The sequence below is a fragment of the Malaclemys terrapin genome, chromosome 4 (assembly GCF_027887155.1).
Source record: "Malaclemys terrapin pileata isolate rMalTer1 chromosome 4, rMalTer1.hap1, whole genome shotgun sequence".
NCBI classification, from domain to species: Eukaryota; Metazoa; Chordata; order Testudines; family Emydidae; genus Malaclemys; species Malaclemys terrapin.
This window is the reverse complement of record NC_071508.1, coordinates 23,186,544-23,326,638: the sequence shown is the minus strand read 5'-3', so window position 1 is coordinate 23,326,638 and position 140,095 is coordinate 23,186,544. Positions and strand designations below refer to the sequence as shown.

Below are 140,095 nucleotides of genomic sequence, written 5' to 3'. Positions count from 1 at the left end.
TGAGCTGTTCACTCCTAAGACTTCGTTCAGATCCCAGCTTTCTGGCCCCAATGAAAGTGACGTGGGGCTCACATTAATCCCAGCGGCTGCCACCCAACCACCACATGCCTTGGGCCGATTCCACTTCTCCAGCGAGGAGCCCCCGTCTCGGGCATCGAAGAGGTCCAGAACAGGACGAGCAGGAGGTGCTGCAGGCACCTGCCTGCCCAAATGAACATTCTTCACCCAACACTTTGCTCGCTTCTGAAACGACACGGCGCTGGCTTAAAATGACTGGCCAGAGACAGAAGGAGGGGAACCACTTGCCTTCTGAGCTGGTTTTCGCTGCGGCCTTAAACCACCTGCTTCTGGCACAGCCCTGATCCCAGCACTGTTGCCATCCTCACCAGCCGGGCTTTCCTGTATGGACGGAGCCTAGCAATGCTGGGACCCATGAAGGGCATCCCTCTGAGCGAGCTCAGCCTGGCAACACTGCTGCCCACTGGCTGGCTCTGTCTGAGTGACCGGAGTGCCTGGAAGTCCTGCTGCTCCGCTAGCTGCACGGGCTGTGCCCTGGGGCCTTTGTTATCTGCTCCCAGGACAAACAGGCATCTAATGAATGGGTGGGGAGGGGAGAGACCTACAATGACCTGTCCAGAACGTGGCAACCCCTATAGACCGAAGGGGGTAAGACATTGCTGCTGAACTGGATTGGAGCCAGGGGTTGTTTTATGGCATCCATGCCAGTGCTTCTGTCACAGCCTCTGCCACCGCTGATGTACAGGAAGGACGTGTGACATTCCCCTGGTGTTATCTGGACCGGTGATCTGCTAGGTCACTCCAGTCTTCGGCTCTGGGAGTCAGCCTTACCCTGCTCCGCTGTGAGAACCCCCATTCCTGGGCTGTTCACGCACAGCCTCTGGTATGTCAGTTGCTCCCAGCTATGTGAGTGAGCACTTTTGGCCAGCCGCTGCTCGGATTGTGCAACCGAATGACACTAGCCAATATCTCCGATCCCAGACACAATCCTAGGAACCTCCGTCTTGCAGTGTCACGTTATGCCCGCTGGATGCTGCAAGTTTATATGAGTGCATCAATTTAACAAAGACATTGATATGTACCAGGCTTGCTATCCCACACGCTTCAAACCAAACGCACTGCTTCAGGTAGAATAAACAAAGAAATTTTTTAATTACAAAAGATAGATTTTAAGTGATTATAAATCAAAGCACAACAAGTCAGATTTGGTCAAATGAAATAAAAGCAAAACACATTCTAAGCTGATCTTAACACTTTCAATGCCCTTACAAAATTAGATGCTTCTCACCACAGGCTGGCTGGTTGCCCTTCAGCCAGGCTCTCCCCTTTGATCAGTGCTTCAGTCGCTTGGTGGTGGTGTCTGTAGATGGAGGTGGAAGAGAGAGGAAGAGCATGGCGAACGTCTCTCACTTTTATCATGTTCTTTCTTCCCTCTTGGCTTCCCCCCCCCCTTCAGAGTCAGGTGAGCATTACCTCATCGTAGTCCCTGAATGACCAAGGGAAGGGGGGTGACTCACTCAAAAGTCCAACAGATCCTTTGTTGCTGCCTAGGCCAGTGTCCTTTTTTCCTATGAGGCTGGGCTGGGTTTGTCCCATACATGCCCTGATGAGGTGTGAACTGCCCCTCCTTTCCTGGAAGTTTTGCCTCAGCTTGTTTTAAGCCATGAGGACACATTTTCAGCCTCATAACTATATACATGAAATTACAACCTATAATATCACTATAACAACAATGCTCAGTGCATCATGAGCCTTCCAAAGACACCCGACATGACAAACTTTGCATTGGATACCACACAATCATATTATAAGGATGAACATGGGCGTGCAGGGTGTTTCCCCGAGATACAGAGTGTCGGGATGGTCCAGTGGTTTGGACACTAGCCTAGGACATAGGATGTATAGGTTCAACTCTGTGGCCTCAGTCTCTCTGTTCTTTATCTATAAAATAGGGATAATGGAACTTCCCCTCCTCACAGAGGTATTGTGAAATACATTCACGGTTGCAAGATGGTTGGATCCTGCGCTAAGAGGGGCTGGGAAGTGCCTCCGATGGGTGGAGCCCTCCGTTGTGAGTAGGGGAAGGGGAATTCTTTACCCACATTAGGGATTTTCCCAGGTCCCCTCTGGGCTAGTGCAGCCAGGGCTCAGGCAGCTGTGTGCTCTGCAATTGCTTTGAGCAGGGATAGGTGATGCCCTAGTAAGTGCCCACAGTGGTGATCCATGTTAGAGCTGCCCCAAAGCCTATGCAATTGTAGGCGAATTTCCACATGCGCGCACATACCCCCCTAAAAAGTCTAGTGTAGCTACAGCCTAAGAAATTGACCTTGTTTAAGGCCAGTTGTTTAGTCTGGTTTGGGAGACGGTGTTGTAACATCACCCTTTGGTCCTGCTCGCATACATGGGGCCAACACTGCTTCATAACAAGAATGACAAAAAATGCGTTATCCTGGGTTTAGCACAGCAAGGGCGCAGTATCCACCGTTGAGGCCAGATTTTCCACAGGCCTCAGCTCCCATTTAGGCCCCTAGATTTTCAGAAGTGCTTTGTTCCGAGTGTTGTGACCCTTTGGGGGCAGGTTTTCCAATCTGTCCATTCATTTTGGTACCTAAGTGGAAGCTGAGCTCCTCTGATAATTTGCCTCTTCCAGATGGTTTGCAAACCTGGGTGTAAAGCCCAGGCTAGAAAATGGGGCCAGTTTCTCAGCTGGTATCAATGGGTGTCAGTGGAGGTAGGCCAAGTTTCCACCAGCTGACCGGCTGGCTTGTGATTTTTAAAGATGGTTCTAATACAGTTTGTGATTCCTGAATTTCATTTAAAAGGAGGGTAGACTGGGCCAAACGCTCACTCCACATGTGAGTACTCGGATCTGTATCTTGTGTAACATTGAGGGAATGATGCAGAAATATTTCCGACAATATTTGCTGGGATTTTTGAAGATCTCTCGCTGTGCCTGTATTTGCGCTCTTCTTGGCTCCTCCAAGCAGCCCAGGACACACAATCAGGGAAAGCCAATTTTTGTAGCTACTGGCAGTAATATCCCCGCTGGCAGAGCTCCTGTCCTCAGCCAAGGAGGGGGGCAGAAACCATGCCCATGTGACTTGCCTGACCAATTGCTGCTGAGCAATGCAGCTTGACTTTAGAATATACATGATCAAGTGGCATAGTTATAAAGAAAATTGGACACGACTGCTCCTGGGATAGATCCGAAGAAAGGGTACGTTTGAGGAAATGCTGATCCAATCTTGGATCCAGGGGGGCTGGAGCAATTTGTAGAGTGTGGGGGGGAAAGGCTGAGAGCCGTTGAACCAAACTGTAAACCCCGTATACAATGGAAACCCCTTCAAGCCAAGGGGTGCTGCCGCACCCCAGTTCCAGCACCTATGCTTGGATCTCCCTCAAGCAGAGAAAGCGGTTGCATTAGAGGAACCAAACGGTGGCTGGGATTCATTTTTCCAGCTCTGGTGGTAAGGGAAGTGCTATATATACCCCCCCCCACACACACCCAGTCCCTGCTCTGTCACAGGGTTCCATGCACACATCACACAGATATGCTCACCCACCCCCACCCCCATTTCTCTGCAGGAGGGTTAGCTTTGTAAACATCAGTCACTTAGTAACACTCTGCATCATTTGCCTCTGGGCTATTATTCATCCCAAGCTAGCCCTAAAACCCCTTAAAATCCCAGCCTACCCCTTCTCTGCAAGGCACCCCCAGACCAGAGGAAATTCCACAGCTCTGATGTGATGTGAAACATGATCCCCCCCAAGCTCCAGCAGCCCCCGCCCCCAGTACCCAGTCTCTCTCTCTCCCTGTGCCATTTCCCAAACCAGGTCTCCCTGTAGCAGCCCCCCCGCCCCCTTCCACCAGCCTTTTCTGTTTTAGACATTGTAACCCGAGAGGGTGGAAATGCAGCTTCTTTCATCTTCCATTTCCCACATCCTGAGAGTCTGCAGAGAAAGAGCCCACCCAGATAAAGGAATTTCAGGCATGTGGCTCCCTCTCCCTCCCATCTCCCCCTTTCCAGCCCTCCATGCTGCTCCATTCACAAAGCAGATTAGCAATGGTTTTTTGCCTCCAAGGGCAACTGCTCCCTCCCCACATGCAGCACCTACTCCCCAAAAAGCCCGTGGTAAAAAAGTCAACCCAAAGCTCCCTGGTCCACGTTGGGGGCTTTTCTCCTACATAGCAGGGATCTCCCACAGGGCAGCATGCCCCAACTGTGCTCCCCTTCTTCCGCGAGCGGGGCGCCTCCAGGTTCTCATGGGAGGGGAGCTGTTGTACCCCGAGGCTGCTCTTGCGTGAGACTGGAAGGTCTGTTCCGGGATCCCCGTTCGTAGGCCAATGGGTAGCACTATGGCAAGGTCTCAAAGGACATTAAGGGCAGGAGCCTTAGAAGTACCTACTCCTGGGGAAGCTGAGGGAGGGGAAGCGATTCAGGCCCTGAGGCCACCACCCTTTTCCAAAGCAGATTTTGGAGGTTGGTAGGAGCCAACGGAGAGGCCTAGGGCGTGTATCTTGGAAGGCTGAGTTACGCGCAGCTCCTGTCCCAGTCAGTAGGAGCTCGAGCCCTCCACCGATGAGGCCTTAGGTATCTGAGTTGGGCACCCCTAATTGTGATGACTTCTTTGTACGGTGGTAACGCCCCGGGATCCTGGTCCCGGCCCAGGCCCCCACCATGCTAGGCGCCGTGCAAACCCTGAACAAAGAGACAAGTCACATCCCCGAAGAACTAAGTAATTTAAGTAATTAGAGACAATCTGAAAACGTGCCTGCATACAATTCACCCACATGCCACCCCTGTGAGGTTGGGGAAATATTACTAGCCACATTGTACAGAGGGGCAGACCGAAGGTGGAGCAGGGAAATGACTTGGTCAAGGTCACAGTGAGTCCAAGCGGGTGGCCAAGGGCAGCTACCACAGCACATTGTAGTACGTATCACTGGTCTGTGTCCTTGCAGGTGCAAAGTGGGTTGGCCATTGCCTGAAAGGATGTATGGGGTTCCGTGATTAACTCAGGCCCGGGTCCTCAAGGGTATTTAGGCCCTTAACTGCCATGGGTCCCATGGATCTGGGCCTCATTGCTTCTGGGGTTCACGAGTGCTGGGGATGCGCGGCTTTGAAGTTGTCACACACAATCTGTGGCGTGTGTGTTGGGGGGGGTCTGTGCCTTTATTTGCTGGTCCACTAAAAGGATATCACATGTTCCTGAGGACCAGCAATAACCTACAATCAGATGTGTGTGCGTCCGCTCAAGTTACTCAAAATGATCCCATGTATGTACGCCCAACACCCCTATACAGTCAGTGAGTGGTAACCGGTTTTACGGGTGGATAAACTGAAGCACAGAGTCAAAATATGATTTTGCCCAAGGTTGTCCAATGAGTCAGGGGCAGTTCTAGGAGCAGGACACAGATCTCGTGGGTTGCCAGGCCACTGCTGTAGTCACTAGCCTATCCTTCCTCCTTTCCTGGTGATGCTAAAGTGAATTTTGTGACTCCCATCCACTCTGGAACGGCAGGGGATTGGGAATGGAGACACATCTAACCGCCTGCATCGGCTGACAATCTTTGTTTCAGTCTTGAACTTAGGGTAAGTCTACACTGCAAACAGCCACTGCAGTAAGTAAATCACTTTTGCATGTCCACACTACGCTCCGTGTGTCAGCGGTGCGCATCATTACTGGCAGCGCTTGCGTCGATGCAGAGAGCTGTGCACTGTGGGTAGTTATCCCACTGGGCAACTCGCTACCATCTAGCACAGGGTGTTTTGGGAAGGGTTTGCAATGCCTCTTGCGGGCAAACGAGTTGAGCAGCAGTGACTGGGAACACGGTTTCAATGTTCCATGATGCAGTTTTCTCCATCCCATAATTTGATGCGTCTCCCATAATATTTCGCGCCTCTTGTCAAAAGCCCCGCAAACCTGCACATCCGCCATCTCTGTGAGAAGCATGGGTCCTGCGCAGCTCTGCGCTATTGTATGAGTGTTGCGAGCACGGGGCGCCTGATCCTGCAGTATTTGCAGAGCCACCAGAGGAGTCGCGGGGAACATGATAATTCCCTGGAGGCTAGCTTGCTGTGGGACATAGAAAGAAACAATTCAGCGTTGTTTTGGGCATTCACGGAGCAGCTGCAGATGGTGGAGTGCCAGTTCTGAGCCCAAGAAACAAGCATTGACTGGTGGGATCGCATTGTTATGCAGGTTTGGGATGATGAGCAGTGGCTGCAGAACTTTCAGATGTGCAAGGCCACTTCCCTGGAACTGTGTACAGAGCTCGCCTCAGCCCTGCAGCGCAGCAACACCAAAATGAGAGCTGTGTTGACAGTGGAGAAGCAAGTGGTGATCACTGTGTGGAAGCTTGCAACACCATATTGCCACCGATCAGTCAGGAATCAATGTGGAGCTGGGAAATCCACGGTGGGGGTTGCTGTGATCAGGGCCGGCTCTAGGCACCAGCAAAACAAGCTGGTGCTTGGGGCGGCACATTTTTAGGGACAGCATGGCCGGCGCCAGAATGCCGCCCCTGCCACCCCTAAAAATGTGCCCTGGCTGCCCTAGCTCACCTCCGCTGTTGCTGCCGCTCATGCGCCGTGGTGCGTGAAATAGCTGATTCGCTCGCCACTGCTCACCCTCCCTCCCAGGCTCTCAAACTTGGGAGGGAGGGGGAGATCCCGAGCGGCCACGGTGCGCGAAACAGCTGATTCGCGCACCGCTGCTCACCCTCTCTCCCAGGTTTGAGCCTGGCGGGAGGAGGCAGGGCTGGGGATTTGGGGAAGGGGCGGAGTTGAGGTGGGGCCAGGGGTGGGGTAAGAAAAAAACGGGGGGGGGGGGGGGCAGCTAAAATTGTTTTTGCTTGGGGCGGCAAAAATCCTAGAGCCGGCCCTGGCTGTGATGCAAGTGTGCACAGCTATTAATCGTGTCCTGCTACAAAGGATTGTGACTCTGGGCAATGTGCAGGACACAGTGGATGGTTCTGCAGCAATGGGGTTCCCAAACTGTAGTGGAGCAATACATGGCATGCATATCCCTATTTTGGCACCAGACCACCTTGCCAAGGCGTACATCAACAGAAAGAGATATCTTTCTATGGTATTGCAAGCTCTGGTGCATCACTGGGGAGGTTTTACCGACATCAATGCAGGATGGTCAGGGAAGGTGCATCTTTAAGAACAGAGGCCTGTACAGAAAGCTGCAAGCAGGGACTTTCTTTCCAGACCAGAGGATTACCATTGGGAATGTTGAAATGCCAATAATGATCCTGGGAGACTCAGCCTACCCCTTACTCCCGTGGCTCATGAACCTGTACACTGGCCACCTCAACAGCAGCAAGGAGCACTTCAGCTACGGGCTCAGCAGGTGCAGAATGACAACTGAATGTGCCTTTGGCCATTTGAAAGGCTGCTGGCCCTGTCTACTCATGAGATTAGACCTCAGTGAAAAAAATAGCCCGATGGTTATGTGCTTCATAATATCTGTGAAGCAAAGGGGGGGGGAGTTTCTGCTGGGGTGGAGGTGGAACTGATTTTGAGCAGCCAGATATCAGGGCTATAAGAAGAGCTCAATGGGGAACTATACGGCTCAGGGAAGCTTTGAAAGATCATTTTAATAATAAACCACAGTAATGTGTGTTAGAATCATAGAATATCAGGGTTGGAAGGGACCTCAGGAGGTCATCTAGTCCAACCCCCTGCTCAAAGCAGGACCAATTCCCAACTAAATCATCCCAGCCAGGGCTTTGTCAAGCCTGACCTTAAAAACCTCTAAGGACGGAGATTCCACCACCTCCCCAGGTAACCCATTCCAGTGCTTCACCACCTTCCTAGTGAAAAAGTTTTTCCTAATATCCAACCTAAACCTCCCCCACTGCAACTTGAGACCATGACTCCTTGTTCTGTCATCTGGGACCACTGAGAACAGTATAGATCCATCCTCTTTGGAACCCCCTTTCAAGTAGTTGAAAGCAGCTATCAAATCCCCCCTCATTCTTCTCTTCTGCAGACTAAATAATCCCAGTTCCCTCAGCCTCTCCTCATAAATCATGTCTTCCAGCCCCCTAATCATTTTTGTTGCCCTCCGCTGGACTCTTTCCAATTTTTCCACATCCTTCTTGTAGTGTGGGGCCCAAAACTGGACACAGTACTCCAGATGAGGCCTCACCAATGTCGAATAGAGGGGAATGATCATGTCCCTCGATCTGCTGGCAATGCCCCTACTTATACAGCCCAAAATGCCGTTAGCCTTCTTGGCAATAAGGGCACACTGTCGACTCATATCCAGCTTCTCGTCCACTGTAACCCCTAGTCCTTTTCTGCAGAACTGCTATCTAGCCATTCGGTCCCTAGTCTGTAGCAGTGCATGGGATTCTTCTGTCCTAAGTGCTGGACTCTGCACTTGTCCTTGTTGAACCTCATCAGGTTTCTTTTGGACCAATCCTCTAATTTGTCTAGGTCTCTCTGTATCCTATCCCTACCCTCCAGCATATCTACCACTCCTCCCAGTTTAGTGTCATCTGCAAACTTGCTGAGAGTGCAGTCCACGCCAACCACCAGATCATTAATGAAGATATTGAACAAAACCGGCCCCAGGACCGATCCTTGGGGCACTCCGCTTGATACCGGCTGCCAACTAGACATGGAGCCATTGATCACTACCCATTGAGCCCGACGATCTAGCCAGCTTTCTATCCATCTTATAGTCCATTCATCCAGCCCATACTTCTTTAACTTGCCAGCAAGAATACTGTGGGAGACCGTATCAAAAGCTTTGCTAAAGTCAAGGAATAACACATCCACTGCTTTCCCCACATTCACAGACTCAGTTATCTCATCATAGAAGGCAATCAGGTTGGTCAGGCATGACTTGCCCTTGGTGAATCCATGCTGACTGTTCCTGATCACTTTCCTCTCCTCTAAGTGCTTCAGAATTGATTCCTTGAGGACCTGCTCCATGATTTTTCCAGGGACTGAGGTCAGGCTGATTGGCCTGTAGTTCCCCGGATCCTTTTTCTTCCCTTTTTTAAAGATGGGCACTACATTGGCCTTTTCCCAGTCAACCGAGACCTCCCCCAATCGCCATGAGTTTTCAAAGATAATGGTCAATGGCTCTGCAATCACATCCGCCAACTCCTTTAGCACCCTCAGATGCAGCGCATCCGGCCCGATGGACTTGTGCTCATCCAGCTTTTCTAAATAGTCCCGAACCACGTCTTTCTCCACAGAGGGCTGGTCACCTCCTCCTAGGGTGACCAGACGTCCTGATTTTATCAGGACTGTCCCGATATTTGCTTGTTTGTACCGCGTCCTGACCAATGTTAGGTCAGGACACTGGACAAACAAGCAAAGGCTCTGGAGCCTGGAAGGGCTCGTGCCTCCTCCCCGCCCCAACTCCGCCCCCTCTATCCCCCATTGGATCCCTCCCCAAATCCCTGCCTTTTCCCCAAGCACGCCATTCCTCCTCCCTCTGCAAGCGCTGGAGGGAGGCCCAGGAGACGCAGGGGAGCGCAGGGCCAGGGTGAGTGTGAGTCCGGCCTGGCCCCAAGCAAAGGCAGGACTCGGGCGGTACCTGGAGGGAGAGTAGGGGGACGGCCCGCGGGGCCAGGCGGCGGCTGTTCTCCCCACCTGGGCAGCGGGAGTCGGGAGTAGCTGCTGCTGCAGCTCCCACTGCCGCGGGGGGGAGGAAGCGGCCAAGCACTTGGCAGCTGAGGCTCTGGCACCCGCGAACCCCTCCGAGCCCGGGCCTGCTGCGGGGACCCAGCGCGCACGCTGTGCGCACCCAGCCCCTGGCCAGTCGCATCTGGGCTGGCTGCCCAGCTGGTGCAATCCCGTGGGCAGCGGCATCGGCAGCCCCGTTTGTTCCCCTGCGGGACCCGAGCAAGACGGGGGGGCTGGGGCCTGCTGCCCCCACTCCGGGGCCGCCTGCGGGATTGCACCAGCTGGGCAGCCAGGCCAGACACGACTGGCCAGGGGCTGGGTGCGCACAGCATGCGCGCTGGGTCCCCACAGCAGGCCTGGGCTCAGGGGGTTCGCGGGCGCCAGAGCCGCAGCCGCCAAGCACCACATGCTTGGCCGCTTCCTCCCCCTGCGGCAGTGGGAGCTGCAGCAGCGGCTGCTCCCGAGTCCTGCTGCCCAGGTGGGGAGAACAGCCACCACCTGGCCCCACGGGCCGCCCCCCTACTCTCCCTCCAGGTACCGCCCGAGTCCTGTCTGCGCTCGGGGCCAGGCCGGACTCACTCACACCGGCCCCGCGCTCCCCCTGCGTCTCCCGGGCCTCCCTCCAGCACTTGCGGAGGGAGGAGGAATGGGGGGGGGGGGTGTTGTTGTTTTTTTTCCCCTCTGCCGCACCCCCCCCCCGGCCTCTCCCCGCGTCCCGATATTTGACCTGGGTGATCTGGTCATCCTACCTCCTCCGCATGTTGTGCTGCCCAGTGCAGCAATCTGGGAGCTGACCTTGTTTGTGAAGACAGAGGCAAAAAAAGCATTGAGTACATTAGCTTTTTCCACGTCCTCTGTCACTAGGTTGCCTCCCTCATTCAGTAAGGGGCCCACACTTTCCTTGACTTTCTTCTTGTTGCTAACATACCTGAAGAAACCCTTCTTGTTATTCTTAACATCTTTTGCTAGCTGCAACTCCAAGTGTGATCTGGCCTTCCTGATTTCACTCCTGCATGCCTGAGCACTATTTTTATACTCCTCCCTGGTCATTTGTCCGATCTTCCACTTCTTGTAAACTTCTTTTTTGTGTTTAAGATCAGCAAGGATTTCACTGTTAAGTCAAGCTGGTCACCTGCCATATTTACTATTCTTTCTACACATCGGGATGGTTTGTTCCTGCAGCCTCAATAAGGATTCTTTAAAATACAGCCAGCTCTCCTGGACTCCTTTGCTGTAGTGTGCTCTCCCTGGCATTGTTTTTTTGCACCCCCAGTGTGAACCTTGTAATGAGTGCTCTGTGTGTGTTGTAACATAACATTGCAAATGCACCTATTGCTATTATCTGTGAATGATGTCAGCCCCAGCCAGCATATGTTGTGAATTAATAAAGATGAATTAAGTTTCCATAAATAGACTTTTATTCCAAACCCATGTGAACAGACATATTTGTAACTGAATGGAACTTTATAAATACAGGGGAAAGAACCTTGGAAAGGGAAAGAACAGTCATTCTCATTTCAAACACACGTACACCAACCGTGTCCCACACAGGTCAGTGTATGTGCGGCTGTGGGGTGGAGTGGTAGGGGTAGTGAAACAGCCCTGGAAGCCAGGTGGAATGTGGGTGTGTGTGTGTGGGGGAGGTCCCGAAATGCAGTTTTCTATGGGCTGCAGAGGGAGTCCTGTTGAACTTGAAAGTCAGCAAGAGTCTCCAACATGCTTGCATCTCCCACTGCACGTCTCTCTTCTTTTCCTGTGCTTTTCTCCTCTGCGCTCCATCCCTGTCCATTCAGTCCGCGAGGATGATCCTCTAAGCCCTGTGCTTGGTATCCGAAGCACCAGAGGATTGTAGAATCTCTTGGATCATGTCATGTCATGTCCTCTTCCTTCTCCTTATCTGGCTGAGCCGCTCTGCTGGTGTGAATGGAGAGATCCTCAAGGCCACATTTCCAGCTGCAAAAGATAAAAGGCACAGAGGTACTATTATGAGTGTATTCACAAGACAAATGGGAACTTGATATACTGAACTCACTCCCCTTGATCCACACAAGTTACAAGTGCTACATTCTCTCTTCAACTGGGGATTCATAGAACACGGCAGCAGTCCCAGCTAGGGTGAGTACGGCCTGGCAGGGAGAGGGCAAGTTGGGGAGGGCTCACGGGCATGAGTATATGCGGCGAGGACAACTGAACTGAATATTAGCACTGTTTTCCACAGGCAATGGTGATTTTAGCTGATATCTCACTCCTGAGGGTAACCAATGTTGAAAGGGAACAGGTCTTACTGGATCCATATGCTACTAGCCTATGTGCTGCAATGGTACCTGCTGAAGTATTTGCTGACTGGCATGGGAAAGTGTCCTATCGCAGTAGAAAGAAGAAATAAGGCAGGCCTCCCCAGAAACCTTTGGCAGAGGATTGCAGACTACCTTCAGGAAAGTTTCCTCAAGGTTTCTATGGAGGATTCATGGGACATCCCAAGGCCTCCCCTGCATAACTGTACAGGGGAACGAGAAGCAGATAGCGACTCTAACTCTGTTGGTTATTTCGCTACCTCTTATAGCATGATTAATAAAAAGTAAATGAACAGTTGTGTCCCTGCAATAGCAAAGCAAACTGCATATTTACCAGAGGTTTCTTCCCCTGCATCAGGCTCACCATGCTGGACTGTAGGGACTGGCTCGACTGCTCTGGAGTCAAAAACAAGTCCTGGCTTGCTGCACCACTGGATTCCACAGTCACCTGTCCCCCATACTTCTTCTCCTCCAATACCTGCTTCTCACTGTTCACTCTGGGACCTGTGACTCCAGCTCCCCCAAAGTATCCAAGGGGCCTATGGGGGTGAGGGTGGGGTCTCCACCAGATGGTATGCAGCTCTTTGTAAAAGCAGCATGTCTGCGGCTCCACTCTATAGCGACTGTTAGCCTCCCTTGCCTACTGGTATGCCTGCCGCAGCTCCTTGTCTTTCACACGGCACTGCTAGGGGTCCCTCTTGAAGCCTTTCTCCCCCATGCCCCGAGTAGATATCAACATTTCTACGGCTGGATCGGAGCTGTGCCCGCACAGCCTCTTCTCTCCACAGACCCAGGAGATCCACCATCTCCTGTGTACGCCAGGCGGGAATGGGTCTGCAGCATGGAACTGGCGTGGTCAGTTGGGCAGTTGCATAGGTGAGCTCTTCATGCCGAGCAAACAGGACATGGAACTTCAAAAATTCGCGGGGTTTTAAAAGGGAAGGGGTGTGTACCTGCATATCTGGCCGCTGGGCAGCGGAGTTCAAAACGGGACCAGAGCAGTCATGGTAGGGCATCGTGGGACACCTCCCGGAGGCCACTAAAGCCGATGTAAGTAATGCAGTGTCGCCCTAAGCGCTACGCCTCTCGCGGAGGTGCAGTTATTAAATCAGTGTAGTCGTAATGGGCAACTTCCATCGCCAGGAGTAACACTGCAGCATTGACCTAACTGTAGCATAGACCAGGCCTCAGTAATTTACCCAGCGATATTCCTTCTGCTGTCCAGAACATTGCATGGCGTGCAAGCCCCTGTCTGACAGCCGATTCCAGTTATTTGTGTGCAGTGAATTGGAACTACAAAGCCCAGCTCTGCTACCAACCATTTTCACCCATTTGCTAATTGTAATGACAAAATCTGGAGACTGAAGGATCTAAAGGGGGGGGGAGGAGAGCCGGAGACAGAGGAAACAAAAATATAAACTGAGAAAGGGACACTGCAAAGGCCCTGCACAACAATCAAGGGATAAAGCAGCAATTAGACCTGATTATTATGCAAGGCAGCCCTGGTTCGACTGGAATGCAGCTGAAGAGACTGCAAGCTGGAGGGATTGTTTGCAGGGCTGGGGACTGATCCTTTGATGTCTGCATGGTGCTTGGCTCAGCCAGTCACTAGACCACAAAATGAAAAACGTTGCAAATGCACTGTGCAATCCTATGCCGACAAACCACGCTGCAGACAGAATGGGGCGCGAGCTGACTGCCAGATCCCGGGGAAGCCTGCCGACACGCCCAGCGCTCCTGCTCCCGGCTTTTTGCTTGCTTGCTTTTTTTTTTCCCCCAGACTGTCTAAGATTTACTCTCCCAGTCTGCTCTGCGAGAAATGCGAGCGCCACTCAGACAGCGGGACCAAATTCAGCCCTGCTGTCGCTGCGTGCAAACGCTGCCTTCTTCACTGGAGCGACAGCCGCTTTCCCCAGGGCTGAATTTGGCCTGGAGATGGAGAGAGAGCGAGGAAGAACCAGACAGACACAAGCGGACCACCCTTGATTTAGGGCATTCCTGTTGGCTACCGCACTGATTCGAAGCCCAGGGAAGACTCCCCCATCCGCTGCCATAGCGGGGCCTGCTTGAGATGGGCAGTAAATTGCCCTGGTTGAAGACCTGGGTGTCCCCGAGGGGCGCTAAACTGCAAGAACAGATGCTGATGGAGTTGAGAGGCTGACATCCTCTGCAGCTTTTATCCTTACTGCAGATTGGGGGGGGGGGGGGGCAGTTTGGCATCAACCAGAAAACTAGGTTACCCTACTAGCCAAGCACACACCAGATAGTGAGCCGAAGTGTTTGTTTCTTTGTTTGTTTCTTTATTCATTTATTTATTTCACATCTGACACATCCTAATCACCTCAAGCAGGGAAGCCTGGACTGGAATCAGGGCCAGGTTAAATACAAACATGCAAACCTTGGTTTCAGCAGAATGAGGCTTTTCATGCACAATTTAGTCCATTTTGGGAGATGGATCTACTCCCTCATGGAACGCTCTGACGAGCGAAAGATAGGCCTGAACCACCAGCAACAAACTGACACCAAGTAATTGCATGCACCCCCATGCTATCTCGGTCCAGCATGGCTAGCTTAGGCCATTGGTGATGGGAGGTGGAGCCTTTTGCCTCTAGATCGCCAGTTTAAATCCAGCACAAGTCGGTAGGGATAGAAAGCTGTCACCACGTGGTAGCTGTTCAGAGGACCATGGGAAATAAGTTGGTGTGGGACTCAGTCCACTTCCAAAGTCTTGTCTACACTGGGGAGGATCCCCCAGATTCAGTCATTGGGGGACCATTAGATTAGCTGCAATGGGACAATCTCTTAGCATAGACAGGCAAAGCTGTTGTGAAACATCATTTACACCAGTGCATGGGCCAGACCCTCTATGCTGTAAATTGCTCTGGTTCCACTGACATCAGTAGAGCTAGACTGATTTAGACCAGCTGAGGATTTGGCGCTAGGAATCCATGTTACAAGAAACACTGCTACATTTGGCCCTGATTAGCAGCTTCAACAGAGAGGCTTGCTTGTACATCCTCCTCCGCCTTTCTTTAGAGGAAGTCCCTGCAGGTGAGAATCAAGGCACCTTGGCAGGAAAGCTTGCCTGGTTGCTCCGTCCACTCTGTTTGTAAACAGAGAACCTCCATTTCTAGGGCAGTCGGTTTGGGACCTTTCATCATCACTGTAAGGAATTCAGTAATTGGTTAGGGGCAGACTGTGAGCGCTTGCTCCCAAGAGTAGTCCCATTGCTTGGCGCAAGACTACTTGTGGGCGTGAGCAGTAAGAGACACAGGGCTCTGGGAGGGTTTTTTTGCAGCCTTGCATCACTCAAGAAAAGGCTGAACAGATTTTCCTCAAACTTTCCAGCAACAAATATTTCACCATTGGCTGGAGACCAAGCCTAGAAAATTTCAGCTGCACAAGAGGATGTTTCAGAAAGTTCTGAGTAAGCCGAAAACAGAAAATTGAAACTCTTTTGCAGCTTTGAATGCTTGGCGAACAGTGCTTGGCGAACAGTATAAGGTGGGAAGGCAAAGTGTTTTGTGGATTCATCCTTAATGAACGAAACCTGTGTTTATCACGCTGGTCACTGTCATGCCTTTTAGCTCGATCCCATCTGAGTATGTGCCACATCTTGTATTTATATCTTCCTGGAATAGGGGGATGTCTCCTTTGCCATGATGCCTACAAAAACTCCACAACGGTTAGCTCTCAGAGATCATTGTCTGTCATGCTGACCAATAATACCTCATTGTTTCTGTGGGCTCCCCTGTCTGTCTCCATCAGTCGTCACTTGTCTTCTACTTAGTTTATAGACTTTGGGGGCAGGGATGGTCTTTTTGTTCTGGGTTTGTACAGCACCTAGCACAGTAGGGTTCTGGTCCCTGACTGGCACTATGACAACACAAATAATTATAATAATCTGCACTGCAGCTACAGGTGTGGCCCTTTTGTTATGCCTATAATTTCTTGTTAGTCCACTTGTAGAAATGGTGTAAACATTTGTTTCCCTTTTGTATATGGTAACATACTTCTCTTGAAAGCAGAGATGCTCTGTGCTAGGAAGGTATTTAATCTCAACTTGAAAATACTCTTAAAGCTACTCTGCCACGTACTGTGTGTCTCTTAGGACAACGACAGGGTCTGAGACTGAAACTCTGTTTTCAACTATTGGAGCCTGTGTACTTTTTGAAAATCAGTTGGGGAGTTTTGTTTTGACTCAGCGAGGAGCCTGAGCAGCTGTGTGTTTTTTTAAATAATAAAAGAAAACAAGGCTCACCAGAATTTCCAGTAAAACCCATTAGATTTAAGCAATTCATTCCACAAGTATGTGTGGGTGCTGGGAGCTCCCTGGTCTTCTCAGGAAAAAGAGCCCAGATGGGCTTCATCTGTAATAATTTAGCTCCCAGTGGCTGAAGCTCTTTGCTCTAAATGCTAATAGAGTGAGTAATCAGAACCCTACATCCAGTAAATTATTTATCTTATCTCTGGAACTCAGCAAAGCATCTCAGCCAGCGACTTCTGTGGAAAGAGGTTGTTGATCAAGAACTCCCAGCTGGAATCTCCACTTTTACTAGAAAAGGGAAAAGTCTGTGTGTGGATCAGGAAGCAATGACGTAATTACAATAATACCCAAAGCCAATCAAAGCTGACTTCTTCAAGGCTGCAAAAGGGGTCTGGCTTGTGTTGATGATGCCAGCATTGACAGGCACTATGGATGGGATCCATGAAGGGACTTGTGTGTTGCAACACTGAGCATCATGGGGCTTAGAAAATGCAGGAATGCTGTGATCCACATAGCCGAGTTTGGTGTCTAGATTCCCTGTACAACAACCTTTTACCCCCAATCGGGGATATTGCAGATTATATATTCCTCATGCCACCTTATCTTAAACCAAATTTTGCACCCTCGATAATCTGTATGTTTTTCCCTGATAACCAGAAACTTCTATGCTCAAACTCTGTTCACTATTTTTTTTTAACATCATCTTAATAAAATTTTTAAATCTGAATGGGGAGAGAGAGGTGCCTTAGAATGCAATGCACAAAAGCCAGCACACTAGGCGGGGACTTGCCTAAAGAAAATGGCCACAAGAGGCGGAACTGGACCCAGGGTCTCCCATATGGGTGACTGAACTGCTGGGCTAGAGTTTTTTTCCTTGCTCTTCCCCACCTCCCCCAATGACTATTTTAGCATTTACCTGGGGAACTTTTATCCTGAAAAACTTAGAGTGCCCAAGAGAGTTTAGGCACCTACAGTGTTCGGGGGAGTTTTGTGAATTGCAGTGGAGCCAAAACTGAGACTTAGGCACCTAAATCTGGGGTTTAGGCACCTAAATCCTTTCATGGATCCCATCCTATTACCAAATAGTCCTTCAGTACTGCCAGTCAAGTACTTTTGGATTTAGACCAGTAAGAGAGCCATTGTATTCCCACAGAACAGGAGCAGCACCTGACAAAACTGCTCCCACTGTATTTCATCCCTTGCCTACAAAACCAGGGACTCATCTTTTAACTTCACTGCCATAGTCTATCTATAGTACTTGTATGGCTCCCTCCCCCCCCCCCCTATTGCTGCAGTGGCTGAGTGCCTTCTAAACACGTAAGTATTTATCTTCACAACAGCCTGGTGAGGGAGGAAAATGCCATGATCCCTACTTTACAGATGGGGAAGCGAGGCCCCACTCCTCAACTCCCATTGAGGATCTAGGTGTACGTGACTTGCTTAAGGTCACAGAGGAAGTCCACAGGAAAGCAGCAACTTGACCTAAGTGCAAAGCTAGGGCCCTAACTACTGACCCATCCTTCCTCTCTGTACAGGGAGGCACTATCCCTACCAGACACTGCCCTACAGCCACTGCACTGTTTGACACGCTCCCCTTGGAAAGCTTTGAAGAAAACACTGATATTGCTGGCTTCTTCCTCACCTGGTATCACTCCTCCTACCTCTCTGTATCCCTGGTGGCTGCTCTGCTGACAGTAGATTATTCCTCTGTGGAGATGCTCAAAGCTCTGTTCTCATTTCTATCTACCACCTGCCATTGTTTCAATCGATTCTTTTTATGGGGCTACCGTCCCTGGCTCTAACACCTTTCAATTTTGCAGTGACTCCTCTATCAATGACCTCTCCATCCTGATTTCCTTCAGCTGGAAATGGGGAAATTCTAAACGATGGTTCTTCAGGACAAATGTAACTTGAACTCCTTGCATTTATCTAGTATTTTTGAGCTCTGTATACAGCGGCCAAATTTTGGTCAATGGGGCAGTTGTAGCATTTTGGAATTTCTTGAGTATTTTATGTAAAAACTTCAACCACCAGGTTGTATCATCATCTTTTTTGTTAAAAAAAAAAAGAGAGAGACAACAGTAAGAGGATACTGAAGAATAAGAGGATATCAAGTTAAATGCATTGTGTGAAATGGCTATGGTTTCAATCAGCCAAACAGAATTCCCCAGGTGAAATTCACCATGCGACTGAGACAAATGAGACATTTCAACCAAAAGCAAATTCTGTTATGAAGTCCTGTCCTTTGAGAGATGCTCTAACCTAACTTGCACCTGGCTGCTTACCACCCCTACTAGGGCCATTCTAATGCTAAGAATAGCTGGACCAGAGGGTGCTTTCATAGATTCACCAGCAATCTCAAAGCAGGAGGTTTGTATCATTATCCCTGTTTTACAGCTGGGAAACTGAGGCACAGAACGGGATGTGATTTGCCCAAAGTCACTCAACAGGCAAGTGGTAGAGTCAAGAATTGAATGCTGGTCTCTTGAGGCTAGTTCAATACTGTTAGGCAACACTGATCCCCCCTGGTTAAGCCACAGCTATACTTTTTATTATACCAATAAAATAAAAACTAGCCATCACTGCTGTGCCATCTGCATGATAGACTATCATTTTAAACGTAAAAACAGTGATTAATTATCACTTCAAATGTAAAAACAGCATAACAAAGCAAACCCTATGGATCTGAATAAGGATGAATTCCTATAAAGACACACTCTAAAAACTGAGAACTTTGAGTCTGGTTCTGCAACCACCCTCCAGGAGCATCAGATGCGCATCTGACAAGATTCAGCTCCATCCTCGTGTCCAGGCTACCTGGTCAGTGGCTTGGCACGAGCAACTCTAAGGCAGATAACTATGATAACAACTTTACAGAACCTGTGTGTGTATAAATAAATGTGTAAATAAATATGAAATTGAATGGAATGTTATAGTTGTAACTGACTGCTTACTATGATTCTTTCTGTATTCACAATAAACGTGGCATTTTTTCTTATCCCCTTTTATAAGATCCTGCTATTTTTTATTTTATTGGTATAACATTTTGGTGGAGAATTGCGAAAGAGGGAATATTGGCATATGTCTTGGTTATTGTAAATTAGTATAATATTTTCCCCTATCCACATCTCTGGTACTAGGGTTCCAGGGGAAAGGGCAGGCAGGCACCAAGCCACTAGACTGGTCCATCCCATTCAAAGATTCTCTCTGCAAAAGAAAAATTCCCAGATAGCTGGTTAAGATGGCTTCCTAGCTGTTAGCAATACAGAGTTAGGGTTGCCAACCCTCCAGGATTGTCCTGGAGTCTCCAGGAATTAAAGATTATGTCATGTGATGAAACCTCCAGAAATTCATCCAACCACAATTGGCGACCCTATACAGAGGAGCCAGACTAGTGGGTCAAAATCTGGACCATAACGCTTTGGGTGCTACTACTCTGAAATAGTTATGTTGTATAAAAACATAAGAATGGCCCTATTGGGTCAGACCAAAGGTCCATCTTGCCAAATATCGTGTCTTCCAACAGTAGCCAGTGCCAGATGACCAAAAGGGAATGAACAGAATAGGTAATCATCAAGTGATCCATCCCGTCGCTCATTCCCAGCTTCTGGCAAACAGAGGCTAGGGACACCATCTCTATCCATTCTGGCTAATAGCCATTGATGGACCTATCCTCCATGAATTTATCTAGTTCTTTTTTGAACCCTGTTATGGTCTTGGCCTTCACAACATCTGCTGGCAAGGAGTTCCACAGGTTGACTGTGTGTTGTGTGAAGAAATACTTCCTTTTATTTGTTTTAAATCTGCTGTCTATTAATTTCATTTGGTGACCCCGAGTTCTTGTGTTATGAGATGTAGTAAACAACACTTCCTTATCTACTTTCTCTATACCAGTCATGATTTTATAGACCTCAGTCATATCTCCCCTTACCCATCTGTTTAGCAGAATTGAAGAACTGAAAGTGGGGACAATAACTTAATGCAAAGAACCTGCATCTCCACTGCCTTACTTATGCCGTCATTTAAACCTATACACAACGAGCATACAGAAGGTGAATAGAGAATTCTGGTTTATTAGTGTTTTTACACCCACTTTGCACAGTTGTCAGTAACTACACAAAGTGTAAGGCAAGAAAACATGTTTAATGTCCTATTTATTTTCTACCATCTACATCTATTTTCTACATCTATTTGTTCACCTTTTTGCACTTATCTCACACGATGGAATTTAGTCAGTTTCACTTGTGTTTATAGTCAGTTTCACTTTCGGGATGCTGCAGCCTTTGGCTTGCAAGCATTGCTGGGAAGTGTTTGTTTGTTTGTTTTAAATATAGCTACTCCTGCCTTAATTTGTTTAAAATACAAATACTGTGAAGAGATTTCTGTTGGTTTTAGGTTTTATAAAAGCTTGTTTATCCAAAATAAAAATGTTGGGGCCAAATTTGAATTGACAGTATTTAAAGGTTGTATTTGTATTGCTCTAGCTCAATATACAAATAACAGCACACAACACAACTCTCCTTCAGAGCTGCCTGAGACAGACAATTTAAGTGAAGGAATGACATTTTTAAAAAAGCACGTTTATTGGAACATGCTGCAAAAAGCTTTACTTGCAAGAGTGTGAGGTGTTATACACTGCCTTAAAGCAGTCAAAGGAAGTGGGTGCCAAGATATTATTTACCATGCATGGGTCCTATTTTTACACACACACACACACAAGATAAAGGGTATGAGTCTGAGCTCATTTATGCCAGTGTAAATCAAGAGAGTAACTCCAGTGAAATAATTAGAACTGTGCCAGTGTGAAACTGGTGTGAGGGCGGAATCAGATCCCACTGAGTTAGTTTACAATCTACATGAGATGAGATCTGAAAATTCCAGCGTTTTTCTGGTCAGGTTGGACATTAAAGATCCCATGGCCCAAATGATAGGAAAAGGGGCGTTACCACAAATCCCCCCTCCTTTGTCTTTCCTGCGAATGCGCCATCCTCCACCCTGGAGGTGACTGCATGGGTGTGGTTGGATTATGATGTGTATTATGGAAGTGTCTAGGGGGCCCCATTGTGCTAGGCGCTGTACAGAAACCTACTGGAGGTCCCTGCCCTGACGAGTTTACAATCCAAACAGAGAGATAGACAGAGGATGGGAAGGGAAACAAAGATCCAAGTGCTCTGGGCTCATTCAGGATGGAAGATGCTTGTAACCACATTGATCCCAGGGGGCCCAGCCGGGGGTGGGGGTGTTAGTTTATTTTGGCTTGTATTTTCTGCTGGATTTTTTTTGGACGAGGGGGGGTATTTAAACCCTCCCCCCTTCCCACCCTCCCTTCTTATTTACCCCTCCCAAACTTTCCACCTGCCCCTGCTTCCCCCTGCCCCTTCCACCTGTTGTCTTCCCTCACTTTTCCTCAGGCTGCTCCTCCCTCTTCCCCCCCCTCAGTCTCTGCCCCATCCCCCCGCCCCGCGCCTTTATTCTCCCCTTCCCCCGACCCCTCCCCCTCCCCCCTCTTGGCGCCTTTTCCTTCCCGCCACGTCTTTAGTCTCCCCGTCCTCTTCTGACGGGAGGGGGAGGCCGGGCCCCGCGGCTGATTGGCTGCGACCGCGTTTCTGGGCGGGGCGGTACCGCGCTAAAGCCCCGCCCCCGGCTGTCCCCGGCCCCGCCCCTGCCCAGGCTCCCTCCCTCCCTCCCTCCCTTACTACTGGCGGCTGGAGCTAGGGGAGCCGGTGCCACACGGGAGCCCGGCACCGAGCGGAGCAGCCTCGTCGGCTCTGCTCCCATTCGCGTCCCCGCCTTCCCCCCGGCCTCCGCCCCTCCCGCACTAGCCCGGACCCCACCCCCTTGGTTCCGACCCGGCGGGGCTGCGAGCCGAGCCACTGGCGCCCGGTTCGGTTCGGGCGGTGCCGGTCCCGGTCCCGGTCCCGGCCCTGGAGCAAGGGGACGGGGCGGGGATGCTGCTCTCCAAGATCAACTCGCTGGCCCACCTGTGCTCTGGGTCCGGCGGGGAGCTGCACCCGGCCAAGCTACAGCCAGGTGAGGCCCGGTTGGGTTCGGTTCGACAGCAGGGGGTGACTCCGGAGTGGGGTGCCCCGGAGTCGTCCGGGTTCGGTTCGGGAGGAGCCCCGTCCTGCTGGGCATTAGGGAGGTTCGGTTCGAGAGGGGTAGGTTCAGAGAGGAGTCTGGTTCGGTTCGGGGGAGGGATGTGGGTCTGGTCCGGTTTGGGGGGTTCGGTCTGAGGAGGGCTGGGGGGTCTGATCCAGTTTGGTCTGGGGAGGGATGTGAGGCTGGTTCAGTTCAGGGAGGGAGGTCGTTCTGAGGAGGGATGTGGGGTTGCTGTGGTTTGGAGGGTTGGCCGGGTCTTTTGAGGACACAGCTGGTTCTGATCCCGGTGTCTCTGCCTCTCTGCCTGCAGGGAAGGACAAGGAGCCCCTGGAGAAGCTGTACCAGGTGGGCCCACTGCTGGGCAGTGGTGGCTTTGGTTCTGTCTACTCGGGCACCCGCCTGTCGGACGGCGCCCCGGTGAGTAGAGCCTGGACAGTGACCTCCACCCCTGCAGCCCGCTCCCCATGCACGCTGCTCTATTGATCTCCACCTTTGCGTCCCTTACCCAGTTACATCTCCTTTGCTGTGCCCTGGCATAACCACCATCTTGCATCCCTTCCATTGGTCCCTTGTTTGCCTCCCCTCTTTCTGGGGTTGCCTGACCTGATTCTGATTGTCTGTCTGGTTCTGTTTGTGTTCTAGGTAGCCATCAAGCACGTGGCCCGGGACCGGATTTCTGACTGGGGAGAGCTGGTAAGTGTCTAGGGCAGGAATATCTGCTGTGGCTCTGCATTGCATGGTCATGGCTCTGTAGTTAAGGTTGCAGCCGGTGTCGTAGGTAGCTCTTGACTTTGTGGGTCGATTTGCCTGCCTCTGATGGAGATCTCCTTTCTCTCTCTCTGTGCAGCCTGGCGGGAGCAGAGTGCCCATGGAGATCCTGCTCCTGAAGAAAGTGGGCTCAGGCTTCCGCGGGGTCATTCGGCTCTTGGACTGGTTTGAGAGACCGGACAGCTTTGTCTTGGTTTTGGAGCGACCGGATCCTGTGCAGGACCTGTTTGACTTCATCACGGAGCGGGGTGCTCTCCCTGAGGAGCTGGCCCGCAGCTTTTTCCGCCAGGTCCTGGAGGCGGTTCGGCACTGTCATAGCTGTGGGGTATTGCACCGGGATATCAAGGACGAGAACATCCTGATTGATCTGAACAGCGGGGAACTGAAACTGATAGATTTTGGGTCTGGGGCATTACTCAAGGACACAGTGTACACTGATTTTGATGGTGAGTGTCTATTTCCATCCCCTTCTATTTTATCTGCGTAGGGAGGGAAGCCAGGGAAATTCCTCTCTGAAATGGGTTGTTCCTGCCTGTAAACGTTCAGTAACTTCCCAGCCAGGGAATGTTTTGTTCCCTCCTCCCCCTGCCATTGTCATTTGCTAAATATACTGTTGTATGATCTGCAGCTTTGATACCGTTGGGGTTTTCCTCCCTGCCTTGTATCCAAAAAGCATTTCACAAATGTGTTTGCCCTTTTGTTGGGTGTTAACCACAGGCACTGGTGGTAGCTGCCCATGTCACACAGGGGGCAGCGGGGGGGGGGGGGGGGGGCGCACAGGGCAGAAATTGGGTGTGAACTCACCAGCATCAATCTTTGGAGTCCCTGTTAGCAATGAGAGGAGAAAGTTGGACTCTGGTTCCAATGGTTTGGTTTTCTCTAGGTCCATCGTATTTGTAGCATTTCAGGAGGGATCTAGCTGGTATTCCACCCTCCTGGGGTGGTGCAAACAGGATCTGCCTCACCTCATGGATGGGGAAAGATTGAGTTAAACCTGTCTGCAGCCATGGCTGCTTAGATGCTGGATCCTAACCTAATCTAGCAGCTAGAATGCAGGGGGAGGGGATGTTTTGCCCCCGCCGCCCCAAGGATAAAGAAGAGGGCTCTTGTACAGTTTCTTTCTGTGAGGCTGGATGGACATCCAGTGTGGGGAGTGGATCAAGAGGAGAAGCTGCTGTCTCCGCCATCTCGCTAAATTATTCATTTCATTGGAAAGTTGTGTTTTGTCACGGGATGAATGTTGTGAAATAGGATCTGCGGGAGATCTGCTTACAGCTGGCTCCCTTTCCTCTGCTGCCCAAAGGCACCTGAGTCAAATCTTTGGGGAGGGGGGAGCTCCAGACCCAGGGAGGAGTGTTTGACCTTGGAGCAGGGGTGCAGGGATCTGCGTGGGGGACAAATAACCAGAGCTGCCTTGTGCTGCTGGCGGCAGACATTCTTTCTGACCGGGAAGGCATATTCCGGGTAGGGCCGTTGAGTTTCAAAAAAAAAAAAAAAAAAAAATCACAGTTTGTTGTTGAGGGTTTGTTTTGCTTCTGCCGGGCTGCATTTTTTGTTTTTAATTTAACGGTTGATGACAAGGGACGGGTTTGCACCTTCTCTTCTGCGGAACTTCCCAAGCTACTGGTGCCCCCTGGTGGCACATCAGGTTATTTTTTACAACCCAAAGTTTGTAAACAACAGTCACGTGGCAGGAACCAGACTGAGCTCTGACCTCAGTCTCCTCTTCCTGCCAGAAGGGAAGAGATCAAATACAACAAAGGCAAAGGGCGTAAGCATCTTCAGAGGCCAGAAGCAGGGTGGAATCTGAGTTCCAAGCATAATTATCACACGCCCAATTGTACTAACTCCCTTGATGTTGTACAACAAACCTTTGTCCACAGTTTTGGAGTAGGCTGGCTTTATACCTGGCTGACTCAACAGTCGTCAGTGCTAAAAAAGGAATAAACTCTTCAAGGTATCTGCCCTTCTTTGGGTTAAGCAAGGAAACCCTTTTATGTAGAAAGGACTAAAGGTTGTCAGGGTTCCTTGTAGTGCAATAGACAAGGCCTCAGCCCCTCCCCAAATGCTCCGTCTGCACTAGGTCACCATGGACTGAAGCATCTGCAAGCTGCCTCTCTTTACCTCAGTGAGAAATGGTTATATTGACAGCAATAAAGTCAGGATAACAGTGGCCTTAAGAAACCGGTTACTTATTGTGGCTTGTATTGCAGCTGGAAAACATGTTTGTTTGCACTCCATTTGGTTCTGTTTCACTTGTAGTCTATGCCCTAGCGCAACACTGCAATTGGTAAAACTACTGGGGGTTTAAATCCCAATCAAACTGGGCTGAAAGTTTAAACAATATTAAGATATTGCAACCTAAATTTTGGGCTGAAGTTCCTAACTTGGTCTCTTAAAAAGCACCTTGCTAACACCTGAAAAAAATAATGAATAACTGGTTGCTCTGATTTCCTCTGCTTAGAAGAAAATATGAAATATTTCTGCGAACCATGATCCTCTAATCTTCTCTACAGGGACCAGAGTGTACAGCCCCCCGGAATGGATCCGTTATCACCGGTATCACGGCAGGTCAGCAGCAGTCTGGTCTCTGGGGGTCCTGCTGTATGACATGGTCTGCGGGGATATCCCCTTTGAACATGATGAGGAGATTCTTAGGGGCCAGGTCTACTTCCGACAGAGGGTCTCTCCAGGTGAGCCACTCTACTTTGTTGTGTTAGAGTTGGGCAAACAACTGCTTAGCCTGAATGCCACACTGACAAAGCAATAATATGATGCCATAGAAGTGCATTACCATCATTTCATGCAACCAGTGAGACGTGCAAGGCATGATTCTGTGATCTAGTGGTCCCTTCTTGTCTTAAACTCAATGAGATGTTTAATGCTATTGAATCCCAGCAAAGTGCTGGGGACCCCGCTGTCTTCTCTGCCTTAGACAGCTGCTTCAGAGCTCACTGTGGTAGTTCACTTCAGCACTTCACTCTCCTGCCACTTGCTGGGGTCTTTAATGTGGCTACTGCAGCTGGCTGCTGAAGCAGTCTTACAGAAAGTGGAAATGACAAAATATATTGAATCAACCGAGTAGCTCTCAGGTTTAATCATCTCACTGGGAAGGGAAAGTTGATTTTTTTGCTATTAGCCTGGGTGTGAGTGGCAGGGGAGGATGGGCTGCTCATGGACTTGCATTGCAAATTTGCTCCCTTGTGTATTTTCGGAGTCTCCTTCCAAAGATGGGAGCTGGTTCACCCACATACTAGGGTGAGGGGAGTAACTCAGAAACCACACCTAGCCACAGCCATGGTAATCTGTCCTGTGAAGCAAGAAAGGCAGATCCCAAAGCAGACTTGCAGATGCTAAAATAGGGAGGCTTGTAGGCTTCACAGACATTACTCAGCAACACAGTCTCACTAACTGCTTGTTTTCTCTCCCCAGAGTGCCAGCACCTCATTAAATGGTGTCTGGCCTTGAGGCCCTCCGACAGACCATCCTTTGAAGATCTTCTAAATCATTCTTGGATGCAAGATGTCCTCTTGCCACAGAAAACAGCAGAGATCCACCTGCACAGTCTAATTCAGGAGTCTGGCAAATAGCAGCTCCTCTCATCCGTTGGGTGTAAAAGAGAAAACTCTCACCAGTGACTGTCTGCCTGTTACATGGGAACATTCATATCTCATTCCAGAGCTCAGCTAACTGGAGAATCTTCTGAGAGGCTGGAGGTTACCATCCATCCCAGGTGGACTGGTCTTGAACTCATTAGGTCCTGCCTTACTTGATGTCTTGCCAGTAGACTTTTTTGATGTCTTATGGGCACATCCATGAGTGTCCCTGACCTGCTGAGTCCTGGAATATGAACTGAGCGAGGACCAGGGAATTAGCAAGAACGGTTCGCTTGGGGAAACTGGCTGTGGAGGGGGGGGGAAGGTACTGATTTGAATAGCTGTCTTATTCACTGTGTCACCGTGTTCTGAGTGCCTTCAGTTGCGATCTGGGCTGTGCTGGGGGAAATACTTGAATCTTCCTACACCTCTGCTTCTCCAAGATTTACCTGGGTTTATTTTATAGTCCCCTTTTTAAGGAACAGGTCAGAAGCAGCCACGGGTGAAACCAATGCACCCTGGCTAGTTGTTTCCGAGGTATGCTGTTAGTGGGAACTTTCCTTCCTCAGCTCTTTGCTTTGAGCCTCAGAAGCCAGAGCGTCCTCACAGATGCACAAACAATGCAACCCAATAGAGCTGTAAATGTGTACAGAATTATACAGGAGCGAAGCTTGGTGTACAGAGGATTGTAGTTTATAATGGTAACGTTTTTACTTTTTTGTTTTTAACTTATTTTCAGGGGTTTGGGTTATTTTTTGTTTGTTTGTTTTTTAAGGAAAATGTCCTAACCTGTAGGATAACTTATTTATTTATTTATGAATCATGTGGGTTCAGGGCCCGTGCCTGGCTTCCATAGCTGCTGATCTGGTTTCCAGTTGGGGTCCCCCCCCCACCGACTGCACTCCCTTCTTAGAATGCTCTGTTAATGTCTCACCGCTGTGTGGAGTGGCCGACCGCTTCCCAGCTGTCTGTAAATAGTTCCAGCTGCCGGTGTTCCTCTTCCACACGCGTGTTCAGTTGTTTTAAAGGCATTTCCACGGGTATTTGTCCGGGCTTGGGGGAACGTCATGTGCACATGTGTATATAGCACTGGTTTTTCTGAGCTGTCGGGGAAGGTACCCTGGACTCCATCACTGTCAAGCCTGTATATGTAATCAGTGTGTAGTCTGCTGCTTTTGTTAATAGTTAATATTGTACAGGGGAATTCAGAAATCCTATTTTTTTTATACATGCGGTTTTAAATAAAAATGAATCACTTGACTTAACCTGAGACCTCTTCTCTTTCGGGTGGAGTAAAACTGCCAGTTTCGCAGGGCAGAGAAGCGGTGCTGTTGAAACTCGGGACCCTTCATAACGTGACCCAAACGCCCAGAGCACCACTAAAGCGCGCGATTCTCAGAGCAGGAGATGAGTAAGCTACAGCCTGCACTACAGCTAGAGATAGCAGCCCAAACCACAAAGCTTGCATTCACATGTCCTCAAAGCCGTGTCACTCACATACAGCGTTTGGGTTCAGCCAGTTAAAGGCGTCAGCTGTTAGTGTTGGAGTTGAACTTGTGCATTGTCCATGTCCAGTGTCCTGGTTCTGGCCATCTCTGGCAGCCCTCTTCGCTGAACTGTGAGATCAAAGGTGTATGGCCGAGGCACGAAATATCTCCATACTGTTTCCATTCATGCCTAGTGGTGTGTGAATAAAGCAGGTAAACATCAGCGCTATATTGATGATGCAGTATGTTACCCATGCACGTAGTACATTGAATGTTGACCATCAATGTCAGGGCACAGTGTGTTTCAGTAACACAGATCCTGTGTGGCGGGCTCTGGAGGCAGTAATGCTTCACATCCGTGAAGGGATTGTTAAAAGTTGCCTATTAGGGACGTCTGATTCGTTAAGTACTATCACCATCGGCAGCCAGGCTGTGACTGGCCCAGAGCCACGGGGGCTGTTGGCGTCCAGGTTAGGAGAACTCGGTCGTTTTCACACTCTTCAGCACAAACATGCTGGGCTTCTCCTCATTAAACTAAAGCGCCCACATGTTGCATGCGACTGCTGTTAGATTCAGTGCTGCACAAGTTACTGTTCATACTGAGAGGCAAACTTTAAAACTCTGCTTTACCCTGGTGGAGCCAGGATCTATTCTTTAACTGTTACGTTTCAGGGTGTCTGCCTGCAAGTTGAATGGAACAGCGTGCTCCACCTGGCTGTAATATTCATGGCGTTGTCTAAAACTTAGGCTGTTGGTTCAAGTGTGGGGCTGTGTAATGTTAAGAGATGGAGCAGTGACTGCAAGCATTGTTTGCACAGTGCATTTCTTTTTAAAACCCTGTTGGTTGTAGCCTCCCAGGGAAATATTTTACCCTCTCGGTGCAATACCTATTTGCTGCTGCTGCTAATCTCCAGCAAGGTGCCTGCCACCAAGTGAGCGCTGGAGTTGCCTAGAGACTTCTAGGTATGGGTCTGGAGTACTAGCATGAGCAGCAGGATATAGGAGTTCTATTCCTGCGCCGCAACTTCCTTGCTGTGTGCCCTGGGCCAAGTCATTTGCTGCTCTATGTCTGTTTCCCCATCCACAAAGAGCCCCTCTATACAGCCCTTGCAGGTCCCTTTGAGGAAAGGCGTTAGTGAGTTAATTTTCCTTTGTAGGTGGGCTGAACAAGAAAGCTCAGCTCCACGTCTTCAAAGGCTGGGGGCTACTCCGCTCTGTGGTTTTCGTTCAACCGCAGGCTCTTGTGCTAGACCAAAACAAACTTTATAGCTCCTTATTTTGAGAAAGTCCATCTCACACGTTTATAGCAGCAAATGAGTTACACAGCGAGTGAAATTTAGCCGGGCGCAGTTACGGTATCACAGCAAACTGCTCCCCACTGAGTGCAGGCTCTCCCTCCTTCCCGTAAACACTGCTCAACTGCTACTCCACTTCTTAGAAACCTCACCACAGAAAGGCCAAGTAAGATCAGAGTGTCAAGCCCCACAGGGACCGATGCAGTGATAGTCACTATGCTTCCTGCTGCAGCTTATGTCTATTTCCCGGCCAGGCCAGCTCAGTAGGAGGGAAATGCTGTCAGGGAGACTTGACATCCAAATAGCACAAAGTACCAAGGAGAGCACACAGCCTAATACGGCCATTTGTCAGGTAGGCATAACTCTCACTGAGGTTGGGAGTTAAATCCATCTAAGATCCTGGTTCAGAAAAACATTTAAACATGTGCTGAAGCCCTGGGAAGTCAATGGCACCTAAAGGGGTATGTTTACACGGCAGCTGGGAGCACCCTAGAAAATAGCAGTGTGGATGTCTTGGTACCGGTGGAGGCTAGCGTTAGCCACACGATCTTAGACCCCGGGGGTAGAATGGGCTTGCGCTTAGGTGGCTAGCTGGAGCCTCTGCCAGCACCAGGTAAAAATTCCAAAGTCCTGCCCCAGCATGCACTGGACTGGATTTTCTGGAAGCCGGTCTCTTCTTCAGTTGTCCCAAAATCTTGGCATCTAGGTGGGGAACGTCCCCAACACAGTGTCAAGAGCCCTGATGAGCAACAGAGATGCAACAAAACCTATTGGCACTATTCTCCACTTCGGCAGCACCGGAGGTTCCTGTGCTTTATTAGATAGGTTACTCCGCAAAGCAAGGTGCACCCACAGTCTGGGCTTGCACCTGTGTTTGCTAACCTCACTCTGCCTGGCTATTGCCCACGATGTGCAATTGCGCTGCTAAGCTCCAGTTCCTACACTGTCCCACAGGAGGTGCTGCTCAAAAGCGAGTGCTTCCTGGGAAGTGATGTAAATAGCTTTGTGGCAGCCTACGTCCTATATAGAGGAGCTGCTGTAGTTACGTCAGTAGCGTGGTGCTGTATTTGTTTACTCTTCCATGCCAACCATGCAATGATTTAGTTAGGCTGGATGCCAAAGATATGCAGCATGGTCTACTTGAATGCATCCTCTCAGCAGCATCTGCTACAGGGCTCTTACGATACCCTGATCATAACTTACAGCTGTCCCAAGCACCTAAATCCCTTTTGAAAATGAGTGCTAGGCTCCTAAATCAGTTAGGTGTTTCAAGGCTGAGCACCGCAATGCCTAAATGTCTTTCAAAATCTGGCCTTATGTCAGGCTTTTCATCCCTCGAGCTTCCAGTGCCTTACATATATACTATACAGCAATATCTTTCTCTCCATTTTACGGATGAGAAAACTGAAGTAGGGGGAGATGACATGACTCCTCAAGGTCATTTGGTGACTCGGTAGCAGAACGGTGAATAGACCCAGTTCTGCTGACTCCCATGCCCTGTGGCTTCCTGATGCAAAATAAAAGCCAGGGGAAAAACCTAAAACACAAATATAAATGATTGGCTTTTGGGGTATTTATTCAGGACTTGAACTCAGAGCCTGGAAAACGCAGCAACAGCAAGAGAAACACTGAATTACACAACAGAGGAAGGAGATTACACAGGTAATGGTCTCTCATCTCCATCAGTAGGAAACACGTGAAAATGGGGCCCAACGTACTGCTCCAATACCTCCCCTCACGCCTTTCCTAGCAGTGGAGCCCAACCTAAACCTGGGCAGTTCTGACGCATTCAGCCCTCCTTGCCCTTTGCTTTCAATAACCAGTAGGGCATATTTGACAATGAAGGAGAGCCAGAAACAATCCATGGGGATCCTGGTGGCCAGCCCAAACCACTCCAGGGGGCTGAGGGAAAACCAGGTTTCTTTGGAGACCTGGTAAGCCAGGGCTATGATGAGGCAGTTAGCCAGGTCATAGAATGTGATCCATGCGACATAGGCAAACATGCCCATGTAGAGCCGCTTCTGGACTGATTTCAGAGTAGCAGCCGTGTTAATCTGTATCCGCAAAAAGAACAGGAGTACTTGTGGCATCTTAGAGACTAACAAATTTATTAGAGCATAAGCTTTCGTGGACTACAGTCCACTTCTTCGGATACATAGTAGATGAGGAAGACACACACCGGGTAGGTCATGACAGCCAGCGTGATGGCTGTATAGTAGCAATACGTTAGCATCTTCCCCACTTCGGTTAAGTTGAAGGGCTTGATTTGTGCCATGTCCGTCATTGCTCGTTCCAAGTGGCCAACCTCAAAGATCAGGTAGATGTTGGTCACTAGGATCATGTAGACAGCAGCTACAGAGGCCCCGGCCTTGGGGGTCATGCCACAGAACCCCACCGGGCACAAGATGATCATCATGTTTTCTCCACAGGCAACGTCGCTGGCCAAGGAAACCGAAGGAGCGTCGCAGAGTAGAAAGGCAGAAAGGCAAACTAGGAGAGACGTTGGCGGGGCTTCTGTTAGGGATTAAGTGCAGTGAACTCAAGCTTGTGCTGGAAAAGAAAAGGATCAGGTTAAAACATCGTGAGGTGGGGGTGGGAGGGGAGGATCATCATGTGGAACACCAAAGGAGGAGAGTTGATCAGTGTGCACACACACACTCTGTAACCCCATCTCTCTCTCTCTCACACATACTAACCCCATCTCGCACTCACACACACACACACACACACACACACACACACTGTAACCCCATCTCTCTCTCAGACACACAGATACACACACTGTAATCCTCATCTCACACACACACACGCGCGCACACACTGTAACCCCATCTCTCTCTCTCTCTCACACACACTAACCCCATCTCACACATACACACTCTGTAACCCCATCTCGCACTCACACACACACACACTGTAACCCCATCTCTCTCTCTCTCACACACACACACTGTAACCCCATCTCTCTCTCACACACACGCACACACACACACTGTAACCCCATCTTTCTCGCTCTCTCACACACACACACACACACACTGTAACCCCATCTCTCTCGCTCTCTCTCACACACACACACACTGTAACTCCATCTCACACAAACACACTGTAGCCCCATCGCTTTCTCTCTCACACAAACACACACACTCTGTAACCCTATCTCACCAGGATTCCTGGTAAACCAAAACTTGGTTCTGTCCCCCATGATCCTATGTGCTCTTCACCACGGTCCACCTCCCCCAACACTCGAGTGCAGAGAAGGGCTCCCAGCCCCCTTAATTAATGACAGGCCATGCTCCAGAGCTCCTGAATTGAGAGACCTGCCAGCTTTAAAGGGGGGGCCACCCTAGTCCCCTTTTAGAAACAGTGAAGGGGAAAGGTGGTTGATTGCTCGAGTTCCCGTGGAACTGATTTTAATGGTGGTGAGATTAAATTTAATTGTGTTTACCGAATAATTAATGACATTAGGGTGCCTAAACCCTTGGATCAGCCTCCTTATTATTTTAATCTCAATAACATAGAGTCTAGCAGTCTCACAGCTGTTGGCGTCCTCAGTGCGACCTGGTGGATAGAGCACTTAGGAGATTTGGGTTCTATTCCCACCTCTACCACTGACCTGCTGGGTGATCTTGGGCAAGTCACATCGTCCCTCTCCGTGCTCAGTTTCCCCACCTGTAAAATGGGGATAATGATACTGTGCTTTGTCAAGCACTTGGAGAACTAGAGATGAAAAGTGCTAGATTAGAGTGAGGTCTTTATTATTATTTCATTAAAATCACCAAATATATGTTGAATCAATTATTTGCTGCAATGTAACCACTCAGCTCTAGATTGCAGGCCCCTTGAGCCAGCTCTGTACTGACACAGAACTTTGTTTTTAAAAAAAACATTGCAAAATAAAATAAATTAGAAGAAAAGGTGCAATGCCAAGCCTGCAGGTTGACTCCTCAGGGGGGCTGAGCGCCCACAGCTCTCCTGGAAATCCACAGACCACATTTTCCACATAGCTCAGGGCCAGATTCACAAGAGCCCAACAGAGCCTGCAATCTGGACCAGGTTGACCAAGTTAGCTTAGTGCTCAGCAGCTCCCATTGTGGTGCTCTGGCCAGATTTCTAGGCTATGAATGCCAGCAATTCCCACTGAACTCAAAGGGCCAAAGCCTGGAGCTTTAATCAAGCAAACTCCCATCAGTGTCAAGAGAAGTTTGTTTGAATGGGGACATCTGGAAGTAGCCCTTTATATTTCATCTCCATCTTTCATGTCCACCAACAGGAGGCATTTCCAACCTCTCAAAGGTTAGACTCAGTGAGCAGGTCAGGGCTAACTTACCTCCTTCCGAGAGAGAAAAGGGAGGAAACCTGGTAGATGGATCGGCTGCGATATCTTTGCACCGTCTGGAAGTAATGCCTAGCTACAATGCCACTGACCTAATGGCTGAGAGACCGTGTGCTCTTCCCCTTGGGACCCTGCTTTGCTAAAGGAATAACTCCTCAGCTCACCAGGAACCTATAAAACAAAGGGAACATAGGAATTGCCAGATGGAATCAAAACCAAGCTCCATCTAGTCCAGGAGCCTTTCTCCAACAGCGGCCAGTGCCAGATGCTTCAGAGGAAGATGCAAACAAACAAACAAAAACCAGAAGGTAGCAGTGGGCTAATCTAACAGTTAGAAACTATGGCCAAACAGAAGGCACCTGGCCCAGATATTGGCAGAAACCAAACTATCCACCTGCCGAGAGCCAGCAAAAGGTGACTGCTTCCCCCTGCTGGAGACCAGCACCTAGGACAAGGGCCTGGGAGAGGACTTGTCTCCATGGCCAAGAAATCAGTAGTGCTTCCTTGGCCTGTTCGGGGAATGAAGAGATTTCCGACCCCACATCGGGCAGGGATGCATTACTGCCAGCCCTAGATCCTACACTTTAGGATGGGGCGTGACTCTGTTTGGCTTCCTCCCTTAAAAGAATCCAAAAGTTACGCACCTGCTCAAGTGTTTTCAGGATCAGGGCCTTAGATTGTAGGTTCCTTAGGGCAAGAACGGCAGTATTGTCTACTCCCATCATTTTATTGTGATACTTGTGATATTTGGTGTTTTTCTTAAAGCCCCAGCTCCTGGAGGCAAGTGATTTGGTGAGAATGTCAACTTCTGTTTAAAAAAAAAAAACATTTCTAGCCCTCATGGTTGTGGAGAAAATCCAGAAAACATTACCCAAGTGCCCCCTAAAGGAAAGACAAAGAACCCATGTTTACTAATTTAAAAAAAACAACATGATTTTTAAGCCAATCTCATAACTGTTGGGGCCTGACCCCTGATTTTTTAACATTTGGGGCTGGGCATGCTAGAACTTTCTGTGTGTTCTGTGCAGCACATCATACCATAACAAACAATCCAGATTGAAAATAACCTGAAAGCATGAAAAAATTCAGATGATTTTTTAAAAAAATCGCAGTTACTCTGTACCACTGCGTATGTTTCCAGCTGGGAGAGTGGAACTAGACTAGTCAGTTTCACTTTCTGCCTCTGTGCCTTAACTGGAAGCTGCAAGGTTTGGGTGGCCAATCCTGCAGAGAAATTGTTAACAGCCACATACAAGGGGCTTTCATTGCAACTTTAAAAAAGAATTTCTATCAAAGTCAGGTTTGATCAATTCCCATTCTCCCCTCTCTACCCTTTAAAAAATAAATACATTTGGGGGCCATCCTAGGTTGGTGTATGTGGATTCCAAAGAGACCCAAATAAATGGAAATCTATTAATTAATTTGTGTTATTGCAACCCTTCTGCCAAAGAGCGCCATCCCCTGTGATCTCCAGACCACAGGGTACATTATTAGAGCGCCTACAGGCCCCAACCCAGATCAGGGTTGTGTGAGTCTGTGTGTGTGGACTCTATTATTATTTGTGTTGTGAATGTGGGGCTCAGGGCCCCATTGTGTTAGGTGCTGTACATATATATGCACAATAGACAATCCTTCCCCTAGAGAGCTAACAATCTCAATAGATGGGGCAGCAAAGAGTGGGAGAGAGGAAAGGTACAATTAGCCCCAGGTGACCCATGAGGAACTAAGGCCCAGACAAACTTGCCCAAAGTCGCTGTTATTCACCCCACAGAGCCTTTTAGGGGGCTGCTATCACATAGGGTTACCATATTTCAACAATCAAAAAAGAGGACACGGGGTGCCGGCCCAGCCCCGCCCCCTCCCACTTCCCGCCCCCTCAGAATCCCCCTACCTTCCCCCCCGCACCCTAACTGCACCCAGGACCCCACCCCCTATCTAAATCTCCCTGCTCCCTGTCCCCTGCCTGCCCCAACCGCTCTCTACACCCCCTTGTCCTGACAGCCCCCCCAGGACCCCCGACCGATCTAACCCCCCCCGTTCCCTGTCCCCTGCCTGCCCCAACCGCTCTCTACACCCCTTCTCCTGCCTGCCCCCCCAGAACCTCCGACCGATCTAACCCCCCTGTTCCCTGTCCCCTGCCTGCCCCAACCGCTCTCTACACCCCCTTCTCCTGACAGCCCCCCAGAACCCCCGACCGATCTAACCCCCCCGTTCCCTGTCCCCTGCCTGCCCCAACCACTCTCTACACCCCCTTCTCCTGACAGCCCCCCCAGAACCCCTGACCGATCTAACCCCCCCGTTCCCTGTCCCCTGCCTGCCCCAACCGCTCTCTACACCCCCTTCTCCTGACAGCCCCCCAGAACCCCCGACCGATCTAACCCCCCCCCGTTCCCTGTCCCCTGCCTGCCCCAACCGCTCTCTACACCCCTTCTCCTGACAGCCCCCCCAGAACCCCCGACCGATCTAACCCCCCCGTTCCCTGTCCCCTGCCTGCCCCAACCGCTCTCTACACCCCTTCTCCTGACAGCCCCCCCAGAACCCCCGACCGATCTAACCCCCCCCCGTTCCCTGTCCACTGCCTGCCCCAACCGCTCTCTACACCCCCTTCTCCTGACAGCCCCCCAGAACCCCCGACCGATCTAACCCCCCCGTTCCCTGTCCCTTGCCTGCCGCAACCGCTCTCTACACCCCCTTCTCCTGACAGCCCCCCCAGAACCCCCGACCGATCTAACCCCCCCGTTCCCTGTCCCCTGCCTGCCCCAACCGCTCTCTACACCCCTTCTCCTGACAGCCCCCCCAGAACCCCCGACCGATCTAACCCCCCCGTTCCCTGTCCCCTGCCTGCCCCAACCGCTCTCTACACCCCCTTGTCCTGACAGCCCCCCCAGAACCCCCGACCGATCTAACCCCCCTGTTCCCTGTCCCCTGCCTGCCCCAACCGCTCTCTACACCCCCTTGTCCTGACAGCCCCCCCAGAACCCCCGACCGATCTAACCCCCCCATTCCCTGTCCCCTGCCTGCCCCAACCGCTCTCTACACCCCCTTCTCCTGACAGCCCCCCAGAACCCCCGACCGATCTACCCCCCCGTTCCCTGTCCCCTGCCTGCCCCAACCGCTCTCTACACCCCCTTCTCCTGACAGCCCCCCCAGAACCTCCGACCAATCTAACCCCCCTGTTCCCTGTCCCTTGCCTGCCCCAACCGCTCTCTACACCCCTTTTCCTGCCTGCCCCCCCAGAACCTCCGACCGATCTAACCCCCCCGTTCCCTGTCCCCTGCCTGCCCCAACCGCTCTCTACACCCCCTTCTCCTGACAGCCCCCCAGAACCCCCGACCGATCTACCCCCCCCGTTCCCTGTCCCCTGCCTGCCCCAACCGCTCTCTACACCCCTTCTCCTGACAGCCCCCCCAGAACCCCCGACCAATCTAACCCCCCTGTTCCCTGTCCCTTGCCTGCCCCAACCTCTCTCTACACCCCCTTGTCCTGACAGCCCCCCCAGAACCCCCGACCGATCTAACCCCCCCGTTCCCTGTCCCCTGCCTGCCCCAACCGCTCTCTACACCCCCTTCTCCTGACAGCCCCCCCAGAACCTCCGACCAATCTAACCCCCCTGTTCCCTGTCCCTTGCCTGCCCCAACCGCTCTCTACACCCCTTTTCCTGCCTGCCCCCCCAGAACCTCCGACCGATCTAACCCCCCCGTTCCCTGTCCCCTGCCTGCCCCAACCGCTCTCTACACCCCCTTCTCCTGACAGCCCCCCAGAACCCCCGACCGATCTACCCCCCCCGTTCCCTGTCCCCTGCCTGCCCCAACCGCTCTCTACACCCCTTCTCCTGACAGCCCCCCCAGAACCCCCGACCAATCTAACCCCCCTGTTCCCTGTCCCTTGCCTGCCCCAACCGCTCTCTACACCCCCTTGTCCTGACAGCCCCCCCAGAACCCCCGACCGATCTAACCCCCCCGTTCCCTGTCCCCTGCCTGCCCCAACCGCTCTCTACACCCCCTTCTCCTGACAGCCCCCCCAGAACCCCCGACCGATCTAACCCCCCCGTTCCCTGTCCCCTGCCTGCCCCAACCGCTCTCTACACCCCTTCTCCTGACAGCCCCCCAGAACCCCCGACCGATCTAACCCCCCTGTTCCCTGTCCCCTGCCTGCCCCAACCGCTCTCTACACCCCTTCTCCTGACAGCCCCCCCAGAACCCCCGACCGATCTAACCCCCCCGTTCCCTGTCCCCTGCCTGCCCCAACCGCTCTCTACACCCCTTCTCCTGACAGCCCCCCCAGAACCCCCGACCGATCTAACCCCCCCGTTCCCTGTCCCCTGCCTGCCCCAACCGCTCTCTACACCCCCTTCTCCTGACAGCCCCCCCAGAACCCCCGACCGATCTAACCCCCCCGTTCCCTGTCCCCTGCCTGCCCCAACCGCTCTCTACACCCCTTCTCCTGACAGCCCCCCCAGAACCCCCGACCGATCTAACCCCCCTGTTCCCTGTTCCTTGCCTGCCCCAACCGCTCTCTACACCCCTTCTCCTGCCTGCCCCCCCAGAACCCCCGACCGATCTAACCCCCCCGTTCCCTGTCCCCTGCCTGCCCCAACCGCTCTCTACACCCCCTTCTCCTGACAGCCCCCCAGAACCCCCGACCGATCTAACCCCCCCGTTCCCTGTCCCCTGCCTGCCCCAACCGCTCTCTACACCCCTTCTCCTGACAGCCCCCCCAGAACCCCCGACCGATCTAACCCCCCTGTTCCCTGTTCCTTGCCTGCCCCAACCGCTCTCTACACCCCTTCTCCTGCCTGCCCCCCCAGAACCTCCGACCGATCTAACCCCCCCGTTCCCTGTCCCCTGCCTGCCCCAACCGCTCTCTACACCCCCTTCTCCTGACAGCCCCCCAGAACCCCCGACCGATCTACCCCCCCGTTCCCTGTCCCCTGCCTGCCCCAACCGCTCTCTACACCCCCTTCTCCTGACAGCCCCCCCAGAACCTCCGACCAATCTAACCCCCCTGTTCCCTGTCCCTTGCCTGCCCCAACCGCTCTCTACACCCCTTTTCCTGCCTGCCTCCCCAGAACCTCCGACCGATCTAACCCCCCCGTTCCCTGTCCCCTGCCTGCCCCAACCGCTCTCTACACCCCCTTCTCCTGACAGCCCCCCAGAACCTCCGACCGATCTACCCCCCCCGTTCCCTGTCCCCTGCCTGCCCCAACCGCTCTCTACACCCCTTCTCCTGACAGCCCCCCCAGAACCCCCGACCAATCTAACCCCCCTGTTCCCTGTCCCTTGCCTGCCCCAACCGCTCTCTACACCCCCTTGTCCTGACAGCCCCCCCAGAACCCCCGACCGATCTAACCCCCCCGTTCCCTGTCCCCTGCCTGCCCCAACCGCTCTCTACACCCCCTTCTCCTGACAGCCCCCCCAGAACCCCCGACCGATCTAACCCCCCCGTTCCCTGTCCCTTGCCTGCCCCAACCGCTCTCTACACCCCCTTCTCCTGACAGCCCCCCCAGAACCCCCGACCGATCTAACCCCCCCCGTTCCCTGTCCCCTGCCTGCCCCAACCGCTCTCTACACCCCCTTCTCCTGACAGCCCCCCCAGAACCCCCGACCGATCTAACCCCCCCGTTCCCTGTCCCCTGCCTGCCCCAACCGCTCTCTACACCCCCTTCTCCTGACAGCCCCCCCAGAACCCCCGACCGATCTAACTCCCCCCGTTCCCTGTCCCCTGCCTGCCCCAACCGCTCTCTACACCCCCTTCTCCTGACAGCCCCCCCAGAACCCCCGACCGATCTAACCCCCCCGTTCCCCGTCCCCTGCCTGCCCCAACCGCTCTCTACACCCCCTTCTCCTGACAGCCCCCCCAGAACCCCCGACCGATCTAACCCCCCCGTTCCCTGTCCCCTGCCTGCCCCAACCGCTCTCTACACCCCTTCTCCTGACAGCCCCCCCAGAACCCCCGACCGATCTAACCCCCCCGTTCCCTGTCCCCTGCCTGCCCCAACCGCTCTCTACACCCCCTTCTCCTGACAGCCCCCCAGAACCCCCGACCGATCTAACCCCCCCGTTCCCTGTCCCCTGCCTGCCCCAACCGCTCTCTACACCCCTTCTCCTGACAGCCCCCCCAGAACCCCCGACCGATCTAACCCCCCCGTTCCCTGTCCCCTGCCTGCCCCCGCACCAGGCCGAGGGGGAGCCGCGGGCTCCACGTGCAGACAAACAGATAAGGCGCTGCTGTGCGGGGGGGAGGGAGCGGGGGAGAGGGAGGGACTCTGGCTGCTAGAGGCCCCAGTGGCTGCGAGCGGCTTTCAATCAGGCACAGCCGTCCAATCAGCCGCGCCGCACTCTGCATGAGGGGAAGGGGGAAATTCCGGACATTTCTACCTTATTAGAAATCCCCCCGGACGGCCATGTAAAGCTAAGAAAGACGGACATGTCCGGGGAAACCCGGGCGGGTGGTAACCCTACTATCACAGGAGAGATGAGCTCCTTGAAGCACCCACACCACTCCGGCACTGATCCAACATAAGACGGCCTGATAACGCTTTGTTCCAGCCCAGTCAACGGCTTCCTGAGGCGTTCATGGGCACATAAGTACCAGTGCATCTGAGAGTGTTGCGCTAGACAGCTTCCCAGTCGGAGGCATCAGAGCATGACAGTGTGGAGAGGTTCATATCTGGGAACTCTACTGGCAGGAAGTGCTTGATGAGAGAGGCCAGTACATGTCGGGGGTAGAGGGGTGAATAAAGCCTCAGTGTTACACGGTCTTGGCTCTCTCTCATTTTATGCTGGAGCCCTCAGCAGTAAACAGTCTTTGGAACTGTGTTTGTACAGCGCCTAGCACAGGGGGGCCCTGCTCCCTGGGTGCGCCCCCGCCCACAGTACCAATAATAACTAATAATCATGAGCGGACGTGCGCTCACTCGCACCTGCGCTCCCTTAGCTCCCGGACCATGTCTCGTCAGCTTCGTCTCAGAATCCTTCTCAATGCAAACCCTGGGTCAGCGTGAGCCCGGAGTAACTCTTAACTTCGCTGGCGTCGCGCTGTGCCGGAGCCTTCTCGCCTTACATAGCATGTAGGCCAGAGCCCCTCTTCACTTGTAGGTTTATACCGGCGGCACTGAAAGCACAATCGTCCCTGCCACACTGGGTGAGCAACACCAGTTCCCCTAAATACTCCTCCGCTGGCCCTTACAAACCCCACCCCCAGCCGTAAATACCTGACCCCAGTGGGAGCTCCCTAACCGCTCGCACGCTTTTTATTCCATCCCATCACTCCCTACCATGGTTAGCCCCAGAACCAGTATTACCATAAACTTTGTAGTATTCCCTCCCTGCTCTGTGCTTACTAGTGACAGACCTGGGCTGGAGACGAACACCCTCAGGGTTCTGTGAGGCTTTCGAGCTGAGGGCTGGAGTCATCTCTAGGACTTCTGGTTCTTTTAATGGGGGCTTCCTCCCATCCCTCTTGCTCTGCTTCGGCCCGTGGCCAGCCTCCTCCCATCCTACTCTGTCAATGAGACTCAGCTGTGGAGGGCCTGATGGGGGGATTTAGTCTCAATAGGGCCTTGCCTTCTCCGCTGAGGCGGCTGACCAGGCGGCCTGAGTCACTGCTGGTTGTGATGCTTGTGTGAGGTGAATACCTGGCTGCTGGGAGTTGGGCTGAGTCCCACCAAACTCATGTCACACAGGAATGGGGAGCTGGCCTCCGACAGCTGGATCCTGGCTCCCTTTGCTGATTGGTGCCTTTCCTCAGTTTGCTGACTATTTATTGAGTGAATACCCAGTCCCCTCAGGCAGCAGGTGGCATTTCATCCCCTCCCTCAGTCTGTGTATTGCCCTATATTTGTCCTGCTTGGCTCATGCCTTCCTCTATGTGCGTCATTGGCACATGCTAGCGGGACTCCATAGTTATCATTTTAGAGTGACATTCGTCCGAGGCCTTGGCACTACTTAAGTCCTCAAAATAGGCCTTAAGGGCAGGACTTTCCGACACGTTTGCACACTGGGGACTGGGCACTGCTGAAATCTGACCCTTACTTAGGTGCCTGAATGAGGTTATTGGAAAACCATGTCCCAGTTGCAGGTGCTGAGTCCTTCACTATCTGTCCCTGCGTTCATTTGCCGGTCTAGCCCTATGTGGGCCCTCTGCCCTGGGGTGTATTTCACCTTTCATGGGAAAACCAGGATTTGGGCAGAAAAAAACCTTAAAGTTAAACTTTTCCTTTCCCGCCCCACTGCGAGATGGCAAGTAAGGGGTTAAAACCTGGGCACCACCTTTCTTTGGGGGGCAGTAATTGGGATGCTGGCTTAGCCCATCAGGGAGGAGGGGAATGTCTTGTAACTAGGGCTGATTTCATCTGAGTCATTCCCAAACAATTTCCCCAAGGAACAAAGCTTGTGGGGCCAATCTGTGAAGAAGCCAGAGGTAAAATTCCCAGGGAGAGGGAATTTTCTCTATCTCCCTGTCCTGAGGCCTGGATGGAACAGATGGATTGCGAAGGACCCAATCTAGTGACCGCTAACATGGAAAGGAATCTTTCCACAGACTTCAGTGGGAGTTGGGGCAGACCCTGAGCACTTAGACCAGATTTTCAAGCATGTCCACAGATTCAGGGTGGCTCAGTTCCCCGGGCCACAGTAAGTAGGCTTGATTTGCAGAGATGCTGAGCATTCACAGCCCCCATTGGCTTCTGCTGCACTTATAGGCGCTTCATGATTCTGAAAATCAGGCACCAAGGTGGTCACCGCTTTAGAAAACATTGACCTTTGGACTCGCTGTGCCAGAGTTTCCCCCTCTGCAAACCAGGACTAGTGATATTGATCTGACCTCCTGCTGATTGGGAAGTTGTGAGGTTTAGTGCATTCATGGTTTGCAAAGGGCTATGAGCGCCTCTGCTACCGGAGCAAAGCTGTGTTGTCTCTCGGTGACATGATTTGTGTTACCGTGCATTGGGAGTTTGCTAACCAGATGGAAGAGAAAGCTGAGCTCCAGCTGCAAAAGCTGGTTGCAGATTTTGATCAACCTAATCTTTGGAGGGGGGGATGCGTTTTGATCTTAAGTCCTTTCCAGCCCATTATAAAGAGAGGGGCCATTTATGAAAGTGAGATGCCGACTGCCAGATGTTGGGGTTTTGGAGGCGGGGAGCAGTAACTCAGGCTGACCTCTATATAAGACATCACGATGATGATTGCTGCTAGTGCCTGTGAGCCCCATCACGAATCAGGACCTGTCCCATTAGGAACGAGGCACGTTAGAATTAAGGCAAGCATTTGTTACAATGCGGGTGATTAATCATTGGTACAAACGGCCAAGGGACGGGGTGGGTTTTCCATCTCTTGATGTTGTCCAATCAGGCCTGGGTGCCTTCTGGAAGACATGCTTTAGCCAAACACAAGTTAATGGACTCAGTACAAGAGTAACTGCAATTCTCTGGGCAGTGATTCCCAACTAGGGATCTGCAGCTCCCTGGGTAGCCGTGAGCAGGTTTCAAGGGGATCTTCCCCAGGCGGCGGGACTCGGGGGAGGGAGCGCTACCTCCGCCCTTTTACTCAACAAAGCGGGCCACCCAGCCTGTGGGTCAGTACCAGCAACGCGTTTCACACCAAATAAGTAAAACAAAAATAATATTCTGTTTTTTTATTTTTGTACCTCTGTGGCACAGGTGGGCTGAGGAGTTTTTATAGCATGTTGTGGGAGCCTCAGAAAGAAAAAAGTTGTGAACTCATGATATAGAGGAGGTCAGACTAGGTCAGAGGTTCTCAAACTGGGGGTCGGGACCCCTCAGGAGATTGTGAGGTTATTACATGGAGGGTCGCGAGCTGTCAGCCTCCATCCCAAACCTGTTTCGCCTCCAGCATTTAGAATGGTGTTAAATATATATAAAAAGTGTTTTTAATTTGTAAGGGGGGTCACACTCAGAGACTTGCTATCTGAAAGGGGTCACCGGTACAAAAGTTTGAGAACCACTGGACTGGGTAATCTAATGGTCCCCTCTGACTTTAAAGGCTATGGAAGTATGAAACTCTGAACCTTTCTGTTCTAATAGGACTCAAGAGACAGCACGCGTGCCCCCCACTTTGCCCCTGCCTTGGAGGGGCTGATCTCGCTGCAGCTGGGAGCTACAAAATTAATTTTCAACTTTCACTTGGCTTTAAGTTCCTTCCCCTGCTTGGCTGGGCACAGGAGGGAGAACTGAGTCTTGTCCCTTCACTTTCAGTCTTGTTCAGAATCGAAAGTTGGCCTTTGTCTTTGGCCCACTTCCAGCTGGGAGGCTCCTGCTGGCACCTAGGGGGTGGCTGGTTCAGGAGAAAAGAGAAGCTCTGTAAGGTGTATAACGCAGGGTGGTGTAGGTGGCCTGGCTTCTTATCAGCTGTAGAATTGTACTGCCCTCTGGTGTTAGCATGTCCCGTTTAGGCACCGAAAGTAAGAGCCAGATTTTCATGTGCTCAGTGCTTGGCTCTTCTGAAAATCTGACCCCAGTCGTGTCTGCTGAGCCCTAGAAAATCTGGTCCTAGGAATCTCTGTCTAACTTTAAAAAAGACACTTCCTCACCTCACTTGAATGTTAACGAGAAAGACTGGAGGCCATTCTCCTTCACCTTACACCTTGTGTAAATCATTCAGACTCACGCACAGTGGGCAAACGATGCAAGCAAAGCAGCCTGCCAGCAGTTTATACTGACTTTCTGCTCACTTAGCCCTGGTGTAAGTGACCACGCATGATGCAGGGAAATCTAGACTCAGACCCATTCTCTTCTTGAATTTTTACACAAATAATAGTATTTTGCCCACCTAGAACACCTTCCTTCTCAGGTTCTCACAGCACTTTTGAGAGTATTGAAGGAATCTTCTCGACTCCTCTGGGCACAGGTCTGTACTATTATCCCCACTTTACAGATGGGGAAACTGAGGCACAAGGCGGGGAAGTGACTTGCCCACAGTCAGACGGACAAGTTGACACTTGAGTTTTAACCTTGAATAAATTGATTGCTAATTATCTCACAGTAATTAATATATGTCTGCACAGGCTAGTTTGAATGCTCCTCAAATACATGTTGCAGAATTGCAAATATTTGTTTACTGCAGAGTTTGTTATCAGCCTGTAACAAAAGTTTAGGGCAGTGATACTCAGACCTCAGTAGTTCAGGAGCCAAATTAGCAATCAACATTACCCAAAAGAGCCACAGTTGTGTGAATGATGGGGCAATATATATATTATTCTCACAGCAAATAACTTAGTGCAAGTCAATAACTCAATTGGTTAATAACATAGTAAAAGCATCCTGACTCGTTAATAACTTAGATTGACTAATAATTCAATCACACAGTGTTTTAACATCATGTGCTGCAAAGAGCCGCGGGAGACCCATTAAAGAATCACCTGCGGCTTGCAAGCCTTAGTCTGAGTCTCACTGGTTTAGGGAGGGTCCAGACTGGCCTTCACAAAGGTCTTAGCTGCCTTGATTGACTCAAAGGAACAAACTCGAGGCCAGCGCACAGATGAAGGTTATGACAGAGAGCCCAGGAGGCCCAGCGGCCAGCTCTTTGCTTTAGCAGCCAAACCATCCCTTCTCATTTACTTATAAAACGAGGTAGGAGAAATAAACCTGGGTCCAAATTTTCAAAAGTGGCCACCTTGGGAGACTTAGGACCCGATTTTCAGCGGCTCTGAGCTCCCACAAGGGGATCATGTCATTAAACATCGTATAACAGGGTCCATTTTCAAAGGAGCTCAGCTTCCATTTAGACACCCAAAAGCAGAGGCCATGGTTCTCAATGGGATGCCAGGCCCTGAGCACGTCTGCAAACCTGGCCCCCTCCTTAGATGTCTACACGGGAGCTGAGCTCTCAGGAAACTTTGGCACCCATCGTGAGTGCTGGGGGCTTGAAAAGCTGGCGAATAATGCAGCCAGGCCAGGGACAGCGTTAAGGATGCCTAGGAAACTTTCACTTTGGCATGCCCCGGCGTTGGGTGCCTGGCTTTGCAGCATTTGTGTTCTCTTCGTGAACACAGAGATTGTAATGCAATGTTTACAGTGTTGGGTTTTGTTGTTATTCTGAGAGAGAGAGGAAAAGAAAATTGATACAGAAGAGAAATTCCATAATGTGGAACTACTTGCTGGACAATGGTAAAGTGTAGTGTCCTGGACAAAGGTCCTGATCCAAAGTCATCAGAGAAGAAAGATGGTCCAGTCTAGGAACTGGCCTCTCTGCTCAAGTACCTGTTAGCTGGCATGGCTGGCAATTGTTGCATCCCCGCTGGAGGCAGCCAGAACCACGTAGGAACTGCCAGGCTAAAGTCAGCACCCCAGCAAGTTCCCTGGGGCTGGCAAACTTTTGCTGCAGGGTCCCATGCACAGCCTCTAACTTCACCCCTCCCGTAGAACAGAAAGCCTTCTTCCCTTCCCTCAACAGCAGATTCAGCACAAGTGGAGTAAACCCCCTGGCTGATCCGCTCCTTGGAGAAGCAGCCACAAAGCCCACCCCCACCTAAAAACTAAACCCTCGCAGCTCTATCGTCGGTACTCGCACCCCCGCTCTGCAGGACAGAGGAGGGGAGATCAACATGTCACTTATATCACACATTCACATTCAGAACATTTTCACCCCCGTAGGAAAAAAAAGGGGGGGAGTGCACGGAGCATCGGGTGCTAGGGGAGGTTTGGCTCTGCTTGTTTTTTAACCTTGGCAATAGCAGCAATGGAAAGTTCCTTCCTGCTTTTGGTGGATAACTCTTTGGAGATTTCAACTGTGTAATGTGAAGTGTCTCTTCCTTCCCCACTCCTCAATGGAAAGGTGTGGGATCTTTAACAAAGATGTCCCAAGTGTTTCTCCCACATTTGAGTTCCATAGATTCTACAAGGCCAACACCCCTCCAATCTCCAAGAGAGTTTCTGGGTTTAAAAAAACCCTGAATATCTAATGTAAAACAAAAACAAGTAGGGGGAAAACCTTCACTGAGACACAGACACATCCATCCCAGGTGTTCCAGGGACTCAGATGAAAAACCAGGACATATGATCTATGTCTACACTGTAATATAAACCCAGGGTTAGTAGAACTTGAGTTAGCAGACGCTGGGTTTGTTAACCTCGGGCTGGAGCATCTACATTCATTGCTATCCCCAGTTTAGGAAGTGCTGAACTCTAGGTCCCAACCTGGGGCTCCAGCATCTATACTGCATTATGCGGGCCTGACTGCAACCACCCATATCCCAGACTTCCTAGCGCCATCCCAAAATGTGGCCACTCCAGTGTCAGATCAATAATTTTGCCGCCCCTAGGCCGGGAAATAATTGCCACCCTGGCCCTACCCCGACTCCGCCCTTTTCCCACCCCCATTCCAACCCCCTCCCCAAAGTCCCCACCCTAACTCTGCCCCTTCCCTTCCCCTATTGAATCCCTTCCCCAAATCCCCGGCCCCGCCTCTTCCCCCAGCACGCGGCGTTCCCCCTCCTCCCCCCTCCCTCCCTGCCCCGCAAAACTGCTGTTTTGCGGTGCAGGCGCTGGGAGGGGAGAGAAACAGGACGCGGCGGTGCGCTTGCAGAGGAGGCGGAGGTGGGCTGCAGCAGGGGGGCGGAGCGCGGAAGGGAGCTTCCGCCCCTGCAAATTTGCCGCCCTAGGCCTAGGCCTTGTTGGCGTAGGCAATAATACGGCGCTGGGCCACTCTAGCCCTTTGTTCATGATGCATTGTGGGAAAATTTGACTGTTCACCAAACTTGACTGTTCAGAGGACACAGAAAGTAATCCCCTGGGATTGTGGGATACTTTTGGTGGACTCCCAGTCCAGTGGGACTGCATCCACACTGAAAAGCAATAGGGCTTGAACCCCTGTGTTCTGACTTGATGCAGGCTCAGACCCTGCACATCTGGAGGGCCCTGGGACCCTGGGTTTGAGCCCTGGGTCAGTGCGATTTCTGTGTAGATGAAAGGGGGGTTAGGCTTGAGCCTGAGTTCAAAACCTGGGTTGACATTGCAGAGTAGACATGCTCATGGTCGCTTTAGGTATGTTAGGAGTATGGAGGGTGTCTTCAGATCTGGGGTTTAAGCTCAGGCCCATCTGACTGCCTGCAAAGTTGCATTTAAGATCATTTTAGTTAACATGCTCCAGCACATTCTTATTTTCTAGTGAACACCAGCCTGAAGGAAAAGAGGCTTCTTTGCACTGGTTCTCTTCTCCCGTGCTCCTGTGTAAATCAGGATGCAATTCCATTGATGGCAAAGCAATTGCATTGATGTGAAACCAGTATAAGAGAAGGAACATGCAATTGAGTTGGGAATAAATATGCTGCCTGGAGCAGGTTCCTACTTAAAGAGAACCTGTGGAACTTCCCCCCCTAAAATAGTACAAGTGACAATGGATGGCATTAGGTAAACTGGGGGGATTCCCAAAGTGGTGTCATGGTGAGCAATTGCTGTACTACAAGTGAAAAAGATGGGGTGAAAGCTGAATATGTTTGACAAGGGCCAGCCCACGAATGAACGTTAGGGACTTCCCAAACAAGCAATGATTCAGAATTCTCTGCTCATTATGCACAAAAGCATTTTGGGCTAAACACAGTTTTCTGTTCAGTATGACTACTGGTAACACCTGTCTGTGTTCCTACGTATCGGTTTTATACTGCCGCCCTTCACCGTAAAATCTGAGCGCCTTCCACATAAAATCAAGAGCATTAGCGCAGTCCCTAATGAATTATATGGACAATCTGGCACTTCACCCTTTTCAGCATCAAAACTCTGCTTGGGGGAGAGTGGTTGTTTTTGGAGGGTTTTCTTTTAGATTTTATTAGTTGACTTTGTTTGTTAGTTATTGGTTCGGGATGTCTGCTTTGAGTGTCATTCCTATGGAAGAAATTCTGTGTGCTCCGACGCTTGTTGTTTTCTAAAATTGAAATTAGGTTTTATTTGATGCTGGATCTACGTGCCACAGGTGCCGATGGCTTAGCTTGCTTAGTTTCCTGTTTGTCCTGTGTTGGTCATTTTGTTGTAGTAAACCTTCATGAATTGTTATTAAATGTATAGGAAATAATCACAACAAATGCTCTTGAAATAGACTCATTTTTACACTTCTATTCTTCAAATAATCCAAGAGCTTCCAGGGACCTAAACAGTCTCTGGACTCCTGCTGAAAGTCCTGCGGGACTCCTGCCCCTCCCCATTGCAATCTGAAAGGGCATCGCTGCTTTCTGTGAGTTGCTTTTTTACCATCCTATAGAATTCTATAGCAGGGTTATAATTATTTATTGTATTTGATAGGATGGTTCAAAAACACGATGGAAAAGTTACCAATTTCTATTACATTCTATAACATTTTCGCAAGGAGAGAGAAATGTCTGTTTATCTAATTACCACGCATACCCATCTATCGGACCTATTTTTCTATTTGCCTATCTATGTACTGTGCTCATCACTGGGATAACTGAGTGCCTTACAAGTTTTAAAATTTGTTTTACCATTTTCCTTGTGTAATCCCATTTGCATGAGCAAAATAAGATTTTTTTTTTTTAAGGTTGGGCAAATCAAGGTGGATTTCCACCATGTTTCCAAGAGGCACATGTTCAACCTAGGAGTTATGTTTTTGATGCAATCCAGGATTTGGCCCCAAACCACTCAGGTACTAGAACTGTTTGAAAAATCTAAGACTTTTTTATGCTAACAGAGAAAGTCCTCCCCTCCCCCACTCTCAGCTGAAAGTATCAGAAATGTTTCCTGTCCAATTTAACTTAAAATAAATAAAAACAAACTCTGTCATTGGGCTGAGGCCAGAAGTGGGAAGTTTCAGGGCTCCCCAATGCAAAGTTACAAGCAACAGAAAAGTTGTGAAAGTTACTAGTGACCCCCCCCTTAACAGAGCAGCCTTTATGTCAACCAGTGGCCATTAGGGGGAAGCAGACACTTCAAGTACACAGTAGCCTGAACTTTTCAACTGTCTTCCCTTCAAGGCCTTAAGGTACTTGGAGCTGGTCCCAAGCCGGTTTTCACTGACCAGATAGCAAAAGCACGGGTCTGACAACCACCAATCAAGTGTTAACACTGCAAGGACCTTTGTCTGAATGTGTATAAAGGATCTGTAAAATGTGTGTAAGACAGAGTTTTTGTACTAAGGTGCAAAGCTCTCCTTTCTTCTGCAGAATAAAGCAACTCTTCCGTATCCCTGTCTGGCTGTTATTGGCTCTCAGCTAGGTGGACCCAATATTTCGGTAACAAAGTGATATGGAAACACTGGGGTTGGACTTGAATTATAAGGGGCCCGGCAGCAGGTGCCCCCCAGCTTTGTCACCCACTCCTTCCCAGTGCAAATACTTTAATCCTACATCACCCCCTCCTTCCCAGTGCAGATGGCTTAACCCTCTCCATCTGTCCTCCCCCAGTGAAGATGGTTTAACCCACTCCTTAGTTTAATCCTACTTCACGCCGCCTCCCTGGTGACCATGGTTTAACCTTCTCCTCCCCAGTGCAGATGGTGTAACTCCCTCCAAGCGCAAATAGTTTAACCCACTCTACCCCTCCTGCCCAAGACAGAAGATTTACCCTATTCTCCCACTCCTCTCGCAAGCAGAGTGCTTTCTCCGTTTTCCCAACCAGTGGAGATGATTTAACCTAACCCTCCCCCCTCGTCAGTGGAGATGGTTCACTCCACTTCATCCCTCCAGTGGAAATGGTTTATTCCTCCCTGCACGCAGATGGTCTCTCCCGCCTCTCGTGGCCCCGCCCCTCTGCCAGGCCCCGGACTCCCTCGCTTCATGACGCGTTAGGATCCCGGCTCAGGATTGGCCGAGCCGGAGGCCGTGGAGCCAGGAAGCCAATGGCCGGGATTTACCCTCCCGGATCCAAAATGGCGGCGCCGGAGCCTGGCCGCGGGGCCTCCGGAGGGAGGAGGTGAAGCGGCCTCGGCCCGCGGCTCCGGGACCTGCCGCCCCTGCTCGTCCCCCCGGAGCCGGCCGGGGCCCGGCCCCAGCCTCAGCCATGGCCGCTGAGAGCAGCAAGCAGTTCTGGAAGCGGAGCGCTAAGCTGCCGGGGAGGTGAGTGCGGCTGGGGGCACCTGGACCCCGGGCTCGGTCCCGGCTAATCGGTGACACCCCCGGGCTCGGTGACACCCCCCCCCCCAGGTTCGGTCCCGGCTAATCGGTGAAATCCCCCAGAGCTTGGTGACACCCCCCAGGGCTCGGTCCCGGTTGCTCCGTGACTCCCTCTCTCCCAGGCTCGGTCCCGGCTAATCGGTGACACCCCCCCCCGGCTAATCGGTGACACCCCCCCCGGCTAATCGGTGACACCCCCCTCCCTGCCAGGCTCGGACCCGGCTAATCGGTGACACACCCCCGTCTCGGACCCGGCTAATCGGTGACACCCCCCCCCGGCTAATCGGTGACACCCCCCCCGGCTAATCGGTGACACCACCCTCCCTGCCAGGCTCGGTCCCGGCTAATCGGTGACACACCCCCGTCTCGGACCCGGCTAATCGGTGACACCCCCCCCGGTCTCAGTCCCGGGTAATCGGTGACACCCCCCTCCCTGCCAGGCTTGGTCCCGGCTAATCGGTGACACCCCCCCCGGGCTCAGTCCTGGCTAATCGGTGACACCCCGCCCCTCGGCTAATCGGTGACACCCCCCTGGCTAATCGGTGACACCCCCCGGTCTCAGTCCCGGCTAATCGGTGACACACACCCCCGGCTAATCGGTGACACCCCCCTCCCTGCCAGGCTCGGTCCCGGCTAATCGGTGACACACCCCCGTCTCGGACCCGGCTAATCGGTGACACCCCCCCCCGGCTAATCGGTGACACACACCCCTGGCTAATCGGTGACACCCCCCTCCCTGCCAGGCTCGGTCCCGGCTAATCGGTGACACCCCCCCCCCCCCCCGGCTCGGTCCCGGCTAATCGATGACACACACACCCCCGGGCTCGGTCCCGGCTAATCGGTGACACCCCCCCCCCCCCGGTCTCAGTCCCGGCTAATCGGTGACACCCCCCCCAGCTAATCGGTGACACCCCCCCCGGGCTCGGTCCCGGCTAATCGGTGACACCCCCCTGGTCTCAGTCCCGGCTAATCGGTGACACTCCCCCCCCAGGCTCGATCCCGGCTAATCGGTGACACCTCCCCAGCTAATCGGTGACACCCCCCCCAGTCTCAGTCCCGGCTAATCGGTGACACCCCCCCCGGTCTCAGTCCCGGCTAATCGGTGACACCCCCCTCCCTGCCAGGCTTGGTCCCGGCTAATCGGTGACACCCCCCCCGGGCTCAGTCCTGGCTAATCGGTGACACCCCCCCCGGGCTCAGTCCTGGCTAATCGGTGACACCCCCCCCTCGGCTAATCGGTGACACCCCCCCTCGGCTAATCGGTGACACCCCCCTGGTCTCAGTCCCGGCTAATCGGTGACACCCCCCTCCCTGCCAGGCTTGGTCCCGGCTAATCGGTGACACCCCCCTGGCTAATCGGTGACACCCCCCTGGTCTCAGTCCCGGCTAATCGGTGACACCCCCCTCCCTGCCAGGCTTGGTCCTGGCTAATCGGTGACACCCCCCCCCTGGGCTCAGTCCTGGCTAATCGGTGACACCCCCCCCCTCGGCTAATCGGTAACACCCCCCCCCTCGGCTAATCGGTGACACACCCCCCCCCGGCTAATCGGTGACACCCCCGCCCCAGCTAATCGGTGATAGCCGCCCGGGCTCGGTCCCGGCTAATGGGTGACACCCCCCCTGGCTAATCGGTGACACCCCCCCCGGTCTCAGTCCCGGCTAATCGGTGACACCCCCCCCGGGCTCGGTCCCGGCTAATCGGAGACACCCCCCCCTGGGCTCAGTCCTGGCTAATCGGTGACCACCCCCCCTTCGGCTAATCGGTGACACCCCCCCGGGCTCGGTCCCGGCTAATCGGTGACACCCCCCCGGTCTCAGTCCCGGCTAATTGGTAACACACACCCCCCGCGGCTAATCGGTGACACCCCCCCGGGTTCGGTCCCGGCTAATCGGTGACATCCCCCTGGCTAATCGGTGACACCCCCCCGGTCTCAGTCCCGGCTAATCGGTGACATACCCCCCCCAGGCTCGATCTCGGCTAATCGGTGACACCTCCCCGGCTAATTGGTGACACCCCCCCCGGTCTCAGTCCCGGCTAATCGGTGAGACCCCCCTCCATGCCAGGCTTGGTCCCGGCTAATCGGTGACACCCCCCCGGTCTCAGTCCCGGCTAATCGGTGACACCCCCCCCTCGGCTAATCGGTGACATCCCACCGGTCTCAGTCCCGGCTAATCGGTGACACCCCCCCCTCGGCTAATCGGTGACACCCCCCCGGGCTCGGTCCCGGCTAATCGGTGACACCCCCCCCAAGTTCGATCACGGCTAATCGGTGACACCCCCCTGGCTAATCTGTGACACGCCCCCGGTCTCAGTCCCGGCTAATCGGTGACATTCCCCTCCCTGTCAGGCTTGGTCCCGGCTAATCGGTGACACACCACCCCCCGGGCTCGGTCCCGGTTAATCGGTGACACCCCCGCCCCGGCTAATCGGTGATACCCTCGCGGGCTCGGTCCCGGCTAAATGGTGACACCCCCCCTGGCTAATCGGTGACACTCCCCCGGTCTCAGTCCCGGCTAATCGGCGACACCTCCCCGGCTAATGGGTGACACACTCCCGGTCTCAGTCCCGGCTAATCGGTGACAGCCCCCCCTGGCTCGATCCCGGCTAATCGGTGACACCTCCCCGGCTAATCGGTGACACACCCCCGGTCTCAGTCCCGGCTAATCGCTGACACCCCCCCGGCTAATCGGTGACACCCCCGCGGTCTCAGTCCTGGCTAATCGGTGACACCCCCCTCCCTGTCAGGCTCGGTCCCGGCTAATCGGTGACACACCCCCCCCAGGCTCGTTCCCGGCTAATCGGTGACACCCCCCCCTCGGCTAATCGGTGACACCCCCCCGGTCTCGGTCCCGGCTAATCGGTGAGACCCCCCTCCATGCCAGGCTTGGTCCCGGCTAATCGGTGACACCCCCCCGGTCTCAGTCCCGGCTAATTGGTGACACCCCCCCCCTCGGCTAATCGGTGACATCCCACCGGTCTCAGTCCCGGCTAATCGGTGACACCCCCCCCTCGGCTAATCGGTGACACCCCCCCGGGCTCGGTCCCGGCTAATCGGTGACACCCTCCCCCTCGGCTAATCGGTGACACCCCCCTGGGCTCGGTCCCGGCTAATCGGTGACACCTCCCCCTCGGCTAATCGGTGACACCTCCCCCTCGGCTAATCGGTGACACCCCTCCTCGGCTAATCGATGACATCCCCCCGGTCTCAGTCCGGGCTAATCGGTGACACCCCCCCAGGCTCGATCCCAGTTAATTGGTGTCACCTCCCCGGCTAATCGGTGACACACCCCCGGTCTCAGTCCCGGCTAATCGGTGACACCACCTCTGCCTGATCCTGAGCGACAGCCTTCCTTGCCCTTTGCTTTCAATAACCATCAGGGCATACGTGACAACGAAGGAGAGCCAGAAACAATCCATGGGGTTCCTGGTGGCCAGCCCAAACCACTCCAGGGGGCTGAGGGAAAACAAGGCTTCTTTGGAGACCTGGTAAACCAGGGCCACGATAAGGCAGTTAACCAGGTCATAGAAGATGATCCATGCGACATAGGCGAACATGCCTATGTAGAGCCGCTTCGGGACTGAGTAGATGAGGAAGACACACACCGGGTAGGTCATGACAGCCAGAGTGATGGCTGTATAGTAGCAATACGGTAGCATCTTCCCCACTTCGGTTAAGTTGAAGGGCTTGATTTGTGCCATGTCCATCATTGCTCGTTCCAAGTGGCCAACCTCAAAGATCAGGTAGATGTTGGTCACTAGGATCATGTAGGATCAGTCCCGGCTAATCGGTGACACCCCCCACCCGGTCTCAGTCCCGGCTAATCGGTGACACCCCCCCCCGGGACTCGGTCCCGGCTAATCGGTGACACACACCCCCGGCTAATCGGTGACACCCCCCCGGACTCGGTCCCGGCTAATCGGTGACTCCCACCCTGGCTAATCGGTGACACTCCCCCAGTCTCAGTCTCGGCTAATCGGTGACACCCCCCCACCCCAGGCTCGATCCCGGCTAATCAGTGACACCTCCCAGGATAATCGGTGACACCCCCCACCCGGTCTCAGTCCCGGCTAATCGATGACACCCCCCCCCAGGCTCGATCCCGGCTCATCGGCGACACCTCCCGGCTCATCGGCGACACCTCCCCAGCTAATCGGCGACACCTCCCCGGCTAATCGGCGACACCTCCCACCCAGGCTCGGTCCCGTCTAATCGGTGACACCCCCCCCCGGGGCTCGGTCCCGGCTAATCGGTGACACACACCCCCCCCGGGCTCGGTCCCGGCTAATCGGTGACACACGCCCCCCGGACTTGGTCCCGGCTAATCGGTGACACACGCCCCCCGGGCTCGGTCCCGGCTAATCGGTGACACACCCCCCCCGGGCTCCGTCCCGGCTAATAGGTGACAACCCCCTGGCTAATCGGTGACACCCCCCCCTCGGCTAATCGGTGACACTCCCCCGGTCTCAGTCCCGGCTAATCGGTGACACCCCCCCCCCAGGCTCGATCCCGGCTAATCGGTGACACCTCCCCAGCTAATGGGTGACACCCCCCCGGTCTCAGTCCCGGCTAATCGGTGACACCCCGGTCCCGGCTAATCGGTGACACCCCCCACCAGGCTCGGTCCCGGCTAATCGGTGACACACACCCCCCCCGGGCTCGGTCCCGGCTAATCGGTGACACACACCCCCCGGGCTCGGTCCCGGCTAATCGGTGACACCCCCCCCTCGGCTAATCGGTGACACCCCCCCCCTCGGCTAATCGGTGACACCCCCCCCCTCGGCTAATCGGTGACACCCCCCCCCTCGGCTAATCGGTGACACCCCCCCCTCGGCTAATCGGTGACACCCCCCCCCTCGGCTAATCGGTGACACTCCCCCGGTCTCAGTCCCGGCTAATCGGTGACACACACCCCCAGGCTCGATCCCGGCTAATCGATGACACCCCCCCCCGGCTAATCGATGACACCCCCCCCCGGCTAATCGTGACACCCCGGTCCCGGCTAATCGGTGACACACACCCCCCCCGGGCTCGGTCCCGGCTAATCGGTGACACCCCCCCCTCGGCTAATCGGTGACACTCCCCCGGTCTCAGTCCCGGCTAATCGGTGACACCCCCCTGGACTCGGTCCCGGCTAATCGGTGACTCCCACCCTGGCTAATCGGTGACACTCCCCCAGTCTCAGTCTCGGCTAATCGGTGACACCCCCCCCCCCAGGCTCGATCCCGGCTAATCAGTGACACCTCCCAGGATAATCGGTGACACCCCCCACCCGGTCTCAGTCCCGGCTAATCGGCGACACCTCCCCAGCTAATCGGCGACACCTCCCCGGCTAATCGGCGACACCTCCCACCCAGGCTCGGTCCCGTCTAATCGGTGACACACCCCCCCCCGGGGCTCGGTCCCGGCTAATCGGTGACACACCCCCCCCCCGGGCTCGGTCCCGGCTAATCGGTGACACACGCACCCCGGGCTCGGTCCCGGCTAATCGGTGACACGCACCCCGGGCTCGGTCCCGGCTAATCGGTGACACACACCCCCCCGGGGCTTGGTCCCGGCTAATCGGTGACACACACCCCCCCCGGGCTCGGTCCCGGCTAATCGGTGACACACACCCCCCGGGCTCGGTCCCGGCTAATCGGTGACACCCCCCCTGGCTAATCGGAGACACCCGCCCGGACTCGGTCCCGGCTAATCGGTGACACCCCCCCCCTCGGCTAATCGGTGACACCCCCCCCCTCGGCTAATCGGTGACACTCCCCCGGTCTCAGTCCCGGCTAATCGGTGACACACCCCCCCAGGCTCGATCCCGGCTAATCGATGACACCCCCCCCCCGGCTAATCGATGACACCCCCCCCCGGCTAATCGTGACACCCCGGTCCCGGCTAATCGGTTACACACACCCCCGGCTAATCGGTGACACCCCCCCCGGGCTCGGTCCCGGCTAATCGGTGACACCCCCCGGGCTCGGTCCCGGCTAATCGGTGACACACACCCCCCCCGGGCTCGGTCCCGGCTAATCGGTGACACCCCCCCCCCCCCGGGCTCGGTCCCGGCTAATCGGTGACACACACCCCCCCGGGGCTCGGTCCCGGCTAATCGGTGACACACACCCCCCGGGGCTCGGTCCCGGCTAATCGGTGACACCCCCCCCCCGGGCTCGGTCCCGGCTAATCGGTGACACCCCCCCCCCGGGCTCAGTCCCGGCTAATCGGTGACACCCCCCCCGGGCTCAGTCCCGGCTAATCGGTGACACCCCCCCCCCAGGCTCGATCCCGGCTAATCGGTGACACCCCCCCCCCCGGTCTCGGTCCCGGCTAATCGGTGACACCCCCCCCCCAGGCTCGATCCCGGCTAATCAGTGACACCTCCCAGGATAATCGGTGACACCCCCCACCCGGTCTCAGTCCCGGCTAATCGATGACACCCCCCCCCAGGCTCGATCCCGGCTCATCGGTGACACCTCCCGGCTAATCGGTGACACACCCCCGGTCTCAGTCCCGGCTAATCGGCGACACCTCCCCAGCTAATCGGCGACACCTCCCCGGCTAATCGGCGACACCTCCCACCCAGGCTCGGTCCCGTCTAATCGGTGACACCCCCCCCCCCCCGGGGCTCGGTCCCGGCTAATCGGTGACACACACCCCCCCCGGGCTCGGTCCCGGCTAATCGGTGACACACGCCCCCCGGACTTGGTCCCGGCTAATCGGTGACACACACACCCCGGGCTCGGTCCCGGCTAATCGGTGACACACCCCCCCCCGGGCTCCGTCCCGGCTAATAGGTGACACCCCCCCTGGCTAATCGGTGACACCCCCCCCTCGGCTAATCGGTGACACTCCCCCGGTCTCAGTCCCGGCTAATCGGTGACACCCCCCCCCAGGCTCGATCCCGGCTAATCGGTGACACCTCCCCAGCTAATGGGTGACACCCCCCCGGTCTCAGTCCCGGCTAATCGGTGATACCCCCCTGGCTAATCGGTGACACGCCCCTGGTCTCAGTCCCGGCTAATCGGTGACACCCCCCCCCCCGGTCTCAGTCCCGGCTAATCGGTGACACCCCGGTCCCGGCTAATCGGTGACACCCCGGTCCCGGCTAATCGGTGACACCCCCCCCCCCCGGGCTCGGTCCCGGCTAATCGGTGACACACCCCCCCCCCGGGCTCGGTCCCGGCTAATCGGTGACACACACCCCCCCCGGGCTCGGTCCCGGCTAATGGGTGACACACACCCCCCGGGCTCGGTCCCGGCTAATCGGTGACACCCCCCCTGGCTAATCGGTGACACCCCCCCCTCGGCTAATCGGTGACACTCCCCCGGTCTCAGTCCCGGCTAATCGGTGACACACCCCCCCAGGCTCGATCCCGGCTAATCGGTGACACCGCCCCCCGGCTAATCGGTGACACCCCCCCCGGCTAATCGTGACACCCCGGTCCCGGCTAATCGGTTACACACACCCCGGGCTCGGTCCCGGCTAATCAGTGACACACACCCCCCCGGGCTCGGTCCCGGCTAATCGGTGACACCCCCCTGGCTAATCGGTGACACGCCCCTGGTCTCAGTCCCGGCTAATCGGTGATACCCCCCTGGCTAATCGGTGACACGCCCCTGGTCTCAGTCCCGGCTAATCGGTGACACCCCCCCCCCGGTCTCAGTCCCGGCTAATCGGTGACACCCCGGTCCCGGCTAATCGGTGACACCCCGGTCCCGGCTAATCGGTGACACCCCCCACCGGGCTCGGTCCCGGCTAATCGGTGACACACACCCCCCCCGGGCTCGGTCCCGGCTAATCGGTGACACACACCCCCCCCGGGCTCGGTCCCGGCTAATCGGTGACACACACCCCCCAGGCTCGGTCCCGGCTAATCGGTGACACCCCCCACCAGGCTCGGTCCCGGCTAATCGGTGACACACACCCCCCCCGGGCTCGGTCCCGGCTAATCGGTGACACACACCCCCCGGGCTCGGTCCCGGCTAATCGGTGACACCCCCCCTGGCTAATCGGTGACACCCCCCCCCTCGGCTAATCGGTGACACTCCCCCGGTCTCAGTCCCGGCTAATCGGTGACACACCCCCCCAGGCTCGATCCCGGCTAATCGGTGACACCCCCCCCGGCTAATCGGTGACACCCCCCCCGGCTAATCGTGACACCCCGGTCCCGGCTAATCGGTTACACACACGCCCGGCTAATCGGTGACACCCCCCCCGGGCTCGGTCCCGGCTAATCGGTGACACACACCACCCCGGGCTCAGTCCCGGCTAATCGGTGACACCCCCCCCCCCGGTCTCGGTCCCGGCTAATTGGTGACACCCCCCCCTCGGCTAATCGGTGACACCCCCCCCCGGTCTCAGTCCCGGCTAATCGGTGACACCTCCCCGGGTAATGGGTGACACCCCCCCCCCGGTCTCAGACCCGGCTAATCGGTGACACCCCCCCCCGGCTAATCGTGACACCCCGGTCCCGGCTAATCGGTTACACACACCCCCGGCTAATCGGTGACACCCCCCCCGGGCTCGGTCCCGGCTAATCGGTGACACTCCCCCGGTCTCAGTCCCGGCTAATCGGTGACACCCCCCCCCAGGCTCGATCCCGGCTAATCGGTGACACCCCCCTGGCTAATCGGTGACACGCCCCTGGTCTCAGTCCCGGCTAATCGGTGAGACCCCCCGCCCCAGGCTCGATCCCGGCTAATCGGTGACACCTCCCGGCTAATCGGTGACACACCCCTGGACTCAGTCCCGGCTAATCGGTGACACCCCCCCGGCTAATCGGTGACACCCCCCCGGTCTCAGTCCCGGCTAATCGGTGACACCCCCCCCCCGGCTAATCGGTGACACCCCCCGGCTAATCGGTGACACACCCCCGGTCTCAGTTCCAGCTAATCGGTGACACCCCCCCCGGGCTCGGTCCCGGCTAATCGGTGACACCCCCCGGCTAATCGGTGACACCCCCCCGGGCTCGGTCCCGGCTAATCGGTGTCACACCCCCCCCGGGCTCGGTCCCGGCTAATCGGTGACACCTCCCCGGCTAATTGATGACACACCCCCGGTCTCAGTTCCAGCTAATCGGTGACACCCCCCCGGTCTCAGTCCCGGCTAATCGGTGACACCCCCCCCCGGCTAATCGGCGACACTCCCCCGGTCTCAGTCCCGGCTAATCGGTAACACACACCCTCCCGGCTAATCGGTGACACACCCCCGGTCTTGGTCCCGGCTAATCGGTGACACCCCCCCGGCTAATCGGTGACACCACCTCCGCCTCATCCTGAGCGACAGCCTTCCTTGCCCTTTGCTTTCAATAACCATCAGGGCATACGTGACAACGAAGGAGAGCCAGAAACAATCCATGGGGCTCCTGGTGGCCAGCCCAAACCACTCCAGGCGGCTGAGGGGAAACAAGGCTTCTTTGGAGACCTGGTAAGCCAGGGCCACGATGAGGCAGTTAGCCAGGTCATAGAAGATGATCCATGCGACATAGGCGAACATGCCCATGTAGAGCCGCTTCGGGACTGAGTAGATGAGGAAGACGCACACCGGGTAGGTCATGACAGCCAGCGTGATGGCTGTATAGTAGCAATACGGTAGCATCTTCCCCACTTCGGTTAAGTTGAAGGGCTTGATTTGTGCCATGTCCGTCATTGCTCGTTCCAAGTGGCCAACCTCAAAGATCAGGTAGATGTTGGTCACTAGGATCATGTAGGATCAGTCCCGGCTAATCGGTGACAGCCCCCCCCGGTCTCAGTCCCGGTTAATTGGTGACACCCCCCGGGCTCGGTCCTGGCTAATCGGTGACACACACCCCCCCCCCCCCCGGGGCTCGGTCCCGGCTAATCGGTGACACCCCCCCCCCCGGCTCGGTCCCGGCTAATCGGTGACACACCCCCCCCCCGGCTCGGTCCCGGCTAATCGGTGACACCCCCCCGGGCTCAGTCCCGGCTAATCGGTGACACCCCCCTCCATGCCAGGCTCGGTCCCGGCTAATCGGTGACACCCCCCTCCATGCCAGGCTCGGTCCCAGCTAATCGGTGACACCCCCCCCTCGGCTAATCGGTGACACCCCCCCTCGGCTAATCGGTGACACCCCCCCGGTCTCAGTCCCGGCTAATCGGTGACACCCCCCCCGGCTCGGTCCCGGCTAATCGGTGACACCCCCCCCGGCTCGGTCCCGGCTAATCGGTGACACCCCCCCCGGGCTCGGTCCCGGCTAATCGGTGACACCCCCGCCCCGGCTAATCGGTGACACCCCCCCCGGGCTCGGTCCCGGCTAATCTGTGACACCCCCCCTGGCTAATCGGTGACACCCCCCCCCCGGGCTCGGTCCCGGCCAATCGGTGACACCCCCCCCCCAGGCTCGATCCCGGCTAATCGGTGACACCTTCCCGGCTAATGGGTGACACACCCCCGGTCTCAGTCCTGGGTAATCGGTGACACCCCCCCTGGCTAATCGGTGACAAGCCCCCGGTCTCAGTCCCGGCTAATCGGTGACACACCCCCCCCCGGCTCGATCCCGGCTAATCGGTGACACCCCCCGGTCTCAGTCCCGGCTAATCGGTGACACCCCCCCGGTCTCAGTCCCGGCTAATCGGTGACACCCCCCCGGTCTCAGTCCCGGCTAATCGGTGACACCCCCCCCACGCCGGTCTCAGTCCCGGCTAATCGGTGACACCCCCCCCATGCCAGGCTCGGTCCCTGCTAATCGGTGACACCCCCCCCTCGGCTAATCGGTGACACCCCCCCTCGGCTAATCGGTGACACCCCCCGGTGCTCGGTCCCGGCTAATCGGTGACACCCCCCCCGGCTAATCGGTGACACCCCCCCCCAGGCTCGATCCCGGTTAATCGGTGTCACCTACCCGGCTAATCGGTGACACACCCCTGGTCTCAGTCCCGGCTAATCGGTGACACCCCCCGGTCTCAGTCCCGGCTAATCGGTAACACACACCCTCCCGGCTAATCGGTGACACCCCCCGGGCTCGGTCCCGGCTAATCGGTGACACCCCTCCTGGCTAATCGGTGACACACCCCCGGTCTCATTCCCAGCTAATCGGTGACACCCCCCCGGCTAATCGGTGACACCACCTCCGCCTCATCCTGAGCGACAGCCTTCCTTGCCCTTTGCTTTCAATAACCATCAGGGCATACGTGACAACGAAGGAGAGCCAGAAACAATCCATGGGGCTCCTGGTGGCCAGCCCAAACCACTCCAGGGGGCTGAGGGAAAACAAGGCTTCTTTGGAGACCTGGTAAGCCAGGGCCACGATGAGGCAGTTAGCCAGGTCATAGAAGATGATCCATGCGACATAGGCGAACATGCCCATGTAGAGCCGCTTCGGGACTGAGTAGATGAGGAAGACACACACCGGGTAGGTCATGACAGCCAGCGTGATGGCTGTATAGTAGCAATACGGTAGCATCTTCCCCACTTCGGTTAAGTTGAAGGGCTTGATTTGTGCCATGTCCGTCATTGCTCGTTCCAAGTGGCCAACCTCAAAGATCAGGTAGATGTTGGTCACTAGTATCATGTAGGATTAGTCCCGGCTAATCGGTGACACCCCCCCCGGTCTCAGTCCCAGCTAATCAGTGACACCCCCCCCGCCCAGGCTCGATCCCGGCTAATCGGTGACACCCCCCCGGTCTCAGTCCCGGCTAATCGGTAAGACACACCCTCCCGGCTAATCGGTGACACCCCCCCGGGCTCGGTCCCGGCTAATCGGTGACACCCCCCCCAGCTAATCGGTGACACACACACCCGGGCTCGGTCCCGGCTAATCGGTCACACCCCCCGGCTAATCGGTGACACCCCCCCCGGGCTCGGTCCCGGCTAATCGGTGACACCCCCCCCGGGCTCGGTCCCGGCTAATCGGTGACACCCCCCAGGTCTCGGTCCCGGCTAATTGGTGACACCCCCCCCTCCGGGCTCGATCCTAGCTAATCGGTGACACCACCCCAGGCTCGGTCCTGGCTAATCGGTGACACCCCCCCAGTGCTCGGTCCCGGTTGCTCGGTGACTCCCTCCCTGCCAGGCTCGGTCCCAGCACCAGTTAATCGGTGACACCCTTAGAGGAGTGGGCTATACACATTCCTTGCCCTTGCCCTTTGATTGATTATTGATACTAAGTGGTGACCTTCCAGCCTGGGCAGGGGGCACCCCCCCTTTTCCATCCATTCCTGGGGGGGGGGGGCAGGCCGGTTGTGTCAGGTAGGCATAACTCTCACTGAGGTTGGGAGTTAAATCCATCTAAGATCCTGGTTCAGAAAAACATTTAAACATGTGCTGAAGCCCTGGGAAGTCAATGGCACCTAAAGGGGTATGTTTACACGGCAGCTGGGAGCACCCTAGAAAATAGCCGTGTGGATGTCTTGGTACCGGTGGAGGCTAGCGTTAGCCACACGATCTTAGACCCCGGGGGTAGAATGGGCTTGCGCTTAGGTGGCTAGCTGGAGCCTCTGCCAGCACCAGGTAAAAATTCCAAAGTCCTGCCCCAGCATGCACTGGACTGGATTTTCTGGAAGCCGGTCTCTTCTTCAGTTGTCCCAAAATCTTGGCATCTAGGTGGGGAACGTCCCCAACACAGTGTCAAGAGCCCTGATGGGCATCAGAGATGCAACAAAACCTATTGGCACTATTCTCCACTTCGGCAGCACCGGAGGTTCCTGTGCTTTATTAGATAGGTTATTCCGCAAAGCAAGGTGCACCCACAGTCTGGGCTTGCACCTGTGTTTGCTAACCTCACTCTGCCTGGCTATTGCCCACGATGTGCAATTGCGCTGCTAAGCTCCAGTTCCTACACTGTCCCACAGGAGGTGCTGCTCAAAAGCGAGTGCTTCCTGGGAAGTGATGTAAATAGCTTTGTGGTAGTTACGTCAGTAGCGTGGTGCTGTATTTGTTTACTCTTCCATGCCAACCATGCAATGATTTAGTTAGGCTGGATGCCAAAGATATGCAGCATGGTCTACTTGAATGCATCCTCTCAGCAGCATCTGCTACAGGGCTCTTACGATACCCTGATCATAACTTACAGCTGTCCCAAGCACCTAAATCCCTTTTGAAAATGAGTGCTAGGCTCCTAAATCAGTTAGGTGTTTCAAGGCTGAGCATCGCAATGCCTAAATGTCTTTCAAAATCTGGCCTTATGTCAGGCTTTTCATCCCTCGAGCTTCCAGTGCCTTACATATATACTATACAGCAATATCTTTCTCTCCATTTTACGGATGGGAAAACTGAGGTAGGGGGAGATGACATGACTCCTCAAGGTCATTTGGTGACTCGGTAGCAGAACGGTGAATAGACCCAGTTCTGCTGACTCCCATGCCCTGTGGCTTCCTGATGCAAAATAAAAGCCAGGGAAAAACCTAAAACACAAATATAAATCATGGGCTTTTGGGGGATTTATTCAGGACTTGAACTCAGAGCCTGGAAAACGCAGCAACAGCAAGAGAAACATTGAATTATACAACAGAGGAAGGAGATTACACAGGTAATGGTCTCTCATCTCCATCAGTAGGAAACACGTGAAAATGGGGCCCAACGTACTGCTCCAATACCTCCCCTCACGCCTTTCCTAGCAGTGGAGCCCAACCTAAACCTGGGCGGTTCTGACACGATCCTAGAGCTCCGCCTCATCCTGAGCGACAGCCTTCCTTGCCCTTTGCTTTCAATAACCATCAGGGCATACGTGACAACGAAGGAGAGCCAGAAACAATCCATGGGGCTCCTGGTGGCCAGCCCAAACCACTCCAGGGGGCTGAGGGAAAACCAGGCTTCTTTGGAGACCTGGTAAGCCAGGGCCACGATGAGGCAGTTAACCGGGTCATAGAAGGTGATCCATGCGACATAGGCGAACATGCCCATGTAGAGCCGCTTCGGGACTGAGTAGATGAGGAAGACACACACCGGGTAGGTCATGACAGCCAGCGTGATGGCTGTATAGTAGCAATACGGTAGCATCTTCCCCACTTCGGTTAAGTTGAAGGGCTTGATTTGTGCCATGTCCGTCATTGCTCGTTCCAAGTGGCCAACCTCAAAGATCAGGTAGATGTTGGTCACTAGGATCATGTAGACAGCAGCTACAGTGGCCCCGGCCTTGAGGGTCATGCCACAGAACCCCACCGGGCCCAAGATGATCATCATGTTTTCTCCATAGGCAACATGGAGAAACTGAAGGAGCGTCGCAGAGTAGAAAGGCAAGCTAGGAGAGACGTTGGCGGGGCTTGTGTTAGGGATTAAGTGCAGTGAACTCAAGCCTGTGCTGGAAAAGAAAAGGATCAGGTTAAAACATCGTGGGGTGGGGATGGGAGGGGAGGGTCATCATGTGGAACGCCTAAGGAGGAGAGTTGATCAGTGTGCACACACACACTCTGTAACCCCATCTCTCTCTCTCTCTCTCACACACACACACACAGTAACCCCATCTCTCTCTGACACACACACTGTAACCCGTGTGGCAAAGTACCTCCTTCTCCTCAGCAGGCTCAGTCCTTTTTAGCCTTGGAACCCAGGCTTGGGCAAAGCAAAACCCTGTAGGTAGCACAGGGGCTGGCTATTCCTTCCCTCAGTCAGTCCCTTGTGCTTGTTTGTCTTCCCTTCTGGGGACAGAGTGCGGCCTGCCTTGCTGGAAGGGTTCAGAGCCTTGCTGCTCCTAACTTACTGGCAGCTTTCCTGGTACTCTCACTCTCTCTCTCCCCCCCTTTCCATGCCGGGGAGGGTTTAAAAAGGTCCCAAGCAGTTGGAGCCAGCTGAACCTAATTAGTTCCCTAGTAACCCCTTGCCCAGCTGAACCTTATTTCCCCATGGTTCTCTCTCTTCAGTGGCTTGGGAGAGGCTTTTTTAACCCCCTGGGACTGATTACTACCTCCCTCTCCCCCCCCCCCCCCCCCGCCTTTGTAGCTGTTTCTCCTGGGTTTGCCACATCCCCATCTCTCTCTCTCTCTCTCTCTCTCTCTCTCTGTAACCCTATCTCACCAAGATTCCTGCTAAACCAAAACTTGGTTCTGTCCCCCATGATCCTATGTGCTCTTCACCACGGTCCACCTCCCCCAACACTCGAGTGCAGAGAAGGGCTCCCAGCCCCCTTAATCAATGACAGGCCATGCTCCAGAGCTCCTGAATTGAGAGACCTGCCAGCTTTAAAGGGGGGGCCACCCTAGTCCCCTTTTAGAAACAGTGAAGGGGACAGGTGGTTGATTGCTCGAGTTCCCGTGGAACTGATTTTAATGGTGGAGAGATTAAATTTAATTGTGTTTACCGAATAATTAATGACATTAGGGTGCCTAAACCCTTGGATCAGCCTCCTTATTATTTTAATCTCAATAACACAGAGTCTAGCAGTCTCACAGCTGTTGGCGTCCTCAGTGTGACCTGGTGGATAGAGCACTCTAGGAGATTTGGTTCTATTCCCACCTCTGCCACTGACCTGCTGGGTGATCTTGGGCAAATCACGTCGTCCCTCTCTGTGCCTCAGTTTCCCCACCTGTAAACTGGGAATAATGATACTGTGCTTTGTCAAGCACTTGGAGAACTACAGATGAAAAATGCTAGATTAGAGTGAGGTCTTTATTATTATTTCATTAAAATCACCAAATATATGTTGAATCAATTATTTGCTGCAATGTAACCACTCAGCTCTAGATTGCAGGCCCCTTGAGCCAGTTCTGTACTGACACAGAACTTTGTTTTTAAAAAAACCATTGCAAAATAAAATAAATTAGAAGAAAAGGTGCAATGCCAAGCCTGCAGGCTGATTCCTCCGGGGGGCTGAGCGCCCACAGTTCTCCTGGAAATCCACAGACCACGTTTTCCACAGAGCTCAGGGCCAGCTTCACAAGAGCCGAACAGGGCCTGCAATCTGGACCAGGTTGACCAAGTTAGCACAGCAGCTCCCATTGTGGTGCTCTGGCCAGATTTCTAGGCTATGAATGCCAGCAATTCCTCTGAACTCAAAGGGCCAAAGCCTGGAGCTTTAATCAAGCAAACTCCCATCAGTGTCAAGAGAAGTTTGTTTGAATGGGGACATCTGGAAGTAGCCCTTTATATTTCATCTCCATCTTTCATGTCCACCAACAGGAGGCATTTCCAGCCTCTCAAAGGTTAGACTCAGTGAGCAGGTCAGGGCTAACTTACCTCCTTCCGAGAGAGAAAAGGGAGGAGATCTGGTGGATGGATCGGCTGCGATATCTTTGCACCGTCTGGAAGTAATGCCTAGCTACAATGCCACTGACCGAATGGCTGAGAGACCGTGTGCTCTTCCCCTTGGGACCCTGCTTTGCTAAAGGAATAACTCCTCAGCTCACCAGGAACCTATAAAACAAAGGGAACATAGGAATTGCCAGATGGAATCAAAACCAAGCTCCATCTAGTCCAGGAGCCTTTCTCCAACAGCGGCCAGTGCCAGAAGCTTCAGAGGAAGATGCAAACAAACAAAAACCAGAAGGTAGCAGTGGGCTAATCTAACAGTTAGAAACTATGGCCAAACAGAAGGCACCTGGCTCAGATATTGGCAGAAACCAAACTATCCACCTGCCGAGAGCCAGCAAAAGGTGACTGCTTCCCCCTACTGGAGACCAGCACCTAGGACAAGGGCCTGGGAGAGGACTTGTCTCCATGGCCAAGAAATCAGTAGTGCTTCCTTGGCCTGTTCGGGCAATGAAGAGATTTCCGACCCCACATCGGGCAGGGATGCATTACTGCCAGCCCTAGATCCTACACTTTAGGATGGGGCGTGACTCTGTTTGGCTTCCTCCCTTAAAAGAATCCAAAAGTTATGCACCTGCTCAAGTGTTTTCAGGATCAGGGCTTTAAATTGTAGGTTCCTTAGGGCAAGAACGGCAGTATTGTCAACTCCCATCATTTTATTGTGATACTTGTGATATTTGGTGTTTTTCTTAAAGCCCCAGCTCCTGGAGGCAAGTGATTTGGTGAGAATGTCAACTTCTGTTTAAAAAAAAAAAAAAAAAATTTCTAGCCCTCATGGTTGTGGAGAAAATCCAGAAAACGTTACCCAAGTGCCCCCTAAAGGAAAGACAAAGAACCCATGTTTGGCTTAAAAATCATGTTTTTTAAATTAACAATCTCATAACTGTTGGGGCCTGACCCCTGATTTTTGAACACTTGGGGCTGGGCATGCTAGAACTTTCTGCAGCACATCATACCGTAACAAACAATCCAGATTGAAAATAACCTGAAAGCATGAAAAAATTCAGATGATTTTTCTTAAAAATCGCAGTTACTCTGTACCACTGCGTATGTTTCCAGCTGGGAGAGTGGAACTAACCTAGTCAGTTTCACTTTCTGCCTCTGTGCCTTAACTGGAAGCTGCAAGGTTTGGGTGGCCAATCCTGCAGAGGAATTGTTAACAGACACATACAAGTGGCTTTCATTGCAACTTTAAAAAAGAATTTCTATCAAAGTCAGGTTTGATCAATTCCCATTCTCCCCTCTCTACCCTTTAAAAAATAAATACATTTGGGGGCCATCCTAGGTTGGTGTGGATTCCAAAGAGACCCAAATAAATGGAAATCTATTAATTAATTTGTGTTATTGCAACCCTTCTGCCAAAGAGCGCCGTCCCCTGTGATCTCCAGACCACAGGGTACATTATGAGAGCGCCTAAAGACCCCAACCCAGATCAGGGTTGTGTGAGTCTGTGTGTGTGGACTCTATTATTGTTTGTGTTGTGTATGTGGGGCTCAGGGCCCCATTGTGCTAGGTGCTGTACATATATATGCACAATAGACAATCCCTCCCCTAGAGAGCTGACAATCTCAATAGATGGAGCAGCAAAAAGTGGGAGAGAGGAAAGGTACAATTAGCCCCAGGTGACCCGTGAGGAACTGAGGGCCAGACAAACTTGCCCAAAGTCGCTGTTTGACAAGGGCTGTTATTCACCCCACAGAGCCTTTTAGGGGGCTGCTATCACAGGAGAGATGAGCTCCTTGAAGCACTGACACCACTCCAGCACTGATCCAACATAAGAGGGCCTGATAACGCTTTGTTCCAGCCCAGTCAACGGCTTCCTGAGACATTCATGGACAACATAAGTACCAGTGCATCTGAGAGTGTTGCGCTAGACATCTTCCCAGTAGGAGGCATCAGAGGATGACAGTGTGGAGAGGTTAATATCTGGGAACTCTACTGACAGGAAGTGCTTGATGGGAGGGGGTGAATAAAGCCTGAGTGTTACACGGTCTTGGCTCTCTCTCATTTTATGCTGGAGCCCTCAGCAGTAAACAGTCTTTGGAACTGTGTTTGTACAGCGCCTAACACAGGGGGGCCCTGTTCTCTGGGTGCGCCCCCGCCCACAGTACCAATAATAACTAATAATCATGAGCGGACGTGCGCTCACTCGCACCTGCGCTCCCTTGGCTCCCGGACCATGTCTCGTCAGCTTCGTCTCAGAATCCTTCTCAATGCAAACCCTGGGCCAGCGTGAGCCCGGAGTAACTCTTGACTTCGCTGGCGTCGCGCTGTGCCGGAGCCTTCTCGCCTTACATAGCATGTTGGCCAGAGCCCCTCTTCACTTGGAGGTTTATACCGGCGGCACTGAAAGCACAATCGGGTCTAGCATACCCGTCCGTGCCACACTGGGTGAGCAGCACCAGTTCCCCTAAATGCTCCTCCGCTGGCCCTTACAAACCCCACCCGCAGCCGTAAATACCTGACCCCAGTGGGAGCTCCCTAACCGCTCGCACGCTTTTTATTCCGTCCCTTCACTCCCTACCATGGTTATCCCCAGAACCAGTATTATCATAAACTTTGTAGGATTCCCTCCCCACTCTGTGCTTACTAGTGACAGACCTGGGCTGGAGACGAACACCCTCAGGGTTCTGTGAGGCTTTCGAGCTGAGGGCTGGAGTCATCTCTTAGGACTTCTGGTTCTTTTAATGGGGGCTTCCTCCCGTCCTTCTTGCTCTGCTTCGGCCCGTGGCCAGCTTCCTCCCATCCTACTCTGTCAATGAGACTCAGCTGTGGAGGGCCTTGTGACGAACTGGGCCTGTTCTCACTGTGGTCTGTGAATGCTGACAGGGGAGTGTGCTGGGATAGTCTGCATTGGAGGATGGGATCTGCCCGAGGGCACCCGAGGGCGCATACCTGAGTGTGTAACATGAGAACCCAGGAAGGGGTTGAAGGCGAGGCAACTCCTTAGCCCGGGAAACTGAACAAAGGCTGTGGGAGGGGTCGCTGAAGGCAGAGTGCTGGAAGCAAGCTGGAAGGAGGCTGGAGAGATGGCTGGGAGGCAGAGATGGCTCTGACCCCCCAAAGGGGGGTGGGCTGGCATGCCCTGGGACCCCAAGCTGGACCTAACTGAGGGGGGCCCTGTTGTCTGTGCCTGCAAGACCTGTCTTGGACTGTATTCCTGTCATCCAAATAAACCTTCTGCTTTACTGGCTGGCTGAGAGTCATGGTGAATCGCAGGAAGCCGGGGGTGCAGGGCCCTGAGTCCCCCAATACTCCGTGACAACTGGTGGTAGCGGTGGGATCTACTGCACCCCGTGGACGGCGCTTCCTGCTGTAAGTGACTGGGGAGCAGTAAAACGAAGGGGGATTGACGGGGACCAGGCCGGCTGAAGAGTGGGAGAGAGACGATTATTACCCCTGGGAGTGTGTGACCAGCGAGAAGGACTTTTGCAGTAACAGGGTCCCCCGGGGGGATCGCAGCGAGTGGTCCCAGGGGCGGAGGAGTCTGCAGCTCGACCCTGGCAGAGAGGCGGTGACCTCGAGAAGGGCTGGCACACTAGGGGTCCCCCTGGGAACTGTGGGGAGCTGTGAGCACACAGGCCGGTGAGTGGCCAGCAGGAAGATGTATGCCAAGCGGCTTAAGAGCGACCTGGTGGAGCTGTGCAAGCAGAGGCGGCTGCGCATTGGGAGGCTCACCAAAGCACAGCTCATTGCCCGGCTGGAGGAGGAAGATCGCGCGAATGAACTGATCCCTGTGTCTCAGGGAAGCAGCCTGGCAAATGCAGCGCAGGCCCCAGTGTCTGTCCCAGCTGGGAGTGGTCAGCCGGCTGCTGAGGGCTTCCCGAGACCCCTCCTTCCTATGCCTAGGGGAAGGGTGGGGAGGAGCCCAGCAAATACCGAAGGCGCCGTGGCCCCCCCGGCCAGCAGGGGACCCTCCCGGCGAAGCTCGCCGACCAGCAGAGGATCCTCCCGGCGACGTTCGGCATCCGTGGAGCAGAATTGGCTGGAATGGGAGAAAGAGCTAAAACTGAGAGAGCTGGAGGATCGTGAACAACAGAGACAGCATGAACGGGAGGAGAAAGAGAGACAGAGACAGCATGAACGGGAGGAGAAAGAGAGACAGAGACAGCATGAACGGGAGGAGAATGAGAGACAGCGTCAGCATGACCTGGAACTGGCGAGATTGAAGGGCAGCGAACCCCCGGCTGCGGTGAGTGAGGGGGGACCCAGGACTGCACGGAGCTTTGATAAGTGCATCCTGGCCCCACACAAGGAGGGGGAGGACATGGATGACTTCCTGGAGGCCTTTGAGACGGCCTGCGAGCTGCACCGGGTTGATCCCGCGGACAGACTCCGGGTCCTTACCCCCTTACTGGACCCCAAAGCCGTGGCATTGTACCGCCAACTGGGAGAGGCAGAGAAAGGGGACTACGAACTATTCAAAAAGGCCCTGCTACGTGAGTTTGGGCTGACTCCTGAGATGTACCGGGAAAGGTTCCGGAGTCAGGATAAAACCCCTGAGATCTCATATCTGCAACTAGCCGTCCGCATGGAAAGATACGCCAGCAAGTGGGCTGATGGGGCCCAGACGAAGGAGGACCTGGTCAAACTGCTGGTACTGGAGCAACTGTATGAGCGGTGCCCATCTGACCTGAGGCTGTGGTTGGTGGACAGAAAGCCAGAGAACCCGCGACAGGCAGGCCGGCTGGCCGATGAGTTCGTAAAGAGCCGGTCAGGAGATAAAAGGGAGGAGTCCCAAAGGAGCAATCCCACCACAACGCAGAGAGAGAGTCACCATGGGACCTCCCCGTGGGAAAATACAGAAAAACCCCATCAGAGGGGAACATCCGGCATCAGGACCATCCGACCCACTCAAGGGGACCCATGGGACATGGGCTGCTACCACTGTGGCCAAAAGGGCCACATACGGGCCCAGTGCCCCAGGCTCAGGGACAGACTGAGCAGGCCGAACCCACAGAGGGTTGACTGGGTAGAGACCCAGCCCGGCGAGAGGCAGCATTCCCAGGGAAGGGGGGCTGGCAGAGTACCACCTGCTAAGGTGGGAGGAGAGCCCCAGGCCAGCTTCTCTGGGGGGCCAGATGCTCCGGATTCAAAGTTCTCCGTTTACAGGGTTGGCGCGGGGCTGTCCCTGCAGAGCGAGTGCCTTGTTCCCCTGGAGGTGGATGGGAAGAAAGTTTATGGTTACTGGGACACGGGCGCAGAGGTGACACTGGCCCGGCCCGAGGTGGTGGCCCCAGATTGGGTGGTGCCCAACACCTTCCTGACCCTGACCGGGGTGGGCGGGACCCCATTCAAGGTTCCCGTAGCAAGGGTACACCTGAAATGGGGGGCCAAGGAGGGCCCCAAGGACGTGGGAGTGCACCACCATTTGCCCACTGAGGTGTTGATGGGGGGGGACCTAGAGGACTGGCCAAGCAGCCCCCAGACCGCCTTAGTTGTGACCCGCGGTCAGAGCCGGCGAGGGGCACTGTGCCCTGGCCTTGGGGGGGTGCCTTGCCTGAGGCGCGGGACCCTAACCTGGTGGGGAGGGAACGCCCAGGGACGCGGCTCAGGGAGGCTGCAGCTTCGGACCCAGCGGGCGAGAAAGAGCAGGTGGCCATCCCCGTCCCAGCTGCTGAGTTCCAGGCCGAGTTACAGAGAGATCCCTCCTTGCGGAAGATAAGGGACCTGGCCGACCTCAATGCGGTACAGACCATGGGACGAGGTGGCCGGAAAAGGTTCCTGTGGGAGAAGGGGTTCCTGTACCGAGAATGGGCTGCCCCAGGGAAAATGGAGTCAGGGGGGATCAGGAGGCAGCTGGTGGTACCCCAGAAGTATCGCCGCCAGCTGCTGTGCCGGGCCCATGACATTCCCCTCTCAGGGCACCAGGGAACCTGGCGTACCCAGCAGAGGCTGCTACGGAGCTTTTACTGGCCTGGGGTCTTTGTTACTGTCCGACAGTACTGCGGATCCTGTGACCCCTGTCAGAGGGGGAGGAAGGCCTGGGACGAGGGGAAAACAGCTTTAGGACCCTTGCCCAGCATAGAGGAGCCTTTTCGGAGGGTGGCCAAGGTAAAAAGGGCGGCTCTAAACCAAGAGAGCCCAAAGCACAGACCTCCAGACTGGAGCGCTGGGAGAAGACCACAGCCCAGTTGGAGCCCCAGAGGTATGGGGGTGGGAAAAGGGCGCAGGCCGCATAAACCTTCCCACATGCGAACTGCGAGTGCCATCAAGCACCCCGACCTAAGGGGGAGCGTGAAACTGGAGGGGCCTGGTGTAATTCTCACCAAGGAATGGGAGGGATGCGGGGGCATCCATGGGAACGGGGGTAGGTTCGAACTTCCCCGGGTCACTGGCTAAAGTGACCCTGCTCAGTTCGGTCTCGAAGGGGGGAGAGATGTGACGAACTGGGCCTGTTCTCACTGTGGTCTGTGAATGCTGACAGGGGAGTGTGCTGGGATAGTCTGCATTGGAGGATGGGATCTGCCCGAGGGCGCATACCTGAGTGTGTAACATGAGAACCCAGGAAGGGGTTGAAGGCGAGGCAACTCCTTAGCCCGGGAAACTGAACAAAGGCTGTGGGAGGGGTCGCTGAAGGCAGAGTGCTGGAAGCAAGCTGGAAGGAGGCTGGAGAGATGGCTGGGAGGCAGAGATGGCTCTGACCCCCCAAAGGGGGGTGGGCTGGCATGCCCTGGGACCCCAAGCTGGACCTAACTGAGGGGGGCCCTGTTGTCTGTGCCTGCAAGACCTGTCTTGGACTGTATTCCTGTCATCCAAATAAACCTTCTGCTTTACTGGCTGGCTGAGAGTCATGGTGAATCGCAGGAAGCCGGGGGTGCAGGGCCCTGAGTCCCCCAATACTCCGTGACAGGCCTGATGGGGGGATTTAGTCCCAATAGGGCCTTGCCTTCTCCGCTGAGGCGGCTGACCATGCGGCCTGAGTCGCTGCTGGTTGTGATGCTTGTGTGAGGTGAATACCTGGCTGCTGGGAGTTGGGCTGAGTTCCACCAAACTCATGTCACACAGGAATGGGGAGCTGGCCTCAGACAGCTGGATCCTGGCTCCCTTTGCTGATTGGTGCCTTTCCTGAGCTTGCTGACTATTTATTGAGTGAATAGCCAGTCCCCTCAGGCAGCAGGTGGCATTTCATCCCCTCCCTCAGTCTGTGTATTGCCCTATATTTGTCCTGCTAGGCTCATGCCTTCCTCTATGTGCGTCATTGGCACATGCTAGCGGGACTCCATAGCTATCATTTTAGAGTGACATTCGTCCAAGGCCTTGGCACTACTTAAGTCCTCAAAATAGGCCTTAAGGGCAGGATTTTCCAACACGTTTGCGCACTGGGGACTGGCCACTGCTGAAATCTGACCCTAACTTAGGTGCCTGAATGAGGTTATTGGAAAACCATGTCCCAGTTGCAGGTGCTGAGTCCTTGACTATCTGTCCCTGCGTTCATTTGCCGGTCTAGCCCTATGTGGGCCCTCTGCCCTGGGGTGCATTTCACCTTTCATGGGAAAACCAGGATTTGGGCAGAATAAAACCTTAAAGTCAAACTTTTCCTCTCCTGCCCCACTGCAAGATGGCAAGTAAGGGGTTAAAACCTGGGCACCACCTTTCTTTGGGGGGCAGTAATTGGGATGTTGGCTTAGCCCATCAGGGAGGAGGGGAATGTCTTGTAACTAGGGCTGATTTCATCTGAGTCATTCCCAAACAATTTCCCCAAGGAACAAAGCCCGTGGGGCCAATCTGTGAAGAAGCCAGAGGTAAAATTCCCAGGGAGAGGGAATTTTCTCTATCTCCTTATCCTGAGGCCTGGATGGAACAGATGGATTGCGAAGGACCCAATCCAGTGACTGCTGACATGGAAAGGAATCTTTCCACAGACTTCAGTGGGAGTTGGGGCAGACCCTGAGCACTTAGACCAGATTTTCAAGCATGTCCACAGATTCAGGGTGGCTCAGTTCCCCGGGCCACAGTAAGTATGCCTGATTTGCAGAGATGCTGAGCATTCACAGCCCCCATTGGCTTCTGCTGCACTTACAGGCGCTTCATGCTTCTGAAAATCAGGCACCAAGGTGTCCCATTACTGGAGGTGCCCCAAATCGTTCGCTGCTTTAGAAAACATTGACCTTTGGACTCGCTGTGCCAGAGTTTCCCCCTTTGCAAACCAGGACTAGTGATATTGATCTGACCTCCTGCTGATTGTGAAGTTGTGAGGTTTAGTGCATTCGTGGTTTGCCAAGGGCTATGAGCGCCTCTGCTACCGGAGCAAAGCTGTGTTGTCTCTCGGTGACATGATTTGTCAGTTGTGCCAGATGTGGTTCTGGGACTCAGCTAAAACCCAGGAAGGAAGTGTTCTTAGGACTGTGTCTGTTGGGGGTAATGACTTGCCCATGGAGGGAGCTACCCTAATCTCCAAACATTTGTCTGGGTACAAAGGGGAAGAAATTCCAAACCTGGTGACTGTTAAGAATGTTACTTTATCTGCTGGGGAAGAGTTTGTCTCCAATCTTCTGTCTGAGGAGCAGACAGAATGTGCCTCTCAGTTTATGCTGATTGAGGATATGTCAGTTGTCTCAGAAGTCGTTCTGGACTCAAGTGAAACCCAGAAAGATGCTCAGGAAGATGTTTCTCTAGAGCAACCCCTAGCTGCAAAGGGAAAGGACAACATTTCTGGGGAAAATGAATTATTGCCTAAAAGTTCTTCTGAAGGAGTAAAACCTCATGCTAGCTTTTGCAAGCAGTTTGCTGCAACTGAAGGGTGTGGAAGTGGGTTGATTGAGTTAGCTCAGAGTGAATCCTTGCCTGTAGCAAGCAACAGTGTAGGTGCTGAGGAATTTGGTTCAGTTTCTAGCTGCCAAGTTTCTCAGCTGTGTATGAATCCACTGACTTTGTTTTAGAAAAATCCAGGGTGGAAGCCATCCCTGCTAAAACCAACACTGCCTCTGTCACTGCTAAGCAGCTCTTTACACACACCTGGGATGGCTGCAGCTCTGTTGTGAATCGGGCCAGCCCCAGTGTGTGTCAGGTAGAAATCCTGAATGGGAGAAATGGAAAACCCTGGCGGAAATGTTTTCATTCTTCACAGCTCAAAGAATGGAAGGATAAACCACCTGACCCTCTAGACTGTCTTCTCCATCCTGTTGGCCACCCTTCTTGGCCAGCAAGAAGGAACGGCTTTGAGCCGTTGGCAAATATGCATCGAGTGGGCTGGTCAGTGCCTACCCCGATGTTGAGACAGGAAAAGTCCAGAAAAGTCCTTAACTTATTATGGCCACCCTCACGTAGGTCACTGCTTCATGTTCACCCTGTAATATTGGTCCCTGTCTCTCCCAGTATATACAGGGGGAGTGTGGGAAGTTTTTGTCTCTTCTCCCCTCACAGGTCCCGTACATGAGCCATGACATCTCACCGGTGCACCAGCACCCTGCTGTTCAGAGGTGTCTGAAGTCTGATGCTGTCCAGGCTCTATGCTGTATCTGTGATCCCTCTGAACCTCTGGAGGTGCCTGCCAGCTGGAGCCCAGAAAGTAAAATTGCTGTACCACATGTATGGATTCTATGGGACTGGGAGCAACCCCCTGGCCCTGCAGCATCGCTACCAGTTCTACGCTGTTGGCAACTCCTCAGGTTGCCCCTGGAAAAGCATTGCCAATTGCACTCAGAGTGCCACCGGAGAGTCACTCAATTTTTGTTATGAAACTAAGACCACTCCAGACTCCACCCCATTCTTCTGTAAGCCGTTGTGGTCTCAAACAGGACATACACCCTCAAACACACCCAGTGACAGCCTCCTGGGTGCCGGAAGGTGCAGGGTAGCCCTGGTTTCCTCCGCTGTTTGGGGAACAACCATGCCCCTACCTGTCATCATTGTCATTGGAACTCAGACACCTCTGTTACCCGGAGAGGAACTGCAGCTGTCTCTGATCACACTAGCAGGCAAGAATATCACACGGTTCCTCATAAACTGGGAACTGCTGAACTGGACTTTAGCTGGACATGACCTGACTCAGCAAGGTCCCCCAGACTGGGTAGTTCCATTAAAGGGGCACACATTGTGACAAGCTCATGCTAGCAATTTGGTTTAAATTCACATTGCACCTGCATGTGCTCCCTTGATTGGAACTAGCCATAAGGGTTGGGATGAATGGGTAACCTGGGAATAAGTCTCAATGTTCCTTAGATGTTATCCAGGAAGAGGGGTCTGTTATTGTCTATGTTGGTAAAGCGTGTGTGTGTGTGTGTGTAAGGACAAGATGTAATATTGTATTAATTAATGGACATTGGGTCCAACCCATGGTGCCTTATGTTAATCGCTGTTTCTATAATGTAACCACCATTGTTAGTTGTGATATTAAGTTTACTGTGCCTATATGAACTGTACAACATTTAAATGCCTATCCTGAGCTCTACAAGGAGGTTTCCCTCATTTCACTGGGAATGGGTCTCATTGCCATTAAGGTAAAAACACAGGCCATCACTCTTGGTGGGGGATTTTGCTTGGGTGGAGCCCCAGTGCAACAGGTCTTTTGAATATCATGCTTCACCCCATTGTGGTGATCATTGGTTCCCAAATTATACTAGCAATTGGTCTGCTTCTGCTGGTTTATTGGATACAACCACTGATGCGGCGGCTGCAATGGATGGAAGATCAGACCCGGTACCACGGAGCAAGGATGTGATGTGGATACTCGCTCAGCGCAAGCACCCCATCAACGGGGGGACTTGATACCAGACACCTCTGTGTTCCTGGGGAACCAGGGTGCAGTATCCAGCCTGACTCATGAAAGACACCCCCCCCCCCGCCTCTGCTTAAACCAAAACCCATCAGAGGAAGAAAACTTGCAGAGAGCAGTGAAGGGTGTTGGGAGACACACCTAGACCCTTCCTGACAAGGGTGACAAGATTAAGACATCTCCATTAGCATACAGAATGGAGAGCAGAGACAACTCCTCTAGCCTCATCTGCATGAAAGATGGGACAGGAAGACATGTCAATTTACATCCAGAATGGAGAACAGAACCACACTGAATTCTGGGACCAGAAAAAGCAGGGAAGCACTGCATCCTGGGAATCTCTGCTCCAGATGCTAATGAACCTACGCCTGCACACACACCCAGCTCAGCAGTTATCAGACCAATTCTAGTAATGAATCCTTAATTGATATCCAAATACTGAAGCAGCCTAGTTGTATTGTGAGCTCCCTGGAAGAAAACACCACCCATAGCCCAGAGTGATCAGCTCCTATTGTCTAGTCTAAAGAAAACCCTTGAGTCATCAGCTTACCTATAAACAAATCTAGTGTTCTCCCTTAAACCATTGTATTTTCTCTACAAAAATCCCTACTCACCATCTAGTCAGGGTTCTGATGCTTAGATCCAAACTATGCATCAGTTCCACTGGAACTCCATCTCCTGACTGATCGTGCTGGGGGCTCTGCCTGTCTCCAGCATTCAGAACCCTCAGCTACCACCATCATCTGGGAACCCCGACCAGTTCAAGCTTCAGGGAGCGGTGAGACCCCCTTCTCTCTCTCTCTCTCTCTCTCTCTCTCTGTTTTCTTGTCTACCTTAGGTATTAGCCTTTAATTATGTATGTTATGTTGGTTTAGTCCTTGTGTAGTTATCACTATTATTCAATAAATAACTTCTATGGTTAAGTTGGTTGCTTCTCTCTCTCTTGCTGAACTTTACTCGTTTGTGTTTTTAGCTTGCCCCATTCACTCTACAGCAACGCTTCTTTTACCTACTCTAAAGATCCCTGCAGCGCCCAAAATACTGTAGGGTTTGCTCATCGAGTAGGTTACTGCCAGTACAATTGTGTTGGGGGAGTGGGGATAGGGATGTGCTGAATTTGGGACGCATAAGGGTAACAGCTTGAAAGTGCTGCTTGACCCAGTCCATGGAGCCCAGGGGCATATAAGGAGAGACAGCTTGAAAGTGCTGCTTCCTCCAGCCCAGTGAGCCCAGAGACATATAAAGGGTCAGCTTGACAGTGCTGATTGACCCGGTCCGCTCAGACTTGCTCTGTTAATGTAAGTGTGGGTGTGTGGGTGTTCATCCGGTTCTGGGGTGGGAGTAACCTAGCCTTAGGGACCCTAGGTCCTGCAAGATAGCTCCATTGGGAGGGGACTTGCAGAAGGGAGAAGTAGAGCTCCATATGTAAACACAAGTGACACAAGCAGTACATTGACAGGATTACAGAACCCCCTTCCCCAGAGGAGTAACCCGAATAAATGACCATACCCCAAAGTAATGGGCACATCTGGTAACAATTGGCACCAACGGCCAAGGGACGGGGTGGATATTCCATCTCTTGATGTTGTCCAATCAGGCCTGGGTGCCTTCTGGAAGACATGCTTTAGCCAAACACAAGTTATTGGACTCAGTACAAGAGTAACTGCAATTCTCTGGGCAGTGATTCCCAACTAGGGATCTGCAGCCCCCTGGGTAGCCGTGAGCAGGTTTCAAGGGGATCTGCCCCAGGCGGCGGGACTCGGGGAAGGGAGCGCTACCTCCACCCTTTTACTCACCTCAGCGGGCCACCCAGCCTGTGGGTCAGTACCAGCAACGCGTTTCACACCAAGTAAGTTAAAAAAAAAAAAAATCTGTTTTTTTATTTTTGTACCTCTGTGGCACAGGTGGGCCGAGGAGTTTTTATAGCATGTTGTGGGGGCCTCAGAAAGAAAAAAGTTGTGAACTCATGATATAGAGGAGGTCAGACTAGGTCAGAGGTTCTCAAACTGGGGGTCGGGACCCCTCAGGAGGTCGCGAGGTTATTACATGGGGGGTCGCGAGCTGTCAGCCTCCATCCCAAACCCTGTTTCGCCTCCAGCATTTAGAATGGTGTTAAATATATATAAAAAGTGTTTTTAATTTATAAGGGGGGTCACACTCAGAGACTTGCTATCTGAAAGGGGTCACCGGTACAAAAGTTTGAGAACCACTGGACTGGGTAATCTAATGGTCCCCTCTGACTTTAAAGGCTATGGAAGTATGAAACTCTGAACCTTTCTGTTCTAATAGGACTCAAGAGACAGCACACATGCCCCCCACTTTGCCCCTGCCTTGGAGGGGCTGATCTCGCTGCAGCTGGGAGCTACAAAATTAACTTTCAACTTTCACTTGGCTTTAAGTTCCTTCCCCTGCTTGGCTGGGCACAGGAGGGAGAACTGATTCTTGTCCCTTCACTTTCAGTCTTGTTCAGAATCGAAAGTTGGCCTTTGTCTTTGGCCCACTTCCAGCTGGGAGGCTCCTGCTGGCACCTAGGGGGTGGCTGGTTCAGGAGAAAAGAGAAGCTCTGTAAGGTGTATAACGCAGGGTGGTGTAGGTGGCCTGGCTTCTTATCAGCTGTAGAATTGTACTGCCCTCTGGTGTTAGCATGTCCCGTTTAGGCACCGAAAGTAAGAGCCAGATTTTCATGTGCTCAGTGCTTGGCTCTTCTGAAAATCTGACCCCAGTCGTGTCTGCTGAGCCCTAGAAAATCTGGTCCTAGGAATCTCTGTCTAACTTTAAAAAAGACACTTCCTGGCCTCACTTGAATGTGAAAGAGAAAGACTGGAGGCCATTCTCCTTCACCTTACACCTTGTGTAAATCATTCAGACTCACGCACAGTGGGCAAACGATGCAAGCAAAGCAGCCTGCCAGCAGTTTATACTGACTTTCTGCTCACTTAGCCCTGGTGTAAGTGACCACGCATGGTGCAGGGAAATGGAGAATCAGACCCATTCTCTTCTTGAATTTTTACACAAATATTAGTATTTTGCCCACCTAGAACACCTTCCTTCTCAGGTCCTCACAGCACTTTTGAGAGTATTGAAGGAATCTTCTCGACTCCTCTGGGCACAGGTCTGTACTATTATCCCCACTTTACAGATGGGGAAACTGAGGCACAAGGCGGGGAAGTGACTTGCCCACAGTCAGACGGACAAGTTGACACTTGAGTTTTAACCTTGAATAAATTGATTGCTAATTATCTCACAGTAATTAATATATGTCTGCACAGGCTAGTTTGAATGCTCCTCAAATACATGTTGCAGAATTGCAAATATTTGTTTACTGCAGAGTTTGTTATCAGCCTGTAACAAAAGTTTAGGGCAGTGATACTCAGACCTCAGTAGTTCAGGAGCCAAATTAGCAATCAACATTACCCAAAAGAGCCACAGTTGTGTGAATGATGGGGCAATATATATATTATTCTCACAGCAAATAACTTAGTGCAAGTCAATAACTCAATAGGTTAATAACATAGTAAAAGCATCCTGACTCGTTAATAACTTAGATTGACTAATAATTCAATCACACAGTGTTTTAACATCATGTGCTGCAAAGAGCCGCGGGAGACCCATTAAAGAATCACCTGCGGCTTGCAAGCCTTAGTCTGAGTCTCACTGGTTTAGGGAGGGTCCAGACTGGCCTTCACAAAGGTCTTAGCTGCCTTGATTGACTCAAAGGAACAAACTCGAGGCCAGCGCACAGATGAAGGTTATGACAGAGAGCCCAGGAGGCCCAGCGGCCAGCTCTTTGCTTTAGCAGCCAAACCATCCCTTCTCATTTACTTATAAAACGAGGTAGGAGAAATAAACCTGGGTCCAAATTTTCAAAAGTGGCCACCTTGGGAGACTTAGGACCCGATTTTCAGCGGCTCTGAGCTCCCACAAGGGGATCATGTCATTAAACATCGTATAACAGGGTCCATTTTCAAAGGAGCTCAGCTTCCATTTAGACACCCAAAAGCAGAGGCCATGGTTCTCAATGGGATGCCAGGCCCTGAGCACGTCTGCAAACCTGGCCCCCTCCTTAGATGTCTACACGGGAGCTGAGCTCTCAGGAAACTTTGGCACCCATCGTGAGTGCTGGGGGCTTGAAAAGCTGGCGAATAATGCAGCCAGGCCAGGGACAGCGTTAAGGATGCCTAGGAAACTTTCACTTTGGCATGCCCCGGCGTTGGGTGCCTGGCTTTGCAGCATTTGTGTTCTCTCCCTCTTCCCCCCCCTTTCATCCCCCTCAGTCTCTGCCCCATCCCCCCCCCGCGCCATATTCTCCCCTTCCCCCGACTCCTCCCCCCTCTTGCTCCCATTCGCATCCCCTCCCTTCCCCCCGGCCTCCGCCCCTCCCGCACTAGCCCGGACCCCACCCCCTTGGTTCCGACCCGGCGGGGCTGCGAGCCGAGCCACTGGCGCCCGGTTCTGTTCGGGCGGTGCCGGTTCCGGTTCCAGTCCCGGTCCCGGCCCTGGAGCAAGGGGACGGGGCGGGGATGCTGCTCTCCAAGATCAATTCGCTGGCCCACCTGTGCTCTGGGTCCGGCGGGGAGCTGCACCCGGCCAAGCTACAGCCAGGTGAGGCCCGGTTGGGTTCGGTTCGACAGCAAGGGGTGACTCCGGAGTGGGGTGCCCCAGAGCGGTCCGGGTTCAGTTCGGGAGGAGCCCCGTCCTGCTGGGCATTGGGGAGGTTCGGTTCGAGAGGGGTAGGTTCAGAGAGGAGTCTGGTTCGGTTCGGGGGAGGGATGTGGGTCTGGTCCGGTTTGGGGGGTTCGGTCTGAGGAGGGCTGGGGGATCTGATCCAGTTTGGTCTGGGGAGGGATGTGAGGCTGGTTCAGTTCAGGGAGGGAGGTCGTTCTGAGGAGGGATGTGGGGTTGCTGTGGTTTGGAGGGTTGGCCGGGTCTTTTGAGGACACAGCTGGTTCTGATCCCGGTGTCTCTGCCTCTCTGCCTGCAGGGAAGGACAAGGAGCCCCTGGAGAAGCTGTACCAGGTGGGCCCACTGCTGGGCAGTGGTGGCTTTGGTTCTGTCTACTTGGGCACCCGCCTGTCGGACGGCGCCCCGGTGAGTAAAGCCTGGACAGTGACCCCCACCCCCACCCCTGCAGCCCGCTCCCCATGCACGCTGCTCTATTGATCTCCACCTTTGCGTCCCTTACCCAGTTACATCTCCTTTGCTGTGCCCTGGCATAACCACCATCTTGCATCCCTTCCATTGGTCCCTTGTTTGCCTCCCCTCTTTCTGGGGTTGCCTGACCTGATTCAGATTGTCTGTCTGGTTCTGTTTGTGTTCTAGGTAGCCATCAAGCACGTGGCCCGGGACCGGATTTCTGACTGGGGAGAGCTGGTAAGTGTCTAGGGCAGGAATATCTGCTGTGGCTCTGCATTGCATGGTCATGGCTCTGTAGTTAAGGTTGCAGCCGGTGTTGTAGGTAGCTCTTGACTTTGTGGGTCGATTTGCCTGCCTCTGATGGAGATCTCCTTTCTCTCTCTGTGCAGCCTGGCGGGAGCAGAGTGCCCGTGGAGATCCTGCTCCTGAAGAAAGTGGGCTCAGGCTTCCGCGGGGTCATTCGGCTCTTGGACTGGTTTGAGAGACCGGACAGCTGTCTTGGTTTTGGAGCGACCGGATCCTGTGCAGGACCTGTTTGACTTCATCACGGAGCGGGGTGCTCTCCCTGAGGAGCTGGCCCGCAGCTTTTTCCGCCAAGTCCTGGAGGCGGTTCGGCACTGTCATAGCTGTGGGGTATCGCACCGGGATATCAAGGACGAGAACATCCTGATTGATCTGAACAGCGGGGAACTGAAACTGATAGATTTTGGGTCTGGGGCATTACTCAAGGACACAGTGTACACTGATTTTGATGGTGAGTGTCTATTTCCATCCCCTTCTATTTTATCTGCGTAGGGAGGGAAGCCAGGGAAATTCCTCTCTGAAATGGGTTGTTCCTGCCTGTAAACGTTCAGTAACTTCCCAGCCAGGGAATGTTTTGTTCCCTCCTCCCCCTGCCATTGTCATTTGCTAAATATTAAATTAAATTAAATTAATGGAGATATCCTATCTCCTAGAACTGGAAGGGACCTTGAAAGGTCATCGAGTCCAGCCCCCTGCCTTCACTAGCAGGACCAAGTACCAATTTTGCCCCAGATCCCTAGGTGGCCCCCTCAAGGATTGAACTCACAACCCTGGGTTTAGCAGGCCAATGCTCAAACCACTGAGCTATCCCTCCTCCATATACTGTTGTATGATCTGCAGCTTTGATACCGTTGGGGTTTTCCTCCCTGCCTTGTATCCAAAAAGCATTTCACAAATGTGTTTGCCCTTTTGTTGGGTGTTAATCACAGGCACTGGTGGTAGCTGCCCATGTCACACAGGGGACAGCGGGGGGGCACAGGGCAGAAATTGGATGTGAACTCACCAGCATCAATCTTTGGAGTCCCTGTTAGCAATGAGAGGAGAAAGTTGGACTCTGGTTCCAATGGTTTGGTTTTCTCTAGGTCCATCATATTTGTAGCATTTCAGGAGGGATCTGGCTGGTATTCCACCCTCCTGGGGTGGTGCAAACAGGATCTGCCTCACCTCATGGATGGGGAAAGATTGAGTTAAACCTGTCTGCAGCCATGGCTGCTTAGATGCTGGATCCTAATCTAATCTAGCAGCTAGAATGCAGGGGGAGGGGATGTTTTGCCCCCGCCGCCCCAAGGATAAAGAAGAGGGCTCTTGTACAGTTTCTTTCTGTGAGGCTGGATGGACATCCAGTGTGGGGAGTGGATCAAGAGGAGAAGCTGCTGTCTCCGCCATCTCGCTAAATTATTCATTTCATTGGAAAGTTGTGTTTTGTCACGGGATGAATGTTGTGAAATAGGATCTGCGGGAGATCTGCTTACAGCTGGCTCCCTTTCCTCTGCTGCCCAAAGGCACCTGAGTCAAATCTTTGGGGAGGGGGGAGCTGCAGACCCAGGGAGGAGTGTTTGACCTTGGAGCAGGGGTGCAGGGATCTGCGTGGGGGACAAATAACCAGAGCTGCCTTGTGCTGCTGGCGGCAGACATTCTTTCTGACCGGGAAGGCATATTCAGGGTAGGGCCGTTGAGTTTCAAAAAAAAAAAAAAAATCACAGTTTGTTGTTGAGGGTTTGTTTTGCTTCTGCCGGGCTGCATTTTTTGTTTTTAATTTAACGGTTGATGACAAGGGACGGGTTTGCACCTTCTCTTCTGCGGAACTTCCCAAGCTACTGGTGCCCCCTGGTGGCACATCAGGTTATTTTTTACAACCCAAAGTTTGTAAACAACAGTCACGTGGCCAGGAACCAGACTGAGCTCTGACCTCAGTCTCCTCTTCCTGCCAGAAGGGAAGAGATCAAATACAACAAAGGCAAAGGGCGTAAGCATCTGCAGAGGCCAGAAGCAGGGTGGAATCTGAGTTCCTGCCTTACTTGATGTCTTGCCAGTAGACTTTTTTGATGTCTTATGGGCACATCCATGAGTGTCCCTGACCTGCTGAGTCCTGGAATATGAACTGAGCGAGGACCAGAGAATTAGCAAGAACGGTTCGCTTGGGGAAACTGGCTGTGGAGGGGGAGGGAAGGTACTGATTTGAATAGCTGTCGTATTCACTGTGTCACCGTGTTCTGAGTGCCTTCAGTTGCGATCTGGGCTGTGCTGGGGGAAATACTTGAATCTTCCTACACCTCTGCTTCTCCAAGATTTACCTGGGTTTATTTTATAGTCCCCTTTTTAAGGAACAGGTCAGAAGCAGCCACGGGTGAAACCAATGCACCCTGGCTAGTTGTTTCCGAGGTATGCTGTTAATGGGAACTTTCCTTCCTCAGCTCTTTGCTTTGAGCCTCAGAAGCCAGAGCGTCCTCACAGATGCACAAACAATGCAACCCAATAGAGCTGTAAATGTGTACAGAATTATACAGGAGCGAAGCGGTTAAGTTGAAGGGCTTGATTTGTGCCATGTCCGTCATTGCTCGTGCCAACCTCAAAGATCAGGTAGATGTTGGTCACTAGGATCATGTAGACAGCAGCTACAGTGGCCCTGGCCTTGGGGGTCATGCCACAGAACCCCACTGGACACAAGATGATCATCATGTTTTCTCCACAGGCAACGTCGCTGGCCAAGGAAACCGAAGGAGCGTCGCAGAGTAGAAAGGCAGAAAGGCAAGATAGGAGAGACATTGGTGGGGCTTGTGTTAGGGATTAAGTGCAGTGCATCTGGTCACCCTGGCTGAGCTCAGAGTCGGAATCATTGTCAAGTGTGTTATCAGCATCACAGCAAAGGAGGGATTTGCAGGACAAGGAGCGGGTTTGTGGGGGTTTCCAGGGAGCTGTTGTGTTAATGTCAAAGGATGAATGGCCCCAGACAGTCACAGGTGTGAACATGAGCCTGTCACCACCCCAGGTCTGGGGTCCAGAGACCTCGGCCTGATTAGTCCCATGGCAAATGCGCTCAAAAGTTCACGCCAAAGGCTGGGAATTATTGATCAGGGGACACAAGAGAAACTGGTTCAAACCCAAACCCGAAAGCCTTCTGCGATTGACGCGGAGTGGTTCTGCAGGAGAAACGATCCAATGTATCACAGGGCATTGGCTAGAGTCGCTTATTCTGTCCCTCTTAGCAGACAGGAAAGGGTTCATTCTGTAGCCGGATTGCTGTGAATGGGGGTCACTTTCCTGGCTTTTGACCCAAGAGACCGATGCAGAAGGAGGAGAAGAGACAGGGTAGTAAAGGTGGGGCAGTACGGCTTTCCACCACCTTCTCAGGATACAAGTCACTGGCTGATACCTGGGCTGGCAGGTCGGCCTCCTCCCAGCTCACTTCCCCAGGCTGGGGTGTCATCTGGCTGGTCTGGTCCCTCTCCTTCGCTGGCAGGGCAGAGCCGGGGGGGGACTGTCTTCTCCTGTCATGCTGGTGTTGGGCCGTGCTGATGGTCTCACATCAGGTGAAAAGCCAAGAGAGAGAGAGAGAGAGGACAGGAGGAAGACGGTGGGGGGTAGAAAGGAACACACGGGGAAGGGGAAAGCCGAGCAGGTTCTCACTGTATTAGGTGTGGTCCTCGCTGTCCAGCGGCGACGGGCCGGTGTCCTCACTGGCGGGCTGCTGCGGATGTCCGGATGATCGAGGCTCGCCAACCAAGGGCAGAGCGTCTGCGCTGTCTCTGTTAGCACAAGAGAGCTCCTGCCATGCCGGCTGGGGCCATGCTACAAAGCACAAGGGCCCATGCAGCAGAGCTTTTAATGCCCCTGCAGTGCAGACATGGTTTGGCCTCATTTGCAGGATCCCTTGCCTGGAAAATGTTAGCTGGGAGTCAGTTTCTCCATCACGTCTCTGGGAGGAGAATCCAACCTGCGCTTGTGTAGCACGTTTCACACGGCCCCAGCCGTCGCCTCCTGATGGGCTTGGGGTGGGTTTGATTTCTGGGCCTATTTCCAGCCCAGGCCCCTCACAATGACCCAATCTCCTGAGACCCCCTCAGAGCTCTCCCCCTTTGCCTCCCTGACAGGGCTGGAGTCATTTAGCCAGCAGCAGCCTGCCCTCGCTGCGGCATCCAGGCCAGGACGCAGGGAGACACCAGAGAGAACCACTGGGTCTGGCTGTGTCCAGCAGCCTCAGTGGAGGGTCTCCTGTGTATCCATGACAGTCCAGCTCGGTCTCTCCCCTGCCCCGAGGGACACAGCAGTGCTGGGCAGTTGGCACCGATAGGTGAGTGTCAGCTTAGACTTGAGCTGGCCTGAACCAAGAGCTGATCCCAGGCACGTAGAGAGTGGGAAGCTTTTTCCTCCCTGCTGACCAGCCCAGTGGGGAACGCACTAGACCGGGCTGGAGGCCAGCGACCCCCTGAGCCACCCATCGCCCACCTCCCCCACTGAACCGCAGCCAGTCCCCAGGGCACGGGACACCTAGGCGCAGAGCCAGTGCTTTGATGTCCCTGGGTGGAGGTTGATTCCCTTGGTCACATGAGCCCAGTGAGGCGCTGGGAGGCCCCGACAAAGCCCCATTGTGGGGCAGGAAGTGGGAACAGCCTGTCGGGCGGGGGGAGGAGGGGGTCTGGCTGCACAGAGAGAGCTGTTCCTGGGAGTCAACTGGAATGAGATCAGCAGGTCGCGGGTGTCCTGCAAAGCTCGTGCTACGGGGCGAGCCAAGGGGAGACTCGGTGGCTGGAAGCTGAAGACATTCAGGCTAAACATAAGAGGCCCTTTTTCACCGGTAAAAGGCCCTTAGCCAGTGGAACAACGCACCAGGGTGGGGTGCATTCACCATCACTTGGAATCTTGCACGGAGATCAGCTGGGACGGGCTCAGAAGCAGGCCCCAACTCTGCCAGGAGTCATGGGCTGGATGCAGGAATCACTGGGAGACAGTCTCCATCCGGGGCGATGCAGGAGGCCAGGCAGGCTGGTCACCGCGGTCCCTTCTGGCCTGAAGCTCTCGGAACCGGTTTCCTGCCCCGTGGGACCTGCCTCTCCCCAATTTCTGAGTTAACTCCTGAGCAAAAGGGAGGGGTAAGACTTGGAGTTGGACAACCGGCCCCCTTTAATGAGGATACGTCTGAATTACATCCCAGATGCCCCATCCACAAACATGGGCTAGTTTACCTCACTCCCCATGGGTAAGTCAGGTGAGGAAACTGAGGCACAAAGCGATTGAGGCCATTAGTATTTGTATTTCACCTAGGGGTACATCTACACTGAACCCCCCTCCCCCCATGACAGTATGTCTCAGAGCCTGGGACAATGGGCTCAGGCTTGTGGGGTCATGCTCTGGGGTTAACAACAGCAGTGTGGACGTTCCCACTCGGACTGGAGCCCTCCCCTCTCACCGGGTCTCAGATCCTGGGCTCCCGCCCAAGTGGGAACGTCTGCCCTGCTATTAGCCCCAGCCTGAGCCAGTTGACCCAGGCTCTGAGATTTGTGGCGCGTGGTTTTCATTGCGCTGCTGACGTACCCCTGGAGACCCCAGCCGAGAGCGGGGCCCTGCCGGGCTGGACGCTGGTCACACAGATCCTGCCTGGACGAGCTAACAGCCCGCCTCGATGAGACCACCCTCGGTTTGGGAGCCCAGCCTGAGGCACCTCAGGCGGGACGTTCCAGGGGTGCTGAGCCCCTGCAATGCCCATTGATTGCAGCTTGAGCAGAGGGCATTTGGCACTTCCTATCAGGCCTCAAGTGTCTCCAACTGGGGCTCCCCAGAACAAAGGCTCTGGCAGTCAGCCGAGAGTGGCTGGCCTGAGGTCACGCAATGAGGCAGAAGTGGAACCCAGGCGTCCTGGCTCAGTCCAATAGACCCCAACTCCCGCTTCTGCGGCACGAGGGAAACCCTGGCACCCCTGTGTATCATAGACTCAGAGAATCATAGAAGATTAGGGTTGGAAGAGACCTCAGGAGATCATCTAGTCCCACCCCCTGCTCAAAGCAGGACCAACACCAACTAAATCATCCCAGCCAGGGCTTTGTCAAGCCAGGCCTTAAAAACCTCTAAGGATGGAAATTCCACCACCTCCCTAGGTAACCACGGCCGGCTCCAGACACCAGCTAAAGAAACAGGTGCTTGGGGCGGCCAATACTAAGGGGCGGCACTCCGTCCGCTATTGGGGCGGCATGTCCGGGTCTTCAGCGGCAATTCGGCGGCGGGTCCCTCAGTCCCTCTCGGAGCGAAGGACCTGCCGCCAAATTGCCGCCGAAGAGTGGAGTTGCGCAATCGCGCTGCCATGGCTTTTTTTTTTTTTTTTTTTTTTGCCACTTGGGGCGGCAGAAAACCTGGAGCCGGCTCTGTAGGTAACCCATTCCAGTGCTTCACCACCCTCCTAGTGAAATAGTGTTTCCTAATATCCAACCTAGACCTTTCCCACTGCAACTTGAGACCACTGTAGAGTGCACCAGGCTGCAGCCTCTCGGCCGGCTCCTCCAGGGCCTCTCACTGCACTTTGCCCCTCACTAGCTCAGTCTTGCATGCCCATTCGGAGCCCCAGGAAATCGTGAGACCTCCTGGTCAACCTCCTGCGGGCGCTGGGCAGGACAACCAGCCGTCACAGCAGGAGGAGGACACTGGGCGGAGGCTGCTCTGCGACTGTTTCTGATCCCTCGTTGTGTCACACCTCCACGCAGTGTCCACCGACTCTCTGCAGGCAGTGGGTGCTGTCTGGTGTTCTCTGCTCGGGCACCCCACCCGCAGCCCTGAGCTTCAACCTTTTAGCCACGCTCCCGGAGCTGGGTTTTGCCTTTGTTGTTTCCCGAATTCAGCTGTGGCCTGAGTCTATTGGTGCTTCCCCTTGGCACAGGGTGGTCGACCTGCCTGTCCCAGCACTTGCAACAGGTGTACCCCGAGTCCTTATCCCTTGTGCTGCTGGGACGTCCCAGCCACAGGGAACGCACAAGGGCAGAAAGCAAGACCTTTGCCACAGAGGGCGTCTTTAAAGCAAGCTAAGCTAGGACACTGCAAAGATACCCCCCATTCCCCAGCCCTGCGACCACAGATCCCAGCCTCCCCCTAGCCCAGCCCCAGCTCAAGGGGAGGGGAAGCGGGGCTGAGGTTAACCACTTGTTTCCTTGGCACCAGGCGATGCTCCAACCCCAGATGAGCTGCAGCGTTTGGGCTCTTTACAGCAGGGAGAGGGCCCCAGTTTGGCCAGCCGGGAGCGTCATAGTCCTGGCCGGCTCTTGCTGCACAGAGCTCCCGTGTTTGCTGGCAACCCAGCGCCTCCCCCCCCGCCCCCATTAAACATACAGCGCAAGCGGATTAAGGGGCCCCCATTGTTTGATGAAGCCTATTTTGCTCAGGTCCCCAGGAATCCCATTCGCTGTGTTCCACCTTCATGTTACTCTTTCTACCCTGCTCCAATGGCCCCAGCCTCCCTAGGTCCCCTTGCCTGGGTGTGGGTCAGCACACAGACTCACAGACTTTAAGGCCAGAAGGGACCATCATCATTCAGCTAGTTTGACCACCTCCGGCTGAGTTACCGACGTCCTCAAATCAGGGTTTGACGACTCCACGTTACAGAGAATCCACCACTGACACTAGTTTAAACCTGCAAGTGACCCATGCCCCATGCTGCAGAAGAAGGCAAAACCCTCCCAGGGTCTCTGCCAATCTGACCTGGGGGGAAATTCCTTCCTGACCTCCAAATATAGTGACCAGTTAGACCCTGAACGTGTGGGCAAGACCCAGCAGCCGGACACCTGGGAAAGAATCTGCAGTGTTGTCCTAGCTGTGTTGGTCCCGGGCGATGAGACAGACAAGGTGCGGGAAGGAATATCTTTGATTGAACCAACTTCAGTTGGTGAGAGACACCAGGACCTGTAGAAGAGCTCTGTGTAGCTCGAACGCTCCTCTCTCTCACTCGCAGGAGTTGGGCCAACTAAAGATATTCCCTCCCCTCCCCTTTCTCTAAGAAAGAGGCTCACAGTGTCAGCTGGGACAAGCGCTCACTGATTTAAAGAGCAGCTGAGCCCCCAAGGAGTGTTTGCCGGTGGGGGACTCTACCCTACTGGTCAAAACATGGGCTCTAGCTTCCCTGTTCTGTGTCCCCAGGCCGTCTTGTATGAAGACAGGAGCCAGCGCCCCCAGCTAATCATTCCTAGGCCTGAAGGCCTCTCTCCAGGAGGTCATAATTATCCGGCCAAGTGGCCTTGATCCAAATGGCTCATCCCAAAACTAAGGAGTGAAAAAGCCACTGGAGCCTCATCCCCATGCAAGCTGTTCTCAGTAGCCTGCAGCCAGGACCAGAGGCAGATTAAGATTTTGTGGGGCCCTGGGTCAGAGCATCTCTTCTGCCTCTAGTCCCATCCCCCCTGCACTCCTGGTGCTCCTGCCAGGGAATTGGGGTCAGGGTGTGGGGGCTTTCCCCACCCCCAGGCAGGAATGCTGGGTGGGCAGAGCAGGTCATGGGGGTGCCCATTTTTCCAGGGCCCCCCCAATTGCCAAGGCCCATGGGCATGGGACCCATTGGCCCAGTAGCTAATCCGCCACTGCCCAGGATTTCAGAGTTACAGAGTGGAGAGAGGAAGGATAAGCATAATGATTTCATAGATTCATAGATTCATAGATTATAGGACTGGAAGGGACCTCGAGAGGTCAGCGAGTCCAGTCCCCTGCCCGCATGGCAGGACCAAATACTGTCTAGACCATCCCTGATAGACATTTATCTAACCTACTCTTAAATATCTCCAGAGACGGAGATTCCACAACCTCCCTAGGCAATTTGTTCCAGTGTTTAACCACCCTGACAGTTAGGAACTTTTTCCTAATGTCCAACCTAGACCTCCCTTCTGCTGCAGGCTCTGCTCTCCAGGGGCCTGGGCGCTCTGGCCCACGACCCATCCTTTGTGACGGGCATGAGAGTCGAGCCCTTATTACACTGGATTATTATAGATCTCATTCCTTATTGACAGTAGCAGTGTGGCTCAGGCACAGAACTGGGGACCAGGAGGCATGGATTCTGTCCCCAGCTCTGACACTGACTCCCTTGTGTGACCTGGGGCAAGTCACTTCCTTTTGCTGTGCCTCAGTTTCCCCCCACCTCAGCCACACACCCTTAAGATCTCTGGCTGGATCATGATTAATGAAGTTTCACAACTCCCCCGCGAGGCAGATGGGTACTATTATCCCCACATTACAGAGAAGGAAACTGAGGCACGGAGCAGGGCGAGTGATTTGCCCATGGGCACACAGTGTGCCAGAGCTGGGAACAGACTCCAGGAGGCCTGGCCCATGGTCCCCTGTTCCAACCTCTAGACAATGCTCAGTTCCTACAGCGTGTGTCTGATTAAACACTTCGCGGGGGGGCCAGCCACTCCTTAAACCCCCAGGGATGCCCCCTGACTTCTGGGGGAAGAGCCCTGAGTTCCGTCTGAGCACAGGCTTAATTTCCCTGCCAACTCCCCGGCTCTCCACCCCCAGAGAGCCGCTGACTGCCTGGCTCCTTTCCCCTCCCCCGCCCCCCCCCCAGGGGGACCCCCTGCTGTCACTCGCCAGGGCTTGGCCGCAGGTGCGACAGCCACTTCCCGTTTATTAAGTTAACAAATAAACACCATGGCTGAGAGCAGACGGGCTCTATTGATTCAGCGCGTCCCACGGGACCCATAATTTCTCTGCATTTTAATCTAGATTAGCCGGGGAGGAGCCAGGGACTGGGCTAGCAATGGGCTCACACTGCTTCAAACCAGAGCGTGCAGCCCGGGGGGCAGAGGGGAGGAGAAGCACTGTCCAGCAGGGGGTGCCGTGCAGCCACCCCCACCGCTCCCCATGACAGAAGTGCCGTCCTGGCAACACTGGCTGGGCAATGCTGTCTTGGCTGGGGTGTCCCAGATCACGCCACGCTGGCAGGACAGCACGGACCCCTGGAAGCCACGGCAGGCCAGATTCTCCCAAGAGCCCAGTCCCCAGCATCGGGCTCCTTGGGCAAGTTTGCACAGCGAGGGAGAGGACGAATTCAGCAGATCAGCCGTTCGCTACAAATCCCGACCCCAGCACATCTGCTCCCTCCACGACTTTCAAGCCCTATCGGGTTCCTTTCCTGGTACGAATGAATTTGGCTCCGGTTCGTCGCCGGAGAAGGAACGGGGCTGGATTATCAGCTAATCACAGAGAAGCCACATCCTCAGCTGGCCCAGCTCCATTGACAGCAATGGCACGATGCTGATTTACACCAGCAGGGACCCCTGCGCTCCCCTCGTCTGACCTTCCGTTTAACCCAGGCTGGAGAATTTCAACCCGTTGTTCCTCAAGCCCCTGCCTTGTGGTTTTTGGAAGGAGCCATCCAGATGCAGCAGAATCCACCCCACTCAGAAAGTTGTTCTGATTGTTAATTTCCACCCCCACACAGTAAGAACGGGCGCTGTATCTGAGCTAGATTTCACCCAGAGCACTTATTCCTGCTTTGAAACAGAGCGAGGCAGCCCTACCTTTGAACCCAGCCTGGGAAATTTACCACAAAAGGCACCAAATCTCCTCTTTATTGGGCTGATTAAAACAAAACACACATGTGATTTTACTCAGCATCCGGAAATGCCACCTGTCCTGGGCGAAGACAATGCGACACGGGAGATTGACCCAGGGCGTACGTGGTGAGCTGGCCCCTTAGGGCACGGACCTTCTTTCTGTCCTGTGCTGGCACAGCCCCGAGCATCACGCCGGGGGCTCCTAGGCACTAGGGTAATAGCAATAATAAATCACCACAGGGCAAGCTGCCCCTCCCAGCTCAGGGTCCAAGCCAAGGGCAGGCCCAGGCCATGGCTCCTGGGACAGAGGAAGGGATGCCGTGTCAGAGGAAGGGTGGGCTCGTGGTTAAGGCTCTGGCCGGGACTCAGATGTGGGGTCAGTTCCCACGTTGGCCACAGACTCCCCCTGTGACCTTTGGCCAGTCACCCCGGCGTTGGTTTGCAAAGGCTCATGTGACAATGAGAGGCGAGGCCTCCCGGCAGTCACAGGGAGCAAGATAAATAGTGAGAATCTCCCCTTCCCCTCGCTGAGCCTCGTTCCCCATCTGTAGCAGGTGCCTTGTCTAGATGGCAAGGGCCGGCTCTGGCTATGTATGTTCAGCCCCACAGTTGGAAAGTGGCCGCTCATTCGGCAGGCCTGACTGGAGACACCTGGGGGGCTGGTGTTCAGAGGGACGGGCACCCACGAGTCCCGCTGGCGTTGGCTGGAGCTGCGGGTGCTCAGCACTGCTGGAAAGCAGGCCCCCAAGGGTCTCCGCTGGCCCCCCTCTGATCGAAGACCAGAGCACTGAAGGACAGAGCGGAGCAGCGTGATCGCAGTGCCAGGGATTTAATGACCCGTCCGGCGCACACGTTACAGCTCTTGAGAGGGCAGGGGGCGCACCTTGCCCACACAGCACCAGACACCCCTGTAGGAAATGCCCCCGGAGTTCAGGCCCTCACCGCTCCTTCCCAAACAGCCCGGCGAGTCCTTCTCTGGCTCCCATCTGCCTGGCCCGGGGCAGAGAGCAACCAGTCAAGGCTGTGTGTGGGAGGAGATGGCGCTGTGGTTCCACGGTAACCCTCTCAAAGCCCACAATCAGGCAGCACCTCCCGGCTGGCACCATTGGCGAGGGGGATCCCCGGCAGTGTCACAGAGGCAGGGGCTGGAGATGGCCTCTGGGAGCCAGGCATGCCGGGCCCAGGGGAGCTATGCAGGGACGTGGCCAAGGTGTGTCAGTGGGTGGAACCGGCCTCTGCTCCCTCTGGGCTTTCCCTTCCCCTCAGCAGCTCGGCCACAGCCTCTTCCATCAGCACCATCTCCAGCTGGCAGGTGGCAGCCACCTCGACTCTCATGCCCGTCACAAAGGATGGGTCGTGGGCCAGAGCGCCCAGGCCCCTGGAGAGCAGAGCCTGCAGCAGAAGAAAGGGATCAGCACAACCTGGCTGCTCGGGCTGTGAAGAAACGACCTCTGGGCTCTGTGCAGCTGATGCCTGCGCTTCCGAGCTTAGCACAAACCTGTGGAGCTGGGAACGTTCACACGCGGGAGCGAACCGGGCCTACAGCAAAGTGTGAGCAGACGCTCGGCAAATTCCCCGTATGCAGCTTCGCTGGTGCGCCTCAATCCCGACACACAGCCCCTGCTATCCCCGCAGCTCCACCGGTGCCCCGCAATCCCGACCCACAGCCCCCGCTATCCCAGCCCTGGGCTCCCCCCAGCTCCGCCGGTGCCCCGCAATCCCGACCCACAGCCCCCGCTATCCCAGCCCTGGGCTCCCCCCAGCTCCGCCGGTGCCCCGCAATCCCGACCCACAGCCCCTGCTATCCCAGCCCTGGGCTCCCCCCAGCTCCGCCGGTGCCCCGCAATCCCGACCCACAGCCCCCGCTATCCCAGCCCTGGGCTCCCCCCAGCTCCGCCGGTGCCCCGCAATCCCGACCCACAGCCCCCGCTATCCCAGCCCTGGGCTCCCCCCAGCTCCGCCGGTGCCCCGCAATCCCGACCCACAGCCCCCGCTATCCCAGCCCTGGGCTCCCCACAGCTCCGCCGGTGCCCCTCAATCCCGACCCACAGCCCCCGCTATCCCAGCCCTGGGCTCCCCCCAGCTCCGCCGGTGCCCCGCAATCCCGACCCACAGCCCCCGCTATCACAGCCCTGGGCTCCCCCCAGCTCCGCCGGAGCCCCTCAATCCCGACCCACAGCCCCTGCTATCCCAGCCCTGGGTTCCACCGGTGCCCCTCAATCCCGACCCACACCCCTGCTATCCCAGCCCTGGGCTCCCCCCGGCTCCACCAGTCCCCCGCAATCCCGACCCACACCCCTGCTATCCCAGCCCTGGGCTCCCCCCGGCTCCACCAGTCCCCCGCAATCCCGACCCACAGCCCCTGCTATCCCAGCCCTGGGTTCCCCCCAGCTCCACCAGTGCCCCGCAATCCCGACCCACAGCCCCTGCTATCCCAGCCCTGGGTTCCACCAGTGCCCCGCAATCCCGACCCACAGCCCCTGCTATCCCAGCCCTGGGCTCCCCCCAATCCTGACCAATAGCCCCCGCTATCCCACCCTGGGGCTCCCCCTAGCTCCACCGGTGCCCCTCAATCCCAACCCGCAGTCCCTGCTATCCCAGCCCTGGGCTCCCCGCAGCTCCACCTGTGCCCCTCAATCCCGACCCACAGCCCCCGCTAGCCCAGCCCTGGGGCCCTGGACTCCCCCCGGCTCCACCAGTGCCCTGCAATCCCGACCCACACCCCTGCTATCCCAGCCCTGGGTTCCCCCCAGCTCCACCAGTCCCCCGCAATCCCGACCCACAGCCCCCGCTATCCCAGCCCTGGACTCCCCCAAGCTCCACTGGTGCCCCGCAATTCCGACCCACAGCCCCCGCTATCCCAGCCCTGGACTCCCCCAAGCTCCACTGGTGCCCCGCAATCCCGACCCACAGCCCCTGCTATCCCAGCCCTGGACTCCCCCAAGCTCCACCGGTGCCCCGCAATCCCGACCCACAGCCCCTGCTATCCCAGCCCTGGACTCCCCCAAACTCCACCGGTGCCCCGCAATCCCGACCCACACCCCTGCTATCCCAGCCCTGGGCTCCCCCCAGCTCCACCAGTCCCCCGCAATCCCGACCCACAGCCCCTGCTATCCCAGCCCTGGGCTCCCCCCAGCTCCGCCGGTGCCCCGCAATCCCGACCCACAGCTCCTGCTATCCCAGCCCTGAGCTCCCCCCGGCTCCACCAGTGCCCTGCAATCCCGACCCACAGCCCCTGCTATCCCAGCCCTAGGGCCCTGGACTCCCCCCGGCTCCACCAGTGCCCTGCAATCCCGACCCACAGCCCCTGCTATCCCAGCCCTAGGGCCCTGGACTCCCCCCGGCTCCACCAGTGCCCTGCAATCCCGACCCACAGTCCCTGCTATCCCAGCCCTGGGCTCCACCAGTGCCCCTCAGTCCCGACCCACAGCCCCTGCTATCACAGCCTTGGGCTCCTCACACACACAGCTCCACTGGTGCTCCTCACTCCCAACCCACAGCCCCCTTCCTGCGTCTATCCCACAGCTGGCTTTCTGCCTGCCTTACCGCTGTGCCAGCACCATTACTGATCTCTGGTTTCACCCCATTCTGATCCGTAGGCTCAGGGCTGGCAACTCCCCCCGTTCCATCCTGCCTCTGCCCCCGCCCCCTGGCCTCACCCCATCCCACTCCAGGAGCTGTGGCCTCTCTCCTCCTTTCACCGCTCCCCCAGGAACAGTCTCTCCAGTCCCACCCCAGCCAGTCCCCCTGCTGGGTGCTGCCCCACTGCTACCTCCTGGATGAGTAAGGTGGTGGCTGGGGTGGAGGCAGCAGCATCTCCCTCCCCGTTCATGTCACTGCCACCATCCAGCTGGCACTTGGAGCTCAGGTCCGCTCCCCGCTCCTGGGCAGCGGCCTCCTCTCTGCGCAGCTGGGCGGAGAAGGAGCCAAGAGTCACATCCTCGGGGGTGAGCAATACTGAACGTGCTGCAACAGCCTCGACAGGTGGGCGAGGTGGGGGCTGGTCCGTGGAATCGCCCAAGGCCACCCCCCAGGCTTGCAGAGCAGCTCAGATCCCTCTCGCCCGCCGTGGCGTCCGCTAGCCGCCCGGTGGCACCCCTTTGGAGGAAGAGCGCAGCCTCTTCCGGGGCGATGACTCAGCACTTGGACAGCACTACCTGCGCCTGCCCTGCTCCCTGCTGGGCTCCGGGAACAGCCGGGCGCCCCGGTTAGTTTAAGGAGAGGTGGCGATCGTTGGCGATGGTATAGAACCCGAGGGCCAGTCCTGCCTGGCTGGGCACTAGAGCAGGGACCAAGCTCTGAGCTCCAGGATACTGCCCAGTCACTTGAACTTGGCTCCTGTAGAGTCAATGGCCAACTCCCCCAGGCTAGCAACAGCCCCCGTCCATAGCCCCAGGGGCCTTCTTTCCTCTGGAGCACAGGGCGGAAGAGGACAGGGGAATGGGCAGAGAAGGGGCATGGCTACAGAGCCTCATCTCCTTACATAGCGGAGCTGTGATTACCTGGATATAACAAGGCACGCCCCCCGCCCCCCAGTGCTCCATTCCCTGGTACGCCCATCCCCACTCCTAGCCACCAGTGGCCCCGGCAGAGGCTCCAGCCCTGTGGGCCGTTCCAGTTGCCATTGGGAAGAGGGCAGGGGTGCCGGAGACGGGGTCTTTGCACCTGAGCCATTCGGGGGACTTGTGGCTGGACACTGGGACACCCCCAGCTTCCCCCAGCCCCATGGCCGCGTCCCTGCTGCGGATAGGCCATGAGCGTAGGCTCCGTCCTGCTTCCCAGAGGCCAACCAGGCTGGGGCGGACGCAGCGCACGAGGCAGATGCCAAGCTGGGATCTCCTGCTAGCTAGCCCCGGGGGACCCGGTGCCTCCAGTGCACAGTTGTCTTGGCCAGCCCAAAGTGGGAGGGGGACTAACCTCCCCTCCTCCCCCAGATGAGCCACATGATATCCCAGCGCCATTTACCTGCAGCTCCAATCCCGGGCATCCGCCGACACTGGCTGCCCACCTCCTGTCCAGCCACCGCTGCCGCTTCTCCAGGCGGAAGGAGCGGTTGTGGCCTGAGGGGAAGGGAACGGGTGCGTCACTTGGGGAGCCCACGGGAAGGACACTGCTGTGGCCCTGAGGCATAGGGGGTGCCAGCTGGGAAGGGGCTGACTAGTGCGGGGGCGGGGGAAGCAGAGCTCTGGTGCACTTGGAGATCCTGTGCACATGCCCCAGCCAGCCCTGGGCCAGCCCCCTCCCCGGCGACCCGCCGAGAGAGGCAGAGGGAACTGGATGCGCCCCTCGCTCACAGGGAAAGAGTGGAGCATGGGCCTTCCCTTGGCCTTACACCCAGGCCGCCCCTGCCCCCGGCGAGGCCTGCACATGGGGATGGGAAAACAGAGACCTGGATGACCCCTCCTGGGAACCACGACCTCCTGTCTCTGCCGGCTGAGGGGGAACTCGGCCTGCAGCACCCCAGGAAATTCAGCCTCCTGCTTCCCCTCCCCTTGAGGGCCATGGCGCCCTGGGAAAAGGACCCCTGCCCGAGAACTGGCACCCCCAGGGAAGGAGGTTATCTGCATTCGCTGCTGCAGGGAATTCCAGTGTTGCCTTCTCTTTCTATTGCTTAGTTCATCCTTAGGACCACGAAGAGACAGCCCCTGCTCCCCGATAAAAGGGGGCTCACTGGCTGCCTTGGTGAAAAATGGAGTCCCACCCCCACATAAAATGGGCCCCCTCCCTTCCACGCCTTATGGGGTCCCCCCAATAAAAGGGGGGCCTCCCTCCCAACCCTCTGACAAAAGAGGGTCCATCCTCCAGGCCACTTGGTGAAACATGGGGTCCCACCCTATGCCCATCTGGTAAGCTGGGAGTTTCCCCAGGCCATGACACTACCCCCCCAGGACACCCCTCCCAGTAAGGCCAGGAAGTGCCCGGTGCGACGATGCTGCAGGTACTAACCCAGGGCAGAGTGTGGCTGTGGCTGGCAGGATGCCAGCAGCATCCTCTCCCCCCGCAGCTCGTCCTCGTACTGCACCCTGTCAGGGAGAGGAAAGAGCGTCGGGCTGGCGCAGGGACCACCACCCAGCCATCCCTCCAAGGGCTTCCATTCACAAGCGTCAGTCACCATTCGAGACCCTAACTGCCTCCTGCCCTCTGTCCACCACAGCTCCCTCCTCTACCCCCGATCCTGTTCTTCAGCACCTCTGGGATCCTCCCTCCTCTACCCCCCATCCTCTTCTTCAGCACCTCTGGGCTCCTCCCCTCCCCTCCCCCTCCTCCCTCCCTCCTCTTCTTCAGCACCTCTGGTCTCCTCCCCTCCCTCCTCTACCCTCCCTCCCCTTCTTCAGCACCTCTGGTCTCCTCCCCTCCCTCCTCTACCCTCCTTCAGCACCTCTGGGCTCCTCCCCTCCCTCCCCTTTTTCAGCACCTCTGGGCTCCTCCCCTTCTTCAGCACCTCTGGGCTCCTCCCCTCCCTCCTCTACCCTCCCTCCCCTTCTTCAGCACCTCTGGTCTCCTCCCCTCCCTCCTCTACCCTCCTTCAGCACCTCTGGGCTCCTCCCCTCCCTCCCCTTTTTCAGCACCTCTGGGCTCCTCCCCTTCTTCAGCACCTCTGGGCTCCTCCCCTCCCTCCTCTACCCTCCTTCAGCACCTCTGGGCTCCTCCCCTCCCTCCTCTACCCTCCTTCAGCACCTCTGGGCTCCTCCCCTCCATCCCCTTTTTCAGCACCTCTGGTCTCCTCTCCTCCCTCCTCTACCCTCCTTCAGCACCTCTGGGCTCCTCCCCTCCCTCCTCTTCTTCAGCACCTCTGGGCTCATCTCCTCCCTACCATAATCACCTCCACCCAATCATATTAATAAAAACAGCACAAACACCACTTGTATTAGAGAGAGAACTAATGACTGGACAGACAGACACTCTAGGTACTGGATGGATGTGTAAGATGGACAGATGGATTCATACATGATAGAAGGATCTGTCTCGGGATAGATAGATAGATGAGGTGAATAGGGACAGACACAGACAGGACAGCATCACTAAGTGTGAAGAAGGAGAGGTGATTTACCCTGGGTTCTTTTGGCACCTTAGAGACTAACAAATTTATTGGGGCATAAGCTTTCGTGGGCTAGAACTTACGTCATCAGAGGCATGAAGTGAAAAAAAAGTAGGCAGGTATAAATATACAGCACATGAAAAGATGGGAGTTGCCTTACCAAGTGGAGGGGTCAGTGCTACCGAGGCCAATTCAATTAGGGTGGATGTGGCCCATTCCCAACAGTGGACAAGAAGGGGTGAATATCAACAGGGATGAACACAGACTAACACGGCTACCCCTCTGAAACCTGGGTTCTTTGAGATGTTGTGGCCCGATGGGTGCTCCACCACAGGATGTGCATGCGGAGACTGCAGTCGTGCTGGCAGGTCTGCACAGAGTCACACCTTGTTCTCTGAAGGAGTGAAACGGGGCGACGTATCCGCAGCGGAGGGGAAGGAGGCCGGGAAGGTGGAGCACCCATAGGAACAAAGCATCTCGAAGAACTCAAGTTATGTAAGGTAAGTCACCGTCCCTTCTTCGTCAAGCATATGTCCCTGTGGTGCCCCGCTGCAGGGCACTCCAGAGCAGTAACTCAGAAAGGAGGGGTATGCCACAGAAGTGAGTCAAGGATTGTTTGGAGAACGATATCACCAAAGGCAGCGTCCTCTCTGGAAGCAGGGGACATGGCACATGCTTGGCACAGGACTGGCAGAAGACCAGTCACAGTCCTGCAGATTTCTGCTATGGGAACGTACTGGATGTGGACTGAGCTCCAGTGGAATGTGCTATCACCGTGGGGGGCACATAACAGGTTAAAATACAAACTGCAACACACAGACAACCCCTGTATGGACTAGGAACAGGCTGGCCCTTTATTCATTTTGTTAGCAACACAAGTAGCCTGGGAGAGGCCCTCAAGGACCTAGTCCTGTCCACAGAGAAGGCAAGGGCCGTCGAACATCCAGCGAATGAAGGCTTGCGACCTCTCTGGAGGCCTGAGGATATGGGTAGAACACTGGCAGGCGAATCTCCTGGTTAATGTGATCTTCCAAGGAGACCTTAGGAAGAAAATAGGGCTGGGGACACAGTAGAACCTTGTCCCTATGAAAGGGTGGGATATGGTGTGTCAGCCAGGAGTGCCCTCCACTCTCCAATTCGTCTTGCTGAAGTAATGGCGCCCAGGAATGAAATTTTGAAGGCGATATGGAGGAGAGAGCAGGTAGTCATTGGTTCAAAGGAGACTTTCCTTGGAGCATTAAGAAGCAGGTTGAGGTCTCACTGGGTCCCAAACAGGAGAAAACCAGTTGTATAGAGCCTGGAGGAATCTGGCTGTGACAGGGTGGGCAAAAACCGAGAAGCCCTGGATGGGTAACTGGAAAACTGTGAGAGCAGCCACCTGCACTCTAACAAAGCTCACCGAGAGACCCTGTATCTTTAATTCCAGCTGGCGGTCAAGTATTTTGGAAAGGGAAACTTCTAGGGCTTGGGAAGAAGAAAGAGAACATCAAGAGTGAAAGTGTTTCCATTCCGGAGATAAGTCTTGCCGGTACTGGGCTATCTGCCAAACAAACTGACTGAACTGCAGCCAAATGAGTTAACTCCATGGTCGAGAGAGCCATTCGGGAGCCAGGCCCTGGGGTTCAGAGAGGACGTATCTGTCATGAGGATCTTTGATGGTGTGCGATGCAAGAATGGGGTTCCCACACCGACCCTCTGTGGGTCTCTCTGTCATGTAAGGGAATCCAACACCTTCTGAGGCACTGTGACCCCTTTGGACAGGTGGTGTCGGTCTGGGATATTTACTGTTCTAAACCACATCCTGGAGACATCGGAGATGGAGTCTCACATAGGACGTCATGAACGTGCAGGAGGATGTATATCCCAATAGTGGAAGATGAGCCCTCATGATTGTTTATGGGCTGAACTGTAGCACCAAGATTAGGCCAGATAGGGTGGAAGATGTCTCCCAGAATAGATAGGCTCTTGCTGTTGTGGGCTCGAGTGGCTCCTATGCAGTTTATCCTTTACACTGGAGTTAGTATCAATTTTTTGTGATTGATGCGAAGTCCTAGTTAACGCCTTGGCCATGGCTGGTTGGACCTCTTGGAGTGATCAACCCCTGATCAAACAGGTGTCCAAATATGGGAATACCAAGATCCCCCATTGACAGAGACCAGCTACTACTGCCAAGAGGAACTTCGTAAACACCCTCGGCATCGTGGAGAGACTGGAGGGGAGAACTTGGTGTTGATCGTGGTCCAATTACAAAGCAAAGTAAACACTTGTGGTGATGGGCATCCTGTAGGTCGTGGGCGACGAGCCCGTGTCCTGGATCCAACAATGGGAGAATGGGAGTGTGACAATGCGGTTCTGGCGGAACCCAACTGAGAGTGCCAACTCAGGACAAATTGCTCAAATAGGGCAGTTACAGCCCAAGGCTGGGGTTTTTTCCACCTCTAAGGCAAACCAAACCAGCCAGACTAAGAGGACTTCGGTCTCACCCCACTGGCTAACCGCAAGTCTCACAAGCAATCTCCCTTAGACACTCCAGTTTCCCAGTATTACCACCAGTGCCACTCGTTATGGGGACAAATGGTTATGAAAACCAATACCCCACTAAAAGAAAAAGGTTCTCCTGATCCCAAAGGACCAAGCCCCAGACCCAGGTCAATATACAAATCAGATCTTACCCACAAATCACGCTGTTGCCAATCCTTCAGAATCTAAAATCTAAAGGTTTATTCATAAAAGGAAAAAGATAGAGATGAGAGTTAGAATTGGTTAAATGGAATCAATTACATACAGTAATGGCAAAGTTCTTGATTCAGGCTTGCAGCAGCGATGGAATAAACTGCAGGTTCAAATCAAGTCTCTGGAATACATCCCCCGCTGGGATGGGTCCTCAGTCCTTTGTTCAAAGCTTCAGCTTGTAGCAAAGTTCCTCCAGAGGTATGAAGCAGGATTGAAGACAAGATGGAGATGAGGCATCAGCCTTATATAGTCTTTTCCAGGTGTAAGAACACCTCTTTGTTCTTACTGTGGAAAATTACAGCAAAATGGAGTCTGGAGTCACATGGGCAAGTTCCTGCATACTTTGCTGAGTCTCAAGGCATATTTGCCTTCTCTCAATGGGTCCATTGTATAGCTGATGGTCCTTAATGGGCCATCAAGCAGGCTAACACCAGTTTGTCTGGGATGTCACCCAGCAGCATAGCATAAGTTTGAAATACAGACAGTATAGAGCCAATATTCATAACTTCAACTACAAAAGTAATACACACATATAGACAGCATAATCATAACCAGTAAACCATAATCTTGTCTTAGACACCCCATTTGACCCCCTTTATACAAGATTTGCGTGCCACTACAGGACCTCGGTTGCAACAATGATCTATATGGTCCCAGATTATATCAATAACGTCACAGGGAGCGAGTGTCACCATGCTGAACTGTTGTGCTAGAACTTAGTTGCTCAAGTTTCTGAGGCCAAGAATCGACCTCCCGCCTCCGTCTCTCATGGGAACTAGGAAGTAGTTGGAATAGAATCCTTTCCTGATGGACGCTGTTGGAACCAGCTTGATTGGCCCCAGGAGGAGGAAGGATGGGACCTCCACAACACTGGACTGAAACCGGTCTCTTTGGTCTTGTGGCAGATGCTCAATGAAGTGTGTACGTTCTGAATAATGTGGTAAAGTCCCATTTCACCACCCAGGCCCGAAATTGCCACTACGGAATTGAAGAGCAGCTGGTGAGTTGCTCTTTCTGCCCCATACGTCCAGTCTCTTGGATTCATTGTCTATTGGAGAGGGTCTACATCGAGTCTGACAGCTCCTTTCCTTGGCTGCTAAGGAATTAGTGCGAGGGTGGGAAAAGAAGTGCTCCCTCCCCTTTGGTGGGACTTCTTATCAGATCTCTCAGGTGGGTGGAATTGTGCTGGGGATAGAATGCCTCATTAACGGGCGGAGCAATCTTTCCTTGGGGATTGATATTCACCAAAGAATGTTATGACTCCTGGACTTCCTCTAGCAGGATTTGGAGAGAGTCCGCCAGCCTCTTCATGAGCTCCTGGAAAGTTTTGAACTCATCAGCAGAGGAGGGCTGGGGTGGCGTTACCGCCTCGGCCACAGATGAAGAGGACTCAGCTGAAGGAGGTGAGACCTCCTCAGGTGGAGGCTCTGACTCCTGCTGTGTATTGTCCGGTACCGAAGACGTGCATGGTACCGGGAGAGGGACAGCTGCTTGCCATGGATGGCATGGGACCAGTGGGTGCCTGTAATCTCTTCTTGGCATCCTGTGGAACTGGTCACCAAAATGGCCCCCAGGACTCCCATTGATGGGGGGGAGGAACAGGGAGAGTGTCTCCAATGACCGTTATCTCTGGGTCTGTGAGGCCTGGCAGGTTCTCTAGGGTCCTCCTTGGTACAGGGACCCTTGGCAGCCGGATGGTATGGCACCAGGAAGGATTCCTGTACCGAGACCTGAGAGGCTACGTGATGGCTCAGGTAATGTGGTGGATGCTGACTGCTGGAGGCTTGGGTGGGTTTTGGCCTGCAGGTGCCTGGGCTGTACGGGTGAGGAGGCTCTGACGGATCCCATAGCAATGGCATCAGGCTCATCCGAAATGATGAGATCTTCAGATAACTGAAACCTGGAAGGAGCTGGAGGGCACTGACAGCCGCTGACAGGCAGAAGTGAAAATGTGGACCTTGAGATGGAGACTGCTGCAGTACTGAGGCGGATGCAGGGTCCTGTATCACTTCAGAGCTGGGGTCAGAAGCCGATGCCAAGGGATGTGTGGTAGCTCCATGCGGACCATGGTGCCACGGAGGATCAGGTACATGGTACCGACACCTCGATACCGGACTCAGTCGGAGCCTCTATGGTAACCCTTAATGGACACGAGGGCTCCTGAGAGTGGGTCTTATGAGGTGACCTACCCCTTTTCTCCCTGTCTCTGGATGGGAAGGAGTGCTTTCTCCTCTTCAAAGGCTTTGTCTCCGTGGTCCCAGCTGAGGCTGGGCTGATGCCTGAAGGAGCCAGTGCTAATGCCTGGGGGGAAGCGGAGCTCTCCAGAGCTAGAGCATGTCCCATTAACAGGACTGCTAGTCTCGTCTCCCTGTCATTTTGGGGCCTGCCCCCAGACAGATCACACACTTTGAGGGGATGGGGGAGTTCCCCAAACATCGTAGGCAACTCCAATGTCCGTCACTGCGGGGAAAAGACCTGTGGCAAGTCTGGCAGGGCTTAGCCCCTGGGGTGTTAGGCACAACAGATTGATCGGCACAAAGAAAGGTGCAGGAGTAGATGGGGAACCCCCTCTCCCAGAGCACAGAAACGTGCCAGATGAAATACAAATGAAAATAAAATATAGGGCAAGAAAACAAATGAGAAACGAGAATACGCGAGAAAAGTCTTTCCTGAGGTGAGAGAAAGGCGGGAAGCAGAACACAGCTACCCGCCGAAAACTCGGTCTCGAGCCACAGGCAGCTGAGAAGGAACTGAGTGGCGGCGGGCTCTCGCTTCCCTGTATCCTGTCGCTCAGAGCCGGCGCAGGCCCACCAGCACGACGTCACAGGCTCCAGTCCAGGGTGCACACATCCTAGGGTGGAGCACCCACCGGGACGGATAGCAGAAGGACTCATGAGGGCAACCTAGTTATGTTTGTGGGGTAACCCTTGTCCCCCCATTTCGCCGCCCTCCTGTTTCTGTACCTCCTGTGTTGTTTTGTCCAGGTGTCCGGCCATCGCCCCCTGCTGGCAGGACCATGCAAAGATATTCCTGGCTCTGCTGCTGCTGAGTTACAGGCCTTAAAGCGGTAGCAGCTGATGCGTTCAGATCCGAGGTTCGCCTCCTCAACCAACCCCTGCTGATGACCCTGCCAGGGGCATGTCATGCTTCAATTACAAGCGCTCTGGGAGGTGGCTGTGTCTTTTCTGCACTCTCTGGAGCTGTCTAACTACATAACATCACCGCCAGGGCCAGAGAGAGCCAAGAAGTGTTTGGGAAACCGAAAGCCACATGCAGATGGGCACAACTGGGCTCAGGCCAAAGGAGTCACGCTGCTTATGCCAGCCCTGGGGCCAGCCCAAGGTCCTTGCAGCGTCCATATGGATAACAGTCACAGGGGCAGCCTTGGAGGGGCAGTCTGCCAGCAGGCACCATTCATTGCACCTACAGCTGTCCGGGGCTTCACAAGCTGCACATCTGCGCACAGAACTAGTCTCAGTGACCAGAGCTTTAGCCTGGGCACCTGAAATCACGCGGCCCGATTCGCAGGGGGGCTGAGCTGCCCCGAGTGTCAGAGCGGCTCTGCTCGCTGCTGCTCTAAATCGGTCTCTGCTCTGTTCGAGACTCTAAAGTGCCCCACCAATAATCTGGGGCCAGATCTTCCTCTGGGGTAAATCAGCCTGGCAGCTGCACCGTGCCTGTTGCTGGGATTAGTCTGACATCTGCTGGTGTAAACAGGATCTGCGCCGGCTGTACTGGGATAGTCGCTTTCAAAGGCACTGTGCTCAGGGCCGGCTCCAGGCACCAGCTTACCAAGCAGGTGCTTGGGGCGGCCACTTCGGAGAGGGGTGGCACGTCCAGCTGTTCGGTGGCAATTCAGCGGATGGTCCCTCACTCCTGCTCGGAGCGAAGGACCTCCTGCCGAATTGCCACTGCAGATCGCGATTGAGGCTTGTTTTGTTTTGTTTGGCTGCTTGGGGCGGCCAAAACCCTGGAGCCGGCCCTGACTGTGCTCCCACTTTTTTTAAGAGGCGCTGTATTGTCCTTAACCCCGCGTGTGCCCTATGGGAAGCACAGTGTAGAACAGCGGTTCTCAACCCGTGGCCCGCGTAGGGTGACCAGATGTCCCGATTTTATAGGGACTGTCCCGATTTTTGGGTCTCTTTCTTATATAGGCTCCTATTACCCCCCACCCCCCGTCCCGATTTTTCACACTTGCTGTCTGGTCACCCTACGCCTGCGGGCCGCATGCGGCCCAATTAGTACACAGCTGCGGCCCGCTCAGCTGTGTGATAGAGGCCGCAAGGCGGGCTCTGGGACCAGGCAACTAGCTACCGCGTGGCAGGGTCCAGGCAGATGGCTGCTGCTGGGCCCTGTACAGTGGGGTCCTGGCCGGGTCTGGAGTCAGGGTCCTGGCTGCACCGCAGCCCCACAGAGTGGGGGTTGGGGTTAGGGGTCCCTGCACAGCAGCGTCCCGGTTGGGGTCCCTGCCCCACACCCAATTCTCCACTTCTGCCCCCACTCTGTGGAGGGGTCTGTGGGCGGAGGGCACTGAGCATAGGGGTTTGTGAGGGGGTTAGATGGGGTTCTTAGCCTGTGACCCAGGTAACACTTTGTGGGCCACAATGATAAATAGGTTGAGAACCACTGGTGAAGGGGTGAAGCTGCCTGGCCATGGGGAGGCACGTAAATGAGACCTGGGCAATGCAAGCATCTGTTTTTGCCTGAGACCTGAAGGCAGAAACTGCACCCTCCCATGGTTAAAGGAGAGTAAGGTGGCCAGTGTCTGGCCCGACCCACACACGAGTAAACATATGCACAAGTGCACACTCTCATGTGCACGCATGCACAAGCACCCAGGGCTGCACCCGGGCTCACAGTCCCCGAGCGCCGAGCTTCCCCCTGCTCCCCAAGTCACAGCAGCCGCGCAGTCGGGTTCCTCTCTTATGGAGACTGCGCCGTTTATACAGACGGCACATTGCCTTGTGGCCCCCGCTGCCACGCGCCCTGGAGGGCTGTCTCCGACCGCCAAGCATTACCGTGTGGCTGTGTTGCTGGTGGTGTTCCTGTCTGGGGGGAAGTCATCGAGGAAGACAGGGGAGTCCAAGTCTTCACTCCCCACTTCAGTGAACTGCAGGGGTCTCTGGTTGGTCACGTGGGGCTGCAGGGGCCTGTTCCGCTCCATGAAGGAGTCAACATGACCGAACAAGCCACCTGTCCTCTGGAACCAAGAGGGGAGAGGTCAGAGCGGGCCTTGACAGTGGCGCTTCGAGGCTTCCCTGCCTGTGGCACATGCTGCCCGACGGTCCAGATGGGTTTGGACCCATGGTGAGCCAGCAAAGGCCAGTCATGGTGGCTGAATTTAAGATCATGCACAGCAGGGGAGCAGTAATAACAGTCCCAGTTCTTACAGAGCTGTTCTCAAAGCACTTTATAAATAGGGGGGTCAGCTCCTCACTTCACAGTGGGGGAAACTGAGGCACAGAGCAGGGAAGTGACTTGCCTTAGGTTACCCAGTAGGTCCATGGCAGAGCTGGGAATAGAACCCAGGTCTCCTGAGTTGCAGCCCACTCCCAGCCCATCCACTAGGCAGTACTGCCTCTCCTACCAGCTAAACCCTCCCATACTAGCAGGCAGCTCTGAACGCGAGGGATTCCCTGAGGAGTGAGGCTGGGCAGGACACTGTCACAGACTGCTGGCAACCTGGGTTGCCATGGTTATCATTACACCACAGCCAATTGGAAGCTCCCAGCATATCGAGTGCAGAGGGAATCTGTCAGCAGTGTTGGGTCTGTGACACATAGTTGTGCACCTGACAGAGGTGCCAATACACACTAGCCAGTCCATCCCCGGAACGAGCACTCTTCCATCACGTTAACTGGTTAATATCCCGCTCTGCAGTCCGGGGGGGGGGGGGTCAGTACCATTATCCCCATTGTACAGGGGAGGGGAAGGGACAGCCAGGGAGATAACACCAGTGCTGGGATTAGAACCCAGAGATCCCTGAGCTCAGGTCACCAGCCCACAGCTCCACCTAACACAGGGGTGGGCAAACTATGGCCTGCAGGCCGGATCTGGCCCACCAGCCGCTTTAATCCGGCCCTCAAGTTCCCGCTGGGGAGTGGGATCTGGGGCTTGCCCCGCTCCAGCCAGGGAGCAGGGTCAGGGGCCGCTCCACGCGGCTCCTGGAAGCAGCAGCATGTCCCCGCTCCTATGCGTAGGGGCAGCCAGGGGACTCCGCTCTGCACACTGCTTCTGCCCCAAGCACTGCCTCCGCAGCTCCCATTGGTCGGGAACCACGGCCAATGGGAGCTGCAGGGGCAGCGCCTGCGGATGGGGCTGGTCGTGCCTCGACATAGGAGCCAGAGTGGGGACATGCCGCTGCTTCTGGGAGACACTTGAGGTAAGTGCCACCTGGAGCCTGCACCCCTAAGCCCCCCCTCCATGCCCCAACCCCCTGCCCCAGCCCTGATACCCCTTCCACGCTCCGAACCCCTTCCACGCTCCGAACCCCTCGGTCCCAGCCCAGAGCATCCTCCTACACCCCAAACCCCTCATTCCCAGCCCCACCCCAGAGCCCACACCCCCAGCCGGAGCTCTCAACGCCCCCTGCACCCCCCCTAACCCAGCCCAGCCCCCCTCCCACACCCTGAACTCCTCATTTCTGGCCCCACCCCAGAGCCTGCACCCCCAGCCAGAGCCCTCACCTCGTCCCGCACCCCAACCCCAATTTTGTGAGCATTCAGGGCCTGCCATACAATTCTATACCCAGATGTGGCCCTCGGGCCAAAAACTTTGCCCACCCTAACGCCTGGGAACAGAGGAGACGGTGACCCAGGACCCACTTAGCCAGTCGGTGACGAGGTTTCCTGTGACTGATACTCTCCTCTGTGATCAGTCAGTGGCATCTCCCGTGCTAGTGGCTTTGTGCCCCCCAGCCAACTCACGTGCTCACACAGAGCTGGGTCCTGCCCAAGCGTTTGGCACCAAGCAGCCATGACAATATGACTATGATCTCGGGCATCATCACCCACCCCTGGCACCTGCTGGCTGGCCCCTACCCTGTCTGCAGCAATCAACTCTCAGTGTGCTAGGCTCCGCATGGGACACAGACGGTGGGGCTGGTATGTGTGGGGTTAGAGGGTGGTACTTCCCACTGTGCTCACCCTGTATATCCCTTCCTCAATCGCTGCCTCCATCATGGCCCTCTCCAGCTCCTCCTCGGCAGTCAGGTCCCCAGAGATCGCTCGGTGTATCTCGGGCGCAGCTTCCTCTTCAATGCTTGTCAGACTGGCCTGGTGGGATGGACAGAGATGGGGAGGTCGCTCACGGGGCTGCTGGTGGCAGGGGAAGCTTTTCCTCACCGGGCAAGAGGAGAGGGAGGCTCAGCAAAGCCCGGTGGCCTGGCAGCTCCAGCTTCCTTCCCCGAACCCTCAGCCCTGGCCCCGCAACTGCCTTCACCAAGCCCAGGCTGCCCTGCCTACTTCCCAAAGGGGGCGCTCTGGTGCCTGCTGGTTCAGCAGCCTCTCCCACGGCGCTAGCTCTGTGCACTGGGTGTGGAGGAAAGGGGGACTTCACACAATGGGGCATCTCTCTAGGGCAGCGGCATCTCTGCCCCTCTTGCAGGGCCATGGGGGCTGGCACATCTCACCTTGCACATGTTGGAATTGGATTTGATACCCAGGGACAGATTTTATATAAATGGAGATATCCTATCTCCTAGAACTGGAAGGGACCTTGAAAGGTCATCGAGTCCAGCCCCCTGCCTTCACTACCAGGACCAAGTACTGATTTTGCCCCAGATCCCTAGGTGGCCCCCTCAAGGATTGAACTCACAACCCTGGGTTTAGCAGGCCAATGCTCAAACCACTGAGCTATCTCTCCCCCCCCCCCAATGATGATCCTACACCACGCAGGGAGGCCATGGGAACCCTGAGACATGGCTGCATTCCAGGTTGGACAAGAGAAATGCCCCCATCTGCCCAGGGGAGGAGTCCTCTGTGCTTGGGACATGCCCCCAGGACCTCTGACGCAGGGAGACTGGACTCCAGTTTGAAACTCTTGCGTGGGGCTGTTCGTTTCATCAGCCAGAAGGGGGGGCAGGGAGCGACACGAGCCTCAGACCTTCCCCTTGTTCCTGCTTCTTTGTCCCCATTTCATGGGTGGAGAAACCGAGGCAGATAGGAGGGAGGTGACTTGCCCATGGCTACACGAGTCAGTGGCAGAGCGGGGAAAGAACCCAGGAGTCCTGCTGCTCACCACCGTGCTTACTCCTCTAGAGCGCGCTACCTCAGTAGAGACTGAGTCTGGGCTCTCGTGGAAGGAGCAGGGCTGCAGGAAGGGTGGTGTGGGGGCACCAGCTCTGAGATTCCATCATGGGAAGCCCTTGAAAGCCCAGAGCTCAGTCAAGGCCCCAGTCCAAAGTGTGTGCAGCAGAGACCAACTGCCAGGCCCCGAGGAGGCAGCCTCCAAGCGCTCCCTTAGGCCGGGCCAGCCTCCTCCATTTCAAGACTGTTCCTCTTAACATGAGGTCCCCCCACTTACACACTGAGACCTGTTTGGGGTCATCCACAGGCTCTCCCATGCAACGTACCCTTTGTGCAGCCCCATTTTCAGTGTTCTAAGGGACGGAGCTTCCACCCACAGACTGTTCCCCTGTCTCCATTTTCCTTTGTTCAGCTCCGTCCCAGTGCTTCCTCTCCGGCCGTCCTCGAGAATTCCTCTGCCAGCCTCGTACCGACACCTTCAAATACTTAGGCCTGCTTCCCACCTTGCCCAGCATATAACAACACCACCACCTAGCTCTTGTGAAGCACTTTTCATGAGGAGATCCCAATGTGCTTTACCACAGAGGTCAATGTTCCTATCCCAATTTTACAGCTGGGGGAACTGAGGCACAGAGAGGGGAAATGACTTGCCCAGCGGTGCTGGTGGCCGAGCCTGGGTCTCTATCCACTAGGCAATTCTGCCCCCTGAGCCCTGCCCTGCCCTTGTGCAGGAGGGACAAGCTGGCTGTTTTATCCAGGCAAGAGGAGCAGCTGGGATCCCCAGACCTGTTTGCACTGACCTGGATAGCAATGGCGTTCTTTTTGGGCCGATACCCATAATACTCCTCCTGGCGCTCCATGAATTTCCTAAAGTGCTCCTGGATGAGGAAGGTCGCGTAGAACTTGCCCACAGTCACCTCATCCTCTGGAGGGGAGAAAGCCAAGTGAGGCCATTAACACTGCCCAGTGGCTATACCCAGCCCCCGTCCGAGCGGTGTGGGGCAGCGGAGGGGGCAGGCAGAGGGTGCTGGGGAGAAATAAGCCAGGGAGCATGGCAAAAATGCACCTCCAATTGGTGGAATGACCTGGTCCAGGAGTTTCATGCTAGTTCTCTTCCAGATCTTCTTGATAATGGCCCTCAGCTCTTCATTGGCCTGCTCAAAGTTACCTGTGGGGAAACAAACCACCGATCCGTTCATTCCGCTCCGAGGGAACACCGCACACAGCCAATGGCTAAAGGGAAAGCCAAGATGCAGTGGGTGAAATCCATCCTGTCAGCGGTCACTCATGTGAAGGCCCATCCGTGTTTTCTAGAGCACTCGGGGTTCCCCTCGCAGCTGTGTCTGTGTTCCCACCACTTGCATTAGGTTCATTTGGGAAAAAAAAAAAAAAAACACTGTCTCTTGTCATCCTGACTTTGTGGCTCTGTCCTGGCATGGTGCCTGAAGAGTGAGAGGCGGCAGGATGGGATGACACACCCTGGCCTTGTTGAAACTGGGACAAGCCTAGAAAAATGGGAGGAGTGAGCCTAGGGAGCGGGCTCACTCAGCATGCTGTGACGGCTATCTTGGGCTGTGAGCTTGGGCTTTAACATGCTAAACAGGGAACAGTCTGGCCTGGCTGTGGATGGGAGACTTTGCTGGCACACCTGGATGCTACAGGAAACAGCTTTGGTAACATGGGAAGTAGTCAGTGCCCTAAGAGAGGGCTGTTAGGGGTCACCATGTGGACGAGGCTATTGGTTTTTGAGATACGAAACTGTTGTCTTGGCCATTTATGGCCATTAAAAATGCAAGGGCACCTTTTTACAAGTGCTGACCCTGATGGCCTTCCCAGCTTCCATCTAGGGTTGCCAACCCTCCCGGATTGGCCGGGAGGCTACTGACGCCAATCCGGGAGATTTTAGGCTACTAAAAGTCTGGCAGCGCAGCGGGGCTAAGGCAGGCTCCCTACCTGCCATGGCTCTGCGCCGTTCCCAAAGGCAGCTGGCAAGTCCCTCTAGCTCCTAGGCAGAGAGGCAGCCAGGGAGGGTCTCTACACGCTTCCCCCCACCCTGAGTGCCGACTCTGCAGCTCCCATTGGCTGGGAATTGCAGCCAATGGGAGCTGCGGGGGAGGTGCCTGAAGGCAGGGGCAGCACGCGGAGCAGTCTAGGAGCCGGACATGCTGGGTACTTCCGGGAGTGGCCCAAGGTAAGTGCCGCCCGACTGGAGCCTGCATGCCAACCCCCTGCCCCAGCCCTGGGCCCCCTCCCAAACCCAAACTCCCTTCCAGAGCCCGCACCCCCTTCTGCACCCCAACCTCAGCCCGCAGCCCCCTTCCACACTCTGAACCCCTCAGCCCCAGCCCAAAGCCTGCACCACCTCCCACACCCAAACCCTCTGCCCCAGCCCAGTGAAAGTGAGTAAGGGTGGAAGAGAGCGAGCAACGGAGGAAGGGGGTATGGAGTGAGAGGGAGGCACCTCAAAGAAGGGGCGGGGCCTCAGGAAGAGGCGGGGCAAGGGTGTTTGGATTTGTGGGATTAGACAGTTGGCAACCCTACTTCCATCTCAATCCCACCTCCCAAATTTCCCTCTGCCATTTAAAATAGATGGAATTGCGGTTCACCTTCCTGTCTTTACCTGCTGGGTGGTGTCGCTACCTGCGCTCCGATGGCTTCTGTATCCCACCCAGAGAAGGAGAGGTTACTCACCTTGTGCAGTAACTGGAGGTCTTCGAGAGGTGTGTCCCTATAGGTGTTCCACTTCAGGTGCGCATGTGCCCCATGCGCCTCTGACTGGAGATTTTTGGTAGCTGTTCCCATTCGGCCCATGCATGCCCTCCCAGCAGCCTCCTACCCTGTGCCGGGGATAAACATGGCTGCGCAAGTGAACTGCCCTCAGTTCCTTCTCGACCCTGAAGTCCCGTGAGACAGAACTCCAAAGCAGAGGGGAAGGAGAGTGGGTAGTGGAGCACGCATAACACCACACATCTTGAAGACCTCCAGCTACTGCACAAGGTGAGTAACCGCTCCTTCTTCTACAAGGAGTGTCCCAATGGGTGCTCCACTGCAGTAGCCCCTGAAGGAGGAGGGAACTGTGGAGCTGCCTCTGACCTAGAGGCGTGTACCAGGGCGCAGCGTTCGGGAAAAGTGTGCACCGAGGCCTCGGTCGTCACTCTGCAAATTTCAGCAATGGCTGCATTTTGAAGAGTGCCCTGGAGGCAGGCTGGAGACTGGGCTATTCTTCTCGAGGGGGCCGACCGTTAGCAGCCTGGGAACAAGCATGAATGGAACTGGAAACCCACTTTGAGAGTCTCTGGGGGGAGACTGTGGATCCTTTGGATCTGTCCGCAACTGAGATGAACTGTCTGGGAGACTGTCTGAATGGCTTGGTTCTGTCCAAAGAGAAGCTAACGCCCCTCTAACATCCAAGCTGTGGAGGGCAGCTTCCTCTCTAGTCTGGCGTGGGTCTGGGGGAAACACAGGAAGGCGGATAACTTGGTTAATGAGCGAATCAGAGGATATTTTAGGTATGAACTTGGGATGTGGGCCTAACAAAACCTTATCCTTGAAAAAAACAGGGAAGGGGGGCAGGAAATCAGCCATCAATGCTCCTAATTCCCCAGTGCTCCTAATTCCCCAATGCTCCTAATTCCCCAATGCTGCCTCTAAGAATGCCACTTTCGTAGGTAAGTGCACCAGAGAGCACTTAGTGAGCAGCTCAAAGGGAGATTTCATGAGACAGTTCAAATCCCATACGGGAGCAGGCTCTGCGGGAAAAGGTTAACCAATTCCTTGATGAATTTTGCTGTCGTGGGATGAGCAAAGCCTGAATGAATCCCTGCACAGGGGAACGGAAGGCTGTCGTAGCTGATGAATGAACTCTGACGGAACTCACAGAAAGAGCTGAATACTTTAAATCCAATAGATAACCAAAAACAGGGGAGAGGGAAGAAGGAACAAGGTCCATTTTTGAAGGTATTTCTAGTAGAGATCTTTCTGATGTTTTTAATAGGACCTGTTGGATCTCTGTCGAATGGGAAACCTCTATCCCCAAAAACCACTGAGGAACCAAGCTTGGAGTCAGCAGATGGCCAGGTTGGGATGGAGAGTCCGACTGGAGTCCTGGGATAGCACACAGGACATGGCTGGAAGCTGCAATGCTGAACAGGAAGTGAAGTGAGTCACGGAAGGGTACCAGACCTGCCTCAACTCAGCTGGTGCAACTAGACTGACTCTGGCTTTGTCTCGTTTGATCTTGTTCAACACCCTCTGAATCAATGGTGTCAGAGATGTATAGAGTAGGCCCAAGGAATGAGAAAGGTGTCTCCCAACGACGGATGGCCCAATCCTCTTCTCAAGCAGAATTTCTTGCACTTTCTGTTGGCGGTAATTGCAAAGATGTCTGCTTCTGTAAACCCCAGGTCAGGAATCTCTGTTTGAGGATCTGAAGGTCCAGTTCCCACTCATAATCGTGGGAGAAATGTCTGCTCAGATCATTGGCCATGGTGCTCTGCATGCCCGGAAGGTAAGCGGCTGTGAGGACGTGACTGGCTTGACACCAATTCCACAGCTTTATTGCTTCAGCACAAAGAGAAGGGGATCTCGCCCCTCCCTGAGATTTACGTGGAACATGCAGGTTACATTGTCTGTCATGACCTTCATGGATTGGCCCTTGCTTAAGGGAGGCAAGTGGATACAGGCATTCCTGACTGCTCCTAATTCTAGGAGGTTGATGTGCAGGAGAGACTCTTGAGACAACCATTTGCCTTGGACTGTGTGTCCCATTAGCTGCACTCCCCATCCCACAAGTGAGGCATCCAAAGTTATGGCGATGGTAGGAGGCGGCTGGGCGATAGGAACTCCTGCACGGACTTTGGACAGGTCCTTCACTTGAGCGAGTGTAGCACATGATGAGGGCCAGACACCAGATTGTCTAGACTGTTTGTTTGTTCGGGTGATAGACTATTCTGAGCCAACCCTGGAAGCAGCAAGATGTAACCTGGCATGTTGTGTTATGAAAGTACAAGCTGCCATATGAGCCAGCAGTTGGAGGCAATTTCTTGCTCTTGTCAGGGGGTTATTTGATCTTGGCAATAAGACTCATCAGTATCAGAAATCTGTCGGAAGGAAGGTAAGCTCTGGATGTTCGGGCATTCAGAGATGCTCCTGTGAAGTTTATCTGTTGAACTGGAGTCAAAGTGGACATTACAGATGGCTTCTGTATTGCAGAGAAGACTTTGACATACAATGGTCCTTGAACAGCCAGTTGTCGTGGTAGGAAAGATGATTATTCCCCATCTGTGCACAGCTACTATTGCCAGGACTTTGGAGAAAACACTTGGGGCAGATATGCTTTGTTCTGTCTGCTACCTCCTTAACTATTTAAAATACACCTGTTCTAGTTAATACATTTATTTCTGGTTTACAATAGAACCCAGTCAATGTGATTTCTAACTGGGGGGGGGGGGAAGATGTGCACACCCTCCTCCACACTGAGAGAAGAGGCGAATCTCATATAATTTCGGGTCTGTACTCCAAGGGAGGGTGGACATCTGGGTGCTGTGGCAAGCTCCTTAAGCTGAGCCTTCCCAGAGTGAATCTCTGTCTCTCTGTGCAGGTGGGTGTGGCCCTGCCTGTGTGCTGGGCTGGAAAAGACGGGGGAGCCGAGCCCAGCAAGACCAGATAAAGGGGGGCCCGGGCTGGCAGAATGGTCTGACTCAGTGAAATCCCAGCACAGCAGGTGACATCCCAGGGGGTCCAGCCCGTCACAAAGGTATCAGGAGAGATGCTGCTATGGTGGTACCTAGAGGATCCCCGCACAGATAGCTGAGAATCTGAAGTGGAGTCCTCAGCACAGTCCAGAGGAGGAGCAGACATTGGAGGCGAGGATGGTTCTCCACCTGGGACAGGTGGTACAGGAGAACCCGGGGGTACCGGAGGAAAGTAAGGTCTCAGAGGCCCTGCAGATTTCACTACCGATAGCCATGTGGTACCCATTCTGGCTCATCAGACTCCAGCAAGTCTTTGGAGAATCTAAACTTCTGTGGTACTGGGTGAACCTGGACTGGATGGGGCTCTGACGCGACCAGTGTCAGTACTGAGGGTGCGGATTGTTCTGGTGGCATCTGTCTAGTCAATAGCGCTGATACTGAAGATGCTGAGCTCGGAGGAAGTCTGTTTATGCTACAGACTTTTTAGAGGCAGAGCATTTAGGGTAATTTCTGTAGCAGGATGGAGCCTCAGCGGTGCCCTTCCCGGTGTCAGGACCGGGGCAGCCCAGCCTACTAGTTGGAGCCAGAGCAAGGAGGGACTGGGAACCAGAACCAAGGATCAGAGCTTTAGTCTGGACCCAAGGGGCAGAACCGGAGTCAGGAAGAAGGAGTCAGAGTCCAGAGCCAGAGTAAACTGGGTTTAAACAGGAATCAGGCTGGGGCAGGGCTGGGAGTGGGCAGAACAAGGCTGGAGCAAGATAGGCCTGGGGTGACTGCAGCTGTGGGTGAAGCATTGAGCAGCCAGTGACCTGCTGCTGGGCTTACAAGCACACTGGCTGGTTCCCTTCAGCCAGTCAGGTGGTCCTGCTGCAGCCCATCTGGGCTTGCTATGCCTGGAGACTAGCTAGTCCCAGGCTCAGCTGCAGGCCCTCATTCCTGACACCTGGGACAGGAGGTCTCTGAAACGGTCGATCTTGATGGTGACTGAGGGTCGTTTGAAGTGGGCCGTCCAGGAGGAGAGCCGGAACTCCGCTTGGGAATTTGAGCAGTGCGCTCTGTCTTCCTACCCGCAAAGTCCTAGGCGAGCGGGGTACGGCGATTGGGGGGCACTGTGCTCACTTGGCTGCGGCTGTACAGGGGGTCTCTTGGGCCTGGACCCTGAGCTGGTTGGATGGCGAGCTCCATCATGAGGATCCTAAGCTGAATCTCCAGGAGTTTTTAGATCTGCTTTGAAAAGCTGAGCAGATCTTGGAGTTGGCTGGAATTGAAGGTGTGTCCCAGACAGTGGATACACTGGGAATGTCCGTCGCTGACCAGGGTCGATTCCCAGCGGGAAAGGCAGTGCTTGCATCCAGGAATCCCGGCACACCAGGTTGATGACAATCCCCAAGGCAAACCCCTCAGGAAGGGGGAGGAGGAAAAAAGGGGCTATTAAGCAGAACCTCCTCAAATTAACCGAAGAGGGACAATTATAAAATAAAGGAGAGAGACAAGTAAACTAAACTAAACCTTGAACTAGGAACTCGAGGCTAAGCTAGAGCAAAGCGGAAGAGGGCAAGCTTGATGCTCTGTCTCAGGCCAGCGGGTAGTTGAGAAGGAATCGAGGGCAATTTGCCTGGGCAGCTCTATATACCCTCAGTACGGAGCCCGGGGATGTCTGGAGTGCATGCATGGGACGAACAGGCACTGCTAGTGAACATCTCCAATCAAAGGTGCTTGGGGTGGAGCACCGCCAGGGACACTCCTCAGAGAAGAAGGCAGCATTCTGTGGATGGGTGAAAGGATCCCTACACAACCCTCACCTACCTCACATGGGTGTTGTGAGGCTAAATTACAAGGGGCCAAGTTCCCAGCAGGTGTAAACAGGCGACTCTCCTTTGAAGTCAAGTCATGCTGATTTGCAGCAGCAAAGGATCTGGCCCTCGGTCTCAGATGAAATGCACCAGGGTAGCCGATATTACTCACATCTCACGCTGATGGCTGGGGAGGGACCCCTGCATGGGTGGGGCTAGGGAAGCATTCTGGAGGCAGTCTCTATAGATGCACCAGCCAGCGCTATGCTGGCAGGGCAGGGCACCAAAGCAGACAGAGCGTGTCCCTCACCTTCCGTCTTGATCTTGAGGGCAGTCCGCACCAGAGCGAAGAGAGTGGCATTGAAGGTGACGGTGCCATCGCTGTTCAGAGGCATGTTCATGCACACCAGGCGCTACACAACAAACGACAACTGCGTTCACCCCCAGCCCGGAGCACATTTCCCACGCACAGGGCCGGCAGCAGACCCCGGCAGGACCACTCAGGCCAGGCCTAAGGAAGATGTTGCGTCGTGACAATGGCAGCACAGTCTGAGAGCTAGGGAACCAGAGAGACCCTCCTGGTCCATCTGTGTCCAGCAGCCCCCTTAGAAAGAGTACCCTTTATATTCATGACAACGGAGATCCATCTCTATTGCACGGCACTTGTGCAAAGGACGCTCTCCAGAGCACAGCTCATAGGGTGACCAGATGTCCCGATTTTATAGGGACAGTCCTGATTTTTGGGTCTTTTTCTTATATAGGCTCCTATTACCCCCCACCCCCGTCCCGATTTTTCACGTTTGCTGTCTGGTCACCCTAACAGCTCACCAGTCAGCAAAGACAGACCACGGAGGCATAGGCTGCATGGGAACAGTCAGGTTAAAGGTTATAACTCTCAGACAGGTTGGTTTATTCGGCAGGCTGCATATGGCAGGTGTGGCCTCACCAGGGGAGATGTCGAAGGTGAGGGAATTGGGAAGACATAGAATCATAGAATATCAGGGTTGGAAGGGACCTCAGGAGGCCATCTAGTCCCACCCCCTGCTCAAAGCAGGACCAAGACATCCTTCTATCAGGGATGGGATCAGTGAAATCCATTCAACCACAAAGGCAGCGGGGTGCACTAGAGGATCCACTAGAGAGCCCGTCCAACCCAAAGGATTCTGGGATAAGACTGCATGGCCTTTTGATAACATGCCATTTCATCCAGTGCTCCAAAATCCACAGCTGGTTTAAAATGGCAAAACTGCCTTGAACTCTGACCCAGGAACTGGGTGGCTTTGTTAACGCTTTGATGGCACGAGTCAGAAATGTCTCCCATGCTCTGTGGAGAATGAGCGGGTGCAGGAAGAAGTGCCGCCCACTCTCCCTGCTCCCTCTGCAGCCCCCGGCTTTTGGAGAGCTGCCCCCTGCGGACAATGGGACACGTTCCCCGCTGAGGAGTTTGGACTCCCACCATAAGAGCTTTCATGCAGCTACAATGGGACCCACCGAAGCTGAAGAAGGGCCTGGTCCCCAACCCCAAACCTGAACATGGGGACACTAGAGCTGAGCCATGAAGCTTGGACCCATCTCTAGCTGAGATTTGTGTCTGACCAAGAGCTTCAGGGTCTTCTCAGAGGTGGGGACCTCTGCCTTGTATTGGACTGACTGTACCATGGAGGATTATAATTCAGGAAACCTGAAGTGTGTCCACCCGTTTAAATTGTCTTGCTCCCCCCAAAAGCTTCCTTCTCCATTAAACACTTGATATCAGATCACGAGGATACACAAAACCAACCCTGGATTTCTCCCCAGCCCCTTTCGGTGGGAGCTGGGGAACCCAGAGGCTGCAGGGTGTGCTGGAGGGAGGGGGCCGGGACTGGGATAGAGCCGTTCAGCATGTCAATCATGGAACCTTTCCCTTTGCAAAGGGGTAGTTACCTTGCAAGCCACACGGTGCGGACAGAACTTCCCAAAGCCCAGGGGAGGCTGGATGCATCTCAGCAGGGTCACCACATCCAGATGTTTGATTCTTCCCCTGAAGGAATCAAGAGAAAGCTGTGCTTTACCCATCTGCTCCAGTGGTAGAATTGCAAACCCTGGCTGGGGGTGGGGAGTTAATTGGCTTGTGATGCCGAAATATCTTTGAGGCTCTGGATCGTAGCCCCGCAGCACAAGCTCCATGTTCAGCTCTGGAGGTGCTGGGTCCAGCTCCTGGGGATGGTCAGGATGACAGTGCCAGGATGGTTACACCTCATTGTTGCTTCCGTGTAGGGGGACCCAGGCCCTTGTGTTGCACCGCCATGGACTGGTGCATTGTGATCCAGTGCAACCTCATGGCACACATGAGGGGCCCTTTAATGACCCGTGGGAGTGAGGGACTAGCCCTGGGGTCTTCGCTTCTCGGGGAAGTCAGGCTGGCTTCCCCCAGCAGTGGCTCTGCATTACAAATGCCCCCAAGCTGGCTGTACCGGTGTGACGAACTGGGCCTGTTCTCACTGTGGTCTGTGAATGCTGACAGGGGAGTGTGGCTGGAATAGTCTGCATTGGAGGATGGGAGACAGCCCGAGGGCGCATACCTGAGTGTGTAACACGAGAACCCAGGAAGGGGTTGAAGGCCAGGCGACTCCTTAGCCCGGGAAACTGAACAAAGGCTGTGGGAGGGGTCGCTGAAGCCAGAGTGTGGGAAGCAGGCTGGAGAGATGGCTGGGAGGCAGAGATGGCTCTGACCTCCCAAGGGGGGCTGGGCTGGGATGCCTTGGGACCCCAAGATGGACCTAACTGAGGGGGTCCCTGTTGTCTGTGCCTGCAAGACCTGTCTTGGACTGTATTCCTGTCATCCAAATAAACCTTCTGCTTTACTGGCTGGCTGAGAGTCGCAGTGAATCGCAGGAAGCCGGGGGTGCAGGGCCCTGAGTTCCCCAATACTCCGTGACAACCGGGCACCCCCAGGGGATGGAATGGGAAGGGATGCGGTGGGATGAGGAAGGGGTGGGGGCCTACACAGACCTGAAGAGCAGCAGGATGGCTTGTGGGAAGGTCTGGAAGTTGTTGTTCCGGTTGATTTGGGTTCCATCCACCAGGGCGATTTTCCCAAACATGTGTGAATGACATGCTCAGGTCCCAGCTGCCCTGCAGAGGAACGCCCTGCCATAGGCATTCGTCGCTACCCTCCACCCCACGTGCTCCCGCTCCTGGCCTCACCACTGCTCCCGCTGGCTCCTTTCCAGCCAATAGCCTGGCACCACAGGGAAAGGGCTGGCCTGGCAGGATGACCTTGTGGACTGGGCACAGCGCTGGGAGTCAGAGGCCCAAGATGTGTTCCCAGCTTTGCGACTGACTTGCTGTGTGAAGCCGTAGGAGTTTGACAGCTCTGTGCCTCAGTTTCCCCATCAGTGGAATGGGGATAATAACATGGTCTCCCCCTGGCAGGGAGGCTGCTGGGGCTTGATTCACTAGTGACTACAGAGCACTCTGAGACCCCCCCTGGTGGAAAGACAGTGGGGTTGTATCTGTCGTGCGGCAGGAGTGCCCGAGGGGTGACCCCTGCTCCCTGGATCCTGGCTCTCCCACGCCCTGCCAGCTGGGGCCCCAGCGCTGTCCCCACCTCCTTACCTGCATCCCGATCACAGCGTAGATGAAGAACAGCATCACGATCAGCAACGCCACGTAGGGCAGGGCCTGTGAGACAAAAGGTCCAGGGCTCATGTGGGAGTGGAGCTGAGAGGGAGCAGCCTATCCCCGCTGTGGATCCCGCCTGCTTTAGGAGTAGGAGTTCTCCGGGCTGGAGCTACCAAGCTCTGGTGCCAGCCAGGGGTCCAGCGGGGCAGCTGGCCAGAGAGTGAGGCTGTCTGCTACTGGCTGGGGCTGGAAGCTGCCACTAAAAACACCAGTTCTCCAGCATTCCTGCTGCTGTCACTCACTCCACAGCCTGCACAGGGAGCTCCCTGCCCCTGCAGCTGGGACAAGCACTGGGGCAGGGGGGGGCGGGGGAGGGAGAAAGGGACATGCACAATCTCAGCACAAACAGGTGCCTACTACTGAGGTGCTGGAGAGCACCCTCAGCGCCCCTCCAGTCCTGGAAGTTCCTGTCCAAGGGAGCTGGCGATCTTACTGATCTGGTCTGAGGAATATGGGGCCAACTGAGGCTCTGAGACATGCTGACACCAGTATGAATGAGCATCTGGGAAGCCCTTCTTGGCTCCTCCTGAACTCCTAGATGCTTGGATAACATACATGTCAAGTGCGTGCCAGCTAGTGACCAGTCCATATCGAGGTTAACAGCCTGCTGCTGCTACTGGCTAATGGAGCTCTTGAGCAGTAGAGGCCTGTGCTTTGGGGCTGAAGGTCCCATCTTCAAAGCCAGTTGCCCAGCCACACTGGGAATTGGTCCATACGCACCTGGAAGGACTTGATGAAGGTCCAGAGCAGGGTCCTGACTCCTTCCCCCCGGTTCAACAGCTTCACCAACCGCATCACCCGGAAAAGTCGGAAGAAGGTGATGGAGATGCGGGTACTGTCTGCAGAATCCTGCAGGCAAAGCACGCCCCTTAGCTGCTCAGTGGGAACAAAAGTCCCAGGGAGGGGAGGGAGGGAGCAGGCCCAGGAGACCTGCTGAGCTCTTCGGGGCTGCTCGGCCACAGGGAGGAGCCACTGCTGTGCGGAACTGGTGGCATTTCCCCCACCGTTCACCACTACAGCCCAGGGATCTCTCGGATCTGCAGCCCGGCTCAGGGCTCTCCTGCAGTTGGGTGTTGTGTGTTAGAGTAAGCCCACTCGCTGGGCCGGCTCAGGGGAGCTGCATGCTGTAGTGAGGGTGGAGGAGTGCTACCAAGTCAGTACATGCCAGCGAGGATGATCCAGAAGAGAGCCTCCCTCCCCCATGCTCAGCTCCACCGGCAAGGGTTACATGATGGAATCCGGTCCCTCCTGCTTCACCTGGGGCTGTGGTTGCCACCACACTGGGCCCGAGAGCAAGTCTACGGCAGGGTGCAAAGGGTTTGAGCTGGCTGGGCATGTCTGGTTTGGGGTCATAGAGCGGGGCTGACCAGGGTGGGGTGGGAGGAAGGGAAGGAAGGAAAAGGATAGGTTAGGGTGGGGGAGACCTTCGAAAGATGATATTGCTGCCCCAGGTCCCCGCGAGTCCCTCCCTGTCTGGAGGGAAGTGGGGATCGGAGCCCTCCCAAGGGGGAGGTGCAGCAAAGGAGGCTATCAGGAGAGAAAAGCTCTTGGCAAGAGTGGGAACTCTCCGCTCCACAACAAGGGCCACAGACACACAACTGACAGCACGACACCCGCTCGAGTAGCCAAACGCTGCTCGGCGGGTGCATCCCTGGGCATGGGACGTGCAGTAATAACACCTCCTAGCTCTTCGCGTCAGCAGATCTCAAAGCAATTCACAGATCCCAGTCTTTGCACCCACTGGGCGGTAAGGCAGGGCTAGGTTCTAACGGGGATCTGAGGCCCAGCGTGACTTCCCCAGGGAGCCTGGGGCAGGGAATTGAACCTGGACCTTCCTTCTCCTTAGCTAGAGCCCTAACCCCATCTTTCCTGTAGCTCACTCACTGCCTTCCCCACCAGGAGCCCCAGGTGTCTGTGTCGGATCAAAGGCTCCCAATAACTTTTGGAACAAGCTGAGCAAACACTCCATAGTGACAGGTTTCAGAGTAGCAGCCGTGTTAGTCTGTATCCGCAAAAAGAACAGGAGTACTTGTGGTACCTTAGAGACTAACAAATTTATTAGAGCATAAGCTTTCGTGGACTACAGCCCACTTCTTCGGATGCATATAGAGTGAAACATATATTGAGGAGATATATACACACACATACAGAGAGCATGAACAGGTGGGAGTTGTCTTACCAACTCTGAGAGGCCAATTAAGTAAGAGAAAAAAACTTTTGAAGTGATAATCAAGCTAGCTCAGTACAGACAGTTTGATAAGAAGTGTGAGAGTACTTACAAGGGGAGATAGATTCAATGTTTGTAATGGCTCAACCATTCCCAGTCCTTATTCAATCCTGAGTTGATTGTATCTAGTTTGCATATCAATTCCAGCTCAGCAGTCTCTCCTTGGAGTCTGTTTTTGAAGTTTTTCTGTTGTAATATAGCCACCCGCAGGTCTGTCACTGAATGACCAGACAGGTTAAAGTGTTCTCCCACTGGTTTTTGAGTATTTTGATTCCTGATGTCAGATTTGTGTCCATTAATTCTTAATTAATTGGCCTCTCAGAGTTATTCTTCTTTTTGCGGATACAGACTAACACGGCTGTTACTCTGAAACTCGTCTGGGGGTGGTTGATTTCACAAGAGAGGGGGCTTCCCACAGACTCTCCAACTCCCTCACTGTGACAAAGTGGGACTGTTCTTAATGTTTCCTCTGAATACTGTAGGGGTGCCTCAGCTTCCCCTATGCTTTGAAATCTAGGCCCTTTCCCTGCCTGTCCTAGATAGGCACCTTCCTGCAAAGGCTGGGAAGAGATGAGGGGAAAAGTCTCTTTCAGGGAAAGGTTGTTTCCTCTCTAATGGACAGAGGATGACAGAGCTCAGGTGTCACTTACTATGACAATCTCCATGGGGATGGGCACCCGGATCTTCTTCATGTATTTCATGTTGAGCTCTTTCACAATAATAAGGAGCACAGTGCTGATCAGGGCGAAGATCAAGGAGGCCACGTTGGTCTTGGGGAGATTTTTGCAAATATCAATAAATGTCTAGAGGTGGGAGAAGGGACAGCCGTCAGCAAAATGTTGAGAAGGGCTACTTGGAATTCCAGTGGGCAAAGCAGCGAACACCCCCCCCAGCCCACTCTGGCCTCTCCATGGACATCTCTGAGCCACAGGTGCTGGAACTAGGGGTGCTGGAGGTGCTGCTGCACCCTCTGGCTTGAAGTGATTTCCATCATATCCAGGGTTTACAGTTTGGTTCAATGGCTCTCAGCCATTCCGTTCCAGCCCCCCTGCTCTGAGCATATGAAACAGGCACTGGGGAATGAAACAAGCACCAGAAATCCCAAGACAGCCTGCTTCTGTGTCTGGCTACTTCAGTTACACAGCCAAACTTCCAGGTGCATAGGACCCGCGGAAGTCAATGGAAAGGACTATGGATCGGCCCCAGAGAGGGGCGGGGCCATCTCCTCAAGTTCACGTAAAGCACATCTCCACTGACTTGCGTCAAGGCAGAGGGAAGTTTGTGTGGTAGCCGGACACTACAAAATGTAAAGGACATTTTTGCCTGGCTTGCTTCCAGCAGGGCCCTTTTGCTCAGATTGCTACAGACAACAGGGGGCAAATCCCCCTTTTCAGGCCACAGTATTTGCTTATACAACGTGACCTGAGTTAGGATTATGCAAACCTGCAGCACTCGCTTTGTTTATGCCATGCCAAGGCAAGAGGCTGAAACTTTCAGAGCAGAAACCACTGCTGCGGCCAGTCAGAGGAAGCTGCCTCTCACTTTTGTGGGGGAAGAGGGAGGGAATGGGGTGTGCTACATTCATATTACTTTTGTTGTTATAGTGGGTGTAGGATTAACGACATTATAGTATGTGGACTGAAATTACATGGAGGACAGACGACTGGAGCGAGTTCCTGCCCAACCTTATATATTGCAGTATGTCATGCCACAGACGCAACTAACTTGGGGCACTTAAAAATGAGTTAATGTGACTAAATACAATAAATACTTTAATGTAATCGATACACCTCATTATGCCAGCTTTACTTAATTGTATCATCTTATAGTACAGGGCATTTACTTCTGCTGTCTGTACTCGGCTAGCTTGATTATCACTTCAAAAGTTTTTTTTCTCTTAATTAATTGGCCTCTCAGAGTTGGTAAGACAACTCCCACCTGTTTATGCTCTCTGTATGTGTGTATATATATCTCCTCATTATATGTTCCATTCTATATGCATCCGAAGAAGTGGGCTGTAGTCCACGAAAGCTTATGCTCTAATAAATTTGTTAGTCTCTAAGGTGCCACAAGTACTCCTGTTCTTCTTTTCACCCCCAGACGGTGCGAGCTGCTCCAGATCGGGGGAAGGGGCCAGCTGTGAATTTGGAGCCAGATCCTGGTTTGGATCTGAATCCACCGGCGCTGCGGAGCGTTCAGATGTGGGGAGCTAGCTCCCGCCCGTGCCAGATCACAAAGTGCCACTTCAGCCAGCCGCCTGCCAGGCTCTGGCAGCGCCCTGTGTGGAGCTGCAGCTGGGCCCTCCAGAGCCGAGCTGCTGCTGCTCCTCTCTGCTGGCCAGCCGGCCGCAACTCCTCAGCACCTGCCCGCTCAGCCCCACCTCAGTGCTCCTGCCTCCCCAATCTCCTCCCTGGCGCTGCACCTCACCCCCTGCACCTGGCATGTCAATACCCAGAGGGCCGGGAGCCAAGCGTCCCGGGAGCCATCTGTAAGGTGCTGATTCCCTCCTGTGCTGGGCTTCAGCTAATCCACAAGCCAGGAACTGGCCTTGTGTCTCCCAGAGCAGGTATATCAGTCTCACAGCAGCAGCTCAGTCCGCTCAACATCACTCCAGGGCCAGGAACTCGCTCCTGCCTGACATAGGCAACAGGCTGAGCCTGCTCCAGCCCTGTTCCTAGTCCTACTCCAGCCCTGGTCTCGTCCAGCCTTGCTCCACCCATGCTCTGCCCCGCCCCCTGAGTCCAGCTCCAACCACTAGGCCTGACCACCTCCATCACCTTTGCTGACACCATCACTTCCATAGGAAATGGCACTGAGGTTGCCGGGGGAACAGGAATTCTCAGGGTGCCAGGAGCCATTGTTCTATTTACCAGGACAGTCCGATGCCAGGACAGTGCCCCTGAGCACTGGAGAGGACTAGGGCTGCATTAGGACACCGGAAGTGCAGCTGCTGGAGAGTCAGCAGAACCGCCCGGAGACAGCCACGCTTGCCTCCCAGCCCGGGAAGCCCAGAGACCCAGAGCGTAGACGTCTCTCAGAGCATCTCTGCCAGCAGGAGACATTGGGTGAGGAATAGAGCCGTCCCGCCTTCGGGCAGGAGCCATTCAGGAGACCCAGCGTGGGGGGAATCGGGCTGTGTGTGTACAATGTCTAGCACTGCAGGGCCGTGATCCGGGACTGAGCCCTCTGGGCACTGCCGAAATACAAAGGAGAACAGCAGGGCTGGAGGATTTTCAGGCTCCGTGTGAGGAGGGCTGGTTGGGTTGAGCCAGCAGTGAGTCCCCAGTAACACAGAGCTGCGCTAGTGATGGAAGATCTATTTTGTCTTCCCTACTTAGCACAGTTCAAAACTTAGCACTGACCAGCTGCAAGGATCCTGGCGGGCCCTGGTATGGTTGTAGCAGCAGACTCAATGTTTGGGAAAAGCGAGATATGTGCAATAGGCAATGTAGTTCCATCTGGGCACCAGCCAGCTCCTGTGCCCCAGAGAGCTCTCACAGCTCACACTGAACCAGGGACAAAGGGGGCAGGAGGTTGGAAGAGAAGGTGCCAGCCTGGGACCCAGGAGACCCATAGTCAATTCCCAGCTCTGCCACAGATGCTCTGTGTGGCCTCAGGCAAATCCCTTATTCCCTCTGTGCTGCAGTTCCCTGTCTGTTCAGTGGAGGTAGCAGCCAGGCCCTGCCCTGCAGGGGGAGGTTAGAATAAATGCAATCGAGGTTGGACAGTGCTCTGATGCCACGAGGATGAGGGCCAGGATGGTGCCTAAGACAGACCAAAAGCAAGGGGGAGCTACAGAACTGGTGGTGAGAGGGGTTTGGCCTTTGACACTCTGCTCTGGTTGACTGGGCTGTCAGACCCCAGCCAGCCACTGGCATTGCCAGACCTCCCTGATCTATGGTGCTGCTGCTCTCCCTGCTTCTAGGAGTCACTGCCTCCCCCTGGGCCGAGACTCCCGCAGCAATCATCTCCTGGGGCTGCCATGGCACTGAGCGGCTAGCAAGGCCTGAGACTCAGTTGGGCAGGGGGGTGCTATGAAAGCAGTTTCTGTGTTGTTGCCACGGTGGGAGGGGAAGCAGAGATGGGGCCATTTTACATCCTACGGCCAAGGCGCCCAGCAGCTTGGGCAAGGACAAAGAGCCGCCCGCGTGGGCTGGGAGCTGGGGGAGGGGAGCGTTCGGGAACCCCTGTTCTGCGCTGTCACAAGGAGGAGGAACCGGGATGGAACTGATTCTCCCACTCGGGGATCTGGAGACCCCGCCCCCCGGCTCCAGCTGTATGGACGCGGGGAGGGGCTCTGGCCTGGGGTCTGCAGTAGCTGGGACTAGATGAGCCCAGCGGTCCCTTCCGGCCTAAAGTCTGTGACTGTGGGGAGCGGAAGGTCCCTCCCATGACCCCGGTGGGGAAGGAGAGGCTCTAAAGCCCCGGCCAGGCCAGAACTAGTCTGGGCTGGGGCAGCCCATGGCTGGGCAGTCACACATTGACTGGCTTGTGACTCGCCTGCCCATTGTGACACGCCCCCTGCTGGCTGGCACAGCCTCATCCCCTCACTGCCAGGCTTGGCTCTGGCAGAGCGAGAGCTGGCACGTGCCGCTGGGAAAGCTGAGCCAGCCATTTCAGCTCCGCCACCGGCAGCAGAAAGTGGGTGGCCCATATACACGCCAGCTTCTGCCCACTCCTGACTCCAGGTAGGAGAATCTTCTATTGCCCGCCTCTGCTTTTCCATTGCATCGCCAGCCACACCGAGGTTGGATGAGAAGGTACCAGCCTCCCTGCCGCTCTCCTGCCTTCTGCTCCTGCCCCTTCACGGGTGTATCTGAGCAACTCCTGCTGCTCACGAGCCCGCCCCACCTCCCCCACCCCGCTGGCCTCGCCCACCTGCGAACTGCCACGGCCCCAATATTCCTTGGGGAAGGGATCAGGGTCATTTCATTGGGCAGGAAGAATCCTGAGTGGTTGGATCCAGCCTGTCTGCTGTGCAGCTTGTGAACCGGGAGAAGGAGAGGTGGGAGTGACCCAGAGGAGGCCGTTTGGCCTGTGGGATGGGCTGCTGGCCTGGGAGTTCAGACACCTGGGTTCTAATCCTGGGTGACTTTGAGCACATCCCTTCCCTTGTTTCCTTGCTGGCTGCCTTGGCTAGTTAGAGTCTGAGCCCTCCAGCCCAGCGATTGTCTGCAGCACCTGGTGCAACAGGGCCCTGAACTCAGCTGGCATCTGTAGGTGCTGGTGGGACAGAAATAACTGGGCTGGCCCTGATGCTGAACAGGGCCATCGCCTCTCGTCACTCACAAGCAATGCCTTGTCCTGGCTTCTTGTAGGATGGCTGAGGAGGGCAGCCCAGAGCCCAGGCTCGCCTGGGAGGAGACAAAACCTCCCCCAGGGAAGAGTCGGCAGAGGAGGGTATGGCAGCAGCAGCAGTGTGCGCGCCATCCCGGTGAGTGGGCGCCTTCTGGGTGGGCGGAGGGGGCTGCAAAAATGGCTGGGGCCATGGCCCTGCATTGGGGTGGGGCTTGGCCCCTGTGGGGGTTGGGGGGCAAAACTAGGGTGTCATTGTGGGGAGAGGACTCCATAGACCTTGTACTGCTCTGGGTTGCCACGAGATGGAGAGACAGGAAAACCCAGGCAGGGGGGAATGGCCCCTCCTGCTGGCAGCAGCTGCAGCCACTAAAGCAGATTGGGGTATAGCGGCAGAAGCATCAGGTGGAGACTGACTGACTCGCCCACCCCGATCTGTCACGCTGCAGGGTCGGAGGATGTTTTCCACCAGTCGAAGGGGATGCTTGGTGCACGGTGGGTTGTTAAAGCCTAGGATTGCAGGGCGCCGGCCAGAGCGTAAGATGCTCCCTGATGTTGCAGCCCCATCTGTTGGCTCCTTTGTCGCATGTCGCAGCACAGGGCATTTGGGGGGAGTGTTGACGATGGGAGCCCAGTGCCTGCCCAGGTTACACCCAGTGGCTCTGGCTGGCTGTTGGTGGCAGGAGAGGCAGTGAGAACAAGCAGAACGGGCAGGCCCTGGGTCCCCATATCCCATGCAGACTGGGCAGCAGTTCCCTCTCCTGCTGCAAGGACCAGACCGATTCACTCCCAGTCCCTCTGCCCCCTCCAGCAATGGGCCAGAGAGTGGGGACACCCCTCATGGCCTGACATCGTCCCTCCTTCCAGGTGTGGCGCTCCCCAAATCCCCAGACTGAGCCTGCATGCTGGGCGGGGAAGTGGGGTGGCCGCTGGGAACCAGGGCTCCGACTGGGTCTTTACTGGGCTGGGCAGCAAAGAGGTGGGGAAGCCAGGGATCGCTGTGCCAGACCCTGCCGTGCATCGGGGCTGCTCCCCTGCTGGGGCGGGAGTGGGGGCAAGGGTTTTCTCTAAGATCTCTGTCACCCAGACTGCAGCTTGGCAGACCCAGGTATTACCACTGCTCTGTCTTTGATCAGATTCACGATGGCCATGTAGCACCGCCTGCTTTAAGGGGCCAAACTGGAAGGAGAGAGAGGCCCTGGAATGCATAGACTCCTTTCTGAAGGGCAATGACCAGGTACCAAGAGCCCTCCTCTGACCTGTCAGCTAGTGCCCTGTCCACATGCACATCTGCCCTTCTCCAGATGATGCATGGATTCTAAGGCCAGACGGAACCACTGTGACCTCCTGTATAACACAGGCCAGGGACCTGCCCCCAAATAATTCCTGTTTAAACTACAGCATTTTAAAAAGTCCCATCTTGAGTTACAAAAGGTCACCCACCATGCCCCTTGCTCAGTTGTTCCAATGGTCTATTACTTTCTCTGTTAAAAACGTACATTTCCAGTCTGAATTTGTCTAGCTTCAATTTCCAGCCCCTTGTGGACTTGTGCCCACTGGATTTGGTCAGTCCCTAGTGTGATGGGTTGCCCCCCTTTGAGGTGCCACCTGCTGTACCGGGCTACCACCGAGCCCACCTGTTCTGCCAGCCTGGGCCCCCTTTACCTCGTCTTGCTGGGCTAGGCTCACAAGCCTCTTCCAGCCATACACTCAGGCAGGGCCACGCCCAGCTGCAGAAAGACACAGACACTGAGATCAGCTCTGGGAAGACTCAGGTGAAAGGGCTTGTCCCAGTACTCTGGTGCCCACCTCCTTTGGAGTACAGACCCAAAGGTTTTATGAAATTCGCCCCCTCCCTCCATGTGGAGAGAGGTATGCACAACTCTTTGCCCCTCCCCCCAGTTACTAATTGCACAAACTGGGTTATGGTATAAACAAGCAATAAGATTATTAACTACAAGAGGTAGCTTGTAAGTGGTTATAAGAGATAGCTAACGGTACAAAGCAGATTGCATTAGTAAATAAACACAACACACAAACTAAGCTTTCCACACTGGATAGATAGGCTCTACATGAGCAAATTCTCACCCTGAGTGATAAACAGGTGGGCAGATTCTTAAGGCACAAGCTGCCTTGGCTTTGCAGCTTGGATTTCCCAGGTTTTCTTACACAGGCTAGGAATCTCTCTCCAGCCTGGCACCATCACTTCTCATAGTTCAATCTTTGTCCCTCAGGTGTTTCCAGGTGTCTTATTGCAGGGAGCGTGAGGTCCCCCCTGATGTCATTGTTCCCCTTTTATCTCCTCTTCCCACCCGCTGGAAAACTCTTTTGCTGTGACCTGGGTCCAACAGTTCCCATTGTGTAGCGTTCTCTCGGAGAGGTTTCTATTGTGGACAGTTCCTGGGGTAACCCTGCTGCTTATGTGCATTTCCTCAATAAGCCATTGTTTGGCGTTTTTACTGTTGTACCTGAAAGGCTGTTTTGAACCTCACAACGTGTTTCAGGAACACAGACGTAGCTGAACTTCATAATTTCACATACAACGATAGCACATACAATCCAATGAGACATTAATGTCTAGCAGATAAAGACTTTTAGAATGATACCTTACAATACGTACTTTGTACAAAACATATCCTAATGACATGACAGTGGCGAATATTGGGGTGTCAGGGTGTCCCACCCAGCTGTTCCTCCCACTCTGTCAAGCCCCCAGTAACACTGTCTGGCTGCCTACCCCCCATGTTGCAGTTCCTCTTTGGACACCTACCCCGTGAGAGCTGCTCCCTCTCTAGTCCGGTTTCACACAGAGCTGCCCTGCCCTCCCCAGATAGTCACTCCTGTTACCAGATGAATGGCCTTCTGCCACTCGGCATATCAAAGCCTGAGCAGCACTGGGGGGAAGCTTTCTAACATCTCTCCCACTGGCAGCTCCTTTCCACGCTAACCTTCCTGTTTGTGTCTAATCTCTGCGGGGCGTAGGACGAGGCCCAGAAAATGAATTTTTTGAATTCCATCCTGAACCTCGTCATAGACATCGTGGCATGGAGCCCAGAAATAGATATGGACCGCAAAGCCCTGCTAGTGGAGAAGATAGCGGTGAGTAAAACACACACTGGGGCTGTGTTACCTGGCGGGTTTAGTGATTGGCCTGGAGATCTCTGCAGATTTGTCTAACTTGAGCTGCCAATCATTGGATCGTGTTAGACGTTTGTCTGTTAGACTGAAGAGCCCATTATCAAATATTTGCTCCCCGTGTAGGTACTTACAGACTGTCATCAAGTCACCCTGTAACCTTCCCTTCGTTCAGCTGAACTAATTGAGCTCCTTGAGTCTCTCACTGTCAGGCATGTTTCCCAATCCTCCAATCACTCTTGTGGCTCTTCTCTGACCCCTCTCCAATTTATCAACATTCTCCTTGAATTGTGGGCACCGGACCTGGACACAGGATCCCAGCAGCGGTCGCACCAGTGCCAAATACAGAGGGAAAATAACCTCTCTAACAACTGGAGTTTGCCCTGTTTCTACATCCCAGGATGGCATTAGCCCTTTTGGCCCCAGCATCGCACTGGGCGCTCATGGGCAGCTGATTACCCTGACTGCCAAGTCTTTTCCAGAGTCACCGCTTCCCAGGTTAGAGCCCCCCATGCTGTGAGTGTGGCCTGCATTCTTTGTTCCTAAACATAGAACTGTATGGAAATGTAGATTGTTCCCTTGCACCCAGCTTCCCAAGTCACCGGGTCGCTCTGTATACGCCAGTCTCCCTGCCCAGAGCCCCAACACTCTGCAGTCAGTGCCCACTAGGGAACTAGCAACAAATCTGCTCTGTAGATTTGGCAAGTCTTTGCTCTCCAGCACTGCAGAAAGCTTTCCAGAGCTCACCTCCCTTCCCTGAACGTGGGACAGCGTGGGCTGGGGGGTGGTCCAGTGGGCTGGGGCTCAGCACACCTGGGTTCTACTCCCAGTTCTGCAGTAAGACTTTGGGCAAGTCACTTCCCCCTCTGTGCCTCAGTTTCCCTTCCATGCCTTGTCTCTTCTAGTTAGCTCGTGAGTTCTCTGGGGCAGGGACTGGCTCTCACTGTGTGTGTGCAGCACCGGGCACAAGGGGGCCTGATCTCAGGTGGTGTCCCTGGGTGCTAATGCGGATGGAGCCTTTCAGTGCACTGGTGCGTGACACTGGGGCACTGACCACAGGCCGGGCACTGACCACAGGCCCTGCACTGCGCTCCCCGTCTGGAGCCCTGCACACCATCAAGTCCGCAGTAGGACGACCTGGCTGCCGAGCCCACATGTTGCAGGCCCTGCGCTTTGCTCCCCAGTCGGAGCCTTGAAGGAGCTTGGAGCCTGGCTGGCATTTCCCCACATTGTCTCCCCAGGATCTGCTTCAGCACGAGTCCGTCGACTCCCTGACCGACATGGTGCGTCAGCAAGCGATGCTCACCATCATGGAGATGAGGTACCCAGCCTGCCCGGCCCAGCCCCAGCCAGTGCTGTGTGCAGCCAGACACGCCAGCCTCTTGGCATGGCCAGTTCTCCAGGGCATTCCCCCCTCTGCTCCTCCCCCATCTTCTGATTCCGCCGGGCACGTGGCAGCAGGTGATGGTGCTGGTGCATGTGGGCTGGCACCAGTGGGTAGATGGTGGAGGATTCTTCGATGCCTGGTGACCTCTCCACGTGGCCTTATGAAGATGTGGGGGAGGGAGTGAGGGGGTTAGGACTGGTCCCCTCTGGGACCCCGCAGGAGATGGCTCTGGGGGGAGAGGGGCAGTTGGGTGCTGCTGGAGCGGAGCAACTGAAGTCACTGCCAGCTGTGCCAGCTGCGTCACACCGGCAGCTCAGCGACCCCCTGTGGCTGAGAAGTTGGACAGGCTGAGCCCTGGCCCGTGGCACTGTCTGTGCCATGGGGGGCTCTCTCTCAGCGCCGCTGGTGCCCTGCTCTGAGCTTCCCAGAAGCCTGCCCATCAGGCGTCCGGAGGTGGCAGATGCTGCGGGCTGGAGCTGGGCTCTCGCTGTTGGCTCAATAGGTTCCCCAGGAATGGGAGGGGGAGGCAGAGCAGGCGCTGGAGCGGCTCTCCCCACTGGGCACTGGCTTCCTGACAGCGGGGCAGGCGACAGCATTGGCTACGATCCCGTCTCTGCTGGGGCGGAGGGGGGTGATTTGCGTCAGCAGTGGGCGTAGCTGTTCCTCACTGGCTGCCGCCTGCCACGAGGGGCGCGGCTCTGTCCTGCAGGGGGCAAGTAGTCACCTGGCACCTCATTGCATGTGCTGGGGCCATGCTCTGGCAGTGGGGGTGAAGGGGTTAATGCTGTCTGGGCTGTCTCCACCTTCCTCCCCCCCTGCACACAGCTGGGTGCCCTGTCCAGCAGGCTGAGAGCTCTGGGCAAGGGGCAGGGCTTGGATCCCTGCCTGGATTCTGCCCTGCTGCGGGCTGATGCAGCATCTCTCTGCTGGCCCGGACTGTGCAGCCGCAGTGCAGACAGCTGTGGTGGAAGAGTCTCTTTGCCCCCAGCGGGACAGGACTGGCAGGCTCCTTTGCACTGTGGCCACTTGGTTCAGAGGCACTTTGGTGCCAGCAGGCTCTAGTCTCCCGTCCGTGCCGTTTGCGGGATGTCATTTCTCGGCGAAGCGCAGCGCTCTCTGCCCCAGCTGGTGAGTCCTGGTGGGGTCACAGCAGACAGCTGCAGACTGCACTAAGTCCCTGCCTGTTGGTATGAGAGAAGGCAGCACCAGCTCCCTCCACCGCCCCCTGACCTGTTCTCATCTGCCACCCCCCAGTTGGAGCCCCCTCAGGTGTTTCCATGTCCTGGGAGCCTGACGCCAACATTAGCGCATCAGTCCCGCCTCAGCCCTCCAATCCGCACGTGTCTCTTCTCTTAGCAGAGTGAAGCCACCGCTGCAGGACCTGGAACGATCCAACCTGCTCGCAGCCTGCTTCTCCAGCGTCTTCTCCCTGCCTCCAGCAGAGACCATGCAGGGCAAGGAGGCTGCTCTCTACACCAAGGTAAGCCCCAAACCGGCCACGCAGAGCCACCCGAAACCAAGTGGGAATCCTGCCGGTCGCTCGTGTACCTGTCCCCCGGGTAACCTGGCACTGGCACATGAGTATAATAATCACAGCTCCTCGGCAGGACTTCAGCTCAGGACCTGCAGCACCAAAGCACAGGCCCCACCACTGCAGATAAAGGAGTAACTCCCTCATAGGGTAGCAGTAGTAGGCATTTCTCCTTCACATGCACCGACAATTAGTGGGGAACAGACACTCCCTTCACAAGCACATTCATCCCCAGTGCGTGGCTGGGGGCACAGGCCTGTGATTGGCTGCTTCAGACGCACACAGGCCAGAGGAACCGAAGCTTGGCTGGAAATCTCCCCTCCAAATGTGCAGTCCTTTCTGACTCTTCCAGTGGGTTAGACTCCATGCAGTGGCCTTTCTGGGGACAGCAAAGGCAGGTGGTGTCCTGTTGCCAGGAGTTTGCAGTAGGTCCCCTGTGGGTACAAGTGAGTGGGTGAGCTGGAATACCAGGTGCTGCCGTGGCCTGGGGGGTGTCACATGCCAGGGCCTTGGTTCATCTCCTGGCTGGGTAATGCCACTTGCTCTGGTGTCTCCTCTGCTCTGCACACAGACTCTGAGAGCCATGGATCAGATGCTGAAGGCCTTGGCGTGTGAGAATCAGGAGCCCAGACTTCTGGTGGTGGAGAAGATCTTGGAGGTCTGGAGCCGTGGGGGCAGGAAGGGGACTAGTCCTGTAGCTGGGGTGGGGCTCAGGGACCAAGACTCCATTTAATCACAAGCATGGGACACTCCCCCTCCTCTCCCCCTCCCCCCCCGGTGCCTTTGGCTCCTCAAAGTACGTTCTATACAAAGGTTCTTGGGCTGGAGGGCCAAGTGCCCCCATTATATCTGAAAAACGTCTGCACGGGGTGGGGGTGGAGGAGTGCAGGATCTGTCGTGTTCTCCACTGAGCCCCCATCTGACCCTGGCATTCATTTGTGTTCACCATGGGCCCCACCAACCTGGCCAGAGCCCAGAGCGAGATTCCCCCAACGTTCTAGTTCTGGGGCCACAGGAAGTAGATTCTGTGGGTGGTTTGTGCTCCAAAAAGAGGGAAATGTCCTTGACAGAGATTCGGTCTCCTCGATTCCAGAGCCTGGGAAGAGGGAACACAGAAGTGCAGGGCTGGAAGGGATCTCAAGAGGTCATCTACTCCACCCCCTGCACTGAGGCAGGGCCAAGCATTCCTAGACCGTCCCTGATGAGTGTTTGTCCAGCCTGTTTTTTAAAACCTCCGTGATGGGGAGTCCACCACTTCCCTAGGTCACCTGTTCCAGTGCTTAGCCACCCTTAGACTTTTTCCTAATATTTAACCTAAATCTCCCTTGCTGCAGATTAAGCCCATTACTTCTTGTCCTACCTTCAGGGGACATGGAGAACAATTTGTCACCATCCTCTGTATAAGAGCCCTTAACGTATTTGAAGACTGTTACCAGGTGCCCCCTCCGTCTTCTCAAGACGAAAATGCCCAGTTTGTTCAACCTTTCTTCACAGGTCAGGTTTTCTAAACCGCTGAGCACTTTTGTCGCTGTCCTCTGGACTGGCCCCAGTTTGTTCACATCTTTCTTAAAGCGTGGTGCCCAGAACTGGACACAGTGCTACAAGCTAATACACCTCAGAAGGACATTTCCCTTTTTCACAACAGCATCACACTGTTGATTCCTATTCAGTGTGAGACCCATGATAACCCCCAGATCCTTTTCTGCAGTACTGCCACCTAGCCGGTTATCCCTCACTTTGTTTTTATGCATTTGATTTTTCCTTCCTAAGTGCGTTACGTCACATTTGTTTTGACTGAATTTCATCTTGTTGACTTGAGACCAACTCTCCAATTTAGCAAGCTCATTTTGAATTCTAATCTGTCCTCCAAAGTGCTTGCAACCCTTCCCAGTTTGGTGTCATCTGCAAACTTTACAAGCATACTCTCCTCTCCGTTAACCAAGTTCTTAATGAAAATATTGACTAGTACTGGATCCAGGCACACCCCTGGGGAACCCCACTTGAGACACCCTTCCACTTTGCCAGCGAGTCAGTGATAACTCCTCTTTGAGTATGGTCTTTCCATCAGTTGTGCACCCACTTTATAGTAATCTCATCTGGATCATACTGGCTTAGTTGGCTTCTGAGAATGTCTTGTGGAACTGTGTCAAAAGCCTTACTAAACTTCATATACATCATCATATACTGCCTCCTTCCATCCACTAGGCAAGTAACCCTGTCAAAGAAGGAAATTAGCTTTGTTTGGCATGGTTTGTTCTGGACAAATCCATGGTGCTCTTCCTTATCACCCTATTATCTCCTCTAGGTTCTTACAAACTGTTTAATAAGTTGTTCAGTATCTTTCTGGGTACCAAAGTTAGGCTGACAGGTCTATAATTCCTTGAGGCCTCCTCGTTCCCCTTTTTGAAGATAGGTTCTGTGTCTGCCCTTCTCCAGTCCTCTGGGACCTCAGCCCTCCTAACGGTTCAGAGATTGCTTTGCCTAGCTCCCTCTAGGGTGAATATCATGTGGCTCTGCCAGCTTGAATTCATCTAACTGACCTAAATTGTCTTTTACCTGTTCTCTCCCGAGTCTGGCCTGTTTTCCTTCCCCCTCGTTGTTAATATTGTGTTAAGCATCTAGTTGCCATTAACCTTTTTAGTGAAAACTGAAGCAAAAAAGGCATTAAACACCTTGGCTTTGTCTGTGTCATCCATTATTTGCTCTCCTTCCCTGCTGAGTAGTGGCCCCTCACTTTCCTTTGTCTTTCTCTTGCTCCGAATGCATTTATAGAGCTGCTTCTGATTGTCTTTTATGTCCCTTGCCAGTTAGAACTCATTTTTGCCTTAAGCTTTCTGATTTTCTCCCTATGTGCTTGTGCTATTTTTTGGTACTTCTCCTCAGCAATTTGTCCCAATTTGTTTCTCTCAGGCCCTGCTCCCCTGGACCGCATCCAAGGAGGTGCATGGGCGGCTGAGGGCAGTGGAAAGGATCACCTTCCTCATGAAATTAATGGCTTGTCAACCCAAATGCAAGGTGAGCAGCCTGTGACCCTGGCCGCCTCCTAACTGCACTGAGCAGCCTCGCGGTGCAGCGCTCCCTGGCAGGGAAAACCCGGGCCTAGAATAGTGACTCAGCAAGATCCTCGGTAGGAGTCCAATCTACCGAGCACTGATGTCGATGGGTCTGTCCTCTGACTCCAGTGGGCTTTGGGTCGAGCCCCATAATTCTGTCTCCAAGGACTCTCCCCGCTGTTCCCCTAGCACCAAAGTCTGCTCCACAGGGTCAGTGCATTTACACAGGATGGCCCTGAGAGCAGCCTCTGAACCCAGGTATCTGTTCACCCCCTTTGTCAGTTGCCTGTGGGATGCTTTGGCATCAGCTCCTGCCAGGCTGCCAGAAGAACGCCCCCTGCTCTGGGTGCTCAGGGCCATTTAGCTGCTCCAGCTGCTCCATCCCCCCTGTGTCAGGGCCTCCCCTCCAGCAGCTGGAGGGGGGCGTTTGGATGATGTGCCCCCAGAGGCTGGGGCAGCAGAACAGAAGGAGGGAGGTGGGAGGGGACACACTGAAAGGGATGGGAGGGGCCAAAGGAGCCAGAGCACTGGGGAGTGGGTGTGGGGA

General features: G+C 54.6%; 7 protein-coding genes and 1 pseudogene across 8 annotated transcripts; 2 read left to right on the top strand and 6 right to left on the bottom strand.

The window, feature by feature from the left end:
- Positions 1-21,963: 21,963 nt before the first annotated feature.
- On the top strand, positions 21,964-31,966 carry LOC128837236 (serine/threonine-protein kinase pim-1). 2 transcript variants are annotated; one of them, XM_054028230.1, is made up of 6 exons: positions 21,964-22,262; positions 22,642-22,748; positions 22,974-23,024; positions 23,179-23,545; positions 25,616-25,792; positions 26,532-27,955. In XM_054028230.1, the coding sequence occupies exons 1-6, from the start codon at positions 22,181-22,183 to the stop codon at positions 26,687-26,689; spliced, it is 942 nt and encodes a 313-aa protein (XP_053884205.1). In that variant the 5' UTR covers positions 21,964-22,180; the 3' UTR covers positions 26,690-27,955. The 2 variants fall into 2 exon arrangements, with proteins under 2 accessions (XP_053884205.1, XP_053884206.1); XM_054028231.1 differs by lacking the exons at positions 25,616-25,792; positions 26,532-27,955 and adding an exon at positions 31,907-31,966.
- Positions 31,102-31,893, bottom strand: LOC128837237 (transmembrane protein 217-like). Its single transcript, XM_054028232.1, has 2 exons — positions 31,633-31,893; positions 31,102-31,531 (listed from the first exon to the last, which is right to left on the bottom strand). Exons 1-2 carry the CDS (start codon positions 31,891-31,893, stop codon positions 31,160-31,162), a joined length of 633 nt encoding a protein of 210 aa, XP_053884207.1. The 3' UTR covers positions 31,102-31,159.
- A 21,479-nt stretch (positions 31,967-53,445) lies between the features above and the next one.
- On the bottom strand, positions 53,446-55,341 carry LOC128837297 (transmembrane protein 217-like). Its single transcript, XM_054028348.1, has one exon. The coding sequence runs from the start codon at positions 54,650-54,652 to the stop codon at positions 54,137-54,139; it is 516 nt and encodes a 171-aa protein (XP_053884323.1). The 5' UTR covers positions 54,653-55,341; the 3' UTR covers positions 53,446-54,136.
- A 3,900-nt stretch (positions 55,342-59,241) lies between these two features.
- Positions 59,242-60,681, bottom strand: LOC128837298 (transmembrane protein 217-like). Its single transcript, XM_054028349.1, has one exon. The coding sequence runs from the start codon at positions 60,580-60,582 to the stop codon at positions 60,067-60,069; it is 516 nt and encodes a 171-aa protein (XP_053884324.1). The 5' UTR covers positions 60,583-60,681; the 3' UTR covers positions 59,242-60,066.
- An 863-nt stretch (positions 60,682-61,544) lies between these two features.
- Positions 61,545-63,950, bottom strand: LOC128837299 (transmembrane protein 217-like). Its single transcript, XM_054028350.1, has one exon. It carries the CDS (start codon positions 62,405-62,407, stop codon positions 61,916-61,918), a length of 492 nt encoding a protein of 163 aa, XP_053884325.1. The 5' UTR covers positions 62,408-63,950; the 3' UTR covers positions 61,545-61,915.
- A 17-nt stretch (positions 63,951-63,967) lies between these two features.
- Positions 63,968-67,904, bottom strand: LOC128837296 (transmembrane protein 217-like). Its single transcript, XM_054028347.1, has one exon. The coding sequence runs from the start codon at positions 65,014-65,016 to the stop codon at positions 64,384-64,386; it is 633 nt and encodes a 210-aa protein (XP_053884322.1). The 5' UTR covers positions 65,017-67,904; the 3' UTR covers positions 63,968-64,383.
- A 14,206-nt stretch (positions 67,905-82,110) lies between these two features.
- On the top strand, positions 82,111-86,237 carry LOC128837295 (serine/threonine-protein kinase pim-1-like; annotated as a pseudogene).
- An 8,731-nt stretch (positions 86,238-94,968) lies between these two features.
- LOC128836061 (voltage-dependent L-type calcium channel subunit alpha-1S-like) lies at positions 94,969-131,593 on the bottom strand. The gene is made up of 15 exons (XM_054026082.1): positions 131,558-131,593; positions 125,798-125,950; positions 123,641-123,769; positions 122,854-122,920; positions 122,249-122,339; positions 121,181-121,277; positions 119,568-119,670; positions 112,838-112,939; positions 112,572-112,696; positions 110,671-110,799; positions 108,544-108,725; positions 99,700-99,776; positions 98,719-98,813; positions 97,526-97,663; positions 94,969-95,145 (listed from the first exon to the last, which is right to left on the bottom strand). Exons 1-15 carry the CDS (start codon positions 131,591-131,593, stop codon positions 94,969-94,971), a joined length of 1,701 nt encoding a protein of 566 aa, XP_053882057.1.
- Between the last annotated feature and the right edge of the window lie 8,502 nt (positions 131,594-140,095).

Coding starts and splice junctions, on each gene's coding strand:
- LOC128837236 (XM_054028230.1), top strand. CDS start 22,181: ATGCTGCTCTCCAAGATCAACTCGCTGGCCCACCTGTGCTCTGGGTCC. Junction 22,263..22,641: donor CCCGGCCAAGCTACAGCCAG/GTGAGGCCCGGT, acceptor CTCTGCCTGCAG/GGAAGGACAAGGAGCCCCTG. Junction 23,025..23,178: donor TTTCTGACTGGGGAGAGCTG/GTAAGTGTCTAG, acceptor CTCTCTGTGCAG/CCTGGCGGGAGCAGAGTGCC.
- LOC128836061 (XM_054026082.1), bottom strand. CDS start 131,593: ATGGCCATCGTGAATCTGATCAAAGACAGAGCAGTG. Junction 110,800..112,571: donor AGAACGCCATTGCTATCCAG/GTCAGTGCAAAC, acceptor CCATCCCACCAG/GCCAGTCTGACAAGCATTGA. Junction 95,146..97,525: donor CCACCTTACTCATCCAGGAG/GTAGCAGTGGGG, acceptor CTTCTGCTGCAG/GCTCTGCTCTCCAGGGGCCT.
- LOC128837298 (XM_054028349.1), bottom strand. CDS start 60,582: ATGATCCTAGTGACCAACATCTACCTGATCTTTGAGGTTGGCCACTTG.
- LOC128837237 (XM_054028232.1), bottom strand. CDS start 31,893: ATGATGATCATCTTGTGCCCGGTGGGGTTCTGTGGCATGACCCCCAAG. Junction 31,532..31,632: donor GTGTCTTCCTCATCTACTAT/GTATCCGAAGAA, acceptor TTGCGGATACAG/ATTAACACGGCTGCTACTCT.
- LOC128837299 (XM_054028350.1), bottom strand. CDS start 62,407: ATGATACTAGTGACCAACATCTACCTGATCTTTGAGGTTGGCCACTTG.
- LOC128837296 (XM_054028347.1), bottom strand. CDS start 65,016: ATGATGATCATCTTGGGCCCGGTGGGGTTCTGTGGCATGACCCTCAAG.
- LOC128837297 (XM_054028348.1), bottom strand. CDS start 54,652: ATGATCCTAGTGACCAACATCTACCTGATCTTTGAGGTTGGCCACTTG.